At 39.5% G+C, this 140,058-nt stretch overlaps 5 protein-coding genes and 1 long non-coding RNA gene across 14 annotated transcripts; 4 read left to right on the top strand and 2 right to left on the bottom strand.

Moving 5' to 3' along the window:
* The first annotated feature begins 12,910 nt into the window (after positions 1-12,910).
* creb1b (cAMP responsive element binding protein 1b) lies at positions 12,911-24,099 on the top strand. Its single transcript, XM_003454909.5, has 8 exons — positions 12,911-13,062; positions 16,965-17,077; positions 17,201-17,347; positions 17,458-17,558; positions 18,590-18,744; positions 19,437-19,622; positions 19,803-19,956; positions 20,242-24,099. The coding sequence occupies exons 2-8, from the start codon at positions 16,973-16,975 to the stop codon at positions 20,384-20,386; spliced, it is 993 nt and encodes a 330-aa protein (XP_003454957.1). The 5' UTR covers positions 12,911-13,062; positions 16,965-16,972; the 3' UTR covers positions 20,387-24,099.
* Positions 24,100-26,056: 1,957 nt separating this feature from the next.
* On the top strand, positions 26,057-39,069 carry ccnyl1 (cyclin Y-like 1). Its single transcript, XM_005475363.4, has 10 exons — positions 26,057-27,058; positions 28,878-28,952; positions 30,806-30,849; positions 31,246-31,346; positions 31,723-31,758; positions 31,870-31,921; positions 32,985-33,104; positions 33,957-34,123; positions 37,127-37,289; positions 37,709-39,069. The coding sequence occupies exons 1-10, from the start codon at positions 26,899-26,901 to the stop codon at positions 37,823-37,825; spliced, it is 1,035 nt and encodes a 344-aa protein (XP_005475420.1). The 5' UTR covers positions 26,057-26,898; the 3' UTR covers positions 37,826-39,069.
* Positions 39,070-41,360: 2,291 nt separating this feature from the next.
* fzd5 (frizzled class receptor 5) lies at positions 41,361-45,596 on the bottom strand. The gene has a single exon (XM_005475362.4). The coding sequence runs from the start codon at positions 44,880-44,882 to the stop codon at positions 43,152-43,154; it is 1,731 nt and encodes a 576-aa protein (XP_005475419.1). The 5' UTR covers positions 44,883-45,596; the 3' UTR covers positions 41,361-43,151.
* An 8,413-nt stretch (positions 45,597-54,009) lies between these two features.
* plekhm3 (pleckstrin homology domain containing, family M, member 3) lies at positions 54,010-103,230 on the bottom strand. Of its 7 annotated transcripts, none has more exons than XM_003454892.4 (8): positions 103,163-103,230; positions 98,864-99,947; positions 90,959-92,065; positions 78,444-78,589; positions 77,770-77,963; positions 72,106-72,169; positions 61,276-61,433; positions 54,010-59,722 (listed from the first exon to the last, which is right to left on the bottom strand). In XM_003454892.4, exons 2-8 carry the CDS (start codon positions 99,384-99,386, stop codon positions 59,560-59,562), a joined length of 2,355 nt encoding a protein of 784 aa, XP_003454940.1. In that variant the 5' UTR covers positions 99,387-99,947; positions 103,163-103,230; the 3' UTR covers positions 54,010-59,559. The 7 variants fall into 7 exon arrangements, with proteins under 7 accessions (XP_003454940.1, XP_019208840.1, XP_013132829.1 ...); XM_019353295.2 differs by lacking the exon at positions 103,163-103,230 and adding an exon at positions 103,060-103,134; XM_013277375.3 differs by lacking the exon at positions 103,163-103,230 and adding an exon at positions 101,786-102,030.
* Positions 103,231-110,373: 7,143 nt separating this feature from the next.
* LOC102079474 (CD209 antigen-like protein E) lies at positions 110,374-113,406 on the top strand. Of its 3 annotated transcripts, none has more exons than XR_002058584.2 (6): positions 110,374-110,588; positions 110,689-110,787; positions 110,977-111,683; positions 111,806-111,948; positions 112,562-112,665; positions 112,966-113,406. XR_002058584.2 is itself a non-coding variant. In XM_005475359.4 (6 exons), the coding sequence occupies exons 1-6, from the start codon at positions 110,519-110,521 to the stop codon at positions 113,114-113,116; spliced, it is 714 nt and encodes a 237-aa protein (XP_005475416.1). In that variant the 5' UTR covers positions 110,401-110,518; the 3' UTR covers positions 113,117-113,406. The 3 variants fall into 3 exon arrangements, 1 of the variants encoding a protein (XP_005475416.1); XR_003216620.1 differs by having other exon boundaries at positions 110,380-110,588; positions 110,977-111,133; XM_005475359.4 differs by having other exon boundaries at positions 110,401-110,588; positions 110,977-111,123.
* Positions 113,407-120,174: 6,768 nt separating this feature from the next.
* On the top strand, positions 120,175-138,487 carry LOC112844056 (uncharacterized). Its single transcript, XR_003216613.1, has 3 exons — positions 120,175-120,430; positions 137,986-138,086; positions 138,423-138,487. It is a non-coding gene; the product is annotated as an uncharacterized LOC112844056 (long non-coding RNA).
* The last annotated feature ends 1,571 nt before the right edge of the window (positions 138,488-140,058 follow it).

Here is a 140,058-nt window from a genome sequence, read left to right as displayed (position 1 = left end):
TTGTTCCTTTATTTATACTTTATTGTTATGCTACTTATTACTACAAGATACAACAGCGAGTCAGTCAGTGCAACCTTTTTTTAAGGTTTCCTTAGCATTTTAGTTAACAAAGCAAACATGGTATTTGTTTAATATATTTTATAATATATTGATATTATTATTATTTGATTACTTTTATATATTTTTTTACTTTTATATTACTTTTATTTTAATTATTTGATACTTGTTTATTACTTGTACTATTCGCTACTCACTCTCCATTAATATATCCTACTTTTGTGCAAAAGAAGAAGGACACAACTGTGTCTCTCAGCACAGAATGAACAAGTGAAACTACATAACAGGACAAACTTTTTGGCTTTAAATTTATTAGAGTGTGTGTGTGGAAACGGTGGAAACTGACTGTTTTAGATCATTTGTACGAGAACTAAAGGAAAGAAAGTGTTTTGGAGACGATAACAAGCCAATGGTTGATAAACTTTTTTTCTTTTTTTGAACCATGGCTTTCTGTGCACTGAACACAGTAATTATCTGTAAAGCTACAGTATGGGGTGGACAGCAGGACTTTCCACAGACTGCTTTCAGATGTTTATTGCAACAGTTAACGTTAACTGACTGCAATAACCAAGAACTTGGTTAAGTACTGTGTGTGTGCACGTGATGAATCTAAATGTATTAATCCCATCCTTTTAGCTCTGTCTTATTAGATTCCAGCTCTGATTTGTTCTCCAGCTTATGCTGTGTTGAGATTATATCCTGGGCTGTAACAGATCAACTACACAGGACAAAAAACAGTTTGGCGTGGTCTGTAGGTTCGTCGTGGCTTGCAGAAGGCTTGGATTATTCTTACTGTATGGTTAGTGGCTCTTTAATATGTAACAAAGAAATGAAAATAGATGGTATTGTAATTATTTAATCAGTGTACTCATACGTGCATAAGTATAAACATGCATGTGAAGACTGTGAAACAACCACCATCACTAGCCACCATCCACACTCCTCCGTTGGGTCCATGAATAATGCAGAACTCCCATTTTCATACCACTTCCTCTTCCCTCCCCTCATCCCCTTTTTTCTCCTCCTCCTCTTCCCCTGTGCCATAGTAAAAATAGATCCATAAACCTGCAAGCTTTCGCTCTGGTGTTTACACCATCATGGCCCTCCCCACTGCTCTCCCTCTCTCTCTCCTGACAGTAGGGTTATTACTCTCATTCATCTCAGCCTGTTCTCTCTATCCTCCACGGGAGCCAGAGAGCAGAAACAAAAGAAGAGGTTGTTGGGCCAGACTGCGAGCAGAGAGAAGGTCCTCAGGTAGCATATAGATGCTTAATCTCCATATCTTTATTATGTTGCTCATAAAAATAGCCCTATGCTCCACGTCTCCCCCTTCCTCCTCCGTGTGCACTCACTCTCAGCTCAGGGGAAATGACGAGCTCCTCTGCCAGACATTAAATGTACAAAGTGGGATGCACCGAAAGGAAAAAAAGATTAGATGGCCTCTCCTTCTCTGTGGATGTAAAGCAGTAATAAGTTTAGTTGTCAGTGCATCATCGTGGAGGTAAGATGTGAAAAACTGCTGTAAATTCACTTTATAGATTTTTGTTTGGTAAATTAAGTATGTCTGCTTTTTCCTCAAGGTAAATAATATTAGACTTGTTAGTGGATTGAAGCGATCTTTATGAACATAGAGAGGTTTGAAGCAAACCAAACTAGCTTGTTTCACTGAGTAGCTAACAAAAATAACCCGTGAATTGCCACTGAAGAAAACAGGATGTGAAAAAAGAAACTTGACATGCAGACTTAACTTAAACCCTCCCCCCAACCCAGTACTGTCTGCTTATAGGTCAGAAACTCTAACAGGCACAGCAGACTTGCCCAAGTTGTGGACTTTATATCCTAAAAGGGTGCACGTGTGGCTTATATAGAAATCTTTAGTGTGCAAAGAGTTTGGAGGTCTGGGTCTTTCTTATATAGCTTTTTCATAATTAAACCTCCAAATAACAAGGGTGTAGTATAAGCTTTGTGCTTCTCTGCTCCAATATAAGGCTCATTACGTCCATCGCCAAGAGCTTTTCATTAGCTAACTGCATCATCATTGGGTTACAGGTTACATTAAAATCCCCCACATTAAAGTCACATCAATCCAAGAAACTTGGTCATTTGATCATCAACCAATGGCCTCTAAGCAACACTTAAACATCCTTCCTGATTTATGAGCAAGATATTATTTGTCAGCATCTTCTAAACTCACGAAGTCATATCTGTTTTATGATATGATAACACTATGATTATGGTCAGTTTATGTTTAGGGGTTTGAGTAAATTAGTTAATAAACATTGTACTGAAGTTAGCAAATAGTCATGGTTATGGTTTAAAGGATGAATGACCATAAATGACGCCGAGCTCCTTTCTATAGGGATGTTGCCGTTCTGTTATGATGTCACATGACTTCCTTTGTTGGTTTGATCATAGAGCTGCTGTAGGCTCTGTAGCTTGTTTATGTCATTTGTTGTTTTGGTGCTCACTAACTGCAACTCTGTTTAGGAGCAGCGTTCAGATTACAACCATCTTTGAATTTGTTTCAGGTTTGCTGACAAAATTGGGCACTTTCATTTTGGCAATTTGTTTTTTCTTGATTTTTTTTTCTGTTTTTTAATTGTAGTTTTTCACTAAATCTCATTAACAGGATTTCTAGCCTTACTTTTTTCATGTATTTTTCCCTTTTTCTCTTCCAAGCAGTTTAAGGCTACGTCCACACTGATGCGTTTTTGTTTGGAAATGCATCGTTTTCTCTCCGTTTTGGCCTCCCGTCCACACTGAGACGGCGTTTTTCGCTCATGGACAACGCAGCGTTTTGAAAATGCTCTCGAAGATGCATACATTTGAAAACGGTGCTTTCACATCGCAGTGTGGACTGCGAAAATGGAGACTTTCTAAAACGATGACGCATGTTAGTCATATGATGCAGTCATGTGACCAATTAAACTAAGATAGCGGAGGGTATTATACAGCGGTTGTTTTGTTTGCTCTCAATTTTGACAGCCCTATTAAAGATTAATATCAGTCTGTACATGCTCCTGATAGCTTTTCTTCAAATTCTTTAATTCTCACTCGCTTTTGCAACTTTGTACCTTTGTGTTACTCACAGCAACAACTCCACCTCATTGTTAGTCCATTTAACAAACTCGGTGCTTTTCCTCAACATTTTGCCGCGACGTTTCAAAGAGCCGGAAAGTAAATAAATGGCAGACAGAAATGAGGCAGGTCGAATCTTCTTGCATTTCACACATGCGCAGTACTGGAACGTGAGCGTTTTCGGCCGTTTCAATGTGGACGCGCAGCCTCAAGAGTTATTCCCCACCCCCAGCCGTAAAAGGCTGCTGGGGTATTGTTGTCACCTGACCACATTAAGGCCTTGCGGACATGCAAGTTTGTAAATGCAATAACTCGAGAATAAGACAATGTAGGATCTTGAAATCGATACCATAGATGTGTCTACTAGGAGGCTGAGGGTTAGCAGTGGCAGCCACCAGTATTTTTATTTACTATAAGCTGTTCCTGACAATAAGACCGCCCCTCCCTGAGCCTGGTACTGCCAGTGGTTTCGTCCTATTAAAAGGGAGTTTTTCCTTCCCACTGTCACCTAGTGCTTGCTCAGAGGTCAGTCATTTGATTGTTGGGATTTTCTGTTTATTACTGAGGGCTCTTTACCTTAGAGTGTAAAGCACCTCGAGGTTACTGTTGTTGTTGGCGTTATATAAATAAAATTGACTTGAATTCGGGGTGCATCTTGTTACACTGTTATCACAGAAACAACTGGATGTCCTGTAATACAAAACCAATGTGTGCATTTTCCCCCTTTTCTTTTACATTCCTATGTACTAAACAATTTATGTAAGCTAAGATGTTATCAAGTTCCATTAAATGGATAGTTAGAAAAGCTTAGATGTCATTTCAACAAACCCGATGGTGAACAGTAACAATAAGCTGCTTTTTGAAGCCTCCTGAGTTACTGTGGATGTATGTTGAATCCTGTTATTGCTGTAGAAAGCTTACATGCTGTACTACAAAGCGAGAAAGTTATGGCAACAGTAACTGAGGGTGACAATGGGGAATGCTTTTCATTCATTCTCTTCTCTCCCATGGATTTTTTTTTTTTTTACACATCACTGGACTTAAATAAGCTTTTATATAATAAATGATGAGACACTTATACTGTGAAAGGGGCACAAAGGCCTCCACGCAGAAGGGAACAGCAGTCCGGTTAGTAAACATTAACAGCAAATTTGACAGGAGACAAAGTGGAAATTGAATGCATGGATACCCTCCATTGACGAAGGTCTCTTTGTGCTACTTTTCTCGCCTTCTCCTCCGCACCTTCAAAAGGTCACACAGTAGACTACAAAAAAATCCCATTTGAACCTTTTGAACACGTGGAAGAGGAGTTTGTTACGCCGATGCTCGTCCCACACAGGTTTCCCCTCCACACAAACTCACCACAGAGCATTTCAAACGAGCGAATGTCAGGCTGTGATTCAGGGATGTTGGACCGAGTCTACATAAGCCTGTTTGTGCGTCGCACAGACGGAGGAGCGCAAACAGTAAAACCTCTGACAGTCTGCCACTGTCTGAACCTGTGATTCAGTTCAAAGAGCAGAGAGAGGTGTGCTAGACATGGAGGAGGAGAGCGCCACAGACCCACATTTCACCTCTCAAGGTGACAGCATTTTGAAAACACGTCGAGTCTGTCATGCTTTTTGATTACATGTGGCGTGTGAGGTATTGCTGAGTAGTGCTTTTGTCACAGCCTCCGCTGTCTTGATCTGCGTTTGATGCAGTTTTCCAGGAATCACTCTTTAAATTTCCCCCAATGTATATTTTTCCACATTTTTAATAACGTTCATTATAAGGCACGACACCACTGGGGAATATCACAGATACAGACAGCACTATAGAGACACTTGTCATATTTGTGCGTTTGTGTCTGCCGGAAAAAAATCATCAGCCGCAGACTGCAGCGCTAGCTTTTGGGCTGTCACTTCAAAAAATGAAAGTTGTAGCCATTAAAAACTAACACGTAGCTGATGTATTCACATTGTCATCTGAATGCTTCGCATTTAGTATTATCCTAAGTAGCTCAGTGTGTTTATGGCGCCATGTCTTCACAGCCTCTGCGTGCTGAGTTTTCCACAGCGGCGTCCTCATTTGGCGACAGTCGATTTAAAAAAATATCGTTTTTTGTCACCGAGGGAGTGTGAGACTGATGAATTTTAAAAAGGCACCTTAATCACGCTGCCAACAGCAAAATTGCTTCCATATTACTTCTCAGGCCATTTGCTTTCTAATTATCTGTCCAGCATGACTCCCTGCTTTACTCTATTTTCAATCAACAGCATGTTTGGGTTATTGGGGGGTTTTGATAAACCAACAAGGCATGCAGTAGAGCAAGGTCACAACAGCAGAGTACAAGACATGTCCTTTTGTGCTTTTATACAGTTACATTTTTTAATAAGGAGAGCTTATTGTTGATGTAAACTATGTATTCCTGAAATTTAAATGACATAGCTCTACACTGAACATGAAATGAATGCAGACTGATGTGTGTGTGTACCATCTGTGCTGGTGTTTCTCTGTTTTTACCCCCACCCCCTCAATTCAATCAGCAGTTCAAAGCCCTGAAAATACAGATGTAGTCATCCTCAAGGATATGAGTTTTCTAAATGTACCTGTTAAACAAATTCCCACTTTTTGCTCCAAGGTCTAACAAGGCAGTACAAACAGATTCACAGCAGTGTAGAAAGAGGTGATTTATAGATATCCGCATGCACGTGTTGTAGAGGATCACATGGCATAAACTGCACTTCTGGAAGTATCGCATTGTTGAGACACGCACGAGCAGCAGACGTCACAATGTTTAGCTAATTTAACTCTTTCTGAGAACTGCATCAGGGGTTTTACATAAGTCGCTCATTTAAATAAGGCTTACAGTTTGCATTATTGAGGGCTTGGCCGCTTTGACTGACAGCCGAATGCTGCCACATGTGGTTGTAGTCAGCGTATGTCTGTTAGGCCCGCATTACAGAGCTATACACCTCTTAAACTTTGTGCTCTTAGTGCCGTTTAGTTTTTAAAAAAAAATCCAGTCCCATCAGTCTGATAAGTACAATGTCCCGCTGTGCAGGTAATTACAGATGCACTTTGCTAGTCAAACCCACTAAAGTTAGCTGACAGCATAGTACTTCACCCTCTAGTCCAAATACAGTCCAGAAATACCAACATGGTAGCAGGCAAAAGGCTGGAAGAGAAAATTTTCAAACTCGCATCATATCATATGTTGTATAATTTTTGAGAAAGATAAGAATGCGAGTTAAGATCTCCGCCACTGGTGAATAAGCAGAAAAGCAGCAAACAAAGACGCTGTGAGCGATCAACATATGGCACAAAACTAAATCAAGTGAGAGAAAGTACACTGACAACAGTACGTGGTAAATGTGTGGAGACTCAGACTTTTGTGAATATGAAACATGTCGCAGACACATCGTGACACCGTCTCTTTCACCATTTCTTGTGACAAGTTTTTTTTTCCAATCTCTCTCTTTTTTTTTTAATTACCCTCTGGGCATCCTGCTGTCTCCAAAGCCTTTGAAATAGGTTTTAGATTGGCATTCGATCCCCCTGCTCTCCTTCACTTTAGACACGTCTTTCTTCTTCTTCATTTCTTTCATGCAGAGCACCTTGGCCGCTGAAAGGGAGCGTTGGAGAGCTCCACGGTTATTCGATGTGAAGGCACATGACATAAAGTGAAAGGATAGGAGAGAAGATTTAAAGGAAAAAAGGAAAGGAAACAAGGATGTAAAGAGACAAGGAGAGAACAGGAGAGACCGAGAAATGAAACAGAGAGAAGATTAAAGTGGACAGGAAAGAAGATGAAAAGAGAGAGGGAAAAAGGAGGGGAGGGGAAATTCAAAGAGGACAGAAGAGGGGAGGATGAGCAAGGAAGGGTGACAAAGGGATGAGTGGACATAAAAGAGAAGAAGAAGAGACGATCGAGGGTAAAAGAAAAGAAGAAAAAGTGGTGGTAGAAGAGACAAGGAGAGGAGAGAAGGAATTAAGGTTAAACGAGGGGAGAAGAGGAAATAAGGATAGGGAAGGAGACAGCATAAAAGACAAGAGGAGACACGAGGACACATGGTGTGGAAATGAAAAAGGGAGAACATAAAAAACAAGGTGAGTGGGTAAAAAGGAAAAAAAAGGGGGAGGTAAATGTAAGAGAGGAAAAAGGGAGGTGAGAAGGAGAAAGAAGAGAAGGAAAAAAAGGAGGAGAAAGTGAAGGAGGTGGAAAAGAAACGACTCCGAGAAGAAAGAAGAAGAAAAAGAGAGGACAGGAGGTGGATGAGAAGCCAATCGTTCTTTACCCAGGGGGGAGGCGCGGCGGGGGATGGGGGGGTGGGGGGACTCCTCATCCCTCTCTCCTCCAACTGATCCTCCTTCTTCAAGGTCAACCACACGCATGCACACACACTCATGTACACACAAAACAGACGCATATACACACACACACACAGGCAGGCGGTTGGCAGACACGGTACACACCAAAATACACACCAAAATACACACACACACACACACAAATGCATTTAGTCGAGCTCAAGTAGAAAAGACGCCTTCTGCCCGCTTTTTTCTCTCTGACTCTGTGTACCAACCAGCCAAATCTCACTCAACCATCTGGAGATAAAAACATTCTTCCCATACACACACACACACACTCGCAGAGACACAAATACACACGCACACTGTGTGTTTATGATAATAGACCAAATGCCTCTATTGATTCTTTCTCTTTCTCTGTCTGTCTCTCTCCCTCTGTGGTTGCATGTAAAATCACTCTTATGTCTCGCTGCATTCTCCTTCTTTAAAATATCTATTCCTCTTTCCTTAGACAAAAAAGAAGAAACAAATATATGACTTCTCCGTATTAATACATCACCCGCTCCTCATGATCATTACATCATTACGCAGGGATCTAAAACGCCGTGGCCAAAAATAAAATGCAAGAACCAAGACTGCAAAGAAAAAAAAAGATCTTGCCCGAGAGGTGAAAGTGAAGGCGCGAAAGTGTCGTAGAAACCCCAGGTGCTGTGAACCAGATGGGGTTTGAATTCACATGAAACAGGATTAAATGTGCCTGCTTAAAAACACAGAAAGTGCTGAAGGAAAATGTCAGACATGGACGTTTTACCAGTATTAGATCGGTAATGGAAGGCTCACATGATTGCTCTTGTATTAGCTCCCTGCTGCTACCTGAAAGCATTGTTGTGATGCATTTGCAGCTTGACAGCTGTTAGTGAAACGTAAATATAGTTTGTAATTTTGTGTGTGGTTGTTTTGCTGTGCACATTGTCAGTCTTCATTTTACTACAATCTTGTTTCATCTGTTTGATATTTTTTCTGCTGTGTTTGGCTTGGCTTTGCATCCCTGTGTCATCCTGGTTCGTGAGGGGTAATTCTGCTGAGCCACCTCTTGGCTTCTGGCTACTGACTAGAGAGATTTTAGTGAAACTGTTTTTCCTACACAAATGGAAACCTTTACCTGTGGGACTAAGTTTTCTCGGCATTGGTTATGTAAGGAAATGTTTAGTCTTGTAGTGGTGACTCTTGACCTTCTGGAGTAAAGGAGGAAGTGTGATGTCAAGAGTGAAATCTCGAGGAAGGTAAAGGAATGAGCACCAATAGGGACAAGATATCACACAGACAAGCCCTATAGGTGTGATCGACGTGTTGTCATTTCTTCAAAAAGAGTGCAATTTAGTTTCAGGGAACCCAGTGGTAAATGGAAACCAGTGGATAACGGCTACATGTAGCTATGAGTAAGAGACAGCTTCAGTGCTACTTAGGAGATATTCTCTATGCATGTTGAATATCTAGGATAATAACATCACCTACACGCAATTCTAGATGCATGTTTCAAAAAACAGTTCCTTGTTAGAAGCCGTGATGGTGATGGAGGGTGTTGGACTGCTCGTACGTTTCCACTCATGTAAATCCGATCCCTGTTAGATTCCAGGTTTTACTCCTTTGTAGAGCTGCGGTATCCCAACTTTCAATGCCAGGATTTTACAAATATATGTTTCAAGTCTCAAAAACAACATTTATCTTTTAATTAAAAGGCTGTTTTGTACCTAATTTTTTCTGTTTGACGAAGTCTGTGTGGATTTTTTTTTCATGACGATCCAGCAAAAACGGTTAAAAATCAGCAGAGCTGAAACCTCTAATGAGACGTGGAGAACAGGCTGTAAAATATTCCTCCTCTCCTCTTTGGGTTAACCCCCACCCCCACCTCAGCACCTCCTCACCTCTTGTTCTTTTTTCCCCCTCTTTATTTTAATATATATAACTGGCTGCAAATTCACTGCTGTTCATTACCCAGGCAGGGTCAAATCCCCAAACAATGTGTTTGGTGCCACAATAAAAAGGGTGTTTTTTACGGCGTGTAGCAGTAAAATGCTATTAAACAGATAAAACACCGACAACGAGCATCAAGAGGATTATAAAAAGAATTGCCTTGATAAACTCCGCATATCTGCGCGGTGACACACCAGCAGCTCTCGTCTCTCCAGTCCTGGGTAGGACGAGCCAGAGACCGAGGAGCACATGGTCTCAGAATTTTCGCAGCTTTACAGCGCCACCATGTGGTAAGGTCAAAATACCAAGCTTTGGTTTCGGGGAGGAGGAAAAAGAATGAAGGTAAAAAGAAAGAACCTTGGACTGCATAGCCATTTTCACAAATGCACAGCAGCCCTGAAGTTCTCCAGGCATCGCCCAGCAGAGCTGTGCATGAAAACAAAGCTCATGAGAACAGAGCTTATTATTCATATCCATCTATATTCGTGTGGTTGGAGAGGGTTTGAGCAGTGAAGTGTGTAAATTCCTCTTTTTCTTCTACCAATTCTTTTTTTTTTTGCATTTTTCCCAAAGATTGGCATTGTCATAATTCGTGTGGCATTTTTAATCCCTCACTTCTTCTGAATCTTTGCACCATTCATCGTCTACTCTAAACATCCATCCATCAGATTTCTGAGCCTCATATCCACATCGGGGTGGGAAGAGAGCTGGAGCTTATCACTGCTATTATTAGGAAAGAGGGAGGTTACACCTTGAACAAATCACCAGTTCATTGCAAGGCTAACACAGGGAGGCAGCTGCTCACATCCACACCGAAAGCCAACTTGGATTCATTCATTTCCCTAACAGTTGCCTGTGCTGGGAAGAAAATGAGCAGGCACTAGTAGAACATGCAAAGTCCATAACAAAGGGCCCCGGCTGACGAGGAGGTTTGAACCTAGAACTTTGCTGGTAAAAAAAAGTTCTAGGTTCCCCCGTTTTTTCCAAAATGAGGTCTCAACAAAAATCGACGACAACATAGCAAGAAGATCCTGAGTTCAAATCCCAGCTTCGGATCCTTTTGTGTGCAGTGTGCAAGTTCTCCACATGTTTGGACACCCTGGCCAAAGATATCCATATCAGGTTAATTGGTGATTCTAAACTGGCCTTAGGTGTGAATGTGAGCATGACAGATTGTATATTTGCCTGTGTTGGCCCTGCGATAGACTGGCGACCTGTCTAAGTGTACCTGACAGCTGGGATAAGCTTCTGAATTGAATAAACAGAAGAAGATGGATGGATTATTTAATAATAATTAAAAATCAGTACATCTGTTCATCACACTGCCACCTGGTGTCAGTTCACAAATCTACACCTCTCTTTATGCGAGTATTTTCCATGTCGCAAAGCAGTTTCTCCAACTTCACCTAAGAATTTGACAATATGCCCAAAGTAAGTTTAACATTTGATTATTTCTGACTGTCATGAGCCTTTTAATTATGACAGCTTGGACACTGATCATATCCACTTTATTTCTTCTTCATTGAAAATCACAGTTATCTGTTACATCTGACTATGTAATGTCTGATATGGCCATATTTGTTCATTTCTACATATAGAACGTTTTTTATTGCAAGATTTAAAAATCTAGCTGACATATTTTTGCTCATTCTTGGATGTGTGATACAGAATATTTTTTTAGCAGGATTTAATTATGTATCATACCCTGAGACACGCTGCTTAAAATTCTAACCCAGTGATTAGGTAGTAAAACTGGATCTGTGTCCTCTTGAGTCCCAGGCTAGAGTTCAGTCTCCTCATTAGCATAAACGCCTGAGAGAAAATCTGCAAGTACTTCACATTAAGTTTGCAAAGTTCTCTCTCTCTCTTTTGTTTGCCTTTGGCTCATCTCTTGAAAACTTCTCACTTGAGATGGTTTACGTTTTCCAGCAGATTGAATGCCTGCAAAATCTACTCGTGCACATGCTCAGCTGGTCTTATGCTCCCCTCTTGTGGTTAGATTCTGAATGGCTACAGCAAGTTTGTCTTTTTCACAGCAAAAAGTTGGGTTGTCATAATTTGACAATCATTATGTGTGCTAAAAGCTTTAACTTTTTCTTCATTTCATCAGAGGCTCTCAGTAAACCATTACAATGTACTTATTTCTGGTTAATGTGACAATGATGTACACTGTACCTCTTGGTTACAAAGAAAGTGAAAGGTGATAAAATGCAGGGCATCTTCACCATCACTGTGAGTCAGACTGTGCTTTGGTGTCAGTAAGGATAAGTTTAATACTGTAGTATTTCTTTTCTTTTTTTTTCTTTTTTTTTAGTTCTGCTGTAAAGTTTTTGCAAGAATTGTACCGACACTGACTTTAATTCCAGCTGTGTACAAGAAGCAGCATTCATCTTTTGAATAAATCTATTCATGAAGAGTTTCCCACTGGGACCTGCCTGAAACTTACTGCAAGAAACACCAGAACAACTAATGGATCTAAGTGTAATCCTCATGCTAAGAGTAGAAGAAAATGGAAGATAGATATATAGATAGAATTTTAAGGGCTTAAGTTAAAACTGCAGATTTTCATTTTAAATGTTTTTCCTAATTTGTAGATCCCCAACGAATTAGTGTATAGGCGTAGTTCAGCACATCAGACAGGCCCTTTCAGACAAACAGACGATCACAATGAGATGTTACAAAGTTGTAACTGGAGGCAGTAACCATATAACTTGAAGAAACAAGACTTATTGTGCCCCAGGAAATATTCAGTAACACATAATTATATTACCATGTGGTAGTAAAAGCACAGACCTGTTACAGTCAAGCAGAGGTTTCATTAGTTTATATGAATAAATCAAAAATATGACAGGAGCTGCAACAAAAAGAAAAACAAGTTAAAATCCTTTAAAAGAATCCCCTGTGAAGTTAGATATTTAACCTTGTTATAATACATTTCTAATAATACAAGTTGTGATCTATAATCGCAGCACTTGATAAAAATTAATAAATATTAAAAAAACAAAAACAGCAGCTCCACTAAACTAACAAATCAATACAACTAACTGGGGACCACTGAGAGGCTGAGGAGCGCCCAATAAGTTTGAGATAAAACCACAGGGCTTTCAAGTTAAGTTAGTTAACTGGATTGTGTTTGTATTAATAACGTTAAAAAAATATATATCTAAAAAAACATAGAAAAAAAATAAAATAAAAAATAAATAAATAAAAATAAAAAGCAGCTTGTCTTACCATAGGCAGTGTGGCCACTAATACTTCGTCGTATACGGCTTTAGATGAACCCAGCGACCCTCACGTTTACAACACACTTTTATGACTACCAGATTTAGCCGACAGATTTTTATTGCTTTTGTTATGTAATTACCGAATTGCAAATAAACCGCTTATTGTTTTGTTTTTTTAAAGATATTTTGCCAGACGTTTCATGGGGCACGAGGGTGTCGTTGCTATCCGTTCATCCTCGCGATTTTCCGGCCTTTTCCGTCCGTACTTCGTTCATTTCCGGTCAGCGTCGCCATCTGCTTTCTCGTCCTTCTCCAATCTCCGTGTTGTTGTTCCCGGTGACGCGGCGGAGGTGTAGCCTGACGCGGGCTCTTACGTGTCGGCCAGAATAAAAGTGGAGCTCCGGAGGCCTGGGAGTGACGAAGGGAGACTGTATCGGTAAGGACGAAGCGGTGTCCGGGGCTCACAGAGACGGGACACTGCCGTAGAAAGTGTCGGTCTGGTCGGGTTCGGCCCGAAGCAAACAAAGAGATCATGGCGCCGCGGTGTGTTTGTAGCAGGATGGAGGGAGGGGAGTCTGCGGCTGTTTGGGAGAAACGGAGCAAATGTGTGGCTTTGCTAGTGAACCAGGATGGGCAGAGTGTTAAGACACCACAAACGGCGGTCGGACTTTAGCTTTGTTAATACGCTCACATGTAAATGATGCTATAGCTGACTGAGCTTTCTGCGCAAAGATTTGCGCTGTTTTCCCCCCCGTTAAAGGCGCACTGAAAACACTAGCTACGATATTTGCGTTTTTCTCCGTTACTTGAAAGACTAAATTGTTATTCTTATATATGTCTATATGTACATTTACATGTATGATTGCATACCCATTTGTATCCACGCTCTTTCGTCGTTAGTGATTTTGCTCTGACTTTGCGTCGATGTGCACACAGAAATGTGACATCGTAGGCCTCAGCGTTTGGTCGCCCGTTAAAAACATAACCCACGGGCCTGTGGATTTAACGCACATTGTGTGTCTGCGGTCTCATTACTTTTTAAAAAAATTGCGGCACATCTCCTGGGATCTGATCGGCGTGCGTTGAGGGGGCGTTACCCGGCCATGTGGCGCTGCTGTCACACACGGAGCATCCGAGTGATTTTTGAAAAGCAGAGGGAGAAATGTGTAAAGCCAATCATGCAGCGGAGAGAAGCTACGCACTGTGTGAGATCACGGAGCTCAAAGAACAACACGTCCCAGATCAACACTCGCTGCATCGCCTGAAGTCAGGCGGGGATCACCTCTCCAAAGCTCCGTTATTAGAATCATAGTTAACGTGGGGGCTTTTGGTTAGGAGCAGCTAAGTTGAGTTTGAAGTGTGACCTCCTGATAATTGATCAGGATTTGTTAGTGAAGCCCAAGATGCCATTCATGATCATTAACCGTTTTTATTTTATTAAAGAAAAAAGAACTTCAATAATTTTCCTTTCCAAAATAAAAGCAGTTTGTGTGTGTTTGTTATTGAGGATGAAGTGGGGCACGCCCATGTGTCCCCTTGGAATTACCCTGGAAGGGTTTCACTTTGTATGTGTTAAGGAGTAGATTGCATCATCACAAAATAATTTCTATCCCATTGTTTGGGACATTATTTTCTTTCATAAACATTTGTAAGGACAACTTTATCAAAACCTGCCCATGCAGACAATATGAAAACACAATTCAGATGCACAATCTAGTGTCTAGTGCAGGGATGTCAAACATAAGGCCCAGGTGCTCGAATTAGCACGGCAAAAACTCCAACCCGGCCCCCTTAACAGCTTTGGAAAATGTGAAGAAAAGCAATGATTTAATTTTAAATGTAAAAGGATTTTTTTCTACTGTTAAAGTTCTGCCAGTTCACCCATTCATACTGCTCTTAGTACTTAATAATTATTAATTTAAATAACAGTAATGTGAAAAAACAGGAAATTCCTTTTTTGTTTTTGTTTTTTATTACAGGACAGTCTTGCTAGTGAGCCCCCGGAACTTTTTCTGTAATTTTACAGAAATAATTTAAGCCCAAAGAGTTGTGCTGACACACTTCTTTCAGTTACTACAGCAGTATTTCTCTGTCTTGTAGAAAAACTGTTGAAAGTACACTGCTTTTACTTATATGTGATATATATAAAATGTGCAGTTAGACTTGTTTATGTTTAACTGCATTTTTTTGTCTTCCCTGCACAATTGGTTAATATTGTTAACTCCCTGAAAATGGCATCAGCAGCAAAATCAAGATGTTGATGAAGCTCTAATAACGTGGTCTGAATTACACAAATTAAATGAAATTGTTGATAATCTCTAAGAAGAACCTAACCTGTGATTTGGTTATTTTTTTAAGCCTCTGTCACTCGGGTGACCAGATGTTTCTCTGTTTTTGTTCCTTATCCCTCGTCCCACGTCTTGAGACAGTGTCCCACATTTTCCCTAGGATGATTTTTACTCCATGTATATGAAGGAATTGCTTTTTTTAATTACAGTTGGAAGGAGGACGTCGGCCTGTGTAATGTCATACTCATCAGGGAAAGTCACACATCAGCAAAAAGTCACAAGCTTTGCAGATTTTGTTGAATATGATGGAAGCTACCATGAAGAAAATCAAGCAGCAGCATGTCCTTAAAAGGAGTTTTTGTCTTTCTTTGCTAGTTATTTTTCCGTTTCACACAGGGGCAAATACAGTGTGAAGCGACACGTTGATACGCGTGTCATAATTGGATAGGGCATGTCAATCTGTGGATGCATTCAAACTGAAATTGAAAAACTGTTCCCAAACAGAAGAGCAGATGAAATAACCGTGGAATAAAAGAGAATACTGGAGTGTAGAGATGATTTTCTGCCTCTTTTATCTTATTGCTCCTCTCGGTTTTATTCATTGAGATTCGTCAGGCTATTGTGAATACCTTACCGTTTGACGTATGTCAACAATCCTGGCTGTGCTGTGATTTCAGCTGCATTTATATAATAACAGTAAGTCACGTGATCACAAGTTTTCATCTGACAGGGTGCTCTGCTCTCTGTCACACTGAAACCTCACTGCTCACTCTGTGAACAGAGCAGAGATAAAACGTGTCGTGCCTGCATCAGGAGAGCAAGGCCTTGTTGCGAAGCAGTGTTGTCTGTGGGTTTTTTCAGAGTAATGACATGGTAAAAACAACCCTTCCAAGGGGATGAATATTCAAACATTTCCCACTGCATCCAGTTAATTTTTGTTATATGAATGTGTGCCAAGTGTTGTAGCAGATATGTGGTGTTACTTTTAGTCACTGAAACTATTTTTCCTGCAGTTTTCTGTTTTCTTCTGATGCTGTCTTTACTAAAGCCAAAAATGTGAGCAAATAACAGACACGACATTGTTATTTGGCACAAATTGATTGAGTTGTGCAGTCGGCTGAGTGTTTGACTTTTCCTCCATGGGGCAAAGTTACGTGACAACACACTCAGTAGTATGTTTGAAACGTATTAATACATAAACATATTAATGGAATTAAAATAATAAAAACCCTGATTAGCGGTTCTGAATGTCAGTTTTGATTCATCTTCAACTAACTGCTCAGCTCCAAACTTGCCTTCCTGGACGTGAGGACACGGTCGGATTTTTTTGCTGTTAGATCCTGATCAATCATGTCTTTATTTGGGGCAGACCCTACACTGAAAGCATGAGAGCTGAAAACCCTGTTGGGCTTTTCTGTTATTGCTGGTGTTGCCCAAAACAGTCGTCTTTTGCTGAGCTAACAAACTCGTAGAGAAGCAGAAGAGTAGTAGCTATGTGACGCCATTCTCTCAGAGGTATGCTGTGTTTGAATTCATGCAGAATTATTTTAAGGTCTGACCTAGTAAGTAATTGCAGTTCTGCCTTTATAGAAAAGTGACCAGGGTTTACATTCAGACATTAAGACGACAAATGCCTTCAGCTTATTGTAAAGGAGTGGGGGCTTTAAATACCAGAACGTTGCACACGTATAGAAGAAGCTTCCAGGAGCTTTTATTGTTGATGATTAGCGTCATAAAAGCCATATTTTTTTGAAGAGAATGATCTTAAACCTCTTTACTCAGATGGCCAGTGGTTGTCAACTGTTGTTATGTTTACTGTTATTGACTCCTTGGTGACTCATTCTGAGTCATCCAGTTTTGTGTTTTTATTTAAGTGGAAGTTTAAATTCAAACATATTCTACACTTCTAAGCTGTAGTTACCTGACACCTTTTTATTTTCCTGATGTTAGGGAGCATATAAGTCAGTAATAGTCGTCCTCCTGGCGAGTCGTTTGCTGCAGCTCCCCAAAAGCTTCGTTTTAACAGCTTCATTCAAATCTGTACTCTCAGGTTAGCCAATGAAGATGGAGTCAGCAGCAGAGGTTCAGCAGGGGGCAGAGACTGCTGTGACTGAGACGGAGAACCAGCAGATCACCCCGGCACAGATTGCTACTTTGGCGCAGGTATCAATCACGTGATGATGGTGATGTTGACACAATTTCCCCTCCTTTCAGTGCATTCAGTGCTCATCTTGAAGTGTGTTAAAATGCATGTGATAGCTCAGTCATATCACCTCTGAATTTTAGGTATCTATGACAGCAGGACATGCTTCAGCAACAGGTCCCACAGTAACACTGGTACAGCTGCCCAACGGACAGACGGTTCAGGTCCACGGTGTGATCCAGGCTGCGCAGCCATCTGTAATCCAGTCCCCACACGTCCAAGCCGTACAGGTGAAGCTTGAGCAGTACAGTGGTTTTAATGTCTTTTTATTCAGCCATAGCACAAGATCATTAACCATGAAGTGTTGATGAATGTCTTGTTCTTTTGATTGATGCTCCAGATCTCCACCATAGCAGAAAGCGAGGATTCGCAGGAGTCTGTAGACAGTGTGACCGACTCTCAGAAGCGCAGAGAGATCCTGTCACGGCGCCCCTCATACAGGTAAGTAAGACATTCAAGACAGTGGTGTTATGCCACAGATGAGTCTAAAGCTTTGGGGGGAAACTGTCAGATGGCCACTAAACCATTTACATTTGGCTCTGTAAATTTCAGATATATAACCACTATTATTTAAAGTTAAAAGGAGCATTTGTCATACGTGAGTATTTTAATGTAGCAAGTGCTTCTTCTTGGGGGTCTGCTTTTGTTTGGGTTTCTTGAGTTGCAATGAGGGCATTAGCTGTGGATGGGAATCAAGAAGTAGTTCCCAGAAGTTAAATTCCTTCTTGCTTGCTTATCAATCCTGCATATTGGTTCCACATGCAATACAATCGGCTGATTTTAGGTTGTGTGGTGTATCTACAGCGTGGATATGGGCATTTCTTTTATTTGTATTCCCCCCAAAAAACGAGTGCAAAGTGTAAACTGCATCCAGGACAGAAACAACTGCATTACAGTGCTAAACCAAGCTCCTTGCAAGCATCTGCAGAGTCAGCGTATTAACGTTAACCTAGCCTAGAACCCAGAGTGATGTTAAAACTGAATAAATGCAGACCCCAGCCCAGCAGCCTTTGCTTTGTGCTGATAGCTTTGTTTTCATACCTAAATTCTAAGTGAAAGATCATATGTGCATCCACATTAGGATTTGTGTTGGTGTGGCCTTGTAGCCTCAGATTTATATTGTTAAATTCTTATTATGAGAAAAATAAGATGAATGCAAAAGTAATGCAACAAGTAGTAGTAGTATACCAAATTACATTTTCATGGGAGCAATTGTATTAATGTAATATTACTGCATAAATATTTACAAGAAGGATACAAATAGGCAATAACAGATGCTTTATGGAACAGAACACTGTTTGACGTTTAAAGAGAGAGTTTGCTTTCACTTTGGTAACTGATGTCTGTTTTTAGATTTCACAGGGCACTGCCTGTCTCGCTTGCCCTGACTGAACGCTCATGCTAAGGCTGATACACTATTTTATATGGATAACTAGGATTGACAGTAAATCCACTTTTGCGTGTCCTAACAGGAAAATTCTGAACGACCTTTCGTCTGACGCACCTGCTGTCCCTCGTATCGAGGAAGAAAAGGCCGAAGAAGACTCATCTGCTGCTGCTGCCACACCTGCAATCACCACTGTTACTGTCCCAACACCCATCTACCAGACCAGCAGCGGCCAATACAGTAAGTGACATTTGGCTCAGTAATTAAATTATGTTAAGTTATTTTAGTCATTAAAAGAATATAATTAGGAATTAAAATATAAAATATTTATAATAAATAAAGCAATTTACCCATCAACCTCATTACTTCATGTGAAGCATTAAATTATCTCCCCAGTAATCCAAAAAATTTGGCACTACTGCTCAAGTTACCTAATATAACTGTAAACATATTTAGGGAGATCACACTAGTATTAAAATATGTTTTCAATACAGTTTAAAGCATTTTTAAATGACTTAAACTGGGTTAAGAGAGTTAAGGGCAGTTATGAATATTACACATATTCATCACATAGAGGAGACAATAAGTCAGGCCTGTTTAGCTAGTTTTTTTGTTCGTAGGGCAGTCCGAGAAATGTTTAACAGTTTGTGCGAGTTCATCACAGAAACACAGTTTGATGCTTCATGTTTGATTAAGCGCAAGACTCTAAAAGAAACGATAACAACTTGACAGCACATTCATCACAATGTTTTCTTTATGGGAAGACTGAGGAGCTACCTTAGGTCACCATAGCTACTTTTTCTTATGGCTTCCAAACCCAAGCCCACATTTTAAAATGGCAATACCTTAATAAGAATTAAACAAATTTATAATGTATTTTCTGTCCTTTTATTTTCCTCCGCTGTCATCTTTCCCTCTCTCTGAACAAATAGTTGCAATCACACAGGGTGGAGCCATTCAGCTGGCCAATAATGGTACAGATGGAGTACAGGGCCTTCAGACTCTGACTATGACCAATGCAGCAGCAGCAGCTCAGCCTGGTGCCACTATACTGCAGTATGCACAGACCAGTGACGGCCAGCAGATACTGGTTCCCAGCAACCAGGTGGTGGTCCAAGGTAAGAGTGGCAGTCTATTATCCATGAGCACAGCCATTCTTCGAGCCATTCTTTTGTCTTTGGCAGCAAAGACAAAAACATTTGGATGTTCATCGTTAGTAAACATGATAGTTAAACAGTTAACTAGGTTCATTAAGAGGCCAAATTAAACATCTGCTTTCTGTCAAATTTGCCTGTTAGCTGCCTCAGGTGACGTTCAGGCCTATCAGATCCGAGCAGCCCCTGCCAGCACCATTGCTCCCGGGGTAGTCATGGCCTCATCCCCTGCTCTTCCGACCCAGGGTGCCACTGAGGAGGTCACCAGAAAACGCGAGGTCCGCCTCATGAAGAACAGGTATAAAAAAGGAGGACTGTGTGTTTTTGTGTTTGTTTGTTTTGTAATGTCTTTGCAGTTTCTTCAAATACATTTCTACGGCTGCAAGCACCAGGAATCGCAGGGTATTCATAGCAAGTTAATAGTGATTCATATAATCCCTGTAGTGAGTATGTTTCAGCCCAGAGTTTGGTACATTTGAGAAGTGTTCACATTGCAGGTGTTAGAGAGGAGGCCAGTGAGTACCCACCAAATCCAACATTCAGAAGGAAACAAAAACCCAAATTGTGTCTTATCCTTCTACAGAGAGGCGGCCCGTGAATGTCGCAGGAAGAAGAAGGAGTATGTTAAATGTCTGGAGAACCGAGTGGCCGTTCTGGAGAACCAAAACAAGACACTAATTGAAGAACTTAAAGCCCTTAAAGACCTTTACTGCCATAAATCAGAGTAGTTGCTCCTGAACACCACACTGGGCCAAGTAGCATTTCAATACCTTTCAAATGCTTTGACTGTTTCTGTCTACCTGGCCTTCCAGTTTGCCCTTGCCTGGTCTTTATCCCCACCCCCACAAAATTGCTCAATCCAGAAGACTGTTATTACAATAAATTTAAAAAAACAAAAGTTGTGTACTGTTATCAAGGTCTAATGAGAAAAATTGTAAAAGTGCTAAATGATACTTCATAGGCAATTACAATACAGATCGCAATGACAAGCATATGACAGTGGTTAACATGTTGCTTTGTGTACGAGCCTGAGTTTTATTGTCATAGTTTTGGCTGATGCCCATATCATTTACTCTAATGTTGCTTCACAGGAAAAAGACAATAAGAAGGAATCCTGATATCTGCTTGTTTTGTTTTTTCTTTGTTTTTTGAGTAAAACAAACGTTCAACTTCCAGGCCAACTTGAAGATGCAAATCATTCATAATGGTTTACTGAGGTACTTTTACTATCTCTCTTCCAAGTTCAAATTTGTTTTTTGTTTTTGTACTTAATCAAGGTTCAGTTGTTGAAAAACAGTTTATTTTTTGGCCTCACTGGACTCCCGTAGAGTCCTGCATTTACTATGTAAGCAATAATGCCATCTTTAAGCTGGCCTTGGAGTGTCACTGTCGTAGCTGTCGCTTGCTGTTTGATTTGCCCGGTGCAAATACAGTCAAACTGTAAGGCAAGAACTATTTTTACTGTGTCCTAATATGTGATTCAATGGAAACTTGCCAAAAGAGGTTATGTTGCAGTGGCACAACTTCACATTCAAGGTAGTCAAAATGTTTACTGGCCAAAACTTTGACAAGAAGACAAAGCTTGTTTTAAAAAGAATTTGGGCGGGGGGGCATTGGTTGTCTTTGTTTTTTTATTGACATATATATATAATTGTCAATTGATATTTTTCCGGCTGTACATTTTATTTTATTTTTTTTACTTTCTGGAAAATAGCCAAGATGTTGCTGTGCCAGGCGAACCCAGTCAGTTGCAGTTAAAGGCTTTGAATGAAACATGAATTTCTACTTGATCCACTCCTTTATGTGAACCACATTGTAAAGGGGACTCTACAGCTAATTAGGCACAAACAATCCTTCTTTGTTTTCTAAATATTTTTAATGATGCTACCAACTGCCAAAAAGGAAGAAAGTGGAGCTACGTAGGTGCAAGCAGAAAGTTGATTGCCGCAGTCGTATGTGTTATATATTGAAATGGTAATATTACAATTTTCTATTCACTGCTTTTTTTTTCTCAACATGATGATTGTCACTACTACAGAAAGATCATTAGCAGTACTGTTTTAAAGGGTACAGTATTTTTGTTACAATCTAGACTATGTTTTTATAGTTTTGGTAAAGATTCCTAGTAATTCTGGGAGCATTTTATTCATTAGCTTAAGGAAAAATTTAAATTTTTAGACATTGTGTGTATTTGCCAATGCATGCTCTTAATTTAGTGAGTAAAATGCTCTTACAACAAAATTTTAGACGATTAAAAGAAGGAAACAAACCCAAGTAACACAAGCGATACTATCAAAAGTAATAATTAACTTTTGTTTTGTTTTGTTTTTTAATCTTATTTCCATTTTGCAATGTCTGTTAAATGGTGGTAAAATATGAATTGTGACACCATAAGATTGCGGGTCATTTCTGGATATGTAGCAGATTGGATCCTTGGTGAAATCTACAGAAGATAAAGGCTACAGTAACATGAGTTTAACTCTAATAACGTGGGAAGATGTACACTCCGTCGAGAGGAGATCACTTTGTGGGACTGTGTGTGGTTTTTGAACAGATATGTGTATGTATTTGTGTGTTTATTTTTTTATATTACTGTACATAGACTCTACAGCATGTGTAGAACTCATGTATTCCTGTTTGTTTGATATGAAAAAAAAGTTCTTATGGCTTGTATGAAAATCAACTTTGCATATTTGTAACATATATCAGTGTATAATTGAAAGAAATGTATGTGTGTATTCATGTTATCCACCGGGCCTACCACCGTCATGGCAGCTAGTGTATGAGAAAAGGCCTTTAATGGAGATGTTATATTTTGGAGTGTTCTTTAGGATCAGTAGTGTTTGTAGACAAAAGCGAGTCTGTTGAAAGCATTCGGGGTCCACAAGATATATCAGTTTCATAATTTTGTCATTGGAAAACTTTGTTAGGGTTCTTAAAGATATCTTTTGTCTATGCTCATGGAATTTGAGAACCCTATTCCCATTGTTTAGGATGACTTTCAAAATAAAATGTATTTCATAAGAAAGCTTTATTTGTTTTAACAGAACATTGTGGGGGGTTTTAGCAGTGGTACAATATTTATATCAACTGTTTCTGTTAAAACAAATGTTATATTGTTGTGAAATAAATTTGTTATGAAAATCATTCTAAATGAGCAGAACCTCGAGCAGGTAATGGTTTTCTAAGTCAAGAAATTAAAGCACAGTTTTGATTATTTCTTATGTCAATTCAGTCATTCATTCATTTCAACCAGAACATTACTGGAATCCTCTGTTATCAAAAGTTTGAGGCATTTTTAGTGGGAAAGATGCTGACATGAAAACTTCAAAAGCTAGAAAGGGAAATTTAAAAAATGTCCTTCAGCTCACGCTTGTGATCTTTATACTCATCTAGAAGTCATTTGGTCCACTTATTAGCTTTGTTATGTTTCCCACTCTTCATCTACACATGAAATTAGTTCATTTGCCATTGCGTGACAGAGTGTGGACTTTGAGTCACGATTTCCAGTTTGTCTGAAATCTTCTGACAAACTGGTCTGAAATCATTTGTAAATGCATCTTAAGTTAACATTATTTTAACTGTGTTTTCACAAATTAGTTTCAAAACCTCAGTCATGAGCTGAGGAGAAATGTATGAGGTGTCAAGGCACTTGAGGTCCCTTTGGCCCAGTTTTGCTACCCGTAGTGAGGTTTAAAGCAATCTGTAGAATTCGTAAAGTCATAAATAATGTTCTTGTACTGCACTCCAGGAGATGATGATGATAAAGTCTGACAAACGAGAAAACCATAAATGGGCTAAAAATCTGTATTTAGTAATAAATGCATGGTCAGTTCCAGGGCTTTAACAGTGTGTGCAGGGATTGGTAGCAGTGACAACTTTTAGATACCAGTGCCATTACGATGTGACAGAGAGGAAATGCAAGAAAGTCAACCCCTTTGTAATTCAAACATCCAGTGGTGCTTATATAAAAAAAAAAATCTAGTAATAACTTTCTTTTCTGTTGATTTGATATGGTGAGCTCAACTTTGTGATGTGATTACACAATATCTTTTAAACGACAATTGTTTTGATTTTTGTGTGCCAGAATAATTTGTAACGACGGGCCTCATTTGTGCATGTAACAGAACGATATCCATGTGTGTAAAAGTGTGTATATATAAATAGGATTTCTAGAACAGTAATAATGACATTTTTTCTAACTTTTAATGTGATGAGTTTGTATATTGCCAATTTTGCAAGTTACCAATTGAAAATGCCATGTATCATATGGTACCTTGTATAGACGGGGTTGCCAGATGAAGCGTTCAATACTGTTTGTTTAAACATTGTCAAATTATAAAACTATACCAGCCCATTATTTCAAAGTGCTGTTACTCTGGCATTATGTCACTCTTTTGTAAACACTTGCTATGTCACAATAAACTGATACTGAAGATTATATATCCTATTGTTAATTGTATTAATTGTATTGTGTTTATTTTTAATCTGCTTGATTTTCTTGTATTTAGTGTTCTATTTCTAATAAAATGTTAGCATGTCAGTTTAATAATCATGATTATCCAAGTTTCAACATATACGAGGACATCGAGAAAGGGGTGAGGTGTGAGCGTTTCTGTGTGGCGGTGGGGTTACATCAGTGATCAGCTCTGAGCCTTGGTTGCAGTGGTGATGGACGGGTTGACAGATCAGGCCAGGCAGGAATATGATGTTAGCAGACGATACTGTGATCTATAGTGAGAGTGGGGAGCAGTTCAAAGAGAGGCTGGATAGGTGAAGGTGGAGGTATGTACTGGAGAGAAGAGGAACAAAAGTCAGTAGAAACAAGCCGGAATACGTGTAACTTTGTAACATTGTAACTTAAGCATATAGGGGGGAAAAAACAAACAATGGAAGTGGTTAGGGGAGAAAATAATTTGATGGAACAGCTGCAGTAAACAACTAATAGTAGCCAATTATCTATAGTCATGCGATCAGAACGCACATTACCTGGATCTTTTTCTCCTTCACAACACCAATGACCCTACGCTTCTTTTCAGCATGTCTCACTCCTTTGCATGTTTTGGTATCTGTCACTTCTGCAGCTGTTCTGTCACGTTATCGTCACCGCAAAACACTTCCATTGTTTTTTATGTGCTTTTGCAGTATTTTCTATTTGCATGTGCTTTCTTGATGTTCATGATGATTTTATATGTAAGGTAAAGACACCCTTTTAACAGGAAGAAACCTCATGCAGAACCAGACTCAGGGAGGGGCATCTGCCGGGTTCAGGTTGGGGTGAGGGGAGGAAGACAGTGTGCAGTGTGTTTGACCTCTCTGGGTCATCATTCTGGCTCTTCCTGTCCATGTGTCCACCCTGAGTTGCCTGTGACATATCTTTAAGGAGTGTGAGTATGTGTGTGATTGTTAGATATAAGTGCTTAAGTATAGATTTGGGAAAAGAAAATACTGTATGACTGTGTGTAATTGGGTGAATGAGAATGAAAGGGTTTTAAGCACTTAAAATTGAGTAGAAAGGTGCTATATAGGTACCAGTCCATTTACCATTTATAAGTAAATTCAAGTATATTGGGTATTCACTTAAAAAGTAGTTGATGAAGTCTGCTGAAGTATGTTTTTTTAGTCTCCAGCATGAACTTGCAAAAATAGGGTTGGATGACTGACATGGCTTTCTTTGTTTGTACTTAGAATTTCATGTTTACACATTAAAATATTCAACATACACACACACATACTGCTGGCAGATTGCCACTAGTGTATGATTTATGTCATTTGCTTATTTAATCGTTGAGCAAAATTTCAATACAATCTGTGGTTTCCCTGTTTTATCACATACAGCCAAGAGTGAGAAGGGAGAGGTGTCAGGAATCCTGTTTCTGAAACCAGAGAATGTGAATCCTGTCTGAGCTGTCTGACACTGGTTTCAGTGGCCTGTAAGGAAATCTATCATCAGCTCACGAATTCATCTGTAAATATTTGTCAGGGCTTTGTTTTTTTTTTATCCCTAAGTCTTCCTCTCACTCTTCGGTTTCACATTTAATTAAACAGCCATTCTTATTTGTTTAATAAATTAAGATTTCACAAATGTAGCATGTTAAAAAAATATACCACCTGACTTACAGGCCCTGCTTGCCTATCCAAATTTATTGCGTTGTTTGAATAACAAAGGATGCACTGACTGACAGGTAGTGCAATACAGGATGGGCTTCGGTTTTCACTGTCAAAAAAGGGTGTGGATCAGTGACGATACAAAAATAGGAGCGTTGTAATTACATTTCACGAGTTTAAATCTTCTTTGATAGACAGCCTTCACAACCAAGTAGCGGGGTTTAAATGCTCGCGCATTGATTTATTAGCCAATAGTAATGCATGGAATTCCGAGGTGGGTGGGCTTACCACGTTCAGTGCTCCTTGTCCGTTTAGGAGCTCCGGCAACAGATGGTGGCAGTGGCGTCTACCTACGGCACAAATCTGACAGGGAGGAGACTCAAATGGGGGTGTCCGGAATTGTGAATAGAGTTGGTTGTCTAACGAGGGACCGGAAGAAGACTTTGTCAGTGCAACTTCATTGATAATTTCTTGGCTAGTCTTTTAGAATTTTATCTTTTTTTCTTTGTTTTCCAAAGAAGGCCGCAAAAGCCTCGAGCTGGATTTGTCGACACACTGGGCTCAGTTGCAAGAGGACATCACTGGGATTGCTCGGAAAGTCTCGTAAAATGTGTCTGCTGGAATTTGACATTTTGAAGTCGTAACACGGTCATTTTGAAGAGACTTTTTTTATTTACGTGGTACCACAAAGCTGAATTGATGAGGAGTAGAGAAAAGTTAATGAACCGAGCTAACTGGTTAGCTAACATGCTATAATGCTAGTTGGCTACTTAGCACCGAAACTCTGGCATGTTGAATGAATGAATGGACCAGCTGCTTTAAACTAAGAGCGGCTTTTTGTTAGGGCAAGAACATATCGACTGTTACATACGCCCAGTCTGACTTTCCACTAAAAGGTAAACCTTTTGGCTGTTTGGTCTTCGGCTGCAGCTCTACTTAGCCACAAATGGACAGTAATGCAGTTCCTGGGAGTTGGTGGAGAGCGGCGTTTTAGCACGCAAAGATAATGTGCTTGTACTGACTGCAGCCTGGTAATGTTTATGAGGCCAAGGGAAGCTAACCTCAGCTAGCTACATATATTTGCACTTATTGGATTTGGCTGCTATCGTGTGAAGCTTCCGCTCAGCTTGGAATGGGGAATACGGTGTCATGCTGCGGGTCTCCGGAGTCGAGCCCCAAACTACCATCGAGACTGCCGGCAGAGCGGCTGGAGGAGTTCCAGACCAGCACCGAAGTGAGCGACGACACTGTGCCCTACCTGCAGCACATAAGCGACAGAGAGGTCCCTGATGGTAAGAGCCTGCCAGACATCCAGCACTTGGCGATTCCTTTATAGCTTTAACTCCCGTTTTACTTTTCAGTATCTGGGCCTGTGAAACACTACACCCATATTTGTTTGTTTACAGGGAGGCTCATCCTAATCCACCCACTGGCACAGTGCAGAATGATCTTTGTGTGACTACCAAACACACACGCAAACTTAGATGACTGTATACAGCCCACATCATGTATGCACACACTTCTGCTAATATTGACCCACGGGATGAATCGAAAGCGAAGGATCATCCAACAACTAAGGAATAATAGTGTTTCACAACTGTAGGGACAACATGCACACACCACACCCTCTTTAGTTATTGCCTAGTTACCCATCTGTATTTATTACCATGCCAGTGGCAAAACTGCCCTTTTTAATTAGGACATTCTTGGCACTATTTATCCACTGCATTATATTGATCATATTGGCATTACATACAAAAGTTAGACATCAAACGTGAAAACAAGCTTTGTGTTATCTTGGTTACTTGGAATCAATTTCTGCAATCTACTGTGTGGGGAAACTTGGAAAAAGTAAAAATAAAGAAACTGAGAAGTAATTGGGTGGCCACATGTGAATAGAAATGTTATAAGACTTTGCACTTGAAGAAACCTAAATTGAAATACATGGTGGGTAAATTCCAAAAGGGAAAGATGGAGATAAAAGTTCCTTTCTTAATGTGTCTTAAGCAGGTAGTGGTTGAACAAAATGTTACACAATAAAAAGTACGTATTAAGTGTTGTACCCCTCTTAGTTTTGATGCCCACACTGTAATTTCATGCTGTGGTACAGACCCCGATCAGGAAAGTATCTCAGATATTTCTGTGTGATGTAGACCCAAGCTCAGTCCTTATGTCGCCACTCTTTATTGATTCCCCAGCTTGCACGGAGTTCATTCCATTTATGAGGTTATGGACAGTTGTGAGTGCAGTTTGTGTGACCAGCTGTTGGCAGGGTGAAAGTGGGAAAGGGGGGGGGGGATCAGGCCAGCAATCTGTCTTGCATTCCTTATGGTACTCCCTTAACAAATGCTTCTATTGCCTATTGTAATGTGCTTCATGCAGACGGCACATTACATAAAATACAAGGGTATTTTATGTAATGTGCCGTCTGCATGAATTTGGAGAAAATGGATTTCTAAGTTGTGTACGTCTATGAACTAGTGCCGGCAAATCAAACTAATTACACTGTGCTATGTTTAATGTCTAAGTTGTTTAAAAACCGGAGGTTTTGTTTTAAATGTAAAGTTTTAATATAGCACTTGTGTCTCTGATAGTCTCTGTATTTGCACAATAAATTGAAAAAGTAATTGGACAGTGATGCGGTTGCATTTACTAATAGTACTCGTGCAAATTGGATTTAAGGAGTAAAGGTCATTGTAATTGTACTGCTTTAATTGAAATTTTGCACACAATCCACCTGTCAGTCCACAAGATTACATTTAGTTCTTCTAAGTCAGATTTGTTTTAAAGCCTTCAACACATAAGCACAAACAGGTTCCCAGTCTCTCTAATCTGTTCTGAGCTTCACGTCTTGTTTGTCTTTAAAAGATTGTGTTTGTGAGATTAGTCTGTAAACATATCTGACTGTCTCTGTTACAATATTCTCCACTATTTATGATGATGATGATTTACATAAATACACTGTATGATCTTATTAGTGTTAGATGGTTTTGTTAGCTCACAACTTTGTGCTTTTTCTTTGGATTTATTAATGCAGATCAGGAGCTAAATGCTCCACACCAGCCACTAATAATGAACATTTAAATGCTTTTCTTGTTTTTGTTGTATCAGAGCTGGCCTTGGAGTCTAATCCATCGGACCACGCCCGAGCAAGCACCATCTTCCTTAGCAAGTCCCAGACAGACGGTGAGCAATCATAACATGACACTCACACAGCAGTGATTCACACAAACTGTCTTCATCTAAATCCCAGATAACAGAAAACATGCACACATCTTTTCACTTGAGCAAATGTTTGAAATTCAGTGGTCTTTAACCTGCCAGCTCCCCTAGTTGTGAGATGTTCGGCTACACCCTCAGGGAACAGCACCGGTAACTGTTGGGTGAAATTACACCAAACAAGTGTTCCTCAATGCCCTTCATCCTGCACACTCTATCCTGGCTGAGACCTTGTTATAGGTCCTGTTGTTATAGCTGCTGCTCTACAGATACATAAGTGTCATTTATAAATTCATCACTTTCTTCACTGTAGAGCTCAAGCCTAAGGTGTATCATTAAAAACCAAGTTGGCGATTACTTGAACGGGTCTCAGAAGATTTTTAGAATTCTGTTGTCTAAAATTAGTAAAGTAATCAAAAGATTGGACGCTAATGTAGAGCTGGGCGATATAAGATTTTTTCATATCACGATATGTTTTTTTCATTTCAGGCGATAACGATATATATCACGATATAAGCCAAATAACTATATTTGTAAGATTTAAATGTGCCGTTGCTCACAAGTAAAATGTGAAATAATCAGCAGCTTGTTTTAATTAAAATATTTATTTCCCATAATAAGTTCAACAGGTTAGATGTACTTAAGGAACATGAGACTTCAGTTTCAGATAAATAAAGGCAAATATTGCAAACTACACAAAAGGCAGCCGCTAAAGCGTTTAAGTTTCAAAACAGAACAAACAAAACAGACCACTAAATTGTCAATTCCACTTAGAAACAAAATATTAATTCTAAAAATAAATCTTAGGTTGTTTTACAGAAGAACAGACAAAATTAACTAACTTTTGTCAATATCAAATAAACTGAGAACTAAGAGGAAATTCTCAATCTCTCCTTGTTGTATAGCTTAGCTTTTCAAACAGTTTTAACAGTTACTTTAGTCTGACAAAAGCCGAATGACGAATTAGCGCTTTCAGTCAGAGATTGAGCATGCACCGCTTTGTTGTATTTCCAGACTTGCTTTCGGCACAACTTACAGTGCGCGCTACTCTGTTTGTTTGTTTTTTTGTCAGACTTGAAATAGCCGAAATACCTTCACACTACGGAACTTCTGTGGCCCTTCCGTTCGACAAGCTCTCCGGCATTGGAACCATCATCTGTTTTTTCTTCGGTAACCTTCGCTCACGCTCTCGGTTGATTTTTCTCTAGTCGGCAAACTCACTTCCTTCATTACCCGGGCTGCACGGCTGCAAAAACAAATACACATGTGCGCCTTGGCGCTTGTGCTGTACGTAACAAGTCGTGACGTGACGCTGCGCCTGTGATTGGTTCGGCTCTGCGCTACTTAATTTGGATTGGCTGTTCTTTTTTTTCTTTTTAAGCGGACAAGAGAGATGAGGCCTATCGCAATAGTTTAATTTTTCTATCAAGAAAAAGTTATTTCGCAATACATATCGTTATCGTTTTATCGCCCAGCTCTACGCTAATGGTAAGTTCGGTATCAAGATTGCAGGATGCCTGCGAATCTGAAAAGTTAAGCATTTAGTTTATAAGAAAAATACAACATAAATCAATTTAATGGTTTGCTAACTTATGCATTATTAGTTAGGTCTCCAAGACATAGTTGAATAAGTATATATGGTATTATATTTACAGAAAAATATCTAAACAAATGTAAATAAACTCATCTAACTATAATTTATTTTACATGATTCTTGAGTGTGAAAAGGCTGTTAAATGCTGTTTAATGTGGTAATACAATTAGTTTTCTGTGATTGATGCTGCTTTTAGTCTTTGTTGAACATTTTAATTCTTTTGCAGTACGAGACAAGAGGAAAAGCAACCACATAAACCATGTCAGTCATGTAAGTGTTTTGAAAATTTACATTAAATTTGTGTTTTTAATATTTAAAAAAATCAATCACACTAAGCTTCTTGGTTTTTAATATCCTAATGGTGACTTTAATATAACTAATTAAATGTAACTTCTGAACTTAATTTATGGGCTGTTAGCTTGTACATTTCATATTGTAGAGGGCGTCATTTGCATTTTTTGCCAGTGAATGAATCACTTTCAGCGTGGAAAACATTTAAACAAAGATGATCCACAAATATTGTTAAAACAAAACAATTATAACACAGAGCTTTTGAAAAATTGGAAATGTAGGAAGCATGCGTGACTGTCTGTCCCCTCAGCACAAGTTAATTGTGTGTTGTTTTTTGTTGTTTTGTTTTTGTTTTGTTTTTTTAAATGTGTGAAGGTGTCCCCTGGTCCACTCTCAAAGAAATACAGCTCCTGTTCAACCATCTTCATAGACGACAGCACCGTCAGCCAGCCAAACCTCAAAAGCACAATCAAATGGTGAGAATGTCTCTCAGAAACACAAACACACAGGGCTGTGTTGTCCAAAGGTCCCTCCCTCAAACACGCACACGAAAAAAAAAAAAAAAAGTCCTGTTACATCAGAGCATAGTAATCCTGGAGTGTTAGAAAACAGATGTGTGACTAAAGCTCATGTTGTTTCACCTCGTTTAGGACAGTAATCTGTAATGACATTAGTCCAGTGAATGTGGATCATTATATCAGGATTATCTGAGTGTGATTAAATGAAGTCTTCTCGCTGAATGTGTCAAATATTTTGTCACAGCATAAGCTCTAATACACATGCACACACTATGCTAGTGTCCCATTGAGGTTGTAGCTATTAAACTATCGGTTTTTTTTCTTTCTCTTTCAGTGTCACTTTAGCAATATACTACCACATCAAAAACAGGTATGTGTAAATGTTGGATTTGATCACTATCGTGTAACTTTTTAGCACATTATTTTATTAAAACTAGTGTGCCTGCAAAGTATATTGACTGCTGTATTGCTTGTGCCGTAGGGACTCGGACAGGTCACTGGACATCTTTGATGAGAAGTTGCACCCCTTGTCGGTGAGCATGTTAATGAAATTAACCAGCTCTCCAGCTCAATAACGGTGGTTTTAGCCAGTCAGTAGTGCAGTCTGTATTTGGGCAGTGACAGTTATTTGTAAAGTTGCTCAAATCAAGCACGTAAAGTGGAAATGCAGACTTTTAGTTATATTTAACGAGGGTTTCAAAAACCATTTCAGGCAAGATGAGCTCGTGTTTCCACCAATCAAATCATGACTTCACTGGTAATGCAAACAGATTGAAGCAAACCTTTGATTTCCAATGAATTCTTTGTTCTTGTAATAAATTTTCAACCCTGTAGCATAAATCATGTATGTCCACAGAAGCATGCAAGGATACTTAAAGAGGGGCTCTTGGTGACATGGGAAACACTGTTGTGCAGGGCTCAGTAGTGCGAGTGTTGGACATGAGAAAATGCGTAGATTTCTGTGAAATAATGTTAGACTCACATCCTTCATGTTGATGTGAGTCAGTATGAAGACTGATCACATTTACATGTGTAGGCACTCTGCCCACTGGTCTTCTCTGGGCCATGTTTTTCTAGAAACTTCACAAGTTATTAAGAGTTGTGAGTGATGAATCACAAAACGGATGTGAATCACTGTTTTAAAAAGAACCCATAATGAGGAAGAAAAACATCCTCTCTTGCGGTCTGCATTAATGGCTTCCGTTCAGTTGTAGATTTGCGATAAAGATGCAGAAGTGGTTTCTTTTCACTGCCTTACAGCGTGCTTTTGGCAGAGCTGAAGTTATAGTGGTGGAAAAATAAAGAAATTTCACAGTTAAACTTGTTCTACGGTTTCCATTAATAATGGATTTTGGCTGTTAAATGGCACAGCTTCTTTTTCACTAATCAATTTTCTATACTTGGGAATGTAGTCATTGCATCATGCCTGACACATCCAGCTTTTTGTGGTGCGTTTCCACACAGCTTTTGCCTCCAGACGTTCAGATGAATTACTGAGCTACAAAAAAATAACCCCAAACAAACAAATGTGACCTGATTGTTGTTGGATCTTTGTTGCTTCTGTCAGACAAGTGTGTATGTTTTCACCTCATGCAGAGAGAGCCAGTGCCTGATGACTACGCATATGTAGACCCAGAACACAAACTGATCTACCGCTTCGTCAGGACGCTCTTCAGTGCTGCACAGCTCACTGCAGAATGTGCCATCGTCACTCTTGTAAGTGGTGTCTTGATTTATTTATCACATTTACAACAGTAATTGCATTGCTCACTGCATATTTGATTTCACCCAGTGTGTTTATATTTTAATTCTTTTTTTCCTTTTTATATTGGTTTTGATTTCCGTCTTTTTTTTTTTTTCCTGATTGATCAGAATTTAATCAAACACACAAAGATCACCAAGTGGTTATTAACTCAAGTTGCGCTCAGCATCATATTTGTCTGTACTGAAGATGACCTGAGTGACATGTACACAGCTGTGCAGAAGGTTGTTGTTGTTGAGTACTTTGTTGTTGCATTAAGTGGCCACCAGATGGCAGTGAACGCCTGCATTTGTGCTATTTTTCCAAATGGCACAAATGACAAGTGATCATCAGTATGAAGACAAAAGACACTCACTTTTAAGTCAGAGCTGTCAGAGTAGGATTCTCAAATTTTTCTAGCTCAATCCCTATATTTACTTTAAGTTTATGTCATCCTACAGGCTGGGTATTTTGGAAAGTAATGTTATTTATTTATTTGTTTGTTTGTTTGTTTCAGCTGTTGCAAAAATGAAAACTCAGTATTCTGTTTTCAAAATGGCAAAAAACAACAACACATCTTTGTAGTTTTGCAGTGATGCTGTGTTGGCTGTTGGCTTGTCTCATAATCATTGTTATTACAAGAACACAAATACAGTGTGGCTACATACTGTGAAAGTAGTCTAAGTAGTCTGGAAGGTGCATATAGGGATCTTGCTCAGTACAGGTACACACAAGCAGACTATTGTTCCTGACTAATTGTAGTGAACTAGCAAAGGAATTATTAAAACCTCTGAAGCTTTGATCTCTTAACGTTTTTCGTCCTGAAGGTGTACCTGGAGCGGCTGCTGACCTACGCTGAGCTGGATATCTGCCCCGCCAACTGGAAGCGCATTGTCCTGGGAGCCATCTTACTGGCTTCTAAAGTCTGGGATGACCAAGCTGTGTGGAATGTTGACTACTGCCAGATCCTAAAAGACATCACTGTGGAGGACATGTAAGTTGTAAAGTGATCTGAAAAATGAGAACATGGTGACTGTAAAAGAACCACTGGATTTAGTAACCTGTTTCCTGTTAATATAGTCCCATCCTTGGTGAACTCTAATTTCTGTAGACAAGATCAATCAACTTCCATGTTCAGAAAATACATGTTAAAATATTCATGTCAAATATTACCAAGACTGTAAAGCAGATTTAGTGCTTTAAGTGCACATATCAAGGCAAATCTTCCACTACGGGTCAGAATAATAACAATTCAAATGAAGGAGTGAATTTAGCCTTATCAAGGAAATCCTTGTTTGGCGGGTACTGACTGATCAAACAGCATACCGACTGTGGAACCAAACAGAGTCTTTTCATTCTGCTGTACTGTAGCTTGCAGGCCCGTGTGAAGCAACATGATCAGAGTGCATTCAGTCAAAACTAGTTTGCTAGCAGACATGTTAGAAATGAGATGTGGTAATAGCTGTTTCAAGCACTTGTAAGTGGAATGAAAAGCCAGATAAGATGTGGCTAGAAGCTTGAATATAATGCACAATTTCAGACCATCACTTCTGAAACATAATTGTAACATTTCACTTAAATTTGAAAGAAAGTGTTTGATAAATCCAGCTAGGAAGAAGAGCACTGTCCCCATTTAGCACCTCCTAAGGCCGTGGCACTCAGCCTGTGTACAAAGCTGATTTCCCCCTTTGGGTTTGGAAAAAGATGCTGCTGTCACTGAATCAACATTGTTCCAATTATCCTCGGGTCTGTTTGAGAGGTTGAGAGAACATACAAGTACCCTAAATTTTTATTGGCAGGGTTATTTGGGTTTATTCTTGGCGAACTCTGGAGTGCCAAAATGTGGGTTGTTGGCATGTTCAGGTGGGGAAAGCTCCAGGAAACGCACATGCAATGAGAAAATGAAGAAATTCGTTGATTTTTTTTTTTTTAATTTATTTGTTTTTTGCTGTCCAGCTAAGAAAATTGTTTGTTAATAATGCTCAGACCGCCCCACTACCATCATCACCAATAAATAAATAAATAAAAGGAATACATCAACAAGGATGCACTTAAAGCAGACAGATGAAATACTGGGATGGAGAGAAGCCACAGCAATCTCTGCTGTCTGTCAGGCTATAAGAGTCGAGAGGCTGCACTTGGAAGACCCAGGCTTTATTTCCTACAATTGCTTTTCGTGTGTGCGCGCGCCCATATGCGTGTTTGTGAAAGAGGTCGAAAGTGCCTCCTTGTTTTTTCGTGATTTGGAAAGATGCGTGTGCGCTCTCTCTGCGAGCCCCCATCCCTCTCGTACGTCTGACCTACCCTGTCTGTGCCCTGTTTTCATTGCTTCCACTGAAGTGTCTTTGTGATCCCGGTCGGGTCTGGATGGAGGGATGGGAAGAAGAGTAGAGGGAGAGAGAGAAACAGAGACGGAGAGGAGGGTCTCAAGTGCTCTCACTGCTTCTACATAATGGTCCTGGCTCTCGCCCGCTCCATTAGTTGCCCCGGGAGACCAGACATCACACACACACTCACACACTCGCTCTCACCACCTTTGCTGACCAACAAAGCATCCTGGATGCTGTCTCCTTGGCGACCACCTCCCTTAGATTTTACTCGTGACTGTGATGATGAGGAAGGATGATGGAGGTTGTAGTCTGGAAAAGGATGAGCTGTGATACTCCAGCTAAGTGCCTGGATGTCTGATTACCCACGTGCGTGTGAGACCTTTATAAAGATATATCAGATTCCATCTTCAGAGAGATGAGTTTTAAAAGTGAAAGTGACTGAATATAAAAGTTTATGTAGAGAGGTTTGTCCTGTCTGCTTTTGTTTCTTCAAATAATGTCGTCTTCTCTGCTGCTTGCTAAACGAGCAAAGCCAACAATGATTTTCTTGGTAGAACTCATCAAAATGTCTTTTATTGATAGGTTGTTTCTTACCTGTCAGTTGGACCCTGGTCCCCTTTTCTGTGAACAAGTACAAAAAGGAACTTTTGCAGTGGTTGTTTTGGGGGATTAGTTTACGGTGGCTTTTCACTAAAAAGATATTGTATATTAGGAACTTTCAGATGTTGTGCTTGCAGGAGAAATTGACTAAGCTAAAAATTAATATTTCCTTAATGCACAACTGTGGTTGACTATTTAGTTCAAAATATTACTCATCCACCTGCTACTAATCAAGGCTGTCGCAACAACTGGTGATACTGCAAATTTTAGTATTGATCCGATACCATCTAAATACAGGGCCAGTATTACCGATACAGTACCAGTATTTTTAAACAATAAAGGCAGCTTATGTAGTAAAGAGAGCATGTCATGACTTCTGGGATGAATCATCATCATTTTTGTGAATTCTAAACATAATTTTAATGATCACTAAATAACTTTTTTTTTCATTTCCACAATAATTTAAAAAAACAAAAACAACAACACACTTTTCACTTTTTCATGAATTTTAAATGTGTCTGTCTCTAAAGCACTTCTGTCAGCTTCTGCTGTTTAAATGTGCTATAGACTACAAATAGAATAAACATGATAGTCAACACAAATGGACATTTGTCATGGTTAATGAGTTGTAGTTTTTTTCATTATTACAAATTTTTTTTAACAATTCAGTGGATACATACTGAACTTAAACGATACAAAGTATCTATTCAATACCAGTACCACCAGCATTGGCAACAGTACTATTAATATTTGAATCAGTTATACCCACCTCTATCCATAACCAGCCGCTTGAAGTTTGAAAAAGCAGGTTGAACAAGTTGAACAACAAAAACAAGTGTGATTCTAAAAAATCTTTTCAAATGTCTCCTACTGTGTCACAAATTCTGTAAAATGCATTTATTTTTTAACTTTGAGACTGGTTGACTAGGCTGATCTTTCCTAAGGATATCTCTATTTTTTTTTTTTTTTTTTTACACACACACACACACACACACCCCTTACAGTCCAAATTATGTCCCAAGTTTTGACTGTTGGGAATAACCCTAAGGTGTCTTCCTGATCTCTAGGAATGAGATGGAGCGCCACTTCCTGGAACTTCTGCAATTTAACATCAATGTGCCGGCCAGCGTCTACGCCAAGTACTACTTTGACCTGCGACAGTTGGCTGACGACAACAACCTCAGCTTCCCTCTGGAACCCCTCAACAACCAGCGTGCCCAGAAACTAGAGGTAAGCTTCCTTCCAGAGACTACAGAACCTCCGTCTGTAATACTCATCTAATGCTCTGAAGCAACGCCCGCTGCCTCAGACCTCAGATTAGGAGTTGCTGGTGCATACTCTGTATTCTCAAGTTAAAGACTGTTTATTTTGGCAACTGTTTCTATGGCATGGTTTACAAGCAGGATTTAATAGAACTAATAAAAGCGTTAGTGATTAGCATAGTAGGAAGAACCACCCTCTGAAACAGTCGGAGAAATTTCTTGTGTAGCTTTTTTGCTCATGACCTGGATTTTTAAAGTGTAACAAAGGCTGTTTGATCATTTATTAATCATTAGATACCTTTAATTCAAATATCTGGTTAAATCAAAATGATCTAGTCCATCTCTGTGTGAATGTCGAGTAATTGTGCTTTGATAATGCTCCTCCAGGCCATTTCAAGACTATGTGAAGACAAGTACAAGGACCTCAGTCGAGCCGCGATGAGGCGATCTCTCAGCGCAGACAACCTGATAGGTATACGACGCTCCAATGCTGTGCTCTCATAGACTGCTGCCCTCTGACCTCCAAAGTTCAGCTAACCCACAGCCAGCCCCAGAAAGCATTACCCACAGAGTTATCAGGCAAGGACAAAAACGCCACTGTATGACCTGTCCACACGGTAATTTACATTACAGCTGTAGACGTGCGTGATTGTTAAATTAAAGGTGTTTACCTTATCTGAAGCATTATCATTTGACTGTTGTTTTTACAAGTCCTTTATTTATTTGTTATATGTCTATCACTTCTGAGAGATCACATTGAACATGAATGATCGAGTTCATCTGTCTGAAATACACTTTGGTTTCTATTTTTTTTTTTTCTACAAAAATGTTTGAATTACTTCATGCAGCCTTAAAGGATGAAGAGATTGGTGTGTTATATTTGTTGTTACTGTCACTGTATTCCACGAAAAGACCAAAACCAGCAAATGTTAGGTTGTTCAGATGTGGCTCATTGGTTGTTTATGAAGATTGAAATCGTGCTTGAGTGCTATAGCATAGTGAGGTTAATGTTGGTTGGTCATTTCCTGGGATTCCTTAACAGTATATAAACTTTCACCAAATGTATCCTTTTTTTCCTTTTCTTTTCTTTTTTTTTTTTTAAATTGCCACAAAAAAATGCAAAATGACCTTTGTTGTAAATTAGATTTAATACCACAAGTTACTGTGGAGACTGTAATTCAGACATGTTTACTGTCGATATGTTTCGAGTACATTTTTCTGTCCATCAGGATTGAACATCCACCATGTCTCATATTACAAGACACTGAGCTGATATCACTGTGTGGGAGCTGGCTGACGTCTTCTCAGTCAGCTGTTTTGTCTGTTTTGTGACAGGAAAATCAGGAGTGCCATTTGCAATTTGGTGTTAAGTTGTGTATACCACGGGTGATCAAACGGGGCTGTTTACTGACTCTGGATCAGTATTTGTAAATTAATGGCTCCATATGGAAGTTGGGTTGATGCAGGTCAGCCTCAGTATTAAGCTCCTTAGATCCTACCATCCCAACCTCATTCCCACCCCCACCCCCCCATCAGATCACCAGTGTTGTTCTTGTCCAAGGACCCATCCAGCCCAAGGTTTGGAACACACTACACAGATACTGAGGGGGAAAACAAACTGATGGATGCTCCCCTCCTCTTTTGCTTACTATGTAGGCTTCTAGCTGTGAAGTTTGTCTTGTTTTTAATTGAGAAAAAAAAACATTTGCAGATGGAGTATTTTAAATAAACACTAATCATGTAACAAATGTGTTGCGGTTTATTGTCTTTTATGTTGTCTTTACAATCAGCTCAGTTCTAAACATTGGGAAGTCAGGCTCAATATCCTCAACAGAGTTCAGTTTAACACTGTTATAGCCGTATATTAGCAAAACACACCATGCACCATTTATTAACATTACTGGCTGGCATTATGGTATCTAAATCAAAATCGGCCCACAGTTGTGAGGGACCCAGAGAATTGCTCATATTGTATTGTTTTTACAGACATGCAGCACTTAACTGTTACACAGAACGCAAGCAGTCCAAAGTAGAGCTGATACTTCGCACTAGGAGTACACTGAGAAACGGGTGTGGCTACATGGTTGAATCGTAAACCAGTTTAAGCAGTTTATTATCTACTTTTTGTTTTGTTTTGTTTTGTTAAGGAAGCAGTTCAAATTTTAGATGTATGTGAGGCTCAGTGTGAGCCTCATATACATGTCAGTGGTGAAATTGAAACAAGTCTTCCTTAGTTGAGTTAGATAAATTGTTCTGATTGCATAAATGTTTAAAGCTCATATGAAAGCACTTGTTTTCTGCAAATTTCTGTTAACTATACTGCCCGTATAGACAAAAGTTAGTTAAATACATCTTTTGAATCGATCCTTTGTTGCTTTCAGTGAATCTGCTTCAGTGGTATAACAATATACAATAAACTCACTGGACACTAAAGTACACTTTCCCAATACCAGGTTGGACCCTTTTGTTTTTAGAACTGTCTGAATTCTACATAGCAAAGATTCAACAAGATGCTGGAAACATTCTTCAGAAACTTTGGTCCATAGTGACATGACAGCATCACAGGGTTGCTGCAGATTTGTCAGCACATCCATGATGTGAATCTCCTGTACCACCCTGTGCCAAAGGTGCTCTGTTGGACTGACATCCAGTGACTGTGGAGGCCATTTGATTATAGTGATGTGATGTTCAACAAACTAGTTATGAGTTTTGTGATGTGTGGGATACCCTGTGGTCAAACAGAGATGGATTTGCTCATCAGCAGTACTCAGATAGGCTGCAGCATTTAAACAATGCTCAGTTGGCAGTGAGGGACCCAAAGTGTGCCAAGAAAAGGAATTTCTCACACTATTACACCACCAGCAGCCTGAACCTCTTATACGAGGATCCATGCTTTCATGTTTATTTTCTGACCCTACTATCCTAATTTTGCAGAACAAATTGAGACTTTAGATCAGGAAATGTTTTTCCAGTTTTTCATTGTTCCAATTTTGGTAATTCATATAAATCATAACCTCAGTTTCCTGTTCTTAGCTGACAGCAGTGATACCTGGTGTGGTCTTCTGCCACTGTAGCCCATCTCCTACAAGGTTGAAAGATGCTCTTCTGCACACCTTGGTTGTAATGAGCGGTTATGGAAGTTACAGTTGCTTTAAACCGTCAGGATGTCCCTCTCTGACCTCAGAATCAAATCATTCAAAGTAATTTAGAAACTTTCTCCCCCATTCTGATGCTCAGTTTGAACTTCAGTAGGTGGTCTTGACCATGTCTACGTGCCTAAATGCTTTCAGTGTTTTTTCGAGGACTGTGTGTTAAAATTTATACTGCAATAGTACAGTATCTTGCTTTTAATCAGCTGATAGCTTCCTGGATTATTTAAAGGCAGACATTCCCGTCAACTGTATCGTCTCTTAAAGTTATTTTCACACCCCCAAAATGTACTTGATTATACGTTGAATAGACTGTTGTAGCACTGTATCTAAGCCACATCAAACCACACATGGTTTACTTCCAACACATTGGACTTTATTATTTTTCTGTTAAATTCTAATGTCTCTTAGGTCAAGTGCTGCATTTTCAGCTTGCTATCAGTAACAATTACTCGCATACACCTGATATTTACATATATGTCTGGCTGTAGGACTGAATGAAGAATGAATGGGTGTCTTGTTGTGACGTCATTGTCTGATCTTGGAAGCCACTGAGAGAAATCCTGCTGACAGGGGTTTAACGATGTAGGGTGGTGCTACAATGTGACAACACATTCCAAGAGATCAGCAATCTATTCATGGAAACCCTCTTGCAAGAAGTAGGTGAGACTTCGTAGAATAGTTGTGTATTTCCACAAATTTGTCATAAACAGGGCAGCAAATGGTTACACATCCACTATACTGCCATTATTAGTGAATGCAAGAACTTCCAAATCAAGTTACTGAACAACTAATTTCTTCCTAGTTGAACTTTGTGCTCTTGTGCGCACTCTTCAGCAGTCAGTTAATGTTTTAGGGCTTCGTACACAGTCAAAAAGCAGTGCACAACGTTCAAGATCCAACACTTTTAATTCCACAACATGAATCAAAATCTACAGTATTTTATCAACGTCCTTTGAGGAGGTCTGTCAATGTAAAAACGGAAAAAACCCCAACATGTACTCGTTAATCTACACATCAGTTTTACCAGCATTTCTTTTTTTTGGCATTCATCATCACTCATACAATCATTTCCTTCACACACATCAGACTAATAAATTAGAGCTATCTAACATGGGGGACACACGGTAATCTAAACACAAAGGACCATCAACAATGAATGGAAATATTACAGAATGTCACGGGTTCAGTCAGTTCTGCATTAGCGCTGTAGCACTCTGCACTGAGACAGATTTCATGTTGTACTCGTCCACCGTCATTCATTTTTTGTTGTCTTTAGCACTCTCTGTCTCCCATCCCCACCCTCCACACACACGCACACTTTTCTGGGTAAACTGTACACCGTGCAGTGAGTGTGACTTCTGAAAGTCAGTTTTTGTCAAGTTGTCAAACAGATGACTTACATTAGACCACAGATCCATGCAAACAACATAGGAGGGTTTGGTTCTTACTTACATGAGAAAAACTCAATATACATGTACATTCTAAGTTCTTCAGTTAATTAACTATTAAGCAAAAGAGCTTTTAAATTGTGACATTGTTCAAAAAGAAGATTTTTCAAAGTGCTTGTTTTCTCCATCCAGCAGTCCAAATCCCAAACAGAACGAGATAAATAACAACCTGGGAAAATTTAAATTCTTATTTTTTACTTGCTTGCAAATTTTCTATAAATTTAAACTATGGATTAAACTATGTCTTGGTTATTTGTTTAACGTGGCTAGTTCCGTTTTCCAGAGTCTAAGGTGACCTTTACTGTACCTAGTCTAACCCTTACATCTGTTTGTTCTGGCAAAATACTGCTATAAAAATCACTTTGTGGTTCTCAAAGTGAGGTCCAAGGACCTCTAGAGGTCACTGAGCTGAAGTCAGGGAGTCAACAGCAGATTCGCCACCATAGAATAATCATTAATTGGTCATTTATGCTATTAATGTTTTTCAACAGCTAAGAACAAAATTCAGATGGGTCTGTGGTCTAATGTTCATCTGTTGGGGGTGGGATGGGGGTGAGCAGGTCCCCTTTGAACCAGCAGATGGGGCTGAAGTTTCATTGTGTATCTTTACCATAAACATTGTGCATTAGTTCACAATACATGAACAAAACTAGATTCCCCCCCACAGAAACTTTAGTGATTTAATGAGACAGTTAAAATGAGAAAGACTTTCAAAGAATTTCATCTCTAGTTTTGGGAAAAAGCAACATAATAAGGACCATTTCCCAGTCCACTTTCAGTTTGTAACCATAAAAACAATTCACTCAGACACTGACATGCTACACCACATTTATACACAAGTTTATACAGCTCAAATCTGATTTGTTTTTCTGGCGTCTTACACTTACGATGGTGGCAGTGGCATCAGCTGGTTAGAAACTAAATATATGGCACGTTATCTTTTTTTTTAAACACCAAATATTTGTACAATATATACATAAATAAATATGTGTTTTTTCACTCTCTCTCTGTCAGTGCTCAGGATGAGGAGATAGTGAGAAGCATGTGGGACTCCATTATGGATCCATTTAACTCAAAGGTTAGTTCCTCAGTGACAGTCAAGTTCAGTCAAAGGTTTGAGCTCTACGTCCAAGGAAAGCAGTTCTAGCTCACAGTTCTGATATATGTCCACAATCCCAGTCTGTGTTTGGATACTGGGAGATGTGGCTGTACACGAGTCCTCTTAAAAGATCATATATGAGGCGGAACAGCTTTATGGTAGATCCCTGATGTCAGCCCAGTTCCAGTATGTCCAGTTAAAGCAGTACTGGCCTCACTGTACATGGAGGGTGGAGCGGTGGCTTTCTGTGGCCAACAGGGACAGCATCGAGCCGCAAACCTCCTCCAGGACTCTAAAGTTTTTCCCGACCAAATCCAGACTCCTGAGGTGATGCCCACCACTAAACACATGAAATATTTGAGCATGAAAACGGCGTAGTCCGGGCCTAGCCCCAAGCGCTGGCGTTCGGACGGGCAGAGGCAGGCCAAAGCTCGCTCCCAGCCGGGCCGGTAGTGCTGCTCATACACCAGGCAGGCCACCACAATAGTGGCGGGGACGGTGTACAGCACCGTAAAGAGCCCGATGCGAATCATCAGCCGCTCCAGTTTGTCCGTCTTGGTGCCACCTTGCTTGATGATGCTCCTGATGCGGAACAGAGAAATGAAGCCGGCGAGTAAGAAAAGTGATCCGGTGAAGAGGTAAACCACAAGAGGTGCGAGCACGAATCCCCTCAGATTCTCCAGACTCTGGTTCCCCACATAGCAGATTCCAGCCACAGGGTCCCCGTCCACAGAGCTGAGAGCCAGCACCACGATGGTCTTGACGCTGGGGATGAGCCAAGCGGCGAGGTGGAAATACTGCGAGTATCCCGCGATGGCCTCGCTGCCCCACTTCATACCTGCGGCCAGAAACCAGGTGAAGGACAGCACCACCCACCAGATGGAGCTGGCCATGCCGAAGAAGTACACCAGCAAGAAGACGAGGGTGCAGAGAGCGGGGCCGTTGGTGTCGTAGAGGATGTGCAGCTGGTCGCCACTGGTGCCACACGCCACTCGCTCGTGACCTGCCACCAGCCGGATGATGTAACCCAAGGAGACAAAGAGGTAGCAGGCAGCCAGGAAGATGATGGGCCTCTCTGGGTACTTGAAGCGTTCCATGTCAATGAGAAAGGTGGCGACGGTTGTCAAGGTGGAGATGAAGCACAGCACCGACCACAGTCCCACCCAGAAGCTAGTGAAGGCGTGCTCATCTGGCGAGAAGAAAGGCAGGTGGCAAGGCTGGGCGCAGTTGAGCTGCGTGCCAGTCTGGACTCGGCCATACAGGCTGTGAGACTCCCTCATGATGGGGATCAGTGGCTCTCTGCAGCGGCACTCCCTGTCGCACTGCGGGGGGCTCGGCGGTCTAGTCCTGCCCTTAGGGGTGGGCTTGGGGAATGGGGGAGCCAGGGTGGTGGTCTCGCTGCTGTTCTGGTCCATGCACAGGGTCTCGTCCCCTAGCTGTGGCAGCTGCTCACAGCTCATCCTCTCAGGCCACTCAAAGCCATACTGACTCATGAGAGGCGAGCAGCCCCGTTTGGCTCGTTCACACACCGAGCGGCAGGGTGGGAGCGGCTTGCGGTAGTCTGGCAGGCAGATCGGTGTGTACATGCTGCACAGGAAGAAGAGTAAGTCCGGAGAGCAGCGGATCCGGACCAGGGGCCAGAACTGGTGGACCTCCAGGCCTACCTCTTCCTGGGTGTCGTGGTTGAACTGATTGGGCATGTGGGTCAGGTTGTAACCAATGCCCCGACACATGGGCACAGTTATGGGCTCACACACCAGATCCTTAGAAGCACCTAATGTGAAACCAGGGGAGTGGAGGAGCAGCAGCAGCAGCAGCAGCATTATGAGGGGCCACGGCATGTGTCTCACTGTAGATGCCATAAATAAATATTAAAATTCACAACGATTCATTTGGAGTCATTTAACGAAGAAATCTAATACAAGAGTCCTTTTACTGCATGGTCATCTCAGAAACCTGACTGAAAACTTTCTTCTTCTGGTGGATAAATCAGGACATAAACAGGCTCCTTTCAGTCTCTTAATGGTTAAAGCATAAGCTGAAGTCTTGACGGTAAATCCAGTTGATCCTGCGAGCAGCTGTCAATCATTCACCAGAGCTCCTGCAATCATTACGGAGAAAGTTCATCTCCGGCTGTCACGTTCCACTAAATTTAACGACCCTCTAACATTTTGTTGTTTTTGTCGTTGTTTTTTTACACCGTTTCCTCCCGATAATTCACAGACGCCAGAAAAAGTGGCATCATGTGGTAGAAAATGTCTGTGACAACGTGAACAAACACAGAGCAAAGAGCGGCTCTCCGGTGTACGACAAACGTGTGGCTGTCTCCAGCGTCCAGCGCACGAAGCTCGGTGCGTAAAATCCACTTGTCGTGTCCTCTCGGGCTGGTTTATTCCGTCAGCAGCATTATTTTCAAACTTTTAAAAGTGTCCCCTCTGCTGCACCTGTTGCACCTCTGTAGGAGGGAAAACGAAATAAAACACGAAAATAATCCGCAAGTGTTCTTCAGGGTGAAAACTTATTAGTGCAGCAGCGCGTGTCAGCCTCGCGCACTGAGCCCGAGGACGGAATAAAGTCCGTTTGAAACTGCAGCACCTCCTCACCGCTCCGAGGGTCTGCTGCATTCGATGCTGTCGGAAATGTCACGATTCCTCCGTGAACACACCTTTCGAGTTTCTTCTTACTTGAAACGAAACAAAATCGGGTATTTCTGCGAAGCAAACTCAGCCCTGTGTCCCATTTTTTTTTATTATAGAAATGTGTTTTCAATTTTTATACATTTTTATGTGTATAAAGTACTCAATTTAATAAAAACAAATACAAAATGAAAGAAGAAAAATAAGAAAAGGTTACAATTTTTGTCAAGTAGCTGCTACACACTGATTCTCAGTAGTGAATGGACTATTTTAAGGGGGGTTTTTTTCGCCTTTATTTTAACACGTTTAACATGCAGCAATTATTATTATTATCATAACTATTATTATGCAGTTAAAAAAAAACGTACTTCTTGCCCAGGTTTTTATAATGTGGCAAAAACCCGTATTTCACTGCTTTGTTTGGTCTCCAGTAAAACTCTAAAAGCACTCAGTTTTTCTTTTACAAATGAAAACTTTCTCTATATAAAGAAAACGCACACGTTGACTTTTTTTTTAACGTATTTATCTATTAGTAAAATGTGAACTCCTTTATTTGTGTTTGCTTTTGTAGCGCAGCTCAACAAAGCCCGTGTGCGGCTAGAGCGCATGTTTGGGATTGACCGCAGTATCGAGCAGCACGTGAACGCATCAGTGAGTCATATTTATGACTTCCTGCATTAGGGGCTGGAGTTTACCGGGAGAGCTTGAAGGTATCAGATGATGGATAAGGTCTCTCCACCCACTCACACCTCCACCACAGGACCACACACACACACACACACACACACTCACTAAACGGTCTTCTCCATTCTTTTTCAGTGAAGTAGACACGTGCATTATAATCCACGAGGTTCATGCTTTATTATATTATACTGTTATTATTATTGAATGCTGCTCAGTTTTGTTGACTTTGTTGTCATTCATTGCTTTTTTCCCCTGACTTCAACAAAACTGTATTTCTTGATTAGTTTTTCTTCCAGCAAGTAAAGTTTATATTTATTGTTGCTGTCAGTCACTTCTGTTTAGTCATTCTGTTTCCATTAATCAGAACTCACAGTTACACATATAATGTATTTAATATCATATGGCAATAAGAAAAACAAAACAGACATCAGGTTATATTAAATAAATGATATGTGCTGAAATTCTCATTAATGGTTTGGCTTTTTGATGGTTTAGCATCCATTAAATTCTTTACACATTTAACTGTTATTATTTGGAGTTGAGCATGTCATTTTTTTTATTTTCATTTTTTGTCTTGTCCTTTGTTACATATAAACATTTGTCATTGTTCAGCTGTAATAACAGAGCGATATGTCTTTTGTTTACGTCCTCCTTGCTAGGTCTGCTTAAGCTGAACATGCCATTAACAGTAAATGATGCATGGAAACATTTACTGATAAATTACACTTTATATTTTTAGAAGAATTTATTGTTTTTTGTTTTTTTTACCGTGTTAAAACGGACCCATATTTACCTTCCTCCCTGCCTCCATACCAAGGTGAAATTTACCCTCAAAGGATTTTTAAGTCTGCACAGCTTACAATACCTTACAACAGTGTTTAATGTAGCAGTGTGTTTCAGTATTTCTTCATTTCTTTCCATTAATCAAAGAACAAACATCAGTATATGAGACAGTTTTCAGGGTGTATCTAGGCATGGATGTTGTAATTGCCTCCATACAGAGCTAAAGAAGGTTAGGAGAGTGGAGGTGTCCTCTCCCGTGTGAGTTAAACAATGTCTGTTTCATTTGGAGTTAATGAAATTAGAAGCCTTTTCTTGTCAAATAGACCAAATTGAATCACTGACCTGTTTAAACTCCAACGCCGACTGATGTTCAGGTCTCCTCACATGGCAGCACTGGGCCTTGATTAGATCTCAGAAGTCATGTTGACGGAGATTTGCATGAACCTTGCATCCACGATGCACTGATCAGAGCAGACACGTGAAGAATGATGTAAATGGTGCAAGGATAAAGGACACTGTTTGGAAGGAAAAGTTGTTATATTGTTACAGAGTCTTTTAATATAAATAACAATTTAATCTATATTTGCTTTATTAAATTAAATATCCTTTTTTTATTGGCATCAGTTTCACACGTGATGCAGTGTATCCACATCATCACCTCAAGGCCACAATAGTAACATAAATAATAATAATAATTTTTTAGTGAACCTGTTGTCAGAATTTTTGTGTAATCGGTGCCGCAAAGTAAAATCAGTTCCTCATATTTGAAAGTTAAAACAAAGCAGAGCAGTTTTACTGAAGCTGATAGCAACAATGTAAGTTCTACTTTAAAAAGGGAGCAATCTGTGCGCGTGTTTAAGCAAGATGGTGAATCTAAACTGGGATCCGACTCCATCGTGGAGTACCTGACAGTTTTTTTGAAACCTGGAGTTATGGACAGGTTTCATTGGTTGTCAGAGCAGCATGCGCGTGGGTGTCTAAGGGAGTGTAGGTTGCCAGCTAAGGTCTGAGAAATGCTTGCAATGAACGCACTGATATCTAAATAAAGTGGTGAAAAAAAAAAATCGGTTGTGCTCGATAGCAGATCTCCTAACGCTGCTCTCTCTCTGTAGCCACACTGTACAAAGGTCACAGCTCTGGCTGGGGGGACAAAGGTTTCCAAAGGTGTGTCTGTGTGTGTGTTTATGTGTGTGTGTGCTCAGCATATCAGCTGAGACGAGTCTTTCTGATTTGCCCCTCCTCGGCTCACACTGATAGATTAAAGCAAACAATGAGGAGTTCATATGTAAAGCTGGGAAGGCATCAATCTGTCATGTATACCAAAGCACACACACAGACACACAAACATGTGCATGTGATTACTTGTGCCAGTTGTGTTTGCCTAAGATTTAAGGGAGAACACACGGAGACGTGACCTGCATCACTAGATGTTCAGGTAACCACAACACACACGCACATCTGTACTTGCTTCACCTGTGAGGACTCTCAGTGACATAATGAATTACACATTACAGTATCTTGCCTTAAGACATAGTTTTGGTTCAGTTTGGCCTGGTGTATTTAGCAGTCATGAAGCTATTGTGGCTCTATGGGTAACTTTGAACTCTCCACCTCAGCTGTTGAGATTTGGGAAAATAACCAGCAGAGAAGAAGAAGAAAATCTGAATCTGAAGAAATTCTGTCCATAAAACAAAATGAATGGCTATTTAAGTGACTGCAATAAGGATCTCTAAGGTTGCTGTTCAATGCCATGGATCCAGAGCAGTACTTCATTTGTTGCTTAGCTTGGCTTTGTATTCCTTAAGCACACAGTTTTCAAAGCAACCTGTGTTTTCCAAAAACTTATCCAACAACTGAGCTGTATGGGCAGTTCTGTATAATGAACAGCTAAAGTGAGGGACATAATTCTTTGATCATCTGCTTAAAGTTTGATCCCTTATAAAGAAATTGTCTAACAATCCTCTAATAATAAGGATTTGATTGGCTATGTGCACATGTGGCACGCAGATTACATTTAGTCAGTCAGTTGATCAGTTGCAGATACTCCAGGTCAAAATTCTTTTGTGTATAAAACACACCTGTCCGCAGAGCCAACTTCTTCCATTGAAGAATCTCTCCATCACCATTGGCAACATCAGAGAGCTGTCAAAGGATGTCAGGGACAAGATTGTAGACCTGTACAAGGCTGGAATGAGCCACGAGACCATCAGCAAGAAGCTCGATGAGAAAGTGACAACTGTCAGTGGGATTATTCGGAAATGGAAGAAATGTAAAACGACCATCAATGCAAGATCTTGGCCCATGGGGTGAGGATGATCATGAGAAAGGTAGTGGTACCACAGTCATCAAGAACAACACCAGTAACAATATCATTAATGGCACCATCAAGTACTGAGTCATGTTTTGCTTGGGAATCAAATGCTTTCACTCAGTAACGTGCAAATCAATTTATATTTTTTATGTAATGAGTTCTTTATGGATGTTTGGTTGATGTTCTGTTGCCCTCCATTAAAATGAAACTAGCATAAAAACAGGGTGTTCATTTCTTTCTAAGTGTGCAAACTTCAGCAGGGGATCAAATGATGATTTCCCCAACTGTGTGATCTGTACTTGGTGCAGGGACCGAGCCTCAGGTCCCAGGAAATGTGTAATGACAGTGGGTGGGTTAGTGGATATAAAAGGTGTTAAAGCATTTACACACCTTCTCACTTTCTTCGTCTTCTTGTTTAGCAACAACAGGATCAGCTGATCATCGCTTGATGTCAACTTTATTTTTCTCACTGTGATTTTTCTGAAAACTGTTTTTTTGTTGCATAAATGCAATGCTATATGTGTAAATATATGCTATATGACAAGTTTCCATCAGAAAAATATGGAATTTCGTGACATTTTTTCACAACACAGTCAGCGCGTAAAGGCTAAGCTAAAGCTAAAAACCTACAGTAGCTAGCCAGTTCTTTTGCTAATTCTTGTCTCCAAATGTCACTTGCCAAGGACTGTAGCCATTGTGCATTTAATGATTAATTGGCTGTCTGCCTCTCCATTAATATAACCAACAATCAGTCCAATTTTTTTGTATGAACAGCAGCAAGAACAAAATAATACAATCACCAGATTCATGGCGAGCCAGTTGGCAAGCTAACTTTTGTTATGTCTCTGCTACACATGATGCAGATGCATTTTTGACATAATCTTTAATATGTCGACCGTAAATTTGGTTTATATTTGGTTTATTATCTTTAAAGAAAGAACGTCTATTAGTTTGTACAAACTAATCTTTAGAATTAGTTGGAAATTGCAAACCTGACAGGATAGAATAAGTTGCAATCATCTGGAATTGTCTTTCAAAACCAATTCCCCAACAGTTTGGCAGCTCATGAAACCTCTTCTGCCTGGCTTGTCACTGGTTTGTTGAAGGCTTCTGTGAATCTCTGTTTAGAAGGTTGTTTTGTGCTTAATTGCGTTCAATTAAAAAAAACAACAACAAAAAACATCTCATTAAGGATTTAAGTAGAAAACAGTGGATCTACCCTTTAACCTTGGTAAAAGCACACTGACAATCAGCAGGGCTGAGGCCTGCTGAAAGCGTCGATGTGGCCAAACGAGCGTCTGAACAACCAGGTCACTGGGAACACTGGGGCCCTGCCAGCTTTTGTGTAGCGGCTCGATAAATGTCGAGGTGGAGGTACTGTGTATGTGTGCGTGTCGAAGCCATGCACTCTCCACTCATGTTGGGAGAGCAGAGGCCCGGTCCTTCCCTCCTCTGTGACCGTTGTCCACATTCCCCCTCCTCCTCCTCCTCTCTTTTTCTTTCCTCGTCCTCTTTTCCTCCTTAAACTGTCTTTTGTTTTCATTTTCGTTGGCATTTCTGCTCCGTCGTTGTTCAGTCCACTAAATGAGTCTTGACTGGCTCGCAGGCCACTGGAGAAGCACAAAGGACTTCGTTCTACTCGCTACAGTTGATCCATTGTGGGCGTCCTACAATGCACTAATTGGCGATGACAATTAAGCACGGTCGACACTCAGCTTCAATTTGCCCGCTGCTCGACATACATCAGAGGCAAATGAGTCAGCCTCTGTGCTCCCCGCTCTCTCACACAATATCCATGTTCACTCTAGCAGGTTTACATGCACCTTTATTCACATGGATCTTGTTTTCTCTCAGCTCAGCTTGAGGCTGAGCTCATAATCTTATAATCAGCTGCAAACTGACACGTTATCGTTTTTCACCTTCGCAAACTGTGAATTCATTTGGAAATTCATTTTTGACCTTGGAATCAGCTTCTCAGCGCAAGATCCATTCAGTGAAACTTTTGTGCACATCACACAGCGCTTTTCGGCTCATGATGATCCATGTGTCACAATCTGTGAATCTTGGGCTCTCACTAAACTGTTGCTCTGTAAATGGAGTTTTATCTCCTGAGACTTTGGACGAAGTATTCAAATGTGGTACTAAACTCAAGTGCCAATGCAGCGTGCAGTGTAGGAATACGGGCATCTAAAATCTGGTTTAAGCCAGAGTTCAACAAATTAAATAATCCCATTTTTAGGTTGCATTGTTTTCTACCTTATATGGAGTACAATAAGTCAGCTCAGTGGTTCCAGTTTCAATGTTCTGCCCCACAAGATCTCTTTTCCACAAAGTACTGGTTTCCAATCTCTATCCCATCACGTTTCCCCCCCCCAAAACAGATTATTGCAGGTGCACAAAAGTTTTCAGTATCATGGCACCACAAAAATTGCTGGCCTAAAGTTGGAATCACTCGTCGACAGGGTCTACTGCTCGAAATTTGCATTTTCATTGGGACAAATGTGCAATTATTTCATGATTTTCATTCCGGTAGAAGTTATCCTAACATCTCCTGTGTAACATTTCATTGTGGGGTATTTCTCAGAAGACAGAATGTAGTCAAGGACTACATTGGTGCAAAAGACACAAGAAAGTCACAAGGTTAATCTGAAGGGTCGTGAGATGGTTATGCTATAGACATTCACAGGTCACTTCATCAGTTAGACCCTACTAGTACTGGGTAGGACCAGTTTTACCTTCAAAGCAGTCTTAATTCTTTGTTGCATAGATTCAACAAAATGCTTGAAAGGTTCCTCTAAGAATTTTTGTCCATGTTGACATGATGATATCACACAGTTGCTGCAGATCTATGATGTAAATCTCCAGTTTCACCACAGTGAACTCACTGTCAATCTCAAACCGTGACATAGTGATGTCAGGTATTTAAATTTAGTCCAAAGTTCATTTTCACTGAAGACATACTAATGCACAGCTTCATTATTCATGGATTTATCTTAACACATACTGAGAACACATATCTTTGTAAAAAATACTGCTAACAGTATAGTCAAGTATGACTCTTGAAGCCATACATTGATATTAAAGCCATATTAATGTCTGAAGGCAGGTGACGACAGGCATGACTTATGAACACATGATTTCAGTCTTACTGCATAAATACTTCAGGCATATTAGCAAATGTGTTCAGCATGTTTGCACAATGTATATTTATTCAGATGACTAACAGGATACCTCTCCTTGTTTTAACAAAAAGTGTTTGCCCTAGAATTGTTTCAAATTCCACTTTTTGTCAGTTTCTAGTATTAACATCTTCTCAGACTTGTCTTTCTCCTTTCTAAAGATAAAAAAATCAGATTCATAAATCAAAACTTTGCCTTCTTGCAATGAGATAACTGATTAATAAATTACTAAGTCATAATCAAGTCTAATGCTGCATATACACAGATCTTTCAGTTGAATCAGTTGCAGTACGCATGCATCTGACAGGACAGATATGTTGACATGACAGCATCACACAGCTGCTGCAGATTTGTCAGCTGCACATTCATGATGCGAATCTCCTGTTCCAGAACATCCCAAAGGTTCTCTTATTGGATTGAGATCTGGAGAGTGCGGAGGCCATTTGAGTGCAGTGAACTCACTGTCGTGTTCAAGAATCTAGTTTATATGATCTGAGTTTCTGACGTGGCATGTTAGCCTGATGGGAGCAGTCATCATATGAGGGTACACTGTGGTCATAAAGAGATGGACATGAGCAACATCATGTGGGCTGTGACATTTAAAAGGTTCTCAGTTGATAATGAGGTGGCCAAAGTGTCCCAAGAAAATATCCCCCACACCAACAGCATCAGCAGCATCAGTCTGAACTGTTGATACAAAGCAGGATTGATCCATGCGATCATGCTGTTTATGCTAAATTCTGACTCTACCGTCTGAATGCTGCGACAGAAATCAAGACTTGTCAGACAACAGTTTTTTCCAGTGTTTTGATTTCCTGTTTTGCAACCTCAGTTTCCTGTTCTTAGCCGACACGAATGGTACCTGATGTGGTCTTGAAGGTTTAGAAATGCTCTTCTGCATACCTTGGTTGTAATGAGAGGTTGCAGGAGTTACTTTTGTCTTCCTATCAGCAGCAGGGCTGTTACCCCTCTGACCTCAGGTATCCACAAGGCATTTTTCACCCAGAGAACTGCTGCTGATTATTTCCTCTTTTTTGAATCACTCTCTGTAACTCTAGTTCCCTGAAGAACCCCAAATTCTCCATAATTTTTACTTTTCGTATCATGACTATATTTTAATGCAAATCTTTGAACTACATATCTGTAGCAAGAGTATTTCTACTACATGGTAATACCAATAAGTTCAATTTAAGCTTAGAGTACTTCTTCCACCCTCAGCTCAGACTCATAATTATCCAGTTTTACAATTAGAAGATACACCTCTTATTCTTGGATGCATCTTAGTACACTCTTAGCACACTCATACGCTTTTACACTGTACTGTACACAAAATATTAGCATTCCTTAATGCAGTCAAACCCAAACAATTTCTCAACATGCACTCAAAACACTTTCACTGTTGAGGAGTTTGTCTTTATTGGCATCAGTGGCTAGCAGAAAAAATTTGAACAAAATCTAACAGCAGGAAGGGCTGATTAAATAAGACAGAAAAAAAGTTCAACTCCCTGTATTTGCATCAGAATTTGGATGTGAAAACAAGGATAAACAAAGATAATAAAAAAACTTAAAAGTGCAAAAGATTTTCAGTCCAGCTACTGTGCTTAAATACTGTACAATATATTATTCTCTAAGACCACACTGCAATGATCACCCTGTGCCTGAAACATGAGCAACATTTCAAGTCAAGTACCAAAAACTAAAAAAAAACAAACACAAAACACAAAAAAAACAACAACCTTGTGCTCGCACGGTCATAAAACTTCCTTAAAATTTCAACTTAGGCTTGAGCTGGAGGTTACTAGGATAACACTGCAGTCATGTAAAGAAATAAAAAAAAAGCAGCTGGGACAAAAGACATAAGGGATTTGCAGATGTTGCAATATTGCAGTATTATTTAAAAATCAAATAAACATGAACCTGCACTTCCAGGTTGCAGTGAAACAACAGCATAAAATTAGCAAGTAATTTAATACATTTCTCAAAGTACACAATCAAGTAACTTTAGCTACATAGCGGCAAATTGTAGGGCCCAGCAGGTATTTGTCTTATATGTGTTTTCTTTCCATAAATTAGTAGGTTTCTGCTCTTTAAAAATGCATCATTAGACTGGAGCAACAGAACTAAATGTCCCTTTTACCTTTTAAAAAATACTTATGGTAGTACTTTCTATTATAGATCGGTAAAAATATGGTAATAGTGAAGTTGGAAATGAGGAGATAAAAATCACGTAATTAACTTGTATCAACGACTATAAAGAGCTGAGTAATATTACACTGACATTTATGCAGATGGGTAATAACAGGCCATATGCCTATGAAGTTAAACCAAAAGCTAATAATAGTAATATGTTGATAAAAAAATAACCTGCTAGCAACAAAACAGGAATATCTGCATTCAAATTTTTATACACTGACTTGCAGAAACTGGTAATAACCTCATAATAAGGTAATATTGGTTGATGTTTTATATTTTAGAATACTATTATCATATTACAACACTAGAATTAACTCTGTCTTATGTCAGAAACAACAAACAGAAAAACAGCTGGCTCTTAATTGATATTAATGTCACTATTATCATTTTGTTTGTGGCAGATGAGGACAGGCTGACTTTTGGACAGATTCTAGTGTTGCTCTGTTTATGCAAACATGTCTTTTAAGACCTTGTCTGCATTTGCGTCAATTTGCATATTGGCTTATGTCTTCAGGATGTTTACACACCTCTTGCTGTGTTTTATATATTTATTCAGATGACTTCACTTGTACAAATAGAGAAGTGAGCATCACCCGGAGGCTATACTTGTGCTCTGAGCTATTTAAGATGACAACAACTAATGTTTAGCATGCATAATGTTTACTATGTTCACAATCTTAGCTCACAGTGTGCATAGCATATTAATGTTTGATAATTAGGTCTAAACAAGTAACTACACAAATGCATATTCCACCCATATTTCACTCAGATTCACAGACATAGGCTAATGATAGCATTACAGTACAGGTAACATCATAAATATCAGCGTTGATACAAGATAATTACTTTGTAATTAAGTGGTAATAACTTGTAATTGCGCCATTATTAGCTTTTGTTTCTTACTGCCCCACTGTTACTACATTGTTACCAACAGTAATATAAAGTACTACAGTAATTAGTATCCAGTGTTTACGGGTAATTGTTTGAATTTAACTTTTACTAATATATTTATTATTGTCTTTGAAACAATTGTAGCCAATTCACTTAGTAAGTCGGTCAAAAGTAAATGCATGTCTCTTGCTTCACACAGGTTCTAATTTTACAACCCACTTTACCCATACACAGCTCAATCGATTACACTCGTATGAAATTGAGGGTGACACAGACACACAAATAAAGGTTAGTTAGATGTAGCCTCATTTCTTCAGTCATTTTCTTCTTTGAGTCCTTTTTCTTCTGTTGCACTTTTGCTTGTGAAATTAATATTTTGGGGATAACCCCCCACATTTTTTTGTATATTGTGCAAAAATCATAATATAGAGTCTGTACTTTGTGTGTATAACTTTGTGTAAGCTGCCTGTTTCTACACACAGAAAAGCTATAACGCTTTTCATTTCTATAATTTGTGCATCATTGGTGCTTTGTGTGCTTATTCAGTTGATGGTTTGTTGAATTTACAAGAAAAAGAGGCTTTGAATCTTGTTCCCTTTTGCAGTGTGTAATGTTTTAGTGGCATGAAATCAGATTTTGTGGGTGATGTGTAGATTTGTAGAAATAGCCATAGTCTAAAAACAAACAAACAAACAAACAAACAAACAAACAAACAAACAAACAAACAAACAAACAAACTCTACAATCTGGCAATCAGGAACAGGAATATAATCCCTAAATCGACATATTTTGAATAGACCCTCTGAGTTGAAGCTGTTTGTTGCATAAAGGTTGGGGCCAGGATGAGGTTTGATTATGCTCGTTATGCAACTGGAAACAGATGAGCTAAGTTTGTGTGGTGGGCTGGATTTGGACTTGATTACACGTGATTTATTCTCCGTGCAAAACTCTGTGTGATAAACAATTAAGTGATCTTTGACCTCTGCTGGGCTCCAAAGTACAAAAACAGCATGAGTTCACAGTCAAAAAGTAAAACAATAAAAAAAAAAAACTCAATTAGAAAAAACAAAAACAAAAGTCTTTTTCCAGCAGGCACGGTCAATCGACAACTTAAACACTGTTTTTAATATCACCCGACATGACTTCAGTTATGACCATCAAAACAAACAAAAATAAATAAATAAAATAAATAAAAATGATTTCATTTCAGCTCAAACATCCTATTTAGTTTCAATGTGCAGCATCCTGAGTGCTTCACAAACACGTAGAACTGTCACTGATCTCACAAAAACACATATTCCTGAATCAAACCAGAGCTGAAGTTTGTCACATTTCAACATTGATGTAATTTTATGGCTCAAACAAGCTGATGAAGAGGAGGTTAAGAAAGGACAGATCTGCACTGAGATTTCAGCTTGTTAGGAAGAAAAACAAAAGACAAAAAACAAAACATATTACACATTTTGGCATATTGAACTTTAAAGCTGCAGTCCTTGAGTCTTAAGATGATGAGAAATCCAATATTTCCTGGTTTGCAATATAATTGAAATCTGATTTTATTACAGTGCCTAAAAACAAAGAGAGTGCAGCTTTCAGTGATCACTACAGGCAGACTTTACTATCTTTCACTGATTGGAGCAGTTTCATATTTTATGTAGAAAAAATAAAAGCTTACTGTATCTAACATTTCACTCTACACCAAACCAGAAAAAAATAGCAGGATTTAATTATTTACTCTTAAACCAGCAAAGAAGACAGAAAATTAATTTGATTAATTTCCTTTCATTATTATATTCTTAAAACTTGATGTAAACACAGCTGGTTCAGCGCTGTAAAGAAAATGTTCCCAGACCTTTACACATCAGAGCTGTGGATTATAAAGGCCATCTAGGTTGCATAGAGATACTAAAACGCTAAAGCTGCTATCATGCTTGATAGATTCTGCATGAATAAAGCACAACAGGAAGTAGAATGACACAGGAGGGGAAAAAGGCAACAATGAACGATTAAGTTACAGTTTATATTATTGCCCCTTTTGTTATTTTACAGTCAGAGTGATGGAGGGAAGAAAACGTGCCCAAACACACTGACAGAGTCTGCAATAAAGAAACACTGATCAAACGAGTGAGTGAAAATCCACACGTTAAATAACTTAAAAGATAAGTAGGAGAGAGGAAGGATTTTTATACTTTCATACAAATTATTTTTTTGTTTCTTCAGAACAGCAGCAGCTGTGGTCAGTTTGGATTTAGTCAGAGACTGTAAATGTCATTGCCGACACATTACCACAGTTTAAAAAAAAAAAAACTAAAACACTGCTCATTAAAACAGCCCTGCAGCAGAATCCACTTTCCTGTGTTTATCCCCGTGCTCCAAATGCTGTCAGAGTTATCGCACAAGTGCAGGACAATGGGTTTTTTCCCCAGACAGTAAAAATATTATAAATAATAAAAACGTTAGCTAATTCAGCAAATTAATACTGTCATTAGGAGACAAGCTGAGAACATTTGAGTCCCGCTGAAAATATAATCTGTTATTTACAGTAACTCTGTTCAGGGAGTTTGAGCATCTCGACAACAATTTGTGGCACTATTGTGAAATCTGGCCTTATGATTTTTATGAGCCACTGTGCGTCAGCGCACCTGTGCATTCAGAGAAGACGTGATTTTAGCAATATTATAGGAAATCTGCTCTTAGGTGGGTAAAACATCTGATTGTGCTGCAGGACTGTTTTCAGAAGTTTTCCTCCTGGCACTATTTTTGTGTTAAAACAGCTTATTTTAATCACACCTTCCTGTCCTGTACTCGTCATTAAAACACACTTTTCTAAATCCTGTTACAAAGGACACAGTTTCACTCCAGCACGTTCTGAAAGTGATCTCAGGCTCAGTCTTCTTGATTGCAGACTGAGGACTGGATTTTTATACCAAATTGCTTCTGTTAAAATGTTTTTTTCTTATCAGTTGTCAATAAGAACACGGAAAAAAAATACATCTTATAAAATGCGTTTCACTTTTGACTACCATTATAAAAATTAATTAACTGATACCTTACCCTTTAATATTTGACTGCTGACATAAATATCACTGACATGAATACAAGCTGACAACAGCTCCTTCTCTCTGAAAGGAAAAATGGTGAAAAAAGGGTTTGAAGCTTTGAGTGCTCTATCACTTTGACCCATTTCCCTTACACACAGATCCGTTTTCAGTTATTTTCTATTTTAGTCTGTAAACAAAGACAAAAACATTGATTGGTCTCAGAGGAGGGGGAATTTAAAATTTTGCTTATTTCACCTAAAAGAGAGCAGCAAATTTAATGTTGTTTTTTTTACACATCCATTGCCAAGATTGTTTACTAGTTTTCTGCCTACTGACTACTCATTGTATTGTTAAACTTAAGCAGGCTTTGAGAGCAGGTGGTTACAATGCACCACATTATTTTTAAGCTTGAATTCCTCCAGTTGATCAGCTTTGATTATGCACGTCTAGCTCCTGGAGGTGGAAAAATGTAAAAGGTAGGAATGAGGAGTGAGGAGGAGTGGGGATAAGGATGGCAGAGGATAATCTGTTTGTGCTGGACTACAAAATGCAAGTAGCCTGACTAAGCAGTTTTTCAGTCGGTTTTCTTCCTGCTCTTTACAGCAAGCCAAAGGGTGCTCGGCTCAGGCATGTGCGTTGGCAGGTCCACACACAAAAACACAAACCTGACGCTGCAACAAATGCTCCGAGTCCACTCCCTGGTCACTGCTGCCACAAGGTCCATCCTGCAGACACACACAAATCAGAGAAACAGCCTTGTTGTCCAGGGTGATGGCTGGGCGGCGGTGCCCTGTTTGTTATCGCTCCTGCGGGTATTTGTCTCAGGTGTCTTGGTAGGGCACGTGGAAACAGCCTGGGCTGTCGTCATCAGGTGACCAGAAGGACGATGGCCTCTTGTGGTGGAGTTCCCGGCGAACGCAGCGAGGACACGGCTGTGCTTTCTGTCGACACTCGGCGTGGAAAACGGCGCCGCAGCTGTCACACCTGCAAACACAAAGACACACGTCGGTCAAGTTTCGCCAGCTGTACAAGGACACTATCAGAGAGTCAGATTCATACCCCATACCAACTCTCATGCATGAGGCGTCATTTGGCCCTGCAGGACTGAGTGGCGAATTATGTGAGGAAGGAGTGGATGGTGACTGTGTGGTGAGATTATGAGATTAGGTCTTACATAGGCATGACCTTATGCTTTGGCAGCTCAGGGTAAGGCTAAGTAAACATATTTGAGAATATATCATTTCTATCTACTAATGAATCTGACTTCTAAATATATTTATTGTACTCAGATTACTGGTGCAATCCAATTTCATTCACTTTCTTAAATAAGACACCTGAGTTCCTCCTTCTACCTTGAAACCAGCTTTCTTCTGATTTGCTAACCCTTGAAAACAGAAGGTTTGAACAGCAGGTGGGTGGGGCTTTTGTGCTCAATGACATCATGCAGAGCTAAGAGTTGAAAAAAGTTTCAAATTGAGTGTTTAAGGCAGTCTGAATTTGAAACTTCAACCAAGTTTACTAAGTGTCCAAAACTATAACAGAATTTTTGTAATTAAAAATGATCTTTTTAAGCCTTTTCCAGTTTTTCCGGAAAATTAAGCAAATCAGCCGCAAGTGTTTGTTACACCAGTGAAAGTGGCATCAGGGCTCCCACCTAAATTCTAGAAAGGAAACAACCAAACTTCCAAAGAAGTCTAAAACCGTTAAGTGAAATGCATATTGCGATATTCCATAATAGGATTCACAGTTCAAACTACAAATATTACATCGTAATCTGATAGCAATAGATTGGAACTATCCATGAAGTAGCATAGGCTATTAACGCCCAGTTATTGCTCATTTCCTGCATCTTCTGAGTATGTATAACTAAGTCAACAGCTCAGTAAATCTTTACAGCTCTGTTCCAGTAAGGACAGCAGATATGACTGTTATCAGTTAACACTTCTCAAGTCATAAAACACAGCTCAACAAGGAGGGTGTGTGTACGTCCACAGCTCACAGTCTTAACTATTGGTCCTGATCAGCTCTTATCTCTGTGATATCTGTCACTCTGAGTTTCAGTGATGGGGACGAGGCTCTGGACACTGTCGTGAAAATCCCTGCACCCAAGACACAGACACACAGACACACACACACAGACACACACACACACACACACACACACACACACACACACACACACAGAGCTCTCATGCCAACCAGTGTTAGTAACAAACCGCAGACTCAGTCTTGGTGCTCAAAAAGTCACGTACACGTTAGCACCTCATTTCCAGATAGCAAAGTGTCAGCTTTGCTATCTGGCTGCTACCCGGCTTTCTCCCATGCAAACTGTTTTTAATCAATTTCTGGATTCAAAACAATTACTGAGTCAATAAAGTCTCCTGACTCCACTGAGAAAATAAAACTTTAAATACATTTATCTGGAAACTATCAGTTATGTGCGCTGATCTTCCAGCTGACCTTTTTGCTCATAATATGAAGTAAAATGTAAAAACAGTCATGTTTAACTTGTAGAAAGGTTATCGAAGGATGTGTACCTCCGGGTGGCGTTCTCCTGGAAGGGATAGATGACCTGCCCGTTTTGGCAGAGTTCACAGATGAAGCCTTTCTCTCGACACAAGCTGCAGCTGAAAACATGTGAGCTGGCAAACTTGATCACCTTGGACAGGAAAGGAGCCAGTTTTCCATCAATCACCTAGAGAATGATAAGAAAGCATGGACGGGTGTGAGGGATAAAAAAGATGAGTAGCAGGAGACATAGGAAAAACATGAAATGTGACAATAAGTGTAACAGTTGCTATGTTTCTTCTTCTGATTTCTTTCATTATCTTTTTTTAAGCCCACTAACTCCTCCTTTGTCTGTTTTTATCTTTTCCTTTTTAAGTTTTTTCTTACAAGTTGGAAAATCTTTAGGGTGGCCAATAAAGAATTAGTCACATGCACCAAGGTAAAAACTAAATGAAAAGTACTAAAGCATGCATCATAGCTCAAAATATACATTTAATGTTTGAACAAAATTCCTAATGAATGTGTTTGATAACATTTAACTTAATATAACTAAGAAAGCAATTTTATAATAAGCAGCTGAAACTATAATATTTTGACAATCAAGTCAAGACAGCTTTATTTGTATAGAACATTTAAGAGACATCAAGTGTCAGCCAAAGTGCTGAACAGAGGGACAGTGTAATCAAATAAAACATGACATTGATAAGGCTTTTATTATTATTATAGCACTTTTATTGAGTCATTCTACAGAAGGACCAACAGAGAAGCATCATGAGATGAGATGAGATGAGATAGCCTTTATTTGTCAGTTGCAGGTCTTTTGCCCGCAACCGAGATGACAGACCTTGCCGACCGTACATACAATACACAAACATCACATTGGGGAGACAGGTCAGGCTAGGTAGCGAGGAAAAAAACATCGAAATGTGTAACACAAAAGGATAATACAGGAATGCACAGATATCAACACACCATAGCACAATAAACACAGACAAGCAACATGGGAAAGAGTTCCAGTGTGTACATCTGATCTGGGACCGCTGCAATCTTTGAGGGTTGCCAATACATGTACCTATACATGTCTGACTGACAAAGACATTTCATATCCTTGCTATGCAGATGACAAACAGCTGTACTTCTCGGCTAATCTGCCAGGAGCTAGCACTGTAGCTCATGCGGATTTGGCTGCTGAAAGGCAGGGGCGTTTCTATGATCTAACCTTTAGGGGGGCTCAGGCCCCCATCATAATGTCATGCGTACAGAATGAATAACCACAGATCTCAGTATAATTCACTAGTTTTATACTAGTGAACTCTTTAGTTATTAAACCAGAGGCAAAGAATCAGCTATGTTGACCAGACACTTTTTCTGTCTCCTAATCACATGCAGTAGAGACAGTAAGTATGCCACTCTCTCTCTCTTTCTACATCCTCCTCACGCCTTCTTTTCTCTGACAATCACACACAAACACATTGTATTCAATGAGAAAAAAAACACAACACTGAATCCAATGAGAATGATTAGATTCTTATAGGTTTCTATCCACATTTGATAACCCTGTTTAGTGATGTGAAATCATCATCAATGTGTGGGCAAAACAGAAGCTACTTTGGCTTTATAACTACATATCCACTCTCTCCTGTTTTAATTTGCTTTTTCTCTTTGTTGTCTTCATTCTGCTCGCTCGCTCTCTGTTGTACTCGCTCGCTCTTTGTGCTGTGTCTTTTGACTTGAAGTCACCTGGAAAAGTAGCTGTGCCGTAAATAAATAATGAAGCCCACTTTGACGGGAATAAGAACGGAAATCTTTAACAGACTATAATAAAGTACACAAGATCCTTTGCTGGCAAATAGCAATAAGCCAGAGGACCAATGGCTCAGAATGTTCAAATTAAGCTAGTACTAGATGAGTTGGCAAATTATGACATTAGATGACAATGTCAGAAAATTTTGGGGTGTTTGAGTACCACAACAGAAGGGTCTAAACTTCCCTGTGCTGAAAGGATTGCTCCACCCCAGGTCAGAGGTCAAACTTTCTTATACTCCCCATTTTGTCAGACTAGACATTAAGTTAGTGGCTAGCAGCTGTGGCTAATAATAAAATGGTAATGTTAATGTGAGGCCTCGGCAGCAAATGTTATCAGTCCTGCCCAGTAAGTGTCGTCATATTAAAGTCTTAAAGGTGGAGGCTGAGAAAAGTCTGCTGGTGACAAAAACAGCAGAAGACCACCTTACCAACTGTATGTGATCACCTATTAAATTATGGTGCAAAGTCAGCAGAGACTCAGCACCACCTTGGACAAGCTAGAAATATTGTTGTTTTTTGGGGGTTTTTTGCACTAAAAGAATCGTAGAAGTATTTAAAATATTTTTCATGTACACTCATAGCCACTTTATTGCTCACCTGCTTGTTAATCCGGCTTTGAACATGGCATAGTTACTGGTGCCAGACAGGCTGGTCAAACTATTTCAGAAACTGTTGATCTACTGGGATTTTCCCACATAAACGCAGATGCTCCAGAATGAAAATTTCCAGTTTTGCCTCTCGCAAAACTTCAGAGTGGCTTTTGTTTACTTTAATAGCCAGGACTTGGTTGTTTTTTTGTATTGTAACATTTGGGTACGAGACCTGAGTTGCCTTCTTCAAGGAAAGCCTCTACTGTGTAGTACTTTCTTAAAATGGTCCCTTGAATTATTTCAAGATCATCTTGGGGGAAGGATGTGTTGGCTAACATGTTGAAGTATCCTTGTTTAGCAAATTCAGTTGAGTTTTGCAAAGTGCAGGTGATCTGGGGCAAAGACATGTCTGAAACTAATATGGGGGAATGGAGGAAAATGACAAATGAAGAAACTAATGCAATGCCACATTCAAAAAGGACTAAAACAAAGTTGAATGCTTGGTGGAGGGCAGAAAAACAAGACAGGAAACTAAAGGAAGTAAGGCAGACAGTGTATGAGGTGAACAACGTTTGATGGCAACGCTTGGCAAGTTCCTTAAAGAACTGAGGGATGGGGGGCTTAGCAGTGGGGGGCTGGAGTTGTAGAGTCGTGAATAGACGATGAGAGACTGCACAGAAAGGGTGTACACACTCTTAACAGATATAAAAACTCAACATGGCTTCAAGCTTTGTTGTACCTTGTTAACAGTGCAGACAGTGCTATAAGCTTAATAACCCAGGATATGTAAGACAGAGGGAGAAATTTAATCGAAAAAAACAGAGTAGAAAGTAAGAGAAAGAGTAGCAGATTCAATATACAAGAGAGATCTTGAGAGAGGGCGAGAGCCTGTATTCAGATACAAGTGGTTCCACCTGGCAGAGCTCTGGACCTGCCAATTATAACCTCCTTCATGCTGTTTGTTAGACGATGAGGACGAGAGGATGAGAGACGTAGAGAGGAGGAAGAAACCACACTTACACAGAGGAAACCTAGCACACCGAGGTACAGTGACAGGACCAAAGCAAAGACTGCTACACTTTTCATTAAGTTGAATGGATTTAAAAACCTGTAGGGTATCTTTACAAACATAAAGAAAATACAAAATGATTAGTCTTTGGATGAAATCGAGCCTGATACCTTGGACCAATATTTAACTAACAACAGGATTCATTCTAGTAATGTCACCATCTTAGAAAAAGTCAAGAGGTAACCTCCAGGCCTGAAAAATGCCACCAAAAACTTTACTGGCCACTTCAAGTTATGACCAGTTGAAGATAACTTCAAAACTTTAGAGCAGAAATAAACATCTTTACAGCCTTACTCAAACAATTTAAATCCATATCCACCATCGTGATAACTCTGGAGGGGGTGAATTTTTATACAAATAAACCATTTCTATAGTATTAAGACTTATGTATGCCTTTTTCTCTTGTTTAATGTTTGACTTTATTAAAGAACAATATATGATTACTAAGATCTAAAGAGTCTGAAGCTCCAGCAACACTTCTGGTATGAAAAACAGTTTTACTTGACCAACATGGTACTTAAAAAAAAAGACAAAACAAAACAAAAAACCCACCAAAAATCATGTTGATCAAATAATAAACTGTTCTTTGTGGAGCTTCAGCCTATTTAAACCCTTGTTCATCTCCGAGCACACTAGAAGTAGCTGAAGTAGTTTCCACCAGCTGATAATCACCCAGCTCTACCATCCAAATATGTTCACATCTGGTTTTAAAAAACACAGAAATGCTAATTGTGAGGCTTGAAAATTGTAGCTTACAAAACCTGTGGGTGAGTTCACTGTGGCTTTGTCCATCGTTTAAATACAGTCCATGGGAAACAGAACAAAATGTGGGTTATATGCAGGTGCTCCGCTTTTTGAAGCCATTTTAGAAAAACAAGTACGAGACTGGTGATATAATTTCTTGTGAACAGGAGACCAAACGGGGAGAACTTTAGATGTGGAAAAGGGAATGAAAGAATTTAAGCTAAGCAGCACGAGAGGAGTCAAAGAATATTACAACAAAGTTAACAAAAATGTAAACATTAGGAAAATGAATAACTAATTTAACTACACTTTACATTATGACGATATCGACATGATTTTAAAAAAATGTAAAGAGTACCAAAACGGTGGAACCAAAACAGTGACTAAGTTAATGTTAGGGAGAACGTAACAACAGTCAACCCCCCCAAAAAAACAATGTTTCCAGACAGACAGACAGACGGGCGGACAGGTACCGAGAGTGGCACACGGATTTGTGTGTCCCTCTCCCCCCACACCAAACCTAAGTAGGCCTGCTCAGTCTGGTCCAGCCCAGTCCACATGACAAATGGCTCTCCTGATGGAGGCTGACAAGCTCAGTAATTAAGGCCCACTATAATTGCACTGGGCAGAATCAAACGACTGGCAGCACAGCTCTGGTGGCTGGCTGGTTCTCTTGGGGGATGATGGGAAAGGAGGAAGGCATAGAAAGATGGAGAAAGATGGATGGATGGAGAGTGACAGAAATAAATATGCAAGAAGGAGAATATAAAGGCAACGTAAAGAAAACGAGGAAATCCATTTCTATTTCTTGCGCATAGTTTCTACATTTAAAACGATTACCGTTTCAAATGAATTACAGCAAACTGGTTTCTCAATGATTTTATCACATTAGGTCCCTGCTGTCACCGCCATCCCATAAATATACAGCGACACTTCTATTAGTTATACTGAAAGCCCTGAGACCAGCAAGGTCACTGTGGGGTAATCATTTAGACTAGAACTTCCAACTTGGGCAGAACAACAATGAAGCCAAATATTGATGACCGTCCAGAGTGTGTGGGTGAACCAGTAGAGCTGTCTTTAATGGTCGCTTAGGGACTGACCAACTTCTGTCTCAATATACAAAAAATATACTGCACAGCAATCACAAAACAAACTGGGAAATTATTGGGATTATTAAAAAGAATATAAAATACAGAACATTCAGTTATCTTTAAAACAAAATTCTCTAGCCTCCCTTTTCACCTCTTTACAAACGAAACTAGTTCCTGAGTTTAGTTTCAATAAATAAACCTGGAACCATTTAGTTAAAAGTGCTGTCTAGAAATTGGAATTTGAGTATAATTCATACTTAAGGTAAGTGACATTAATAGCCTGAACTGCCAACTAGAACAATGAGACTGAATGGCAGCTCACAAGCTGCTCGTCCATCCCCCAGTAAGCCAGTCACTATGAACGTCTACACCAGTGAATGTGCAACACCCCCCAAACATAGAAAGAAAGGTCCTCATGATTATACTTAACAAAAAAACATGAAGCACTATCAGAATTCATTTCAGCATACAGAGCAGTGCTGTAGAAGTATTCGCCTATTTAACCCTCATTCCCTCCAAAAAACCCTCCCAGAAAACACACACACACACACTTTTCACCTCCTCTCCCTTCATCCATCCTCCTAAACTCCTCCCCCTCCAGTTGAACCTCTTTCTCTGCTCCATGCAGAGTCTTTGTGCTCCAAAACCTCCTAATCCCCTAAAACTGCTGTTAAACAGCCGTTCGCCTGCCCTCCTCTCTCACTCGCGCTCTCCCACAAACACACACACACACACACACACACACACACACGTGCACACACACACACGTGCACGCACACACACACTACCGCAGCTCCATTGAGACACTAGAAAGCCAGCTGGGATTACATGGCTGGAAAGACCAGGGTGAGATCTGTTTGGATAACACCCTCTCTCCTCTCTCTGTGTCACACACACAGAAAACCTGACGTATGTTGGATGTCAGTGTATGGATGGTGGAGTCTGTCTTCTCAGGAGATTCCCCAAAAATCCCCGGACTTCCAAGTAATCTTCTGGCTGAGCAGATGTAAGAAACGTGTTTCTCTGATGCTTTTATTTCTTTTTAGTTTAAAAATCCAACCTTAATGGCACAATAGAATACTTTACTCTTTAGTGACATCATTCCATTTATTTTCTACTAAGGCACACAGCGATAGTAGAAATAAGATGATTTAGCCTCTTAAAGGATTAAAAATTAACCAAACGACTTGATTTGCTCGTAGGAAACACACCTTGGCTTGCTGCAGGGACAAAGCCTCGAGCCCTTGACGTCATGAGAAGCACTAGACTGATCTTGCTGCCTTTGACATGTTAGCTTCAAAGACAAAAACAAGATCTGTGACCCCTCACAATCATCTGCTGTCTTGAAAGCAACTTTGGTGCATCAAGGCGACAATAAGTTTGAATGAGTCCGCAATCAGTTTGTGACTGAATGGCTCAAGTTGCCGAGTACACTCAATCTGTTTGTGACTCATATGAATTACTTAGATAAAGAATCCAGCTACAAATTCATAGAACTGAAACAGAAATTCAGAAATTCCTCCAGCAATAGTCAAACCGCAAAATGGCGCAGGTGCTTCACAACTTTGCTTTTAAATAGGAATATGACCAGAATACAAACAGTTACAACCAAGCGAGATTAGACCTCATTGTTCCAAAGAGACCTCATGAGTGCAGACTCACACAGATTGCCAACATGTTGCACTCAATCTGTCTGCGTTTATAAACTAGATGACAATTACTCACAAATCTAAATCTAAGTGTGACTGCAGTCAGCCAAGCTGGATCATGATTGTGTGTGACAGGTTGCCTCCTAACTGTGAACTGCCCTGAAATCTGGGCAACCAGTCGGTTGAGCAGGCAGCACCCTCAGCTACTTGCAGTCGGTCTGTCCCCCCCGTGATTGCATTGATAGTTGTGATCATGTGGCAGCTACCAATTCTTCTAGTTGCAAGGAGGTTGCTGTCCTATTTTTACTCTGGTGTGGCTCTAGAGTGCCACTCACACCGAGACAGACATCCCCTTACTTGACATTACTGACAATAACCATGGACTATAAGAAAAAATAAACACAAAGACTTCCTCAATCTTGATGTGCAGGCCAGCATTAGCTAGCAGGTTATTTTTCTGCTACACAACACACAGATGTTAACTAAGTAACAAACATCATGGCAATCAATCAAAACCACTTTAAACCAACAGTTTTACATACTGCATCTTCAAACGTATGCACACCATAAGTGATGATTGTTAAAGGGAAATCGCAACAGAGACAAGAATATAGACCAGTGGTGGGCAACTCCAGGCCTCGAGGGCCGGTGTCCTGCAGGTTTTAAATATCATCCTGGGTCAACACACCTGAATCAAATGATTAGTTCATCACCAGCCTCTGGAGAACTACGAGACATGTTGAAGAGGTCATTTAGCCATTTCAATCAGCTGAGTTGGATCAAGGACACATCTAAAACCTATAGAACACTGGCCCACGAGGCCTGGAGTTGCCTACCTCTGGGATAGACTACGATATAAAGACATAACACTTAATATTTTGACACAGATCCATTAAATTTAATGGATACTTTAAAAAAATTCAAAATGAAAATCAACTTTAACCAGATGCGCTGAAACAGAATACTTAAAAAAAACTACATTTGTAGAAATTGTAATGGATCACAGTTTCTAAATTACCTCTAAATTTTTTTATTAGGAATGTTTGGGACAAATAAAGCCAGATTTATCATTATGACAAGGGATTACCACGAGTCTCACTGCAGGTATCTATGAAATGGGTTTTAATTACCTACATTTTATCAACCTGCACCATGCCATTGCCAATCAAAAACCTCCACAGACATCATAAATCATCACATATAGCCTCAGAAACTGTATAGCGACCACTATTAGCATTGTGCAATCTCTTAACAAAAATAGCTCTTATTATGTGGATTGCTTGAATATTTGAGGTTAAAGCTCCCCTTACAATTAAAGGCATGAGGTGAAATCTTTCGGAGAACATAGAGCATTTACTTAAGAGGCCTCTGTGTGCCTGGACAAGTGTGAGTGGAGAGGCATGCCTGGCATACAGGGAATGCCAGGGTGTCACTGTGGGAAGCCTGCTGTCTGCGTACACACAAGCATTTTTCTTTCCTAGAAACCATCCTTAAAGCGAGCAGAGGGACGGGTCAGAGCGTCCTTAGACAAACACATATGGGTTCTACAAAACCAATGGGTCTCTAATAGGGGATATGGGTGGAGGCTATTTGTTGGGAGGTTAAAAAAAAAAGACTGGTGCGTTCCAGGCTTTAGCCAGGGGAGTTGAGCCTTCACTGACCTCTGAGGTGGAACAAAAAAAGCCACGTTGATTAAGAGTGTCATTTTATTCAGGAGGCGAATCAAAAGAAACAAGCTTGTTAATATGGAAAACCAATTAAGAGGCAGAGTGCTCGAGAATCTGTGGGAGGAAGGGTGAGAGAGGGGAGAGGGAGCAGTGCACTCTCTACCAAAGACACACATTGTTGAAATTAGTTCAAAATCCCCAGTTTAGAGTTTATGATAGAAAATCAGAGTTTAAGCAGGAAAAAGACACACAGACACACACACACACACAACACATGTGCTGAGCGTGTGTGAGGCCAAGGCGATGTTTAGAAGAATGGAGGGATGTCACGCTTTGTTTTTCTGCCTGTTGATTCTGAATGTGACCAATTAGTGAAGCAGAGAGACACAGAGTGTGGGAGTGGAGGAGGAGGTGGTAGAGATGGAGGTGGAGGCGGAGGGGGGGGGCTCCAATCTCTTTCACCGTGAGAGTCTGTGGCCAAGCTCTGAGTAAGAGCAGGATGAAAGAAAAAAATGGGGCAGGGTACAACATAATGAACATAATGACAAACAAAAGAACTTTTCAGTCATTTCTGGTCGCTTTCCTCTGACCCCCCCTAACTCAGTCCGGCGACTCGGTGCTAAAAAAGGCCAGCAATAAAGAAAAAAAAAGAATCTATGCTTTAAAATCTCCTCATTGATAATTTCAAAAAGAGATGAGGACTTTTAAACTCATTCACAGATATAAGCGTATGCAATTTAATGAGAAAATCTGGTGATTCACTAAAATGCCAAAGTCTCTGTGTTACTGCAGAGTAATAACGCAGAGTCATGAGGATAAGATGCCAGACCATTGTTTTCTCAATCTGGACCCTTAAAGTCTCCAAATGAGGCTGCTGGAGGGTATCGCCCTTTCTTATCACTGTTATGACACGGACACTCGCCAAAGAAACAAAGGAAAGGTTGTGTTTAAACCAATGTGTTTGTCACGTCCAGTCCCTGTTTGCTGCTCTCAGCTGCAGTTCATCCACTCTTGCTGAGGTCTATTTTTAGTAGTGGATTAATACATATTTGCTGCTCTAATAAATAGCTCCTGCGTTGGGAATGTAGGACTGGCTAAAATATAATGAAGAGTGTATGACTTTGGTAATGAATGAAACCCATCTCAGAGCAGAGTCGTATGAGTGGTGAACATGTGCAGACTTGATCGCTAAATGAGCTCATTTTCACAGCCTAGCTTCTGGCTGCTATGACATTAAAATTTCAGCAATGTTTTTTAACCTTTTCCTACATTGGATAAAAATTGAACTAATCTTTTCTGTGGGGAAATGCGATGAAAAGCACACTCAATTAATTTTACATATTAATGCCAGCAAATATAGGCAAAGGAGCACCAGCGAAATATGTATTTATTAACACCTAAAACTGTTAAATAAACTTCTAGCTCTTTGCAAATGTTTGTGTGCTCTTGATAATAAAGAACATACCGTCCAATGACTAATGAAACAATGAATGTTCATCATATTAAGATTGACACAGACTGAAAATGTCATTTTTAGCATCTGTTTCTCTAACAGACACTGACAAACCAAACGCTGCTTTACTTGTTTAATAAGTTTATTCAAGCCTACAATCTATGCTTTATTCTACATTAAACCTTCAATTTGTATTCAAACACCAAAACACATCATTTAAAGATGTGGCAACCAGCTCAGTATGTTTCCTCTACTCAATTTTAAATCTATTACAAACGTTGTGGTTTAGTCAAATATACCAGTATTGAACACAATCCAGAGTTTTAGCAAAATATTACAGGGTGCTGAAATGAATTTGTAGCTTCCAGCTTCAAGAACACATTCTGAGTTTATCATACGTCTGCAGCAGCAGAATCTATCGGCGAGCAAGAGAGCTGCGTGCATTTCCACAGATGGCACATGAGTGGTAGCTTTTTATTATTATTATTAGAGATACTTGACACAGAAACAGGACTGATCCAACTCTAAGAGCAATGCTGTCACACAGAGTCACAGTTTAAAAGATACGATGGGCTTACCAAAGCGTGTATGGGTGCATTCCCACAAATACATACAGAAGGTGACTTTCAAATGATTAAAGTATCAAAGCAAGTTTAAAAAAAGGGATTATTTGTCACTTGATTTGGTCTACAATCTTACGAATACGGAAAACATCTGAATGTATGAATGAAATCACCCAGACCCTTAATGCTCGATGGTATATGCATCCTGTTCTGTGTGCATGTACCTGCTGCAGGTCAGCCAGGGAGTACAGGTGGATGTGCTGTAGGAGGTATTCCCGGGGGAAAATCCTGTTGAAAGAACAACAACAACAAAAAATTATTTGTCTGTCACTTTCTATACAAACAGTTTATCAGGTTTAAACAGTCAGTGATGCTGATACTCCAACTCTTCTCTTTTGACCACGAAAAAAAGAGAAAATCTGGATTTAAAAAATGGTTTATTTGTGATGAATCTCACAGAAATCATCCCACAGCAAGGTAGAGCCTATTGTTGTTTACACCGTGCATGAGTGATTTATGATACTTACATGCTACAATATACAAAACTGAGACAGGGTACCGGCGATTATACTGCTGACCCTTCAAAATATATATTAGTCCTGTAGCATTTTGATAAATTCTAAGATGCATAAATAAAATATATTAAGCAAACAGTTCAAGTACTTTTCTTACTCATCTCTTGTAAACACAGTATGCTTTGCACTGGAGACACTTCGAATCCTGCAGCATCATAAAAAAGCCACTGCTAGCATTACTGCACACAAACTGAATTCAAGTTAAATCTTAAACTGGCTTCTAATAAAACCATACGAGGGAGTTTTACTGCAATACACTCAGTCATCTAAGTGTATAAATAAGAACAGAATGATCAAGATCTGTGGGCCCATTATGAGCACATTTAATGTTTAACCACCAGCCATTCAGTCCAGTGATTGCTAAACAAAGTAATAATATTAATCTGGAGGCAAAAGCTTTCTCATTTCCTTCAGTAGTGTTTGACGAAACAGACGCAGAGGTGTGGTGAGGTGTGTGTGCGTTTGGTCCAACAATTTCTTTTGGTTTGTTTTAGTTTAAAGTTGCTGGATGAGGAAATGTGAAATCTTTATGGGTTAAGATTAGAATAAGGTTGTGTTTGGTGAGAACATAAGACAAATGTCTTATGTTCTCACCAATGCTGCAATGTTCAAGGTTAATGTGAGGGGCTACAGAGTGATTATGCCAACAAATGCCCTCACAAAGCTGGAAAAACACATGAGTGCGCTTTGAGGCCTCCTCTCAGACCTCTAAGAAAGATGGCACCACCTTAAATCCTGTCTAAAGCTGTACTGAGTGTCATTAAAACACAAGGTTGTGTGCATGGGTGAAGTAGACGCCTCATGGTGATAGGTACCACTGATAAACTGCTCTGTTTGGAACGTTACCAATGGTTACCACATCGGCATTCATAAAAACTCTCACACACACACACACACACACACACACACACACACACACACACACACACACACACACACACACACACACACACACACACACACACACACACACACACACTCTGATTGTGTTGTCCATGCGCGGATGAACACACCCTCACAGTGTGTGCCGATCTTGATAAAAAGACTTGAGAACTAATATGTTTTAGATTAGCAAGAGCACACACAAATTCATGTATACATATGTACACACATGCCAACAACTGACAGTATTTGTGCAAGACCTGATAGGATTTAATTCTATATTTTATTTCGATATCCTCTGGGCTATTTCCACTCCGACTGACACACCTTTTATTAAATTCTGTTATCCCTCAGTGATTATTATTGTGTACTGAAGGTGGGTCTGACCTGAGTAGGTCTGTGTACAGATGTAGGAAGAAGTTGTGCAAACGAGTATGTTCCTATGTGTAAGTAGTGGACAAACCAACAAATTACAACATGGAGCAAACAAAGCAGCATCTCGAGGCAAAAACAAGCTTATCTTTTAAACCTCTGGATGTCTTTTTATGTTGACCAAGTGTCAGTGAAGTGCTGATACAACTTACGTGAAGCTTTACATTTTTAGTGCAATTTCCATCACACAGCCTCCTGAATTACTAACGCAAGAACAGCAACCTGCACGTAACTCCCTGACATCCCCACTGAAGTCAGGAAGGACATCAATGTTGTATGTACAGACGGGAATTAAAGCACTTCTAAGACAAGCGTACTGTCGATATGTTGATACGATAATGCCAGGCATTAGGATACAGAGATTCTATGTTACTTGATACAATGAAGGAAAATTATCCGTGTAACCAAAGATAAGCATAAGCTTAAACTCACTTTTTACCCCTGTGAGTTTCTTCTTCTTCACCACAACTTATTTAACTTTACATCACTCTTCACTGATAAGTGTCAGCACAAGGAATCATGAAATAGTGACTGGAGCATCAAATCTGTTAAAAATCTATACGTCTTCTGCCATTTTAAGTTTATTTTAATGATTAACATATTTTAAGAGTAAGCAATACCATTAATTGTCCTAATCATGTACAGACATTGGAAAAAGAACACACACAGTCCTGTCCACGTGCAGTCCTGTGGAAAAACTAAGCACACCCTTACTGCTTGCATAGGAATCAAAAGAATACGTAGCAGCCAAGTGGTGCTAATCAAATGCATTTCATTAACTGATCGTCAGAAAGTGTGATGATCTCTATAAAAGTGGTTTTGGCAGTTTGCCGGTCTGGAGCATTCAAGTGTGTGTTCAATCCCACAATCTTCTCAGGAGTGGACGTCCTAACAAATTCACCCCAAGGTCAGATCATGCAATGCTCAGAGAAAATACAAAAACAAGCTACATCTCAGTATTAATAAAATTAATTCTATTCAGTTTTATTAATATACTGTGCCGAATCATAACAGCAGTCTCAAGTCACTTTGTATTAGTAAACCACAGATCGTATAACAATACAGCAAAAACCCAACAATCAGATTCCCCCCATGGGCAAGTACATGGCGACAGTGGTAAGGAAAAAAACCCTTTTAATAGGAAGAAACTTCTGGCAGAACAAGCCTCAGGGAAGGGCAGACATGACCAACAATTAAAAAAAAGACTAAAAAGACTGTTTGGAAGAGTTGCCAGAAGAGAGCTGCTGTCTAAAAAGAAGATGCCAGCAAAGCTTTGGATCGCAAACTTACATCTGACGAGATGAAACCAAAGTGGAGATGTTTGCTCATAATGCACAGTGCCACATTTAGTGAAAACCAAACACAGCATATGAGCACAAACAACTCACAGCAACTGTCAAGTACTGTGGTGAAGGGGTGATGATTTGGGCTTGTTTTGAAGCCACAGGACCTGGGCACCACCATGATTGCCTCTGTATACCAACGTAATCTAGAGTCAAATGTGAGGCCATCTGTCTGACAGTTAAAGCTTGGCCAAACTGGGACAATAATCCAAAGCACAGATACGAATCTTCAACAGAATCTCAGAAATAATAATAAGAGGATTGTGCATGAACAAATGGCCCGACACCTCAATATACTCAAGGCAACGCTATAAAGAGGAAAATTCTTCCACAATATGAAAGACTGATAAAGTCACACGGAAAACAATCACTTTACTACAAGTTACAACAAACTGCTCCTATGGAGCATATTTAATATTTAAATACTGTCCTTTTATGAAGTTCATGCTGACCAGCAATAAAAAACATTTTTTAAAAAGCCAGAGAAAGCATTTTGACAAACTAATGTAGCGGTCCCCAACCCCGGGGCCATGGACTGGTACCGGTCCGTGAATCGTTTGGTACTGGGCCACGAGAGTTGAGGCTGGGCTGTGAAATTTATGGTTTTCAGGGTTTTTAATCAGTTTTTATTGTTATTTTGTTATCGTTTTTATCGTTAACTCAGTTTCCCTGGGTTTTTTCCCATGTGTTATGAATAAATCTTAAAGGTTGGGGACTGCTGAACTACTGGACACAATATTAGCCGAAAGGGCTAGTTCATAATAAGCTTCTAACACCTGATTGTAGTAGTTGTCACGTCACTTGATCAAAGTGGGTATTTGAGTATAAACATGCTTTGTTAGTTTGCAGTGTAGAAGTTTAATTGTTAATTGTTGCTTTATCTATATTCCCCATGTGGATTGCTTGAAATAAACCACTTAACTGAAAAGAAAATGACCTGCTTACTGAATTAAGTGGGCCAAAGATTCCCGTGCAAACCTCTCATAGTGTCCGAGAACCACTACACAGGGCCACAAACACAGCTTTGTGGTCCCTCGTGTGATTGTGTGTTTCCGTAGCCGTCTAGCTGCATGTAACAGGCATATCTCTTCAGATCCCCTGAAGTAAACTAATGACTACGGAAAGGTTTTAGCGCCATGGCCCTCATCAATCCTGCAGTGTTTGGAAGTGACGGGGCACTGGCCGGCACAAGCTAATGGGACAGAAGTAAACACAGAACGCTACGATGCTGCTCGGCTTGACTACTACGGCATGACTGAAATGCTTTTTTTTTAAAGTTGAATTTGTGATCCTGATTTCCTATTTTAAAATGTTAGAAACAGATTTATATGAATGTTAGGCTTACATTGCATTATGGTGACTATAGCATCCGTCAAATCTAGTTTCTGCTGTAAATAATCAGCTAGGAAACTATAAGAAAACGCAGACTTGGGTTGATCACTATTTAAATTGCTCTATTAAAATATAAGTGATATTACAATTTCTTCTTGATTTTAAATGCAAAACTATTTATAGCTCACATAATCAATGATCAGAATGCATATTTCAGCATTTTTCTGCCCACTAACCAACTGATGAATCATGCATTTCATCTCTACACGTAAATATTTTTATAGACTTTCATCTTACTTGTTGCCAACATTAAAATATGACAAATCTATGTGCTGCTTCTCCATTAGGAATGCTCTGTTAGTGAACCAGACCGGGGCAAGGAGCATCCATCACTGCACAGACAAGGCTTTCAGTGTGTGATCCCACTCACATAAACAGTCATCCCCCTGACCATCACACACATCGACATATACACACACAGACACATGTCTTTAATGTATAAACAGTCTATACACACACAAAGGAATGCATGCAGATAAAAGTTATGGTAATATATACATATGGACTCAGACACACACATATGAGCACGCACACCTCACGCAAGGAGAAAATAAGAGTCAGTCATAAAGCATTATTAAGGTTGCTGATGTGGAACAATTATTTTTAAATAATCTCTGCACATTCATCTGAGCAGAGCTTCCTTAAAGGATCAGTTTAGCAAAATGTATTGCTCTGCTTTGTACCAACAACATCTACTCCTTGAAAAATCTGGCTGTTGTAGCTTTTTTTTCGTGTTTTATCTCATTTTTTCCTCCTTCCTTTACATTTAGCCATATAACTTGATAAGCTTCTCTGTTAGTTCAAACAACTTAGCTCTTTCCCCCATAAACATGACATTTGACCATCTCCCCAGTTCTCATAATGATGAGTTTTGACAGCTCAGGATATATTACATTAGAGTAGTTTCCAGGCTTTTCCGGGGAGAGACCACCCTCACTAACTTCTGATTCACAGCCAGTCATTTTTTTTCTATAAGCTGGCCTTAAAAATGACAGAAAGCACTCAGTTCAGAAAAAGGCTTCAAGGCTTTCTCTAAGTTGGCTTTCAAGGGGAGAAGAGTTGAGGCTGGGTCGGGGTATCGGCTTATACAGTACCTGCATTTAAGAGACATTGCATGAATGTAAACTTCTTGCAAACTTGTTCAGGTCAATGGGCATGAAACATTTCAATGTGTAAAATATTTGTGTACCTCCTCATTACTGCTCACATACAGTAAATAACTGCGGGGGTATAGAAATGCATCTCAGTCCCACAGTGTTCATACCTTCGTCTGAGGTCCTCAGCAACGGTTGCTCGGCAGCTGAACAGGTAGGCCCGCAGTGACTGGAGCTGCTGACGGAGACGCAGGACTGTGCTCAGAGGCTCACAGTGTTCGTACAGACAGGGATTAAGCTGCTGGATGTCCAGCAGTGGTTCTTCATACACAAACTCCAGGAACTCCTTGGCCTGTTTGGACACCTGGAAAAGTTTACATTAAAATGACTGCATCAAAGATCACTGACATATGAGGGATAATCCTGAAAAGCTCAGACTTTAATGCTTGACAAGATAGAACAAGATAAAACCTGGGTGGCTAATTTTATTTACCTCCCGCCCAAAGCTACAGTAGCCATTTTCTGCTTTTTCTATTCATTGCTAGTAATGTGGGGGGCTGGAGCCAGTAAAAGCAGTATGGTTGGCTAGTTGAAAAAGAATCCCATATTGAACACAAATCTAAGACCACGCTTTCTGGCAGTAGCTTAATATTTAGCGCACGGATGTGATAGGATCAATTTTCTCCAGTACTTACTGGAAACCTGCAGCTCTTTAACAGTACTCTTACAGTATACTATTGGCTACAACATGACAAGGCTTTTTAAGCCCCAAAGACCCCCCTCTAATGGTTCTGCATTAAAAATGTGTTTTTTCTTTCATATTTCTGTGTGTATGCTTTCATACCTTGTGCTTGCTGGTGTCCCAGTTGTGCAGCAAGCGTGCTGGGATGAGGAAAGAGTTGTCCTGATGGCAGCTTTGGCAGTAGTACCAGCCACTATAGTAACAAACCTTCGCCTTTCCTCTGGACAGACCAATGGGACGCTGACAACCTGAGGAGGAAGTCATTGGTGAGTACGTGTGTGCCTTCAAAATTGGTACTTTAGTGTGTCTGAATGCTATCAGGACAACTCAAAGTGGCACAATTTGCTTTTCAGTCCCAAAACATTTTAATCCAAAAGTGGGTTTTTATTGTCTCTGACTCACATATCATCAAATTGCAGCTTCACTAAAGAAATCCATATCTGTAGCTGTATTTATTATCATGGGCTAATTAGTATTGCACACACTAGGTGTTAAAAGTGCACTGAAGCAGACAAAGACGAGCCCTGAGAGAGAGCACAAAGGCTGTAATGCAAATTGGTCGGTGTTAATATGTATCGGTTTATTGCCCCACACTAAATACCATGCTAATCCAGCCAAGTAAACCTGTAGATAATAAACAAGATAGCCTCTATTTGACAAGATACTCTGACCTCGATAAGGTAATCCATTGGATCAGGAAACGCAGATAATCAAACTTAAATTATCACCTTGCAGGTTTTATACCTCTGACAACCAGGCAGGCTTACATCCATGCCTGTTCACTCACAGTATATGTAGTGAATACCTTGAAAGCAATTAATGGGTGAGGACCAAAGATCAGTGTCATTAGGTTTAACCCAATGTGAAATATGGTCATAATCTCTTATCCATCCCTGAATTATGGTTACATAATGGTCAAATGTTTTGCTTGCAAAATAATAAATAATATGATGTCACAGTGAAGTGGACAGACACAGTTCATGAACTTGTCTTTCCTTTTTTATGTTTTTTATTCTAACATTTTGATGTTAGGTTGTGTTATCTTGACAAACCAAAGTCACTCTGAAGACAACAGCTGCCTGCGAGTGATCGCAGACCTGGCCCTCAGCTTCAAACCAATCATTCAAAAGGCATCCAGATCAGAAGCTGATTGCACACCGTCATTATAACTTGGGTCGTGCTGTGGTCTACAACCACCGTTTTCCTTAGTGTGACTGCAGCATAACAAAGTGGGTGCGTGTGTGTAGCTGTGTGTGTGGACAGACATGGTAGGGTGGGGTTAGCAAAACTGAAATAGTTGTTCATGCAAAGTTCATGCAGTGCCTGTGTTTGGAGGTACGCAAATAAACAAGCTCTTGTGCCAGGCTTTCACTCTTTCACTCATTACACAACCGTTTGTCACATTTTGAATAAACACTGCGAGCAGCTTCCAGAGAGACTGCCTGAAAAAAGTGTGCAATCCCCATATTTCATATTTCTGTATAGTTTTCATATTTATATCCTGTACATAGCTTGTACACCCACTACAGCCTGTACATACTTATAGTTATAGCATATTCATAACATACCTTCATACCGTGTACATTGTAACATACCCAAAATAGACCCATATTTTGTACCCTCATACTTATAACAGACCAATCTCTGTAATATATCTATATACCTATATTATTGCTAATATATATTTTGTAATATATCTATATCATGGCTAAAGCACTTCTGGATGGATGCAAACTGCATTTAGTTGCCTTGTACTTGTGACTTGTGCGATGACAATAAAGTTGAATTCTATTCTATTCTATTCTATTCTATTCTATTCTATTCTATATTTAGACCACAGTGGGTATAATGGGAGCTTTTTATCATTCTTTCCAGTGACTTTTCAAAACAAGTATAAAGCCACTGATGGTGTTCACAAATATGTGTGGAATGATGATGAAAACTGCTTCTCTGTATGTTTGTGTGTGCTCAGCTTTGTAAAAACTTCATCCACGCTAGTTTGGTCCAAGCACCCTGTGCCTGTTATTGCCTTTAATAGAAGAATTTCATCTGGAAACATTTAATACATTTGGTAGTTTAAACGTTGTAGTGAAATATCTTTTAGAGTATCCACTGTATGTAGTGGTATGCACTACAGCAATTATATCCTTCTTGTTTTTGGCTGAGGGAGCCTGTGCTGATCTCCACTGCAACACAGAAACTCCTGAAACCACACATGCACTCTTCAGAAAGATGATCCTGATAGTTCCCATTTAGTGCATCTTCTATCCAAAATCTTCATGTCTCACTGATTTGAGGTAATCCCTAGATAACAGATTCCTGGTTCTCCCAGTAGCCACAACACAGCAGACTCCATTTACAAAGAGCTCTGCAGACCTAAAAGACCAACAGATTCTCTGCTCTATTCAGCCCGATAGCTTCCACACTCTGCTTTGTCTTCCAGGCTCTTTAAAGTTCATTCTTCACCCAAACACCCGGCCCTGCTCTCTGATCACGCGCACCCAAACAGTTGAGCGCTGAAGCAGTTCAACAGGTGTCTCTTATCGCGCCATCTTAGCGGACACAGAGCCTGGAGGAAAACAGCAAATGAGGAGAGGCACAGAAGAAAAGATCCTGACGATTGTTATCTAGGAAAACACAGGCTTAGGAAGCTACGGAAAAAAGAAAAGGAACAACAGTGGAAGAGGGACATGTGTCAGCGTGTTTGTCAGCGCTGCTTTAACACAAGAAGCGCAGGCTGAATGAGAGGAAAAAAGACATAATAAGTAAAAAGCTATCGAGAGATGAGAGGAAAGAAGGGACTGCATGAAAGAGAAGAAGAGTAAGATCAAACAAGCGCAGATGATGGCAGACAATAAAGACAACTATCACAGACAATAATCTGAAAAAAGGCAGACAATGGTCCAATCAGCATTCAGAGCTGAGTTCCTTCTTTATCTAACCAAAATAAAAAACATATTAATTTGGGAGCTTCACTCACAAAAAGAATGGAAAACCAGGCCCAGCTAGTACTCCACTAGAAGCTTTGATTCTGAGATCAAAATAATCTTTTATTTAAAATATATTTTACTATTCAGCTCATTTATTGCTTAAGCTTTCTTCTCCCCACCTTTAAGCCGGCTTTCGTCTGATTGGCTGTTATTTAAAGAGCAAGTCAGAGAAGAGGATATCCACTCTCTCTGACATCACACAGAGCCAAAAATAAAAAAACAAAACTGTCTGAAACCCAGTGTTTAGAGCAAGTCTGAGGCCTGGGTTACTGCTCAGTGGGATTAATTACACATATGCTGACCTCTGTATTTAAAATTCTTGCCATATGTAATATGTAAGTATATATATGACAGATAAGAAGAATAATGGGCCCTGACGGTAGGTGGAAAGTTCTGACATTTTCAAATTCTTATTTTTTTTATGCTTTCTTGGTGGAGAAATGTGATGAACTGCTGATCTTTGTTTCTGTGAATCAAAGAGATTTGTAATGGATAAAAGGGAATCTTGGCCAGTGGAGTCCCTGGATGTCAATCCTTTTGCCTTTAATTAAAAATGTGAGTAAACCTTACAAAGTGATTTTCCATCTGTCACATGTATGACCTCAACGTGAGTCAAAGCACCGTCAGATGTGATTTGCCTGTCTTACTTCCTGTGCGCTGTGTCCCTAATTTATACATTATAAATTCTTAAAAATGGATGCTGATAAAGTTTAAACAATGTGCATTTGTTTTTCTTTAATCAAAACCACTGTGCAAGGATACAATCCTCGACAAAAGACAACAATAAAGTCTTATCTCACCGAAGGGCCAACAATTGAATACATATGTGTAACTCACTTCTAGTTAGGCTTATTACAGCAATGAGCTCATGCTGCTGTTTTGGTCAATGCTCTTTCCAAAAAACCACAATCCGCTGGTTGGCAGCCAGCAGGCTGAGGGGATGGTTAACAATCAGAGAAACACTATGTCACTTCGAGGAAACGGCTGACCACCAGATCAGCTTTCTGGCCAACTGTGGTCTCAAATTTGGTGTGCTGCTGTTGGGACCAGAGGAACAAAGACAGATATGTATGTAGCCTGAAAACATTTGCAAACCGAATAACAACCTTTAACCTAACCTCAAATTCTATATCATGAGTAAAAGAAGAGAACACACCCACGCTGACTGGTCACATGGTGGCGACCTCTGCAGAAGGGGGCACTCTGTAGTGTCCTTTCCTCAATAAAACAAACAGCAAAGGCAAGGTGGACTACAGAAGATGACAAATATCAAATAACACCATATGTATAAATCTGATGCTGATCTGTGCCTCTTCCAAACCTCGATGCTGCAGCAAGACAACTGCAAAACATACACACTGTGGGAATTCTTACCAAAGAGCAGAGAGATCAAAGTAAGGACAGGTGGCACTTCTTTGTATGCTTTACGTCACATTACTCACTCAAACTAAGGTTGGACTTTGAAGAAGTCGTGTTTTTAAGAATATTTACTGTCATAAAAAGTAAATCAAGTCTAAGCAATTCTTATCCCAGCCAATACAAAGTGGACACTTAGTGAATGTAAAGTATAGACACTGTGGGTTTAGAAGTATATATCATGTAAATAAACTGTAATAACACACTAGTGACTATACATACATATGTAAGGACTTTATACAAGTAATTATATAAATTACAATTTCAATACATAGGAAATAGCAGTACTATTTCATCCTTGACAGTCAACTCATTCTCTCATGAGGCGCTTTTGTCAGCAGTTTCAGCGGGCAGATTGGAGCATGATTGTGGTCAATATCTTTAACAAGGATGCATATTTTCATCAGTGTGAAGCATCTAAATCCAGGCCGAACCAATACCACCCAGCGGCACAACTGCAGCTTCTGCAGTTTCTTTTTATAGCTGCTGTTTGTGTGTGTTTGAAGTGTTTGTACATTACAAAGCTGCAAAATCTTGCAGTTGCTCATTAGATGAAAATCTCAGCTAATTTCCACTCAAACTACAAAGTACATTTGTACTTTTTGGTTATTATGAAGAAGAAAGAAGGGTGATCCCAAACAAACTGTCCACCTAGGAGGGTTATGTGGAAGAGTTTCATGTAGACCAGAGCGATAAGAGTTTGAAAGACTTTACAACCATCCAACCGGTGTAGGTAAGTGTGTTTCTATTTCACTTAGAAATAGAAATTTATTAAAATACAAACTGCTGCTGAAATTTTTGTTAGCTGCAGCGAGCGCATGTGTTAAAAACCTGCAACTTTTGTTGCCTGTAGGACACAAGAAAAAGTTCAACCCCACCACACCCAAACCATTTTATCCATCCTTAATGGAAAAAAGCATTTAGTGAAATAAAGGTCAGCATGACTCCATCTGCAAACTTGTTTGTTTACTTTCTCTACATTAATCATCCAGCTTAGTTTTACTTTATATTTTTCCTCTGGCAGTGGCTCTATGCCCACCAGGCGGGTCCAGCTCACAGTTTGAGAACCAGGTGGTGTAGCTAGCAGGTGGCAGATGAAAAGACAGTAATTATGCTTATTCTAACTGAAGTATTAAAAAACAAAATCTCTGGTGGAATAACTGATTACTTAGTAAAAAATACAATTCATATTGATTTGAGGTTTTAATTAGCCTCTCTAGCATGAGGATTTGCATCTTTCCTCTCTTGTTTTATTACAAATTTAATCCATTTATAGGTGCTGTTGAACAGAATAGGCAATTGCGAGACAACAGTCTGGGCTCATAGCAGGGGTGTAGCAAATTAGTGGCCCCCTCCGACCCACCCCGCACAACCTATACTCACAGAAATAGAGTTACATCCACTAACTAAGTTCAACAAATACTGTTGTTTTAGACGCATTTCTATGTGGCTGTAGATGCATTTAACATCACAACCACCCATTTATACTGAATTTATCTTATAGGTCTATTAAAAATAAACAAAAAAATGACTTTGGCAAATATTCAATATTTTATTACTTGAAGGTACAAGAAAAAATTACAATCATGTGAAAAAAGAAAGTTTTCACAGGACTCTATGCAGTCCCGTGAAAAAAAAGGCTGTTGCTGATGATTTACATTTACTCACCCACTTAATTCCTATGGAAGTTGAAAGTGTGCACACCTCTAATAAAAGCAGAACTTTTAGTAGTTTGCTGATTTGGCATTCAGGCATACAGGTGTGTATTAACCCACAATTTTCCCAATAGTAGAAGCAAATTCACCCCAAGTTCAGACCATGCAATGCACAGAAAAACTGAAAAAAACCCCCAACAGATACATCTCAGACTCTACAGGCCTCGGTTAGTATGTTAAAGTTCATGACAGCATAATAAGACCGAAAGACCAAACAAGTATGGCTTGTTTGGAAGAGTTGCCAGGAGGAAGCCTCTTCTCTCTAAAAAAAGAGCATGGCAGCACCGCTTAGGCTTGCAAAGTTACATCTGAACAAACCACTTCTGGAACAATGCCCTTTGGAAAGATGAGACCAAAGTGGAGAAGTTTGACCATAATGCACAGCACAATATTTGGTAAAAAACCAAACAAAGCATAGCATCACAAAAACCTCATTGGACAGATGTGAGGTCATCTGCCTGACAGCTACAGCCTGGCCCAAACTGGGCCATGAAAGAGGCCAATGATCCCATACACATTAGCAAATCTACAACAGAATAGCTGGGGGAAAAAAAAGGTGCTGAAATGACCCAGCCAGACTTAAACCCAAATGAAATACTATGGTGGATCCTGAAGAGAGCTGTGAATAAGCTAAACCCTGCAAACTGCAATGAACTAAAGCAACGCTGTAACAAAGTGCAATTCGAAGTTCTTCAGAAAGAGCATCATTTTTCACAAGACTGCACAGAATCCTATGAAAACTTCACATGACTGTATTACAGATGTTCGTGGTTCCTGACACTGAGAAGGGAAATAAATGCATCCAGAAACAATATGATGTTAGCTTACACTAGCATCTTGTCAGGTAAGCTAGCAAAGGGAAAATAGTGACTGGGAAAAACATCAACCTTTATATGATTGCTGCTACTACTACTACTAATATTATTAAGCATATTATGCTAGACGTTACATTTCTCAGCTGTTTAGCCCATTTCTTTTTCATTATAGCAGAAATACTGTAATCCTCTCAAAGGCTACTTTTAAAAAAATGTCCAGAGTAACTATTAATAGTTTCAGCTGCTAACTACTTCCTTCATTATCAGCAGAGCAACAACCGCGTTTTATTCGCGTCTCTGATCTTTTATGCGTCTTTTTGGGATGCAGAGAAAGAGAGACAGAGGGAAAGATGAATGGGAATTCAAACATAGCTCAAAGGTCTACCGATTGTACTGCGGCTCTCTGTAGTGAGAGAGGGTCACTTTGACCTGCTCGCAGTGAGAGAGAGAGAGAGAGGAAGAGACACAGAGGTACGGAGAGAGAGAGTGAGAGAGAGAGTGATGACATCAGGGAAAAAAGGGGGCTCATGCTTTCATCTGCCCGCCAGTGGTTCAAACAACCACACCTCTGACAGGACACCCGTGTGTGTGTGTGTGTGTGTGTGTGTGTGTTATGTACATGTGTGAATTAAAACTCAAAAGACGAGAGAAGCCTGAGCTTTGATGTGTCCCATTCACACCAACCAAACACTCCAATGAAAATGTGGACAAATGGAGAGTACTATGAGTAAGATGGCGTGTGTGTGTGTGTGTGTGTGTGCGTGTATGCGAGAGAGAGAGAGGGAGAGAGCGCAAGAGAGAGAAACTGTTTGTCTTTTGATGTGAACCCACCTCCTACTTCCTCACTTCTCTCATATCTACTGATTCCCACTTCACCCAAAGCCCCCCTGTCCCACAGATTCACATGGTCTGTGGGGGCCTGAGAATGTGCTCCAGCGCAAAAACAGGGGTCATCTAACCTGAGAGCACACTCTGCACAATGTGTGTGTGCGTCTGCACGCTCATGCGTGTGCGGCGAGGGGTTATGGGGTGACGGAGAGTCACAGCCTTCAAACGAACACTAACCATTTCCTTCAAAAGGAATCTAAAATGCAGCAGTTCCCATATGTAATTAGCTGAATATATTTTACATTTTAAACAACGATTCACTCGATATGTATGTAAGGAAGCAGCCTGCATATGCAATGAGAAGACTTGAAACAAGTTCAAAGGGAAAACGGTGAAAGCTGAGGTAGCATACCGAACATGAGGTACTTATTACCGTCTTGTAGTCGCACGCTAAACGATTCTCCAAATCTACTTTCAGCTAAAAATGTAAAGGTCAATGTCTTTTGAAAAGATGGAGGTTTGATGCACATTTGCACAGCAGATGCCTGGATTTATTAATAAATTCATTTTCTATTTGCATCTAAAGTGCAAATGCATGCATCCAATTGTTGTCTGCTTTTGATCCATATATACACAAGTATCATCTGAAGATACTATGAGCAAGTGCTTAGCCACAGTGAAAGGGAAGAACTTGCTAACAGGATGTTTGACAGAAGATGGATGGACGAATGAATGGACAAATACTGTTTTCAGTTAAAGAGTGACGCTGCCAGGAACAAGCTTGATAATGAGGACCCACAATACATACCTGCAACTTGAAACCACCAGCTGATGAACTGTGTTCTTCGTTATTGTCTTAGCTCTTTCCTTGTTTTCCCTTGACAACGTCATATCTAATAAAACAAGTTAAATTTAAAATTTAAACAAAAGAGGCCCAGAGTATAGGATCTTTGGTGACTTCTGATCATGTGCCAGGGGAACAACTTCGCTGGATGTTTGCTTGAGCAGTAAGCAGCTTTCTTCTCAAAGCTATACCAGTATTTGGAGTTTGATGGTGATGGAGAGTGTTGGAAATCATGTCTATCCAGCTCATGCCAACCTTTGTTGATTTGTAGTGAGGGTACACGGGCACCAAAGCCATGGCAGCAAATCCCCCGGCCAGTATAACAGTTATATAAACAGATATGTAGAGGTATGGAAGTGAAGTAAAGTATGAGTCTGAGATTTCTACTCAACAACAGGTCACCTTCATAAGTGCACAACAAATATGTGATGTAATATGCAATGTAAAGTAGAAAAGGGAAACTAACTTGTCAGGAAGCCTTCAGCCAATGATTGTTTTTTAGATAATTGTTGCTTGTGATTGTTTTCCTTTAAGTGCTCTAAAAAAGTAGTTCAGATCTTATTTGGCAAAGGAAACTTTCTCTGTGAAACTCTGTATCCTCTGCTGCTTGTCTTCAATGTGGCGTCCCACAGGGTTCAGTTTCAGGCCCCCTTCATTTCTCCCTATACCTGCTACCCCTTGGATCTATCTGCAGGAAACATGGGATTTCTTTCCATTGTTATGCCGATAAGTCCCAGATTTATTTCCCTCTTAAAAAGATAAATGGTTTACCAGCAGACTCCCTGTTCAGATGTCTTGGTGAAATAAAGGTCTGGGTGGCTTTGAACGTTTTACATTTTAATGAGCAAAAAACAGAAGTGAGGATTTTTGGTGACACTTCTGAGACGCTACTATGGATCTTGGTTCTTTGGCGCAGTATGTTAAGTTGAACATTACTAATCTGGGAGTTAAAATCGATGCGGATCTTAAACTTGAAAGCCAGGTCAGAGCTGTTGTAAGATCTAGCTTTTTTCATTTGAGGCAGTTAGCCCAAATAAAGTCTATTTTATCAAGGCTGCTTTTTGAGATGGTAATCCATGCCTTTGTTACATCTAGGCTGGATTACTGTAACGCACTTTATTGTGGCGTTAGTAATGTGTTCATTAGGCATCTGCAGGTTGTGCCAAATGCTGCAGTGCGTCTTTTAACTGGCACAAAAAAGTCTGAGCACATTATCCCCATTTTTTTTCACTCCACTTGGCTACCTGTACATTTTAGGATCCTTTTAAAGTTATTTTATTTGTTTTTAAATCTCTTAATGACTCTATTTTTTCCTAATTCTCTATTTTTAACATGTTTGATTTTATTTTCTGTTTATGGTATTTGTATATATACAGCACTTTGTGAACCCTGGTTTATTTTAAAGTGCCTTATAAATAAAGGTGGTATGGTATGAACAGAGAAAATGACAAACTGAAACCTGTATAACATCCCAAAACCTACTTCGATAATTGACTGTATAAGGAAGAAGAAGAAGAAAAAAAAATAAGTGAAGACTGAAAAAAGTTATGTCCATAGAAATCAGGATTCCCACTTTTCCCACTTTAATGGTGCGGAGGGGAAATTTTAAGACCAATTTCCACAAAAGAAAATCTTGAAAATGAAAGCAAAAAACCTGTGAGAAGACATAAGACCTCTATAACAAGACCTTGAATTCAATGGTTGTAAAAGACTTCAGGGCTTCTAACACTGTAGGAGACCGAGAAGGGATACAGTCAAATAAATGAGGGGGTGACAGCAGGAGAAAAGGGGGACAAAAAGAGGGAAAGGCTACGAGTGTGAAAGAACTGGTGAGCGGAAAAATAAAGAAAGGGAGGACAGGAGGGAAGTGAATAGATCGAGAGAGCAGAGGTGTGCTCTGTATAGAAAAATGGACGTATCCAGCTGTCCCGTCCTACCCAGAAACCCTTCAAACAAACAACTACGATCAGGGCTGACCACTGTAGCATCCCCAGGCTGCTTTTATTCCCTCTCATTCATTCATTCATTCATCCATTTTTCCTCTCCTCCGGTGCTTTAAGCCTACCAATTATCATCAGTTGCCCCCAGACGGCCTCTGTCCTTGTTCCTGTTTCAGCTGGCTTTTCAAACAGCTCTGCATTAATAAGCCAGTTGTTACAAATAAAAAGGGAGGTGAGCGGTGATTATTCAAAGCCCTGCTAAGAGACAGAGAGAAAGAGAGAGAGAGAGCGAGAGCCCATGTTTTACACCTAGGGTGAGTAAATGCAATTTATATGAATTGGTATGAAGAGTGACAAAAACTAACAATAAAGGAGAAGAAGGCTGCGATAGACCTGGAAATGAAAAAGCATTCCTGCTAAATACTGAAAAACATCCGGTGATCCTGACAGAAGAGTTAGAATCATCACTAAAGGCATCATCTACAGTATGTTCAACTAAAGAAAATCAATTACTATGAACACCAGCTGGGGAAAAAATACGAATGAATGATGAACATATAGCTATATGAAGTTCACAGCAGATAGCTACATAGCTACAAGCAAACAGTTCATCCGAGCCGGACATCTGCAGTTCACAGCCTACATGATGAACATGCAGTTTTAAGCCACTTAAAAAGAAAATCGCATTTTGTAGTTTTGAAACCATCAGCTAATACCAGCTGGCATAATAAGGTGCATTTATAGGCATCCATACAGATACCTAAAAGATAGTGCTAATGTACATCTACAACAGTGTTAAAATATTAATACAAAACAATCAAAAACAAGACCAAAAAGTTTTTCTAGCCATCCTAATGGATCTTTCTCATATGAATGTCCTGCAAATAACGTAAGATCAAGCCCTTTTCTACCTGACCCACTGTTCATATTTTAGGATATAAGTAATAAATGCGCCATTTAAAATTATTTACGTCACTGTATTATATCATTTTATTCTCTAATGAGCATATATTGGGTCAGTGGGCATCATATGCATTTCTAACTTCAAGAGCCCCAGCTGACCGTGTACCCTTCTTGCCTCTTCTGTTTACATTAAAGTCGGGTCCAGCCTAGTTTCCTGAGAACTGCAATAATCAGTCACACTTTGTTGATGATAAGACTAAACAAGCAGACCGTGAATAAGAACAAGGCTGAAAGGAGGCCAATGGGGGTGAAAGGGTGAAGGTATAATTAATTATTTCAGACAAATAAAACAAGAGGGAAAACATTTCTGTATACCTACAATAATGTCTTGGGAGCCAATTAGGGAAGTTACTTGTAATTGTAGGGATTGTTGTTGGGACTGAAGAGGAAAATGTGCAAAAAGCCTATTAAACAAGAAGAAGTGAAAAATAAAGAAAATCACAACAGTTACGAAGAACATTGTCACTAAATCAACTTATCCAACATTATGAACGTGTGTGTGTGTGTGTGTGTGTGTGTGTGTGTGTGTGTGTGTGTGTGTGTGTGTGTGCATACTTGCAAGAAAATGTTTATGAACTAAGATTCATGAGACTGGCAGACTATACATCCTATTTTAATTTAAGTTAATTGTTTTACCTCTGAGTGTGTTCTCAGTGCTGCTGTGCATTTCCAACATGGCTGAATATCAGAGCGCTAAAACTTTAAACTGGATACATTAAATTTTTATTTCCTGTATCGGAATTAGAGGTGAAATCACCAAATTAATATATACACTTTCCTGTGATGATGCAAAGCACAGTTTTTGCTTCATTCAGTGGTTTTAGGAAGATCCAGCTTAAGAGCTAGCTCATATAAAACATGTTCCCTAGCAAAGAATTTATACTTAAAACACATGCTGTAAATACAAAAATGGTGAAAATGTGGCACCTGCAGATGACTTAACACCAAAACTCTGCACATAACCTGCTCCAGACCAGGTTATGCATTTAGCCTAAGTTGCCACAGTGATTTAACAAGGTAAAATAAAGAGCCACTTTTAAGACACACAAAACTCAACAGGATGTTGAATTTTCTTCAACTTGTCTGTGTTTGTAAAAACCACTCACCTGCACACCTGAAGCTCTGAGCAGTGAGCCCCTTCTCCACAGCCAGACAGGTGAGAATACTGAGGAAACTGGTGGTGACCGACTGTCGCTTTGCTCTCTGTGCGTCCCTTTGCCTCCTGTCCCTGGATGGATTTGATCTCAATAGCACCCCTTGGAGACCAGGAGGTCCTACTCCTGGTTCTGTCCCTTCTTGTGCAGGCCTTTGTGTTCTGACTGCCTCCCGCAAGGTCTCCACCCACTCCTGGGCCTTGAGGTGACCATCAGCACGAAGTTTGAGTACCTCTGTTGGGAAAACAGCCTGAAAAAATTCCCCTCTTCCTGTCCATGGCTCTCCATTCTCTGATTCATGATCATGCTGAACAGCAATGCAAGACGCCAGCGAGTACTGGAGGACAGGTTGGGACACAGACCCACGGCCTTCTGTGGGGAAGGCCTGGAGAACAGATCTGGTGAGGACAAAGGTGAAGGCCCGCCAGTTGTTCTGATCCGTCAGCTGGTACAGTAGACCGGCTCTGAGAACGTCCTGGCACGACTGCGTGAACAAAGGCAGGGTGGTGGGTCTGCTCAGGACAACAGAATTAGGCGGAAGAGAGAGCGATGCCTCTGCTGAAGTTGGGGTGTCACTTTCGCCATCAGGCCTGGTGTCGAGCCCAGAAGGAGAAGGCGAAGACGAAGGTGACATGGGTGCAGGAAACTTCACGACATGATGATTTTCTACTCCGCTTTTATGCTGACGATTCTCCTGCCTCATGGGTCTGGCCGCCTGCACCTTCTCCCAAATCAGCCGTCTCCACTCCATGGCTTCCCATTGGCTGGCCGCCCTCAGCTGAAGACGTGTGCTGTTGAAGAAGACAGCCTGGATCGTGCGTTGGTCTGCAGGCTGGGTGATCTGGCCGGGCTGGCTGCAGGGTGCTGGAGAGATGACGCTCTGGCAGTGTGACAGTGAGTAGGCAGTGCCCAGCTGGCGGTTGGCGCTGCTGTCCAGAGTGTACAGGCGGAGCTCGCAAGGCGTCAGCTCGACATGGCAGGGTGTCCAGCGGCCTCGGGGCCCCTCACGCTGCTCCATCTCACCCTGCTTCACCACACTGCTACTGCTGCTTTTATCAGCTGGACAGGCACAGAAGAAGAGCAGGGGAAAAAGGTAGAAATGTAACATATGAATAATATATATGTTCAGAACAAGCAGTTGTTTTAACAAGGCCCTTTCCATTGGCAATTTACAGCCATAACCATCCGAGTTTTAAATGGGGATCAAAAATATATGTTTTTAACAATCCCGTGTTCCCTCACCATCTGAGGCATGTGACTTTAAGAAGTAAACATCAACCTGTATACTTAACATCTGGCTGTCAAGAGTTCCTTTTGTGGGTGTTGGCAGCAGTATTGTTTGCATGGTTCAAGTTAATCATTTCATGCACATAAAAAGCTAAGATTTGTCATGCCCTCCTTCAAGATCAGTAATTTAGTTTCTAATATTTTCTTTTATGTTCACTTTATGTTCCTTAGTTACTTTTTAACCACCCAATTCAACAGTGGTTAAAACCAGTCAAGTGAAAATTATTTACATGGGAAACATCTCATGCAATAAGCTACTTAAACTACAATAAAGTTTTGCAAATGAAATTCTGTAATGTGTGTTTCAATACCATTTTATAACCTAATCTTTTACCACTGACATTTGATCATGTTTAGGACTAATTAATCAAAACAGTGCTCAACAATGCTATCTCTAACACAGCATGACAAGGTGATCACAGAAATAGCGTGTCGAGGCGTGCTGTTGAGAAAGTGAGTGGCGGGAACATATGGATCAATGCCAGAGGAGGCGGTTGAGTCCACTGTAACTGCTATGAAGTCAGCTACATGCACACTTTAAAGACTAAAGTTTGGGAGAGATACTGAAAGTGGATTCTCTGTGGTGTTTTCCTTTAATGGACAGCATCTATAGTGTGAACTCATACTGATAAAAGACCGGGGAGTCTTCAAAGCACTTAAAGAAACGTGAAAACATCAAGCCTAATTCAAAGCCAATGACCTACCTCCTTTACCTCCTACCTTGACTTGCTTATGCAGCTTTTTCCTGCCTCATTTGTTACAAGTCTAATTGACCACTGGACATATAATCAGGGCCGGTCAGTTTCCTGAAGGAGGTCGCTTATCATAGCCTGACTGCTCAGACCTGAGCGTTTGTATTTTGGTCAGAGATAGCTATCCACGGGTGCTCCTCTGGAAACGTTTCTTGTAACGAAGGCAGGAAGAAACAGTATTGTTAAAGAGGCCAGTGGGCAGTCTGCCCCACTTTCCTAATCTGAAGGCTGGAGCCCACGTTTTCTCTCAGATAATCCACTGTCTGTTTCTCAGAAAGTTAGTTTCACACTCGTTTTCCTTTTCTCTTTTTCTCTTTTAGTCTCGCCCTGTGATTATGGTTAACTTTCTCATTGATTAAGGAGGGTTCAGATTAAGGCAGATTTCAGTGACCACAACCTCTGCTTGGAAAATGCACTTGACCACAGTTGTAGGGACTTACAGCAGATATATGGAGCGCTGTAGTGACGATAATGTTCTTGTCCAGACTTTGCTGTTATATCCAATTTCATTTCTCGAACTGTTTATAACCCAGTGTTAAAACTAAACTAGACTTTAAAAGTGCTGCAATCTGGCATCTACACTATATAAAAAAAAAACAATCCTTTCACATCATTAAAAGAAGCCAACATCAAGGGGAAAAAAGCATATATATTTAGTTAGTTTTTTTAAACCTACACCCACTTGTCCTCCACTAAAAGAGGAACAGAAAGAACCACTTGCTATAACGAAACTGACGACAAAGAGGTTTACTTTCGATGAGGCAGAAAAGATTGAGGACTGAAAAAACAATGATTTTATACTGCACCTGTGATTATTTGACATATTATTACAAAATCCATACTGGCTGCGCCTCAGGAACTGAAGCAGGTTATCTACTAATAAGAAGGTTGGTGGTTTGATCCCTGGGTGCTCCAGTCTGCATGTCAAAGTGTGATTTGGCAAGATTCTGAACTCCAAGTTGCTCCCAATGCGTTCATTGCAGTATAAATGCAGAAAAAGTGCTTGTGTGAATGAGTCATGTTGTATAAATTGTTTTGAGTGCTCAAGTGGAATACAAAAGTGCTATATGGGAACCAGTCCATTTACCTTGGTTAAATTTGCATAGAAAGTACTTTAAAAAAAATAATCTTGTCCTTATCCATTAAGATGTGGTCGGGACCTGCTTCACATCAAAATTAATTACACTCCTGCAACAATGGTTACTTACACACATTAAAACAGACTATTTTCCAAGTGGAACACGCTGAAAACTCAATTTAAACATTGACGTACTCATGCTTTTTGACCTGACACACTTTAACTCAGTATTTACTAGAAAGACAAGTTTTCTAAATCAATATGACAAATTGATTTAATTGCTAACCCCCGCCACAAGCAGTGTAATTGGTGCATACTGCATTTTGGTTGAAAAAAGCTAATTCTCTTAGAGCCCCTGTTAACTTAAGGGTGGCAAGTCCAGTGCCTCATCAATCTTATCAAAACAGCAGCTGACAGTGTCACTCTAGGTCTCTGACTTTGCATGTTAACAAACCTTTTTTGCTAAGGGAACAAATGAATATGCAAATGAAATCAGGTCCGGCTGATTGGCAGTCTTCACGCTTGGGAGGCTCGAGATGAGAATTAGGCATTGTGGTGAGGAAAGCTGCTCTGTTCAATTAGCCTTCATCTCTACCTGGTGGGTTTTGACATCACACACAATAATAGTCTAGCGTACACATTCAAGCCTTCAACCATAATTAACATTTCACTCTGTTGTTAAGTAACACTACTGCCTTCATGTTCATCGAGGTACAAACTCCTGCTTAAAACTACATGCTGTTTCCAAGTTTCCAGCTATAAGTGAAGACCTATCCTACAAATGTACAAAGGTATACCCTTAATCTATTTTCTAGATCATAGAGCTTATCCTCATTGAGCCAGTAGTAGCCTGGAGAGCACTTCAGCTATCGTTAGCCTCTTCCTTTAACCTGGATTTAAGCCTTTTCTGGGGCCAAGTTCAAGTTCAAACTCCCTAGATTGAGAAAGGGCAGAATTTCACTCGTGTGTCAAAACTAATATGTTGACATTTATAACAGGAACTGAAACACAGAAAGCATGAATGTATACAGTCAGCAGAAAGCCCAACTAAAAGTGAACCAAGTAGGAAACCAAACACTGTGGCTCAAATGGCCAATCTTGTAATCTGTAGGGATAGGCATAATTTTTCAGTACTCTAATAGTCCTTAAAGTAGAAAGAATTTAAAAAAAAAAAGAAAAAGTTCTGCTGCAAACTCTGCAGGGTGAATCTAGCATGTCACAAGTCTGCCATGACTTTGTGCAGAGTGTGAGCCATTTGTTTGTGCCAATGAGTTACCGCTAGAGATGGACCAATCCATAACAACAGATAACAGATAACAGTCTAGTGTCGACTCTAAAAGCTGGATCAGGTATCAGCAACAATCAGCCAGTCTATTTAACTCAATTCTATGTTGATCTGTTTTTACAATGCCACCCATCATAAGCACTGCACAGGCTGCTGGGGGGAGAGTCAACATAGCACAGAGGAATCCAACAGCAAATATTCAGCATCTTGGAGGTATTTCATGCATTTTACACCGATAGACTCTCTTTGTATTTTTGCAATAGTTTTTGACCCGTTTCCAAAGACACTAACGCGACCAAAAGTCCCTGTTGTTTCAGTGCTTCTCTCTCTTCTCTTTGATATAGTTGGTTTAACAATTGCTGGGAAGCTTTTATTGCTTTTATTACTGTTGTCATCAACATTGATCATCAACACTTATTAATAATATCTTATAAACAGGTAAAGTTCAGTTTTATTTATTTAGCACCAAATCACAACAACAGTCACCTCACATATATATCTTATATTCTAAGTTTAAGACCCTGTTAGAGAGAAAACCCCAGCAATTAGATGACCCCATATGAGCAAGCAATTGCCAATAGTGGGAAGGAAAAACTCCCTTTTAACAGGAAGAAAGCTCTGACCGAACCAGGCTCTGGGAGGAGCAGCCATCTGCCACTACTGGTTGGGGTGAGGGGAATAAGTCAGGACAAAGACACGCTGTGGAAGAGAGTCACAGATGAATAATAACTAATGATTAAATGCAGAGCAATGTATTAACACAGAGTTAGCGAAAAGAGGTGATTGAAGAAGAAACACTCAGTGGAAAGCCTCCAGCAGCCTAGGCGTGCTGCACCGTGACACCGAGCAACCTTAAGTACCCCTGACATGTTAGGTGTACAGGCCGGGGTAACTTGAGGTCTTGTATCACTACCCATTTTAAACCTCTTTTATTGTGTGGTTGTTTTTTACTATTACTGCTGCATTTCCTGTTTAATATTGGGGACTGAGTATGAATGTGTTTATTATTTTAAAAAGCATACAGCATAAAAAATACACCTATTGCCAATGTTTATTTTTTTTAATCAATACAGCTTTTCTAGTTAAACACAATAGAACTTAAATAGAAGCAAAGGCTATGTGGTTACATATGCATGTATATCGTGTACATAAAAAGGCGATAATCATATCCATTTAGCACCTAAGCATCCCCAGCTGTCACTAATGGAAAAGCCAACAGGCTACTTTTCTTTTTTAATGTGAATGAAGACACATAGCAAGGCGAGCTAAATCACTGTGCCTTGTGCTTATTACTGTCCTTTTCCTCCTTCTCTCTTTTCAATACACATCGAGCCAAACTAAATAGCCTGATGTCTTTTCACACATATGCTAATACTAAATAATCCTGCCAGTATCAGGGGCTGGGTAATTGGGTTGCCTCTTCTCTTGCCTCATTTGAGTCCATTTGCTGACAGGATTACAGGCTATTATCCCTCAGGATCCCTTAGGATCTCCTTAGTCCTTTAGATAGCCAAAACACACAAACAAATGCTGTGCGTGTGTATGCGTGTGTATGTGTGTGTGTGTGTGTGTGTGTGTATGTGTGTGTTGGGCTCTCTGCCTGAGTAAGGACTGTCATAGCACAGCTGTGTCATTTCAAGTTATCATCATCTTCTGTCATTATTGCTTTCTCTGAGGATGCTTCAGCCTAAGTACAGCACACGCCCCGATCCGCAGCACAAGTAGTCCAGGACTTCTGTCCTCCGAAAGCCTCTCAAAGGCTGAGAAAGCTTTTCAGTGAATGGACGGTCGATAGGAGCAGAGGAGGAGGAGGTGTGCATATTTCTGGCAGGTTCAATGAGTTGGTCACCAGAGGCCATGACATCATCTTCAATGAGTCAAAGCAACTCTCCATGCCACAAACGCCCAATTAGGCAAATTCAATCTGATTAAAGGGTCAGTTAACTCAAATTAGAAAACATATACAGATGAGAAAAACGGTGTAACCACTGACTGAAGTGAATAATATTGATTACCTCGTAACAATTATGGGCAGACGTCTGGGTCAGAGAATCTGACAGCTAGAGTTTCATGGCGAGTGGCACGAGCACAGATAAATAACGAAAGCTCTGTTTTCAGGGATCTGCGACAGTTTCAACTCACAATTTTATCATTTCTGCTAACCTCTCTGACACGAGGTGGTTTAGAAGCTATTCCTCAGCAGGGCGAGGCATGCAAAGGGTCAACACTGTATTAGGCAGGAGTGTTTGTAACGTTTTCACTTACAGCTACACATCTCCTCACTTACCTCAGCTTGACTCAATAGTATGAAGTTAATTTCTTAAGGTTTGGATGTAAGTGACGGTATGACTTTGCAGATGATCTCCTCAACACAGTAAAGGCGTATCTGTTTATTTATGCTGCTGAAAATCAGTAAAAATCTACATTTAGAAATCTGAACTATAGTCTTTCCAGAAAGAATGTCCTCGTTATTGTGCACAACTCCTAATGCAGTTCCAACTTGTGTCCATGTTTTGCTCTGGATGAGTATGGTCTCAAGTCTGTGTCAAAACGTATTCTTGATTCTAATGACACGGTTAAGTTATATCCACCACAGGAAAAATATTTGTGTAAATCTGTGACCTCAGTAACACATGAAGGTAAATAACTTAAAAAAAAACTTTGCGTATCAAATTTATTAGTTTTCATAAAAACAAGAAAACACATACTTTGGAAATCTGTTAAAAAGTTGTTTAAAACTAAAAACGATATTATTATTTATTAGGTAAATAAACTAAATTTGCATTTTTACACCCAAATTTGTATCAGCACAGTGGAATTTCTGTCTAGGAATGCTAGCAAATAACTGTAATTTGGCATCTTAATCCAAAAATAAAAATGTACTTTAGTACTTTCTTCTGTGGTTTTTCTAAACAGTACATTTAAAAATTCATGGATGGATAACACTAATTATATTTTATATTATATTTGAGTTATTTTAGGTCAGCTGTGGCATAAATCTTACATTGGTTGGTGATGTAAAAATTACTGGTGATTTAATAGGGAAACATATACCTGTTGGTTCCAACACTTTTCATGTACAAGTATGTCACACTGAATTGTAGAAATACAGTTTAAAGTTTTGGTTTATCTGTAACTTTTCCACTAATCCACCACATACTTAAAGAAAGCACAAACCCCTGAACAATCATGATATCAGATCACACATATCAACATTTACCAGATTATAAATAAACTTCATTTGCACATGAAAGGCACATTTAGAAAGTTTACTTGGTATAATATTATTTTATGTTATATTATATAATATGTAGCAACTTATTTAGTCTAAAATTCTGTTCAAAGTCCATTCTATCAATTAACTGTATATTAACTTGTGATCAGCGACTCACCTTTTCACATTAGCATATATATTATATTATCCACAGAAGTACACAGTGTGAACATGAACTCACCCTCCTGCTGGTGGTTGAGGATCATGTTCTTCAGGGTGTTGCAGTCCACTGTGGGCAGACCATTGTCGGTGCAGGCAGACGGGCGGTAGTGGACATCTGACCTGGACCGGCTGTGTCCCTTTTTAAACGCCGAGTTAGATGAGGAGTTGGTGGTGTTGTTGGTGCACTCCTTGGTATGGGCAGCCAGGTCATTGGTGGAGCGCGCTCGGCTTCTCTTGCCGTGCCTCAAACCCACTCCTAGCCCCAAAACACTGACGTTATCGGCCCAAGCTAGGCCTAGAGGCCCCACCTCCGGCTGCTCTCCAGCCAGCAGGTTCCACACGCCACTGGAGCTCAGCTTGCCCAGCGCTGCATTAGATACCTCCTGCAGCTGCTTCGACTGCCTGGCAGGCTGAAGGTTCCCTGTTTGAGCCTGGCTTGTACCTTGGCCTTGTATCCTATCCATGCAGTGGATGAAATCCTCTGTGGCCTCCAGAGCTGGGCTGATATCACCCACCATGTCCAGCTGCTCAAGACCCTCCATGGCTGTACCAGGACAGGCTTTCCCCTGAGCTGGAAATCTTACAACTAGACAGCTATCCAAAAAGGGTTTAAAATCCCTGTTAGCAGAATCCGCATGGCCAATAAACAAAAATCAGCTGTCAGTTGGACAAACGCAGGTGTTTTAGGTATGCTGACAAGCTGTAACAAAACAACACCCAAGCAGTTCGCAAACTTCAAAAACTGCTACCTTAAGCTGCGATCTGCCCTCTGCATAAAGACAGTACCCTCATCCAGGGCTACAGTCTTCTATTTTTTAATGATGCTCCACTAGCTCTGCTAGGTGAGTCAGTATATTCTCCGGGGAGCTACTGTGGTTTCATGCCAGGACTGGCAGGAGCTGGGACTTTCCAATCCAATCTGGGTGGCAAACTATCTTACGCAGCCAGATACACTCACATTTGAGAGCAAAAAGCAGTGAAGTCCTTCTCCTCTGTCTCAATTGCTCAGGGACTAGAGTCAAAATCATACATCAGCTGATTTACACTCTTCCGGCCAATCGGGTGACGGCTAGGGCATCAGCTGGATGGTGTTTGTGGCTTGACTGTAACAGAAGGGAAGAAAGAAAGAGGAAGTTATAAAAGAGGAAGCATGCAAAATAAGCACGAAGCCTGGAAAGACAGCTGACAGTTAGAAAACTTGCTGCTCATTCCAGGTGCTTTTGTGAAATTTAAATAGAGTCTCTGTCAAGACTAAAATTATGAAAGAGGGTAATAAAGCATCTACTTGAAGTTTAAACCACCTACCCACCTACAGGATCTTCATCACACTTAGACCAAAAAACCCCCAACTTCAGACTCCATCTCAGCAAACAGAAACAATCATCATTCCTCGCACTGGAATAATACTTGACTTCCTCCTCAGCAGATTATCTCTGGACTGAGCGGACAGAGAGGAAACAGGCCTGGGTGGGGTTCCCATCCATCTGCTTGACTGCCTGTCTCTTCTGATTGTCTCCACTCCTCTGTCTCTCGCTCTCTCTCTCTCTCGATATATACACACTTCTTTCTTTCTCGTTTGTGCTCTCTCACTCTGATTGATTTTCCCCTCCTCCACAGCTCAGCCTCTTTTACTTTTGTCCACTTATGAATTATTTAATGGCCATTGCATCATTGAAACTCATTTTCGTGGAGCAATTTACCTGTGATAATTTGTTGAAAATAAAAAAACAGAACATTATCATGGGAGGGAAAATGTCAGGGATTTTCTTAGCTTTGCATTTTTATGTAAAATTTATTGTATGTAGCACATGTAAGCGAGAATATACAGTTGACTGTCACAAAGTCCTAGAACATTTGCTGCTGGTAAACATTACATGGCACAGAAATGAATGAGCCCTGGATTTTCTTGATTTCTTTTAAAAATTATTATTCACTATCTAATCTGACTTAAAAGTTACCATTTGAAATCTGTCTTCCATGTGCTTCTATCACAAGATATACATTTTCTCACGAAAAAGAGAAAATGCTTTAAAAAAACTACATTAATAAGTTGATGACATTTTGCCTTTAGGTGAGGGGCATAATGTCAAAATCACCATATATTATATTCCTTGCGATGCAGTGGTAAACACACTGGGGTCAAACATTCATATTTGTAATAAAACATGTAGGCGCTCTAAAACAATTCTCCAACACATTTGAAATCATCGTAATTTTAAGACTATGGGTGGCAAAGTGAACACAGTTAACCAACTTTCAGTGAACAATTTCACTGGAAGAAAAAGGTGGTCAAAAATCTAATCAGAGAAGCTCGAAAAATGAGTCTCACTCATTTATTGGTGGGGCGATTTTAGCTATTTGCTGATTTATCAGTGTTGGCATTTATAACTGCAAATGAATAACAATTTAAAAAGAAATGGGAGAAACACCTTTCCTCCATCCTACAAGTGTTGGCTTTGCCTATTTTGTCATCAGAGGGCTCTCTGCAACATTTGAAACGCCACAAACGCAACAACCAGTTGATTCAAGCAAACCTGAGCAGAGTAAATAAAGAACTACCCATAGCAAATGCTATGAAAATCTGTTTAGGTTGTGTTTTTGAAAGAAAAAAGCTTTAAAACAACAACAACAACAACAACAAATGAATAGATAGAATTTAATGATTGAAGTTGGATTGCACCAAGAATTCACTGCTGTGTACATCTAGCAAGCACTGACCACCTTGTAATCCATTTAAATGGCAACACTATGCATCATCTCTTATAGACATATTTACTATGACATCATCTGCTTGCAGTTATAGCTGTGAGCTAATACTGCATCGTCATCAAGGTTGATTAGTCATCGAGCTTCCCACTGAACTTCTGTTGACTCACACATGCTGACGTAGCCCTACAATCAGCTCAGTACGATGCCAAGAAAGCAAAAAGTAAAAACCAACCTTTCTTTAATGGTGGACCAGCTTTGGTAGCGATACTGTTGGAGCTTTATGATGAATTCTAACTAGCAGAGTAACATAATTCTGCAGTGACCCAACATCCCGTCAGATTCGAGCTCAGTTGGGGGAACACCATCTGCTTTACAGGAAGGCAATGATCCAAAAACACACCTCCAGTCTCTGTAAGAGTTGTCTCACCGAGATGCAAACTGATGAAGTGCTGCAGCACATGGCCTCACATCAGCAATCACCTGACCTCAACCCAGCTGAGGAGGTTTGGGATATGATACACTGAGGGTGTGGAAAAAGCACTCTCTGTGGCACCTCCTTTAAGACAGTTGGATCATTTCCAGATGAAAACATCATGAACCTGACGGCGAAACAGCCATGAGTGTGCAAAGCCGTTTGCACAGAAACAAAAATGAAAATCGTACTTTTTTAAACTGGCAAGCAGTTACATTTTCATATCTGCCAGAGATGAGGTGCACATCAGGTTCCACTGGGCTCACTTTTGTCACGACATACTTTTCAACATCTTTAATGTTATACTGAGCTTTTATTTAGATTGAGGGTGCAGATTTAAACACTCACAACTGTAGAACCAACTTAGGGATCCAATTACACAAAAATCATGAGTAATGTGTGAATGACTGCTTTATTGCTCAGTTAAACTTTATTTGTTGTTAATCCTTCCTTTCAGGCTTTCATATAGGAGTTCCAAATAATTTTATATAGAACTCCCATATCCATGAATTAGACCAACGGACTTGAACACACCAGCATATTTAACTTTTTAATTAAAAATAACGCAAAACATTTCATAGATGCTTGAATGCATCACCGGTCCTATAAGGATATTAGCTCCTGGTTTTAAGCAACTTTCCACAATAATTATGCTGACATTTAATTGGAATAGCAGGTACAGATGAAAAACTATCAGCCTCAGCCCTGTGCACTGTTGTTGCTTCAGTTCATCCACAAACACACAGTCAGCATCTCTCAGCTGGAAACACTGACAAAGGTGAAGCCACAGTTAGCCATTCCGACACTTACATGCATTTGCTACCCATGTCAGCTCCCCGTCTAGTTCATCATCTAAATTCTTTCGAAATAAATGTATGCAGAAAGTCGACGGAACACTCCTAAAGCTGACTGAAAAAGGCCCGTGCTCATCCCCAGCTAAAGTGATGTGAGCCGGGGCTAGTTAGCTCCCAGCTAACGCTAGCCTCTCTCCATCCTTGATCAATGTCATTTAAAAACGAGAGAAAACGGCTCACTTTTTCAAATGTGCACCATCGCATGGCGCTAGTGCTTTACTGGTGTTTTCAGATGGTGGAACTGGTGCCCCGCACATGCTATGCCACATAATTCTTGACTCACCTTACTGTGTTTACCATTATGTCATCTGACAGTCCGTCAACGAAACACTCCTCTGGGTGCAACTCGGGTTAGCGGGATAAAGGTTCCGAGTAATGTTTGACTATAGTACACAGCATGAGCCACAGTGAAAATATAATATGAAAAAAAAAATTACTGAAAGAATTTGAAGAATTTATTACATAGCGAAATCAACAAAAAATTTAAATCCAACCTCTTACTATAAGTTATATGCAAAACAAGGTGAGTGTCTCTTTTGTTCAACATTTATTTAACCCCTGAAAAACAAACAAACAACCCAATAAACAGAAACTTCTTCATAGTAAGTAGAATAAAAAAGCAAATACATATTTTAAAAACATTTCCCTGAAAAAATATACACGTACACCAATAACAACTTAAGCAACAACAACAATGATAAGTGCTATGAATTACAAAAGGCTCTGAGCAGCAATTTCAAACCACGCAATATGAACAATATTTCCAAATGCTTTCATTTTTCCTTTTTCACACCTTGGCTCGCGTGATTGGGTAGAGGATCAATAGGGGGTCCATGTCCCTCTTGGGGGGACACTCCACCATTTGACCTTAGAACTGAAGAAACTTCTCAGACGAGAGGTGAAAAGTCTTCAAGCAACTTAAAGAAGTCCAGACGCTTTTCTTTCCAAGCTCCTTAGACTACGATGACCTGGATGACTGAGAACCTTCACGGACATATTTTTCCTTTTTCCCATTATTTTGACATTTATTTAACTAGATAGAACCATCCACGGAACAAAGAAAGTAGAAAAAGCACAGAAATATATTAAAAAGATGTGCTTAAAAAAAAGAAGCCACAAGGCAGTGTACTCCTGTTCGTCCCAAGCCCGGATAAATGAGTAGGATTGTGTCAGGCAAGACAAAAGGTATACAATCTTTGCTAAACAGAACATGCAGATAATAAACATTTAAAAAAAATGTGGGCATGTGTTAGTGCCTTTGGCTAGCAGGTTGCAGGTGGAATCTACGCTACTGTTGGCTGAGGGCAAAGGAAGAGGGAAGGAGAAGAAGAGAGCCCAGAGAGGTGGAGGTATGCTCTGGAGAGAAGAGGAATGAAAGTCAATAGAAACACCACAAAACGTGTTTGAATGAGAGGGACACAGGTGTAACACTGAAACTGCAAGGAGCAGCAACAGTGAACACAGATGAGTTTAAGTATCTGAGGTCGACCTTCCAAAATTTGGACAGTGCACAATAGAGGTGAAGAAGAGATGGATGGGTGGAGACGAGTGGCAGGGGTGAAAGATAACATATAAAGATAACATCAAATTGAAGGTTTACAAGATGGTAGTGAGACCTGCTGTGATGTATGATGATGGTGGCACTAACAAGAAGACAGGAAGTGGAGCTGGAGGTAACAGTGCTGAAGATGTTAAGCTTTTCATTGGGAGTGACCCAGACGCACAAGATCAGAAAGGAGTTCATCAGAGGGACAGCTCTGATTGAGCAGTTTGGAGACAAAATTTGAGAGGAAGGTCTGAGATGGTTTGGACATGTACAGAGGAGGGATGGTGGAAAAGAGGAAGACCTCAGAGAAGATGCAGTTAAGAAGGACATGCAAAGTGCTGGTGTGACAGAGGAGGATGATTGGAAGAAGGTCAGACGGAGGCAGATGATCCTGTATGATGACCCCTAAAAGGAGTGTCCAGAAGAAGAAGACAATGCTGAAGATTAAAACCATAATAATCACGATCATCGTCATCATTAAAACACTAGAGTTGTTTTTCTTACTTTGAATTTTCTAGCATAAAAGTTTCATAACATTTCTTTAAAAAAAAAAATCTCTTTTCCTCATTTCGTTGCTATTTGTAGGCTTTTGAGATTTCCCCAGCAGCCATTCTCCATCTCTCAGTGACGTGTTCTGCATTAAACCAATTCTGTTGCACACAGAGCACTTCCATTATTTTCATTATCATGAAATGGGATAAAAATCCATAATAGGTGTGATCAATACCACGCTTGGTAGCAGAAGGTAGTGCATTTACTTAGTCTTACAAAGAAAAGTTCATGACATGCGTCTACACACACAAATCTGACCAAGATGGGGAGAGGACCAAAGAGAACAGGACAAAGAAGAGGTGGAGAATGGTTTCCAGCTAATGGGGTGCTTGAAGCTGACCCAGCACCCAAAGTGTCAGTCCAACAGAGAGAAGCACAGTAATTCTCCTCCAACCCATGTTCCACAGGGGCTGAATTGATGTATGGGGCCAACACAAGATGCTTTATTACAGACACATTGAATCAATATTGTCCCTTTCCAAAATCATTGACATGTAGTTTCATGTATATTGTTTGGGTGAATAACTGACACTCTGGCTATATGAATAGTTTGACTAATGGTATGTATAACACAAAGATAGGTAAGAGGTGCAAATAAATGCTTATAGAGCGACAGACAGAATTATAACTGTATAAGGATTCAGGGACGTTTGGGTTATGCAGGTGAAAAATTTGTTAATTTTGCTTTTTCAGTGATGGTTGATGGTTTGTTTGTTAACCTAAATTAAATTACCTTGAATAAGATTCTTATTTTGAAATAAAGGCAAACAGTATGAAATATGTGGAGTTACTAAACTATGTTTAGTATCCGTATGACTGGTTTAATACTGGTTTTCATAAGGAAAGAACCCAGCATGCTCTGGGGCAATTGACTCAGCTCAGTGTGTTTCTGCATTTTCATTGGTTACTTTCTTCACAGTTTTACTTTGACATCTGTTGAAAAAAAATATTACCAGTGAATATTACATACAGCGTATCCTAATGCTGGTGCATAATAAGTTTAGCTGCATAAAAAACTGATATCATGATTTTATTATGCCATTTTCCTACTTCTGTTTGTTTAGAATGTTGAAGGAACCACCCTCTTCGGATGTTATCAGTCCACTCAGTGGACTTTATTACCTCTAATAACGTCCACTGGATGATAACATCGGAAGGGAGTGGAAAAAACATACATCCTAAAAAGAAATTGTGTTGGTTTTTTTTAAGCATGTTTCAAACATATATTCAGTTGTTAGATGGAAAGCTGTTTCTAATGCATTGCAAAACCTGGTCACACTTGGGCAGCACCAATAGTTAAAACCTATAACACATTTATTTAAATTTACATCAATAATCAAAGGATTCTATCAACCAAATATTTGCTTTTATCAGCCATGTTTCTGCTTGTGTAACATCAACATCTCAACAAGTTTACACCAAAACTTTTTGCAGAATTTCTGATTTGTTTCAGGAATAAATTCTTCAGATTATGGCCCCATCAGATAAATACACTACAGGTTCTAGTGTTCAAAAGTGTTTTGAATTTCATCATGAATGTTTATAGGTAACTCTGGAACTTAAATAATTATTTTGCAGAAACAGTCACAATCTTTCTAAAATCTTTCTTCACCTTCAAAATAGTCAGTAGACACACTTTTATTAAAAACTCATAAAAGGAAGTTATTTGGTTCTAGATGGGGGAGGGCAGGGGGAGGGCAGGTTTATTCAGGGTACTCTGGTTTCCTCACACAGTCCAAAGACATGCAGGGTTAAATGGTGATTCTATACTGACCGTGGATGTGAGGTCGATAATGTGATTGATGTGCATGGAATAAACAATTATTGCTGAAATGAGACTTGCACTCTAAAGTTGAGTGATCAGCAGGTTTAGTAAAGTCCTCCTAATGCAAGTACTTTATCTTAGATACTCTTTCTGAGCTCATACTGAGCTCTGTGCAAAATGTAAAATGGTGAAAATAGGATGTAAATATGTAATACAGCTGCATTTGTGTTAAACAGTATTATGGATATAAGGCAAGCTTTCAAATTTCCCATTTGAGAAAAACCCCAGTCAGACTGCTTCTCTTCATTTTTGCTCCAAAATGCTTCCTGTCTAAGTTGTTTTAAAAAGTGATGAAGGGGATCAGGAATAGGAATAGTCTATTCTAGAAATTATTAAAAACAAAACAAAACAAACAAACAAACAAAAAACCTTTATCTCAAGTTTTAATTAAATTTTTGACATTCTGGTCCTGGACAGATCGTTTTCTGCTTTAAATGTCAACACTAATAATACAGATGTGAATATGACACACTTCTGCTTTTGCTATATTTCAACTGAGCAGCTGTAATTCCATTTGTAATACCAATAATAGTAATATAATTATAGTAATAAGATAATAGTAATAATTTTGCATTTCCTAAATGGAAGATTAGGTATTGTTATTCACACCTAAGTCGTCTGTGCTTGCTGCAGTGCATCTGAGCATCAGAAATCCTTTTAGGCTAAGTGTTTGTTGCTGAATATGTGGACTGAAGAAACAATTAAGCATCATCTTTAGGAATAAGACCATCTCTGTCCATCATTTTCCATCTGAGAGCAATCTCGCGTCTCCCTTGCCTTGACTTATGGACTCTGGTCTCTCGCCGTCATGTCAGTCTTGCCTATTTTCTTTCTTTCTTTCGAGCATACCATCTTCTGCTGATGACTAAATTATGATTAGATTTAAGGATGTGCAGCGCTTTCATCTGTCTAGTGTGTTGTTTAATACTGCTCCCCCTAACCCCTCTCGAACCACCACCCTGACCCCCCAAACACACACAACACAATAGACGTCTACCTCGACTCACTCGGGCGCTATTGAAAAGAAGAGTGGCTGCTTGGTCCCCATGGAAACACTGTGTGCGTGTGTGTTTTGAGGTAATGTTTTTCCCTCGTTGAGAGTAAGCTGAACGTGCACTCTCAACAAACATAGGACAAATTTTCTATGCAAATAATCCATAAGCAGCACACTGCGCTGGTCTCATTTTAGTGAGAGGTTTGTTGGCCAGATCACCTGAAAGACTTCAGCAGAGTTGAGCGATATGCTGCGCACATGCTGGTCTGTAAGAAAGAGCAACAAGTGTATGTTTCAGTGGTGAAAAAAAAGGAAGATCAATCTCAAGAATAATTCAAGTAGCAAAGTAGAATGACATCAAAGCAGCAAATCTGCAAAGTGTGCAGTCCTGTGTTTTGGAATAAAACTCACTCACTGTCTTTGCACTATAAACAGCTTCAACAGCATCCTAATAAAAATGGCATATTAAAAAATAAAGTAAGATAATTATAGAAAGCATTTAAAGGAAGACTGAACTTTTCAGCCTTTCAACCATTTCTTTATCTTGAATATTTTAAAATCAGCTCTTCATTAAATGTGTATTTTCGAATGAGGTGAGAGAAGCTGGACACTTTGACACTGATGCTTGTTGTCAAACTGAAGAATGTCTGCTTGTGTTTAATTGTTACTTGCTGATATTATGAGCCAACCACTATTTTTTCAGAAACCAAATGAATAATTATTTTTGTATTAAACTAAGCAAATAGGGAGCTTAAAATGTTTTTTTAAATAACTTAAAAAAAAAGTAACAATAATTTTTTTCTCTTAATTGCTCAGGAGGTAGAGCAGGTTGTCTGTTGGAAGGTCAGTGGTTCAATCCCTGGCTACTCCAGTCTGTATGATGAAGTATCCCTGGGCAAGATAGTGAGCCACAGGTGCCCTTGATGTGCAGCCGTGTGTGTGTGTGTGTGTGTGTGTGAATGTTTGTGAAAGTGTGTGTAATTGGGTTAATAAGTGCTCTGTTACCATTCAGTTGCCAAAGCCAAACAACTACATTAACCACAATGCAACAGGGCATCTGGCGGTTTAGTCAGAGCTGTAGTTATGCATAATACTAGTGCTTTGAGTAGTTAGGCTAAAGCAGAGATTAACTACAGAGGTGCCTCTCTGATACATTTATTCTAATTTAGTTTAGTAATTACATTTTCCCCATAAGAGGACAAAGACACCCATAAACAGAGCTGGCACAGTGGGTGAGCAACAGGTGAGTGTATATCCCTGTATGTTGACTGGTTGTCCTGGTGAAGCTAAGCCTGAAAACTAACCAGGATGTTTTATGTGAATACCTTCTTTGCAGCACAGGAGGGATTTATCTGAGTTTGCTGCCACAAAAACTGATTTTCTAGAGTGAGGTCTGTCCTATCTGGTGACCATGAAACATCCCTCCTCTCTATGTACTGACAGTAATATTATGATGAAAGATGGCAGCAATGTAATATAGAAATGCTGTTATTCTATTTGTTTTTTATATTTCACTGCTGTGGAGATCTTTTACAAAATGATCTTAAAACACATGAGGGCAGACGATTTCTGACTAATCTGGATTAGCGGACACGTATGAGTATCCGATGTCCACTGAATAGCACAATACCAATGTGTGTCTGTGTGTGTACGCATATTTGCTTGCGCTTGTGTGTTCAGCCCTCGAACGACATGTCTCATTCACACCTAATGATCGCAGCCTCTCACTGGTTGCCATCTCTCCTCCCAGACCAAATCCAATTACTGGGGACAATAGAAACCAGCTCTGGGCTCAGGACTCCATCAGCTCCTCTGTGCTGCTGCTCCCTGCTCCAAGACTCCTGCTGGACACCTAATCATGTCAAGGGTCCACAAGGGCCACGAAATACACCTGTCTGCACACACAGTCTCACAAACATCACACACACAAAAGAAAGTAGAAAAATACAAATACAAATAAAACAGGATACAAAAAGAGCCTGATCTGATCTGATCTGAACAGACAACGAGAACACACAACTGAGCAGTGATATTTAAAGCAACAAGAAAGCACAAAAATAAAATGTGACACAAGCAAGATATAGGGCGACATAGGGCACTGCTGATTAAACAAACCTTTCCTATTCTTTGCAATGGAACCACAGTTTACAGCATTACAAGTTCCGGTGGCTCCATCTAGTGGTCCTGACTTTTTCCTAGGAGCACTTTTAATGTTGAGGTGTCGTTTTTTTTATTGTGTCTATGTGTTCGTGCCTTGTCAATGTATCTATATAGAAAGAGAGGTTTGAGTTACTGTTGCAAAAACAACAGTTGGACGATTTCAGTGTACAAAATGAATGTCTATAAATCACTTTGAGTCAGTAACCTCTAAAATATCCGGACAAATTCTATTATGTATTAGTATGGATACTTTCGAGAAGTGAAAGGTCATTGACTGATGTTCAGATCTTTTATGTGATTTCTTTGATTAAGCAAGTTTTTCTGAGAACTATAAACAGAAAGAAAGTTTAAATTCCTCATGTTTTTCTTTTGGAGATCACGGCACAGCTTTAGAACAAAAAAAAAAATCTAGTTTCAATGGTGCTGTAAAGATATTAATAACATCTGAAACATTTCACTTCCTCTAATGATGAAAAGCAAGTGATTGAAACCAGTATTTCTTTCACAATTTACATGACCAGTGCAGCAGAGCTGACAGAATCAGTCAGCAGCCTTCTGAACGATGGAGGAGATTTACGCCAATGTGGATTGTGCCAAACTTTCCTACCCAACACCTTCAACAAATTACACAGGTGAGAAAGAAGTGGCAGAAAACAAAACAGATGTATCATTTGTGATGGTCTTTAATGTTTTGTACAGTTTATTAGCTTTACTGATCTTTTCTTTTTTCAGGTCCAAGAGGTCCAAGGGGTTTCAATTTAGTTATTATTCTTTCTCTGGGTCTGCTGAGTTTTTTCCTGCTGATTGGACTCATCATCCTTGGTGTCAACTGTGAGTTTGGTTCTTCATTTGAAGCGATTCAAAACTCTATCAGCCTATCCTGAAACAACTTTAAAAAAGTTGAAATATTTTGACTTTAATTCACACAATTCACATAATTACAGACGCAGTAAGTATGAATGAATGATGGAAGGAAGCAATGTTTTGTGTTTCAGAAGCATCCATCTCAATCTGTTTCAGACCGCGACTCCTTACGGGATTCAGCAGCAGCGTTCTCTGCCATCAGTAACAACCTTTCCTTCGTGACTGAGGAGAGAGACCTGCTCCAGGCGAACCTCACTGAGAAAACCAAGGAACTTGAAAGGCTTCAGATGATGTCTAAACAGAGTCAGTCTTTGTATGTGCTGTTAATATTTAGTTATTGAGTCTCTTTCTCTTCTCCCCTTCCCCTCACCCCCACATAGGTCGTGGTAGATGGCTTCCTCTCTCTTAGACGTATTCTTCCTCTCTTCCAAAAAGAGATTGTTTTTTTCCCATGAGGCCCTCACACACCCAAGTTGTTGGGTCACAATTTCCCAGACTTCATGTGCAAACCTTTTGGTTTGGGGGTTGTCGAAACAAAAGAAAATGACCACATTCCTGTCGCAGGTTGGTGCTGCCTGCAAAGGAGTTTCTGAAAATGGTCCTTCAAGCACCCCATCCAGGGACTCCAAGACAGTTGAGGACTCTGAGCTGCTGCTTGGTGCATAAGCTTCAACAGTAGCAAGGACCCATTCCCCAGCCTTAAGGTCAAAGTCTACTTTAAAGCTTGAGAAAGCCTCAAGCTATGGGTTCTGACTGCCTCTGCCAGAGACTGATTATAACCTGTGCTGTGCATTTGCAGGAGGTATTTGTAAACCTCCTGCAAATGCTCAGACTCCTTCCCCACCAGAGAGGTGATGCTCCAGGTATCTAAAACCAGTGTAGCACAAGTAGTTTACACCAGTGACCAACATTTTTGGTGATATTTGTTATTTATTATTAGTATGAGTAAATTGGTGCTGTATTTTGTGTTCAATGTTTCTTTCAGAGAAAACATGTCCTTCAAGATGGAGCATGTTCAGCTGCAGCTGTTATCTCCTCTCTGGAAGGTCTGGTTCCTGGGATGAAGGTAGAAAGGACTGCAGAGACAAAGGAGCAGATCTAGCAGTGATAGAGAGCCCTGAAGAACAGGTAAAATGTCTGTATGCATGTGTTTTCTTTTCATTCATATTTATAAATATTTCTCAGTCTATGCAGAAAGTAGACCAAATGCAGGACCCAAATTTAAAAAACAAAAATTGTATTAGAGTGAACGTAAAGGTCCAAGATACATAATTCAAAATACAAAGAAACAAAAAAACAAAAACAGACCGCACACAGGGGACAAAAGCGAGACAGGATCATATATTCTTCAGGGCTAACTGAGGAAGTTGAAATCAAAAGGGAATGAGACAAATTAACTGCCTAGAAAACTGCCCCTTTGAAGATTACTTGCTTCTAAAATAAGTTTAATGAAGTGTAGTACAACAGTTAGTAACAGAGTTAGAATTTGTGAACATTTCATGATGGCAACAGCCTGCTGATGGCAGAGGAAAGCAAATAAAGATGCAGCCTAGCAATGGTGTATAAGTTTTAATAAAGCCATTGTAAATTATTTATTAAAAACTTAAGTTGTGACAAGTGAAGTTTTTGATCATTTTCAATGTGCTCAGATAAAACAGAAAAAAGCCCAACAAAACAAACAAAATACACACACATGTTGAAATATATTGTCATTTAAATAGAATTTCTTATTTTTGAATAGAACTACCTCATTACACTCACCCAGAACCCAACCTGGATTGGTTTAAATGACAAAGAAGAAGAAGGAAAGTGGAAATGGATAGACGGAACTCCTCTGACTCTAAAGTAAGTCTTCACTCATGCAGCATATTTTCTGCACATGTAGAAATAACCTCATTAATGAACTTAAGATATCATTGAATAATAATAATAAAAATAATTTTAAAAATTGAGTTGTGGCATTTGTGTATAACATATTATCACCTAAACATTTTACTCAACACCAGTAGAAAATAAACAAGTTTTGGCACTTCCCCGATCTAAAAGGTGTTTTTCTTCCTGGGTTTTTGTGCTTGTATACATTTTTCTAATCTAATTCATTTCTTTTCTCAGCAATACTAATTGTGTTGTTTACGGACCTTCCAGATACTGGGAAAGTAATCAACCTGATAATGGCGCTGGAGACCCACGGTGGGGTGAAGAGGACTGTGCTCATATCAGAACTCCTGCTAACAATTTTTGGAATGATCGTTCATGTGGAGCTTCTCTGCTTTGGGTCTGTGAAAAAATACCATAAGAAACATGAAGATATGTGTACCTATTTTGCAAACTGAGTGATCATTGTTGTTTCATTTTTGTTTGCTTGTTTGTTTTTTTATTTGTTTGGGTTTTTTTTTTTTTTTAAAGATTTTTAGATTTATTCTACTGAGGATAGGTATGCAGCTTATAGAAATCCAATCAAATCTAAACTAAATCCAGAAGTGCCTGAAGTGCATTGCCATGTAAATAATCTGCATACTGAATATGTACTTACTAAGTAACACTGTTCAAAAGTGGAATAAAGAAACAAATAAATGTTTGTCTTTTTTTTTTTATTAAAACCACTTTGTAGGACATCACATCAGTTACAATGTAGAATCAATGTCATGTATAGTTTACAAATGATAAAATGTTCACATAAAATCATGACAGCATTTAAATAATATCACCCAATGCTAGCATTCTGTAATTTACTGTCTCTTTTGAAAACTTATCACTACATATACAGCACAAGACTTTTAAGAGTATTTAACAACAGCATTTTTCCCTGGTTTTACTACCACACTGGGGCACATGTTCACCAAAACGCAGCAAACCTTCACCATCTTATCCAGAAGGGTCACCTCTTCACCCTCCCAAACAATTAGCAACTCTATAAATAGAACGTAAATAATAATTATAATTCTATAACTGTTTACAACTGTTTATAACTTGCATAGTTCATATTTGTGCATAGTTTTCATATTTATATCCTGTTCATAGCTTGTACACCCACTACAGCCTATACATACTTGTAGTTATAGCATATTCATAACATACCTTCATACCGTGTACATTGTAACATACCCAAAATAGACCCATATTTTGTACCCTCATATTTATAAGTTATAAGTATGAGGGTACTTACCCAGATAGCAAGGAGACATTGAACTGATGTTGATTTTTCATCTGATCCATCAGAATCATCAGGATTGAAATGTCAATGCAAAATCAATGTTGAAACAACATTATAAAACTGATGAAACCTGACATTGATATTGAAATAACATTGATTCACTGTTGTTCTGTTATCGTTGATTGTTGATCTATTTATAGTTGACAATGTGACAACAATCATGTTGAAAAACCATTGATTTATGGTCGAGCGGGAATTTACAGCTGCTACCACATGGACTATTCCATAGCATCTCTCTCACAGTGGCACATCCCATCAGGCAGCGGGAAATTCCATTTAAGCTCAGCAGAGTTGACCGGACGTTTTATCGGAACACCGGAGACGGCAGTTTCTGCATGGCACTCTCGGCTGTATCAGGTAAGAATGTAAGAATTTAGTTATTCGTTATTTGAAGGTCGACGTGTGTATGATATCACTAAAGCTAACTTAAACAGAAGGAGAAAAGTATAAATTTCACAGACAATACCAACTCTGAACAAAGAAAATATTTTCATGACATACATTCATGTCTTTCCGTTGTAAAGCTACGAGAGTGCTTTTGTTAGCCCTGCGGTCGGCTTGCCCACCGTGTACCCTGGCTCTCGCTCTGTATGCAGAGTTAATTCCCTCAAACGATTTACAAATGTGTGCAATATGATCCAGAAACGTAAAGTTGCATCTACAAATGTGTACAATGTGTGTTACATTTGAAGATTTGACCGCACCCGCTTCCATTTATAAACACGTGAAAGAGTCGCCTGAGACCAAATGATCACGTGACATGCCCACGTGACTTTACGTTTCCATGACTTTAATAATGAATGTTCCCTACCTGGAACTTATCTTGAATATCATGTTTTTCCTCTTTGTTTTTGTTTTTTTTTTTGTTTTTTTTTTCATTTTCTCATTTCAGATCAGTAAAATACAATCCATCCATAAACAAGTAAGATACTCGTGTCTTCAAATTATTGTCAGTTTTTAACCATTTTTGTGTGATGTTGTAAATTTTACTGTAACTTAAAGCAAAATAAGCAAAAACCACAATGCAGTTCGATACTAATGTTTTGTTTTCTTTTAGACCAAATCCCTTATACAGTTACAGACTGATGATGAGCAACCTCCAAAACCAAAGGCCCCACGTGTGAAAGTACCAGGTAATAATGTAATGTTTAGTGTGTGTGTGTGTGAGAGAGAACAGGAACCTTTGTAGACGAGTTGTATGTAATTTTTGATTTTTTTAAACATTTTTCTAAACAGGCTCCACCACTCTGCAGTCTGCCCCCCAACCCACTACTAGCACCCATCATGATGCCCCGGACAGGTACCGGCTCCTTTCGCCAACCTACACAGCTATGCAACATCCCCAGCAAATAGTCTGCGTTCAGTGCCTTCTCTAACGACGGTATGCTTTGAAACAATGAGCTGCATCACAATTTCATTGTAATCTTAACTTCAAAACACTAATTTATGCTGCTGAATATCATCATATTTTGCTTTTTTAGATTCCAGAGTGTCTGAGGCAAGTTCTAAAATGTTGTACTTTGACGTTTTACATAGGATTTCATTTATATGTCAAAGGCTAAATTGTAAACAGTTTATACTTATATACTTATATGACTTATGGGAACTTATGGCAGTGATGGGAATAACGGCGTTACAAGTAACGGCGTTACTAACGGCGTTACTTCTTTCAGTAACGAGTAATCTAACTAATTACTATTTCTATCGTTACAACGCCGTTACCGTTACTAACAAGAAAATGTGGCGCGGTTGCGTTACTATTTTTCAACAAACAGACAGTTGAAGCTGTGTTCAGCTTACCTGACTTTATATCAGTTGCACGGAAGTAGCTGTCTACGTAAGTAATTTGGGCGCTATAGCTTTAAGCAGCTACGCGCGCTCCCGCAGTGGGCAATCACTTTCTGCCCAACGATCACTTTTCGGCGCAACACCTGGAAGTAAGGGAGCAAAACAATCGCATGAGTGCTGCTGTTTGATTGAGGAAGAATAAAGTAGTCGTGGTAAGCAAATCACATGACCACTTTAAGATGACTAAGCAACAAGGTGATATATACCAGTTTTTAAATTGTGTTGATAGGCCACGTCATGATAAACAATATATACGCGGTGTTTTTTCCTCAATAGTTTCATCACGTTTACTGTCTAAGGACAGCGCGAGCAAGCACTCTCTGCTTATGACCCCCCCCCGCCAAAAAAACACAAAACAAAAAACAGCCCGTTCGTGTTGGTGGAAAAATGTACCATGTCGACCAATCAAAAATGATATGGCAACATGACATTTGGTTGTTTAGGAAGAGGTGGAAGTTTTAGGAGTGATGGCGAGAGAGAGAGTGAGCGAGAGAGAGCAAGAGAGAGAGAGTGAGAGAGAGTGAGAGACAGAGAGCAGAAAAAGAATGAGAGCGAGTTTTGAGATGTGAGAGATTTGTGACGTTTAGCGTGTTTGGAGTGTGTAGTTAATGTGTTGTCTTGTGCAGTTAGTGTGTAGTGTTGTGGATAGTTTTGTGTTGTGTGTCAGAACAATGAGGTGACTGCTGTCTCCAGGTAGAAAACAGGAGTGATACACCTGCTGCTGTCAGAGCTGCAGGCTTGTGATGTTCGCCTTTATAGTGGACAGAAATTATTTTTTTGGAGTGGCACAAATAATTTGTGTGGCATCTTACTGAATGCAGAACACCTGATTGTTATGCAAGTAGTTTTAAATGGTTGTTTAAAAAAAGGTAAAAGGTAAATGGCTGAAAATAACTTTGCAAAACTTGTGCATATGATTTTAAAATTGACAATTTACATTTGCATTTAAAGTTATGAAATATGATTCAATAAACATGTTTGTGGTTGTTACAGTAAAAAATATAACTTTTTCTACTCGGATTTTATGTTTTTTGCCTGATTTTAGATCAATTGTGTTAATACAGTATGTCAAAATGAAAACATAACTGTAAATTCAGACACGTGAGGTTGTGGTGAAAAGGATGATACCAAACAAGGCAAATAAATAGTTTTTAAAGGTGAAATGTAAAGGAAATATCAAAAGTAGTTAAAATGGTCAATTATACCCTGGACCCCAGAGGGTTAAACATTCTTTTTTTAAAGTAACGCAATAGTTACTTTTCAAGTAATTAATTACTTTTAGAATCTTGTAACTCAGTTACTAACTCAGTTACTTTTTTTGAAGAAGTAACTAGTAGCTATAATTAATTACTTTTTCAAAGTAACTTGCCCAACTCTGCCTAAAACAGACCCGTTTCTGTAATATATTTATATATCTATATTATTACTAATATATATATTGTAATATATCTATATTATGGCTAAAGCACTTCTGGATGGATGCAAACTGCATTTCGTTGCCTGTACTTGTGACATGTGCAATGACAATAAAGTTGAATTCTATTCTATTCTATATCTACAAAATCATTCATTAGGATGTTTGTTCTAATTTGCTATGACCTCAGAGCGCATTGAAAATAAAACTAATAAGCTATAAAGGGTAATATTAACTTATTTAGAACTTACCTGAATGAAAATGTCTGGAGCACACCAACAGATACCTGTGGATGGTAGAGAACTGGATATCAGCTCGTCTCACAGCTGCTAGACGCCTTCTTAGGTAACATCTGATTTACAAACTCCGTCACGTTGCTTCCAGGTGGGGAAAGAATAAAAAGAGAGCCAATTAAAACATCTAAAATAATTGCAAATAATAAAGCTGGCTACTTTATTAGCAGATTTCATCTATCGCTGGTTATTTTTAGAACATTATGAAGGAACTATACACAAATACTGAGAAATTTCAATTCTTTCTCTCTTTGGCTCTGAGGCGCGAGGGAAAAATATCGACAAGTCGATGAACATCATCTACAGATATATTCGGTAAATGCCCAAAACATCTTGAGAAATGTAAATCGCCGCTTGATTCGTCCATTTGGTTGACTTTTTTTTTGGAAAACCCAACCGTAAACAAGATGCGAATATCACACCGGAAACGAAGCGCCCTACAGGAGTTTCCCCACCGGAAGTAACATATGGTAAGGTGCACATAGTCTATTGATTGTTTATTTTGAGAAAAACAGCAATGGGATATTACACTGTTTTATGATGCATTATACTGCTGATTTATAAGAAATACTGTTTGCAGAGAATCATGGCCTTATTTGTCTGATTAGAAAGAACAAAACATACTGCACAGGAAGCCAAGGTCATAACAAGGCTCACTGAGAGACAGAGAGAATGTGGATGTTTGAGTTTTTATGACTTTGGAGGGGGCCGAGGCTATAAGAGTTTGAGTAACAGTCCGACATTTTGAGATCTGCTGTGACCCTGTCTGTGCACATCTCCCATCCGGATGATTGTAGTACACAAAAGTGTTTGTATGGTATAATGAGAATTGTATGGATTAAAGTGATTGTTGATTGAGCATTTAAACACTGAGTGTTTTTCTTCCTTCAGCCGGGGATTCAAAGAATTGGGGTATTTAACGGTTTGGTGCCGTGTGACCCGGATCTTTGGTGTGATCTTTGGTGTGCTGAGGAAGGCAGATTTGGCCTTTGATGAGATCGTGGGGCGAGGCGAACAGAGGACTGGGCCAACAGAATAAAAAGGTAAGCACCACCTGTTGTAAAAAATCGAAGTTTGCATATTGGAAATTCTAAATTAATCTGTTCGCGAAGTTACATGTATTTTCACATTAAATTCTGTCTGTTTTTCGGCGCAAGAAACAGAACATCCTAAGTTGAAATTCTGTTTTGGGAGTTTAAAACATGATCTTAAGAATTTAAACATGCACCTGTGCTGTCCTGTCAACTTGGTGGGCTATGAGTTGATTATATTATTTTAAAAAAAAGGGGGGAGGGGGCTTCAGCTGACAGAGCTGTGACAACACGCCCCTCAAGCCTGGATGAAAAGTGAGGCTGAGCAACAGAATGCTGACCTTGATAACTCTGCATTAACACTGATTTTGGGTGAAGGAAACTGTGTTTTTACTAGCTGGATGTTGGGGATGGTATCACATTGTATCGTTGGACAATGTTAAATGTCACAGGGAGGAGAAGGTGTATACAGTGTGAAAATATATTATGTTAAAACCAGTGTCGCTCAAATATGAGAATCTGTTCATGCAGGCCTGACCTAGAGGACTCCACTGGCTAATGTTTTTTCCAGCCGCAGATTGCCGACCCCTGCCCTAACCCTAACTAATGATCAAAACAATCTTTAACAGATAGTATATTCCCGCTAAGTACAAAAAATATTACATTATTGAAAATGTATGTGATTACCTTTTACAGATATAAAATTTAAACAGGAACCCCACTTCTATTACCATGATGAGAAGTAAAACTGGAGAAAACCCCCCACAAAATGTCATCATACAAAAATTCTTCAGTTGCATTACAATAATTTTTAATGTAATAAGATTTTGTGTTAAAATTTTGGCTATTGATTTTCATGATAGACCAGCTGTACATTAGATCAGGAAACACAGGGTGGTGCCTCTTAATCTGTTGATGTTAAAGCATGTACTGCCTCTGTGTGAGTGCACGAGTAACAACATGACATTAAGACATCAACTGGACTTGTTTTCTTTATAACCTGTACTGTCTCCACCAGATAAATTGGAAAATTATAACATTACAGGACAAGGTTATTTTTAGGGGTCTTTTTTTGGCCAATGTGAATCTAATGTGAATCTTAAGGTGTACTCTAGCGGTAATACACTTCTAGATACAACAAATACACAAATTGGAGTTGTGCACTGAGCAGACTGTTATTTCTTTTAACCTGGAAGTAACGAGACGCCCCCTAGGGTGGTTGAGAATGACCGAGCTAACATCCTGTGGGATTTGTAGATACAGACAGACAAAATGGTGATGGATAAGCAACGGGACATAGTGGTGGTGCACCAGCAGAGGAATATGGCCATAATGATAGATGTAGCGATACCAAGTGATAGCAACATCAGGAAGAAGTAAATTGAGAAGGGTTAGGGAGTGTGTGTGTGTGTGTGTGTGTGTGCGCGCGGGGGCACGTATAGCATTTTAGGTCTTTGTCTGTAACCTATACAACATTATTTCTTTTAATAAAACATTTAAATTTCTTAACAAAACTATGAAAAAATAAAAAGTTTGACTTCTGTTGTTTGACTTTTGACTTCTACAATTTATACAAAGCTTAAGAACAGATCCAGTTTCAGTGGTAGTATAGCTACATAAACCACATAAAATGTGTGACTTCCTCAGAGCTTAAACAAAGAATAGACTGAAACCTGTGATACTTTCGCACTTCATGAGACCTGTGCTGCAGAGCTGACTTCTCAGAAATAATCTACATTCTTTCATGCAATGGACGAAATATATCAGAATGTTGAGTGTTTCAACCCAGCACCTTCAATAAATCACGCAGGTAGGAAATAAGTGACAGAAACAAAAAAATATTATTATACACTGTTATAACCTTTCTAGATAATTTTGTTAAATAAATGCATATTTTGCATCATAGTATTTTAACCTGAATTGTCTTCCAGGGCAATAGATTGGCTATGACTATCTACTTATCTTTTTTTTTTTTGTAATCCAACTTGCTGTATTTGCTCAATCCAACATGAAAGTTGAATGAATTCTTAATTTTTGTGAAAGACAATTTCTTGTTGAAAAATATTATATATGCCTAATTATTACATTATTGTGAAATATAACTAAAGGCCATGCAGAAATTGTCACTAGCTGTCTTTTGCAGTGTGAAGTATTTTATTACTATGTGCTCAAATACGGGATTAAATATTAATTTTTAATATTTTAACTAGCCAGCAGTTAGACATTTTTTAAATGTATCTGTTCCAAATTAGAGGTCCTTATTTATTTTGATGGTAAAAAAGACAAATGAAAACCTTATCAGGCTTTTATCTTGACATATATACATGTGTCTGTGTGTGTGTGAGTATTGCTGTGTGTGTCCCCAACACACTGTTGGGGAGTAACGGAATACATGTACCAGCGTTAGGTATTTAAAATACAAATAAATACAAAATATGAGTAACTGTATGCAAATAATTAGTAACTGTATTCCGTTACAGTTACCGTTTAAATAGGTGGTAATCAGAATACAGTTACTTTGTTGAAATAAATAGAATACATGGCAGGCTTTTCTTGTTTCATATGTTAGGCTATCCCCTCTCTATGTCTTCTCCAATTTTGGTGCCTAAATGCAGTCGGACACAGGTTTAGCTTAGTTCGATGAGCATGATGTCATATATCACATCGCTGTGCAGTTACACAATGGACCCGGAGCCAGCAGTCCATGGGTATGGGGCGCCGTTTGTAAAGTGAAACATGATGAAATTAACAGCAACAGTTTTCCACATTTAGCTCAAAACCTTAAGAAAAACATGTTTTTTCGAGTCATTTTTTACAACATTTAGTAAAATATTTGTAACTTTTTATATTTAACACAATGTTAAATGTTAAATGTTAAATCTATACATTATATTTAAATCTAAATCTAAATGTTGAATCAAAATGTTAAATCTAAATCTTAAATGTCAAATCTAAATATTATATTTAAATCTAAATTTAAATGTTAAATCTAAATATTATATTTAAATCTAAATGTTATAGGAAACTAAATATTTAGCTAACATGCAAATTTACTGTACGGATCAACGGAAATACCAAAATAACCTCCGGTGCAAAAGTGTGCTGGTAGTGGTCAGATTGTGTCTGCTCTCCCCCGATGGTCACTTCCCACCGCCATATGGCGGTGGGAAATATATATACATATATTTAGCTGGATATGTCCTGTGGCGACTGTGAAGTGGAGACTGCAGCTGCTGAAGCTGCTTATGGAGGTGGGAAGTGACCATCGGGGGAAAAGAGACACAATCTGACCACTACTGGCACACTTTTATTCTATATATATCTATATATCTATAGATATATATTCCATGTGTTAACCGTGCAGCCCATTCAGTACTTACAGAGGAGGCATTTACAAACCAAACATGCTAATAAGGTAAAAAAAAAAAAAAAAAAAATCTTGGTTATAGTTTCAAATAATTAACTTTCTTAATGCGACATATATATATATATAAAAAAACACCCAGCACGCCCCTGCGGGCGGTTTATCCTTCAAGCTCGGGTCCTCTACCAGAGGCCTGGGAACTTGAGGGTCATGCGCAGTATCTTAGCTGTTCCCAGGACTGCGCTCTTCTGGACAGAGATCTCCGATGTTGTTCCCGGGATCTGCTGGAGCCACTCGCCTAGCTTGGGAGTCACCGCACCTAGTGCTCCGATTACCACGGGGACCACCGTTACCTTCATCCTCCACATCCTCTCGAGCTCTTCTCTGAGCCCTTGGTATTTCTCCAGCTTCTCGTGTTCCTTCTTCCTGATATTGCTGTCATTCGGAACCGCTACATCGATCACTACAGCCGTCTTCTTCTGTTTGTCTACCACCACTATGTCCGGTTGGTTAGCCACCACCATTTTGTCCGTCTGCATCTGGAAGTCCCACAGGATCTTAGCTCGGTCATTCTCCATCACCCTTGGGGGCATCTCCCATTTTGACCTCGGGACTTCCATAACCAAGTGGCCGGCATAGTGTACAGGAACATCTGTGCCGAGTATAACCTGGAAGTCCCGAGGTCAAAATGGGAAATGGGGATATATATATGTGTGTATATATATATATATATATATGTGTGTATATATATATATATATATATATATATGTCTTGACATATATATGTCATATATATGTCTTGTCTTGGTCTCGGATCCCTTGGTCTTGTCTTGGTCTCGCTGTCTTGGTCTTGCTGTCTCACATCGACATAGTGGTCGGGAGATTTGGAGTCAACAGTATCCATGACACACAACGCAACGTTCGATAATGTGTCACGCGCAAAAGCATCAGCTCTAAGAGCTGTGCTTAGAGAGTGCTTTGTAGTGAATCAGAAGAGTCGACTCCCATTGAGCGAGAGCCGGATCCTCACTTAATTTCCTTTTGCTGCTCAGCTCTCACACAGTGGCTCAGCTATGCTCCAATCCTTCCATATTGTGGCCAATCACATGCAAGGATATAGGATAATATCATTATGTGAAAAACAGAGACGCGACAGTCAAGTGGAGCGTGCGTCTGTCCTCAGTAGTAATATACCTGTAGCTTTTTTGCCCCCCCCCCCCCCCCCCCCCCCAAACCCACCCACACCCTACCCCACACCCCCTCCCCTATCCCCCTCCGCGTCCATGTGCGCGCGAACGGACCTTGCGCGTGAACGGACTTTGCGCGTGAACGGACTTGCGAGTTCAGAGATCATATGTTTACATGTGTTTAATAGCGTTTTATTTAATGAAACCATTATGTGTTTTAATTAAACTCTTTTTTAAAGGATTGTATAGGTCTCAGAGTTCTGTTATTTAGACATAGATGATTTAATTTAACTAGTTTAGGGGTATTTTTCTTTAGGGCTCTGAAACACACAGAGGCTAATAGTTTTTAAACAGAAAGTTTTTTCCACCTTCTAAAAAACACACATTCACACGCAGCATTTAATGTAACTGTTTTTAGGAGCATTTTGCTTTTTTCTTTAGGGCTCTGAAACACAGAGGCTAATAGTTTTTAAACAGAAAGTTTTTCCACCTTCTAAAAAACACATATTCCCAACTTGCCACACTGTAACAACCCCCAATGTTCCTTTAATGCAACTAGCCCTCTAATTATCTACTAGGCACAAACACACATAGATGATTTAACTGCATTAGGAGCATTTTGCTTTTTCTTTAGCGATCTTATCATGACAGAGGTCCAGCGTAGCCAGGTCCATCGGAGCCACCAAAAGTTTTTTCATCTTGCCACTGACCATTCAAACAGGTTTTCACCTGTTGCTTACACCCCCACACATTTATCTCTGCATCTCAGAGGTCAGCTGAAACAAACCCCACCTATATAAAAAGGTCATAATCAGCCACACTAACCCTTACATCGGTCCTTGAGAGCATAACACTTCGTTCATCAGCACGAGCATTTTACTTTTAATTTAACTGTTTTTAGGAACATTTTGCTTTTTTCTTTAGCGCTCTGAAACACACAGGGGGTAATAGTTTCAAACAGAATACCACAAACAGCAGGCATTCCTGCTCTGATACTTCAGATTCTTAACTCTGCAACAGTTAGACAGAGGGGGGGTTACAGTTAGACCCCCTACAGGCAGCAGAAGAGGTCATCCTTATCAAGAGCATCTCAACTGTACTGCCATAGTTTTCAATACAAACAGTCTCCTTTATGTTATGTCAGAGGTCCAGCGTAGCCAGGTCCATCGGAGCCACTATAGCTTTTATCATGCCATTACACTTTGTACTGACCATCCTCCAAACAGGCATCACCTTTGTTTACACCTTTATCTCTACATCTCAGAGGCCAGCTGAAACCAAGCCCCACACCTATATAAAAATGCCCTAAGCAGCCACACTAACCCTTTACATCGGTCATTGAGAGCATAACACTTTCGTTCATCAGCACGAGCATTTTACTTTTAATTTAACTAGTTTAGGAGCATTTTGCTTTTCTTTACCGCTCTGAAACACACAGAGGCTAATAGTTTTCAAACAGTGTCACAAATAACATGTATTCCTTTAGAAATAAACTATGATACTTCTAAAAACAAACAAACACATATTCTTTCCTCATCACTAGCCAATTCACCATTTTATTTAAATATCTGAATTTTCGGAATAATGATCCAAGCGGGACACAGAGGCTGCTAGTTTAACGCACCAGAATGCAAATATAAATAAATGCATGACTATCCTGAGAGCTAGCTGCAGCGACACCTTTCTTTCAGACGGATGCCTGGATGTGCGTTGGAGCCAACTGTGCTACCCGCACACAGCGTTTCTGACCTACGGGCGCTGCTTATACAACAGAGAAAAGCAACAATACAGCGTGTTTCTCTGCTCCAAGACATCGGCGGGCCTTTCACACGGTAAGCATGTCTGTTATACCCAGCGCATAAATGTCTGTATGTCAGTGCTGATTATACAAACCCTGTTTAAAATGTGACACATATGTTGTCCGAAAACAAATCCTCTAAATTTGCAAAGTTACTGATTTAAAAATATATTTTCGAATTTTTAGTTGCATGTCAAACACACGATAGACTCTTGAGCGTATTTATTTATATAGCTACATTCACAACGGTACAACCATGCTAAATAAAAGATGACCAAGCACCAAAGCACTCTAATGCAAGCCTCTAAACTACATGCTGATAAGTGCATGAAGTTAACCTCTACAGCTGAAAACAGTTTGTATCCGCACTCTGAGGGTCTACTGAATTGTTTTTAATATTGCGCTTTTTTTTCACGAACTGCAGATGATGAATTCCTCTTTATTGGACATAATGTCCTTAAGCTATTGTTGCTCATACTTGCAGAGTTCCCTAGCTACTTCTTTACTATGTCAGTAAACTTTTCGAAAAGGAAGGTGTTGTAGATTTAAAGAAACATCCTAATTGAAGCAAAGGCAAAAAATTGGAATGAATTTTATGTGACTGTTCATATTAAAGCCAACAACAAGTGAAAATCCAAAACCGACTCCAATGCTTTGTATTAATGATCTCCCCCTCTCTCTCTCTCTCTCTGTGTGTGTGTGTGCGTGTGTGTGTGTGTGTGTGTGTGTGTGTATGTGTGAGTGTGAGTGTGTGTGCCCTCACAGAAGGAAGGTCACAGCAGGAGCTTTTTCAAACGCGTTTCCAATCATTTTTACAAGAAGTGTAGCTCATACAATGGTATTATTGTATTATTTGCGATACTTTATAAATATGAAACTCTAAAGATTTGGAGTTCATGCAAATTGTGAAACAAGAATCTAAATATTTGTGTCACAGTGATTTCTATAAAAGCATGTTGTTTATGGGGATAATGTAACAAATCTTTTGTGGCCCTATTAATGATCAATGGTAATTGAAGAGGAAGCTGAACCCCGGCTCTGGACATTTTCAGGACAAGCGACAGCGCAGACATCTACTAATGAGAGAACATGTTTTATCATCATAAACACTGTGATATGAAGTATCGTTAAAGTGTCACTTCAGTAATGTTTTTAATAGATGACTTTAAAACACTAAACTCTAATTTCTGTGGTTTATTTTAAGTTTACAGAATATAACATGTGGTAAGACGACGAGTTTTACTTCTCACAAGTTGTGATATGTGTATCTATTATCATGTATGCTACTTTGCTCTGTGGACTGTAAAATGTTTCATTGTGTTCATGAAATAAACCAAACTTTCACCGTCTGCATCTTTTACTGTTTTTTCTGCTTTTGTTCACTCCAAGTTTGACAAACCCACAGACATCCAGAGTTAACTCACTAACAATGTGGAGCAGTCTCAGTGTATTTAGCAGCTTTTCCCCTAAACACAACCAACTGAGAGAAACGCTTGTAGTCCTCACTTTGGTCATTTTGAACGTTGAAGGAGTTTTGTTCCATAGACACCTTATACTAGTGTTTCCTGCACTTAATCCATCACTACTATGTTCTATTTAAATTCAGATTCCTTTTATAGTTTGCAGTTTCTTTACTAACACATTTGTAGATAAGTTTATTGCTGAACCACACAGCTAGCAGTCTCACTCACTCTCTAGGTTTTGAAGTTTTGTGTGTAATGGTTTTAGTCTATCAAACCTTACCTTTTTCTCCCCAGTATCACAACAGTATGACTCCCAAAGTACGGCTCAGTAAACAACCAATGATTCTAAAGCCAGAACAGAAAGATACAGTTGGAAGATGCATGATTGCGTTTTTATGAAGCGTAGTAAAACTGGCCCCTCTTCTTCTTCTCTGTGTTGTTGTTGTTGTTCTTGTGTGTGTGTGTGTGTGTGTGTGTGTGTGTGTGTGTGTGTGTGTGTGTGTGTGTGTGTGTGTGTGTGCCTTAGAAGTCAAATAATACATTAGCCACACTTAAAAAAACAAAAAACATTTGAATTTCATTTAGAACTGAGATTCTAAGTTGTAAGCAGAAATCTTGTGCTCAGCCACAAACATGTTTCCCCACTTTCACAATGCTGAGGTGTCAAATCCACAACCCCCAACAAATGGTTTGTTACACGCGGGTGTGAAGGGCAAGCTTTACTTACACAGCCTCACACACAGTAGATTTTTAAAGTTTTTGGGTACAGTGGTTTAGCCACAGATGTAACTTCTACTTTTGATAAAGATCACTCCACCTGCATATTTCTTAAGAAATTAAGCATCTTTATTAAGCTCTTATTTATACATGTCTACACAATAATAGACACTGTGTGCTCTGTGACATTATAGTCTTCTACTTCAGCGTTCATTGGTTTGCATTTTAAACTCCCAACCTTTCAGGTTGTTATGAACGACTTATATTTCTAACATTTTGTGATATAAAAGTGAACCATGTGGGTTTTTTTTTTAATTTTCTGTGTGATGGAATGACTTAAGACACGAGTTATTTAAACAATTCTAAATGACAGTGTGATGGCCACAGTACTTTATGCTGGACCAAATATGTTAAGGATAATGTTTATCAACGTAAAATTGCAAAGAACCTTTGAATAGATTATAACATTTTGTAAACAGTTACCTCAGAACCTGTACTGTCAGCCCTATGTATGTAAGGTGAAACTTTCCACAGTACTTACACTTAAGTAACTAAACACATAAAGTCACCCTTTACCAATAATCCACAGCTCCTTGAAAAAAGTAGCACAAACAGACAACTGACTCAGCAATGATGAGTAGAGCTACCCGAGGCCGAGACTCAAGCAGAAGAAAATTAAAAGTTTTGGTTTTTGCGGCTCGAAAAATTAAAGAAAGTATGTTTAATAATTCAACAAGACCAGCACCTTCAACACGTGTACATTCAAATTTTGAATCAGACTAACATCGATGTTGTTCAATAGTTTTTATCCGTTCAAAAAAAGCCATTTTACGGCTTTAATGTTTCCAGCTGATAAGGAGAATGAGTGCATTTCATCAAATGCGCGTCCAAAGGCTTTAAACATCCGCTTTGTCTGTAAAGACAGTATCAAACTACAGAGCATTGTTTTTACTAAAATTCAACATTTTCAGATGAAAATTTGGCTGCTTTTTTCACTGTAACACCCCCCTCAATGCCATTTTAGGATATTCTCGGTGATCCCATTTTATCATATTTATGCTTTTGGGACTGAGGGATCTAATACGTACGTCGTCACAGTGTATTGTACTACCAACTGTGAGGGCTCTGCTTTTGCTTTGAGCAGACTGTTTTTATTTTGTCTCCAGAGTGTGTGTTTTCAAACGAGATCCTCCTCCTCAGTTTGATTTTGTTACCACAAACTTTGTGTAAAGTTCACAACAGAGGTAAAGAGATTTAAACACACCAGTTTAAGGAGGCAGGGGTTGGACCAGCTGCACAGGGCAGGTGAAACAGAGAGTGTCAGGGGAGATGTGCAACAGAAGCAGAGGGAACATTTTACAAGATGATAAATGCCACATTTAGGTGATTAAGGATTTGTTGACAAGATTAAAAGACACGGCCGTCAGAGTTCAACAACATTACAGTTTGATTAAATAAAAAGTTTTAAACTACACAAGGTTCATTTTCTCCTCTGATAGTAATCATATTAAACATGTCAAGAAAGAAAGAGTACAAAGAAAATAGTAAATGTGTGTCTAATTCAACTCTTCCTGTGAACCTTATATGGTGATGGCCAGAGGGGCCGATGGCTCGATATGGCAGCCTAGCCTCTGTCAGCCTCCCCAGGCATCTGTGGCTACAACAGTAGCTTGCCGCCACCTGTGTGTGAATGTGAGAGTGAATGAATAGTGGCATTGTAAAGCAATTTGGGTGCCTTGAAAAGCGCTATATGAAATCCAATCCATTATTATTATTTATCATCCCTTAATATGTTCGGTGTTACAACTTGAAGAATCAGAGAAAGATCATCAGACATTAATCTAATCAGTTTTCAGCCTTCATTCATTCATATTGAAAAGTTGGAAATCTTCCCTGCTAGACCAAAGTGCAGCGTTTAACACCGTTGGCCATAACATTTTATTACAGCTATTATTAAATGAAGAGGCCTCTTCACACACTGAGGTTAATTATGAAGCTCCACAGGCTTCTGTGCAAAGACCAGTTCTGTTTACATTATACGTGCTTTAGAAGACATAGCGTACATTTTCACTGCTATGCATATGATACCCACTTTTATTGGTTAAACTGCCGGGATGTCTTAGACACATAATGAGCTTTAATTTTCTGCTTCTAAGTTCAGATAAAACTGAGGTTATCGTAACGGGGCGTAAAAATCTTAGAAACACTGGCTAACAAAATCCTTACTCTGGACGGCATTGCCTGAGTAGTCTGTTGTAGTCATTTGGCACATTATAAGTAAAATTGAAACATACAATCCCATAGCACAACATCAACATTTATTTATATACAAAAATAAAATGCTTTTTTACAGAAAAGAATTGTAACTTCATATTTATCAACGATTACGCGGGTACATGTTTTAAAAATGCACTAAATGTAGGATACATTGTTTGGTAAAATGCAGGTTACACGTTTTAAGAAAGAAAAATCAGTCTTTCAGAGAAAGCATTAGCAGCCTCCTTTGTAACACTCTGCGACCAGCCGTAGCTGTCTGATTTTCACCATGTCCAACCCTACCAGATTGGTGTATGCCTCGGCTATGGCGTCAAAGACTTTCCTTTCCGATTTCAGTTCGTGCAAGAGAGTTTCCGCCACCATGCGGACTTTGACGTCGTCCATTTTGATGTTGCGAGCAATCAGAAGCCGTTGAATAGATGGAATGAAACGGGGGGTGAGGAGTCTTTTTCTGATGCTGTGATAATTTTCAGCGTAAAAGTCATCCTCCAAGACTTGCACACACTCGTGTTGTTTCTGGCGGGGTTGATCGGACTTACAGCCGTTGCATTCGTCAGTGAGGTACCTGTTGATTACTAGGTTGACTAGATGATACACTGCGGTTTTCACGGTATCGATGAAAAAAGAAGATGCCCAACCGTCAAGCTCGTCGGCTTGCTGCTGCTGCTTCTCCAAGGGGCGATAGTAACCGTGTGTGTCGGGTACTATTGTGCCCTCGGCCGCAGAACTTTCCTCCTCCTCAGTGTGGCGCAGGGCTGTAGAGGCCATACTTCTGGTTTTTGAGCTAAAAAAAGGTTTGAAGGAATGAGACGGCGGTCTTCTTTTTAAAATAACAGGAGGGGGCGTGATCTGGAAGTGGGTTGATCTTAAAGGTTGTGGGTAGGAGTGGCAACAATTTTCAAAAACCGTAGAGTTGGCCACCGTGTCTCTCTAGCAGTTGCAACTTTGGAAAAGAGCGGTAATTTTCATCTGTTGGGCTTGAAATTCTCCATGAAATGGCATCTTCCAGCCCTTCTGTTCAATCAACCATCAAAGTGGCTGAACCTGGTACATACTTGGTACTTGGTACTATCAGTGATGCTGGGCAATCTTTACTCTCTGAAGAGCCATACACTAACCCTGCATTTGAAGATTGGAGTGAAGACGCACCGTATTCACCAGTATCAGAGTGGAGCCCACCCCCTTCACCACCACAACTGTGGACTATGGACACTGACAACGAGGAAGATTTTTTGTATTTCGGCGACTCTCCCGACATTGATGAGGTAGACTGGGCATGGCCACCCTTCCAAGGTCCTGAGAGATTACCGGAGCCGCTATGGGATAATGATGAGGACTTACCCTATGTACCCGCGTAATCGTTGATAAAATATGAAGTTACAATGCTTTTCTGTAAAAAAGCATTTTATTTTGTATATAAATAAATGTTGATGTTGTGCTATGGGATTGTATGTTTCAATTTTACTTATAATGTGCCAAATGACTACAACAGACTACTCAGGCAATGCCGTCCAGAGTAAGGATTTTGTTAGCCAGTGTTTCTAAGATTTTTACGCCCCGTTACGATAACCTCAGTTTTATCTGAACTTAGAAGCAGAAAATTAAAGCTCATTATGTGTCTAAGACATCCCGGCAGTTTAACCAATAAAAGTGGGTATCATATGCATAGCAGTGAAAATGTACGCTATGTCTTCTAAAGCACGTATAATGTAAACAGAACTGGTCTTTGCACAGAAGCCTGTGGAGCTTCATAATTAACCTCAGTGTGTGAAGAGGCCTCTTCATTTAATATAGCTGTAATAAAATGTTATGGCCAACGGTGTTAAACGCTGCACTTTGGTCTAGCAGGGAAGATTTCCAACTTTTCAATATGAATGAATGAAGGCTGAAAACTGATTAGATTAATGTCTGATGATCTTTTCTCTGATTCTTCAAGTTTGTAACACCGAACATATTAAGGGATGATAATAATAATAATAATGGATTGGATTTCATATAGCGCTTTTCAAGGCACCCAAATTGCTTTACAATGCACTATTCATTCACTCTCACATTCACACACAGGTGGCGGCAAGCTACTGTTGTAGCCACAGATGCCCTGGGGGAGGCTGACAGAGGCTAGGCTGCCATATCGAGCCATCGGCCCTCTGGCCATCACCATATAAGGTTCACAGGAAGAGTTGAATTAGACACACATTTACTATTTTTCTTTGTACTCTTTCTTTCTTGACATGTTTAATATGATTACTATCAGAGGAGAAAATGAACCTTGTGTAGTTTAAAACTTTTTATTTAATCAAACTGTAATGTTGTTGAACTCTGACGGCCGTGTCTTTAATCTTGTCAACAAATCCTTAATCACCTAAATGTGGCATTTATCATCTTGTAAAATGTTCCCTCTGCTTCTGTTGCACATCTCCCCTGACACTCTCTGTTTCACCTGCCCTGTGCAGCTGGTCCAACCCCTGCCTCCTTAAACTGGTGTGTTTAAATCTCTTTACCTCTGTTGTGAACTTTACACAAAGTTTGTGGTAACAAAATCAAACTGAGGAGGAGGATCTCGTTTGAAAAACACACACTCTGGAGACAAAATAAAAAACAGTCTGCTCAAAGCAAAAGCAGAGCCCTCACAGTTGGTAGTACAATACACTGTGACGACGTACGTATTAGATGCCCTCAGTCCAAAAGCATAAATATGATAAAATGGGATCACCGAGAATATCCTAAAAATGGCATTGAGGGGGGTGTTACAGTGAAAAAAGCAGCCAAATTTTCATCTGAAAATGTTGAATTTTAGTAAAAACAATGCTCTGTAGTTTGATACTGTCTTTACAGACAAAGCGGATGTTTAAAGCCTTTGGACGCGCATTTGATGAAATGCACTCATTCTCCTTATCAGCTGGAAACATTAAAGCCGTAAAATGGCTTTTTTTGAACGGATAAAACTATTGAACAACATCGATGTTAGTCTGATTCAAAATTTGAATGTACACGTGTTGAAGGTGCTGGTCTTGTTGAATTATTAAACATACTTTCTTTAATTTTTCGAGCCGCAAAAACCAAAACTTTTAATTTTCTTCTGCTTGAGTCTCGGCCTCGGTAGCTCTACTCATCATTGCTGAGTCAGTTGTCTGTTTGTGCTACTTTTTTCAAGGAGCTGTGGATATTGGTAAAGGGTGACTTTATGTGTTTAGTTACTTAAGTGTAAGTACTGTGGAAAGTTTCACCTTACATACATAGGGCTGACAGTACAGGTTCTGAGGTAACTGTTTACAAAATGTTATATCTATTCAAAGGTTCTTTGCAATTTTACGTTGATAAACATTATCCTTAACATATTTGGTCCAGCATAAAGTACTGTGGCCATCACACTGTCATTTAGAATTGTTTAAATAACTCGTGTCTTAAGTCATTCCATCACACAGAAAATTAAAAAAAAACCCACATGGTTCACTTTTATATCACAAATGTTAGAAATATAAGTCGTTCATAACAACCTGAAAGGTGGGAGTTTAAAATGCAAACCAATGAACGCTGAAGTAGAAGACTATAATGTCACAGAGCACACAGTGTCTATTATTGTGTAGACATGTATAAATAAGAGCTTAATAAAGATGCTTAATTTCTTAAGAAATATGCAGGTGGAGTGATCTTTATCAAAAGTAGAAGTTACATCTGTGGCTAAACCACTGTACCCAAAAACTTTAAAAATCTACTGTGTGTGAGGCTGTGTAAGTAAAGCTTGCCCTTCACACCGCGTGTAACAAACCATTTGTTGGGGGTTGTGGATTTGACACCTCAGCATTGTGAAAGTGGGGAAACATGTTTGTGGCTGAGCACAAGATTTCTGCTTACAACTTAGAATCTCAGTTCTAAATGAAATTCAAATGTTTTTTGTTTTTTTTAAGTGTGGCTAATGTATTATTTGACTTCTAAGGCACACACACACACACACACACACACACACACACACACACACACCACACACACAAGAACAACAACAACACAGAGAAGAAGAAGAGGGGCCAGTTTTACTACGCTCATAAAAACACAATCATGCATCTTCCAACTGTATCTTTCTGTTCTGGCTTTAGAATCATTGGTTGTTTACTGAGCCGTACTTTGGGAGTCATACTGTTGTGATACTGGGGAGAAAAAGGTAAGGTTTGATAGACTAAAACCATTACACACAAACTTCAAAACCTAGAGAGTGAGTGAGACTGCTAGCTGTGTGGTTCAGCAATAAACTTATCTACAAATGTGTTAGTAAAGAAACTGCAAACTATAAAAGGAATCTGAATTTAAATAGAACATAGTAGTGATGGATTAAGTGCAGGAAACACTAGTATAAGGTGTCTATGGAACAAACTCCTTCACGTTCAAATGACCAAAGTGAGGACTACAAGCGTTTCTCTCAGTGGTTGTGTTTAGGGGAAAAGCTGCTAAATACACTGAGACTGCTCCACATTGTTAGCAAGTTAACTCTGGATGTCTGTGGGTTTGTCAAACTTGGAGTGTACAAAGCAGAAAAACAGTAAAGATGCAGACGGTGAAAGTTTGGTTTATTTCATGAACACAATGAAACATTTTACAGTCCACAGAGCAAAGTAGCATACATGATAATAGATACACATATCACAACTGTGAGAAGTAAAACTCGTCGTCTTACCACATGTTATATTCTGTAACTAAAATAAACCACAGAAATTAGAGTTTAGTGTTTTAAAGTCATCTATTAAAAACATTACTGAAGTGACACTTTAACGATACTTCATATCACAGTGTTTATGATGATAAAACATGTTCTCTCATTAGTAGATGTCTGCGCTGTCGCTTGTCCTGAAAATGTCCAGAGCCGGGGTTCAGCTTCCTCTTCAATTACCATTGATCATTAATAGGGCCACAAAAGATTTGTTACATTATCCCATAAACAACATGCTTTATAGAAATCACTGTGACACAATATTTAGATCTTGTTTCACAATTTGCATGAACTCCAAATCTTTAGAGTTTCATATTTATAAAGTATCGCAAATAATACAATAATACCATTGTATGAGCTACACTTCTTGTAAAAATGATTGGAAACGCGTTTGAAAAAGCTCCTGCTGTGACCTTCCTTCTGTGAGGGCACACACACTCACACTCACACATACACCACACACACACACACACACACACACGCACACACACACACAGAGAGAGAGAGAGAGAGGGGAGATCATTAATACAAGCATTGGAGTCGGTTTTGGATTTTCACTTGTTGTTGGCTTTAATATGAACAGTCACATAAAATTCATTCCAATTTTTTGCCTTGCTTCAATTAGGATGTTTCTTTAAATCTACAACCCTTCCTTTTCGAAAGTTTACTGACATAGTAAAGAAGTAGCTAGGGAACTCTGCAAGTATGAGCAACAATAGCTTAAGGACATTATGTCCAATAAGAGGAATTCATCATCTGCAGTTCGTGAAAAAAAGCGCAATATTAAAAACAATTCAGTAGACCCTCAGAGTGCGGATACAAACTGTTTTCAGCTGTAGAGGTTAACTTCATGCACTTTCAGCATGTAGTTTAGAGGCTTGCATTAGAGTGCTTTGGTGCTTGGTCATCTTTTATTTAGCATGGTTGTACCGTTGTGAATGTAGCTATATAAATAAATACGCTCAAGGTCTATCGTGTGTTTGACATGCAACTAAAAATTCGAAAATATATTTTTAAATCAGTAACTTTGCAAATTTAGAGGATTTGTTTTCGGACAACATATGTGTCACATTTTAAACGGTTGTATAATCAGCACTGACATACAGACATTTATGCGCTGGGTATAACAGACATGCTTACCGTGTGAAAGGCCCGCCGATGTCTTGGAGCAGAGAAACACGCTGTATTGTTGCTTTTCTCTGTTGTATAAGCAGCGCCCGTAGGTCAGAAACGCTGTGTGCGGGTAGCACAGTGGCTCCAACGCACATCCAGGCATCCGTCTGAAAGAAAGGTGTCGCTGCAGCTAGCTCTCAGGATAGTCATGCATTTATTTATATTTGCATTCTGGTGCGTTAAACTAGCAGCCTCTGTGTCCCGCTTGGATCATTATTCCGAAAATTCAGATATTTAAATAAAATGGTGAATTGGCTAGTGATGAGGAAAGAATATGTGTTTGTTTGTTTTTAGAAGTATCATAGTTTATTTCTAAAGGAATACATGTTATTTGTGACACTGTTTGAAAACTATTAGCCTCTGTGTGTTTCAGAGCGGTAAAGAAAAGCAAAATGCTCCTAAACTAGTTAAATTAAAAGTAAAATGCTCGTGCTGATGAACGAAAGTGTTATGCTCTCAATGACCGATGTAAAGGGTTAGTGTGGCTGCTTAGGGCATTTTTATATAGGTGTGGGGCTTGGTTTCAGCTGGCCTCTGAGATGTAGATAAAGGTGTAAACAAAGGTGATGCCTGTTTGGAGGATGGTCAGTACAAAGTGTAATGGCATGATAAAGCTATAGTGGCTCCGATGGACCTGGCTACGCGGACCTCTGACATAACATAAAGGAGACTGTTTGTATTGAAAACTATGGCAGTACAAGTTGAGATGCTCTTGATAAGGATGGCCTCTTCTGCTGACTGTAGGGGTCTAACTGTAACCCCCCCTCTGTCTAATGTTGCAGAGTTAAGAATCTGAAGTTCAGAGCAGAATGCCTGCTGTTTGTGGTATTCTGTTTGAAACTATTCCCCCTGTGTGTTTCAGAGCGCTAAAGAAAAAAGCAAAATGTTCCTAAAAACAGTTAAATTAAAAGTAAAATGCTCGTGCTGATGAACGAAGTGTTATGCTCTCAAGGACCGATGTAAGGGTTAGTGTGGCTGATTATGACCTTTTTATATAGGTGGGGTTTGTTTCAGCTGACCTCTGAGATGCAGAGATAAATGTGTGGGGGTGTAAGCAACAGGTGAAAAACCTGTTTTGAATGGTCAGTGGCAAGATGAAAAAACTTTTGGTGGCTCCGATGGACCTGGCTACGCTGGACCTCTGTCATGATAAGATCGCTAAAGAAAAAGCAAAATGCTCCTAATGCAGTTAAATCATCTATGTGTGTGTTTGTGCCTAGTAGATAATTAGATGGGCTAGTGTGCATTAAAGGAACATTGGGGGTTGTTACAGTGTTGGCAAGTTGGGATATATGTGTTTTTTAGAAGGTGGAAAAACTTTCTGTTTAAAAACTATTAGCCTCTGTGTTTCAGAGCCCTAAAGAAAAAAGCAAATGCTCCTAAAACAGTTACATTAAATGCTGCGTGTGAATGTGTGTTTTTTTAGAAGGTGGAAAAAACTTTCTGTTTAAAAACTATTAGCCTCTGTGTGTTTCAGAGCCCTAAAGAAAAATACCCCTAAACTAGTTAAATTAATCATCTATGTCTAAATAACAGAACTCTGAGACCTATACAATCCTTTAAAAAAGAGTTTAATTTAAAACACATAATGGTTTCATTAAATAAAACGCTATTAAACACATGTAAACATATGATCTCTGAACTCGCAAGTCCGTTCAGCGCAAAGTCCGTTCACGCGCAAGGTCCGTTCGCGCGCACATGGACGCGGAGGGGGATAGGGAGGGGTGTGGGGGGGGGGTGTGGGGTGGGGGGGGGGGGGGGGCAAAAAAGCTACGGTATATTACTACTGTCCTCTCAGTAAGTGAGTGAGACAGTAGACAGCGGTGAGGAGGGCTGTGCGAGTGCATCGCAAAAACACATAAATATGCCCGACACCCGTAAACGAAGCAGCATCTGGCTGCAGTTTAAAGACTTTTTTGTCTCGGTCTCGTCTTGGTCTCGTCTCGATTTTGTCTCAGTCTTGACTCGGTCTGTCTTGGTCTTGGTCTTGGTCTTGTCTTGGTTTAGGCGGTCTTGACTACAAGTCTAGTGTGTGTGTGTGTGTGTGTGTGTGTGTGTGTGTGTGTATAAGGTCTTTGTCTGTAACCTATACTAGACTATTTTCCTTCTCTTGAAATGTTATTTTTTAAAGTTATTAATAAAAACTATTAGAAGAAGTTTGACTTCTCACATGACTACAGTTTATACAAAGCTTGAGAACAGATCCAGTTTCAGTGGTAGCATAGCTGCATAAACCAATATGAATATGAATATGACTCCCTCAGAACTTAAAAAGAACAGACTGAAACAGTGATTTTTTTTTTTTTTTGGCCCGTTTGGCTCTTTTGCCATCAGAATTATTGTCTAAAGGCGAAGAAAGATATAACAGTAATACTAAATATTAAACATTATTGTGCAGCACGTAAGATTGACAGCGCACAGTGTGCTTTGAGGTAGGAGCCAAAAAGGGTGTAGTTAGTGTGTGTGAGCACCCATGTGTACACCTGTGAGCATGAACACGCTTGTATTTAAAAGGTTCCTTCATGTAACGATCTGCTAGAGTACTGGACTGAAACCAGTGATACTTTACCACTTCACAAAACCTGTGCAGAGCTGAGCTCTCAGATATATCTGTTTAATATCTGTTATTAACTGTGTACATTTTTATTGGATTCCCTGTTTTTTCCATTCTATGTTTTTTTCAGGTCAAGAAGATCTAAGAGAAGTTTGCATTTGGGTGTTATTCTCTCTCTAAGCTTGCTGAGTGTATTCTTTTTGTCTGGACTGATCACTCTTGGTTTCTTCTGTGAGTTGCGTTTTTCATCAATACTTGCTCTACTGATCATCAGCCATAGTAAAAAGGCAAATATTCAATTCAATTCAGTTCAATACAATTCAATTGTCACTTCTAATAAAGGTGACAAACAAGACTAACTACACCAAGATGATGAGACCATAGCAACAGTGGTTCCTTACTCTCATACACTAGCATAAAACTGACTTACATATTCATCATGTTTCATTACCTGCTGGAAAACTTTAAATAAATTTCGGTTTAGCTATGAAATTAATCTAAATCTAAAATGAAACTATGAAATTTTTTGTTTCTCAAAAACATGAATATTATTTCTCTTTTTTTCAGACCATAACTGCTTATATGATTCAGCTAAACAGCTGTTGGAAATCAATAACCAGCTTTCCTCCATGGTGAGGAGAGAGACCTGAATGCAAATCTCTCTACTGTGAGTAACAATCTTTCTTCCATCACTGAGGAGAGAGACCTTCTGAATACAAATCTCTCGGCTGTGAGTAGCCAACTTTCTTCCATGACCAAGGAGAGAGACCTGTTGACTGAAAGACCAATGAGCTGAAAAGCCTGCTCTGTTTGTCTAATCAGAGTGAGTCCTTGCGTGAGCTGTTGTGTGTTTTACTCAGAAATTCAATAATTTAGTTTACAAAATCAAACTTTATAATAGGATAATTATTTATACTGTCAGTATTCTTTAGTCTTTGGTTTTTTTTTTTCATATAAAGCTGCATTGTAGAATGCTCATCACAAATTCACATTTTACAAGAAAAATCTGATCGGTACATGTAACAGGGCGGCCTTTTGCGGCCAGATTTACATTGAGGCAGCCCAAGACAAGTATAGTGGAACTAGGCATTATTGTTAATATAGCTCTTCCTTACAAAACAATTCACTCTGTCCAATGACAACTGGCAGCCTTAAATACTTTCATCTGTCAGAGCCTAAACCTGTCAGGAAGTGCTGTGTGGCAGGCAGGAGTTGGACCCAAAATGCAGGCACTCAGGCATGAGGTTTAAACACAAAGAACTCAGCTTTATTTGCTGGCAGGGAAAAAGCATACAAAAGCAAACTAAACTAAACTAAACTGGAAAAATCACAAATGAAAATCACAAACTAAACTCACAGGGAGACACAGGGAGATCCACACAGCATGAGGGACGACGTGACACTGACTCAGAGAAACACAGGGTTTAAATACACTGGGAAGTAACGAGGGAATGAGACACAGAAGGAGGGCACAGCTGGGGAGAATCAGAACTGACAAGACAAGGAAGCAAAGCGGAGCACATTCACTAAGACACAGACCTTCAAAAGTAAAACAGGAAGTATAACACAGAGACGCGAACTTGACACGGTGGCGACAGCGGCCGTTTATCAATGCCCAAGTACGCGAGTACGTACTCGCCGAGAACGCACGGGAGTACGTACCGCCGAGAACGCGAGCACGGACTCGCGATATGTACAATTGGAACACCTGCGTATGTGATGATGTCACAGGTCCGGAGTTTTTTACTTGCCGTCCCTCCTAATTTAACTGTGAGTAACATGTTATGAAGCTTAACTGTAATCACAGCCAAACCGGTTTACTCAAACACTGAAATAAACCAAACATTAACATTTAGAAGTCATCTAAGTGACTTATATATCATTTGTAACCTCAGTAGTGAAACCTCTATTATAAAAATAGTGTACATGTACATACGTGTACATACCTTAATAAAACAAGCAGGTGAGATGTTAGAACGCTTTTATTTCTATTCTAGTGGACACTCAATACTATAGACAGCTGCTGGGGTTTCTTTAACCTGAGTAGTGAGAAGTCCGCGAGCGGGGGGGGGTTGAAAACGATGTGCCGGGAGTCCGCTGTTGAGTTTTGGACGAAATGCATTCTGGATATATAGCTGTCCCAAGTCCACACCGATGCATGCTCGATAAAACGGGCGGATCGAGAACACATCCGGGACTTTTT

This window comes from Oreochromis niloticus, linkage group LG16 (assembly GCF_001858045.2).
Source record: "Oreochromis niloticus isolate F11D_XX linkage group LG16, O_niloticus_UMD_NMBU, whole genome shotgun sequence".
Taxonomy (NCBI): domain Eukaryota; kingdom Metazoa; phylum Chordata; class Actinopteri; order Cichliformes; family Cichlidae; genus Oreochromis; species Oreochromis niloticus.
The sequence above is the reverse complement of the archived record's forward strand: the minus strand, read 5'-3'. Positions and strand labels throughout refer to the sequence as shown.

Bases quoted from the DNA above. Each gene is read 5' to 3' on its own strand.
- creb1b (XM_003454909.5), top strand. From the start codon at position 16,973: ATGAAGATGGAGTCAGCAGCAGAGGTTCAGCAGGGGGCAGAGACTGCT. The intron at 17,078-17,200 runs GTATCAATCACG...TCTGAATTTTAG, and splicing joins AGATTGCTACTTTGGCGCAG to GTATCTATGACAGCAGGACA. The intron at 17,348-17,457 runs GTGAAGCTTGAG...TTGATGCTCCAG, and splicing joins CACACGTCCAAGCCGTACAG to ATCTCCACCATAGCAGAAAG.
- ccnyl1 (XM_005475363.4), top strand. From the start codon at position 26,899: ATGGGGAATACGGTGTCATGCTGCGGGTCTCCGGAGTCGAGCCCCAAA. The intron at 31,922-32,984 runs GTGAGCATGTTA...CACCTCATGCAG, and splicing joins AGAAGTTGCACCCCTTGTCG to AGAGAGCCAGTGCCTGATGA. The intron at 34,124-37,126 runs GTAAGTTGTAAA...CCTGATCTCTAG, and splicing joins GACATCACTGTGGAGGACAT to GAATGAGATGGAGCGCCACT.
- fzd5 (XM_005475362.4), bottom strand. From the start codon at position 44,882: ATGGCATCTACAGTGAGACACATGCCGTGGCCCCTCATAATGCTGCTG.
- plekhm3 (XM_003454892.4), bottom strand. From the start codon at position 99,386: ATGGAGGGTCTTGAGCAGCTGGACATGGTGGGTGATATCAGCCCAGCT. The intron at 78,590-90,958 runs GTGAGTGGTTTT...CTTCCTCCTCAG, and splicing joins TCAGAGCTTCAGGTGTGCAG to GTTGTCAGCGTCCCATTGGT. The intron at 72,170-77,769 runs GTATGAACACTG...TTCTTTCAACAG, and splicing joins GCTGAGGACCTCAGACGAAG to GATTTTCCCCCGGGAATACC.
- LOC102079474 (XM_005475359.4), top strand. From the start codon at position 110,519: ATGGAGGAGATTTACGCCAATGTGGATTGTGCCAAACTTTCCTACCCA. The intron at 110,788-110,976 runs GTGAGTTTGGTT...AATCTGTTTCAG, and splicing joins CATCATCCTTGGTGTCAACT to ACCGCGACTCCTTACGGGAT. The intron at 111,124-111,805 runs GTCAGTCTTTGT...TGTTTCTTTCAG, and splicing joins TCAGATGATGTCTAAACAGA to AGAAAACATGTCCTTCAAGA.